General features: G+C 37.0%; 1 long non-coding RNA gene across 1 annotated transcript; it reads right to left on the reverse strand.

Moving 5' to 3' along the window:
• Window positions 1-18634: 18634 nt before the first annotated feature.
• LOC123878061 lies at window positions 18635-19866 on the reverse strand. Its single transcript, XR_006798738.1, has 2 exons — window positions 19816-19866; window positions 18635-18707 (listed from the first exon to the last, which is right to left on the reverse strand). It is a non-coding gene; the product is annotated as an uncharacterized LOC123878061 (long non-coding RNA).
• Between the last annotated feature and the right edge of the window lie 124313 nt (window positions 19867-144179).

A 144179-nucleotide genomic window follows, 5' to 3' on the forward strand; every position in this document is an offset into this window, starting at 1 on the left:
ATGTTGAGTGATTACCACTAATATACATGTAAGTACATGTATTTATAAGTAACTTAGTTAGGTTTTGGATGAAAGCAAGGTTTACTTTGCGAATGTCCATCATACACAAGGAACAACGAGATTAATCCATCCATACTAATATTTTAAATAATATAGTGTGTCTATCTGTATGTCTGTTTGATTGCTAGCTTTTTTGGCCCAATGTCTTAACTGTGCATCCCGAGAAAGGACACGGGTACTTTTTGTCCTGGAAAATTAAAGAACCCACAGGATTAAAAAAAAAAAATATACGCGTGCTGTATACCAGTGTTATTAGTAATAAATAATAACCAATTAATGACCATCCGTAATCCCACCTTCCGACCACATATGCTCCCAATACGTCAAACCCTCACAACTTTAGGGATGGTCTCAAATACCCAAAGGTAATATAAGGCCAAGTTTTGCACTCCTGTAGGTGTGAATTAATCAATTATTATCATAAGTGTTACACTTAACTCAAACAGCTCGTGACGTAGGATCTGACGAATCAAGTACAATATTTTCCATGTATAAAATTAATGTGAAAGTGTGTGCCTTTCGGTCTGTCAGTCTGTGTGTCCGTCAGAATGTTGTGATGCTGATACTAAGAGGTTGCAAAAACAACAGTTAATATAAAAAAACAACTAAATCAGTTTAACTGTCCTTATGCAAGTGGGCCTAAATATCACATTAGTCTTAATCCGAAAAAACCAAAAGCTATTTGAGTCATTTTGGGAATCTAAAGCTATAAATGTTATAACAAAAAGAATAATGAGACAAGTTTAAATTAAAAAGTTATAACACCCCTGACAAGTGAAGGTTACAGTAACTAGAAAAGAGCTGATAACTTTCAAACGGCTGAACCGATTTTATTGCATTGTAGCTAAGAACACTCTCGACCAAGCCACCTTTCAAACAAAAAAAACTGAATTAAAATCGGTTCATTAGTTTGGAGCAACGATGCCACAGACAGATACACACACAGATACACACGTCAAACTTATAACACCCCTCTTTTTGGGTCGGGGGTTAAAAATCACATAAACTTATTAGAACTATCAGCTGATTGGCAATATGGCAGTTTTCCCTGCGCCTAGGCTTTCAAATACCCATAGGCAACCGACCCCGGTTTAAAATTTGATCGCAAAATCTGCGTTCACCCTACTCAACTTTAAAAGTTTAACTTTATATACTGTGTTTGATCAAACTTGTCCCAACATGTTCCGCCCGGGTATTTGCGGTTATCCCACAAGTTGGCAGACATTGACGTATTGGGCACGTTTGCGTGTGGGGGGAGAAAAGGGGAGAAAATGGGGGGAGGGAATATGTGGAATTAAACAGGGACATGCGATATGATTAATACGGAAAAGATTACCGCGTTGTTTATTACATTTCGTTTCAAATAAAGTATTGGAAAAATGGTTGGATTAAAATAGGCACCTGATTTATCTGAAAGGTTACTTATTTTGCTTGATATAGTATCCGTCCGTGTTACTTGAATACCTTCAATATAAGAGTGAATAGGCATCTACTAGATACCAGCAAGAAACTCGGCGGTTGCTCTTTTGCCTTTTAGGGTTCCGTACTTCGAAAGGAAAAAGGAACCTTTATAGGATCATTTTGTTATCTGCCTGTCTGTCTGTCCGTCTGTCGTGTCTGTCAGAAAAACCTATAGGGTACTTTCCGTTGACCCTAGAATTATGGATATTGGCAGGTAGAGGTGTCATCATTTTGAAATTTTTATTATTTGTTATTACAGTGGCAAATTTGTGAAAATTTCAACTTTCCATCTATTACGGTTTACGAGATACAGTCTGCTGACAGACAGACGGAGGGGCGGACAGCGGAAGTTTTTTTAAAAAGAATGTTAGCCATGCTTATCATAACTAATACTCCCCTTTCCCCTCCAATTAAGCGTAAAGCTTGTGCCAGGAGTCGGTACGACAATAGTGCAACAGGTGGGGTTTGAACCGCCGACCTTTCGGAACTCAGTCCGCTCCTCAACCGTTGAGCTTCGAGGCTCTTTAGCAATAAGGTCCCGTTGGCACCCTTCGAGTACGGAATTCTAAAAATGAACTAAGTTCTCTACATTTCCGCCAGCAGATTCCAAGCCATCAAAAACACAGAGTTAACAGCTCGCTAACAAGTAGGTAGGTACGTAACAAGACAATTTCATGTTCACACGACAATTTCACAAAGCATAAAACAGGCAAGGCGAGTCAAGGCGACACATTTTCACAAAGTGCAAAGCAGGCAAGTTGACAGGAAAATATTGGTTTTAAATAGAAATAGAAAGATATTTTATTTTTATTCAAATAAAGTTTTGCATGTCGTCACTGAATCTACCACTTGCACTGCAAATTGTTTGTAATGCCCTTTCTACAGAGAGAAACTCGGCGGTTGCTCTTTTCAAATGTTCAATTTACAATATCATGTAAGTACATATAATTAATAATAATTAAATAATATACCTAGTTTTGATAGAGAAAATTGAGGATGAAAAATACTGAATGCTTTTCCAATTTTTCTCTATGAATATAACTGATATAACCATTGATTTTAGAAGCGCCACAATATACCTAACAATAAAAATATTATGTACTAGCTGTGCCCGCGACTTCGTTCGCGTGGAATAGTAACTTTTTGGGCAGCATGTACGTTAAAAATGTTTGCCGTGATTCTTTAAATTGACATTACTTTTTTATTTATGAACCGATTGACATGAAATAAACACTAAATAAATGTTAAGTGAAGTTTACTACAATATATTAGTGAAAACCGTATCTAAATCGAATAAGCCGTTTCTGAGATTAGCGTGCACAAACACACAGACAAACAGACAAACAGACAAAAAAAAATTAATTACAATTTCGGGTTCGGCATTGATATAATAACAACCCCTGCTACTTTTTTTTTATATATTTCCATTGTACAGACACCACTTTTCTACAATTTTATTATATGTATAGATAGATAAAATGTACGCTCGTTCACACAGGCTGCGTAAGCGTAGACGTAGTGCGTACTATTGCGTTGTAATGTATGGAACAGTATTAAACATGGCACACCGCTTGCATGCATACGCAACCCGCTGTGTTAGGGGTTTACGCGCGTCACTACGCGCGTGTCACATGTACGCAATTGGTGTGAATCGTGTAAAATCGTTAAAAGTGTACCGAGTCTTTCACAATCATTGAAATTGATAGAATGTGCGGGAGAGAAGGAAACTGAGCTTAGAGCTGAGCGTAGGAGTCGCAAGCTTATTGCGATTTCTGATTCACCTATCGTGTAGAATTGCTGCGAGTGTTTCACAGTGCAAGTGACTTGTCAGGGCTGACTCCTGCAACTTTGAGATACCTCAAAAGTACGGAACCCTCGGTGCGTAAGTCTGACTCGCACTTGGCCGGTTTTTTATTAGAAATGGACACTTAGCATTAAGCTAATCTCTAAATAAGCCAAAAACATCTACCAACTCTATTTCAGGACTTAAAAAGATTTTCCTAACTTAGAAAAGCTAAAAACTTTTGCCAAAGCCTTATCGAGTGTAGAACACACGAGACCACTTGGCGATTTTTCTTTAGGAAAACTTTAAATCGTTCCTTCAACTTTTCCATTTTCTTCGCAGCACTTTATAAGACAGAGTAGCTTACGCCCGCGACATTGTCCGCGTGGATTACACACCAACCCCTATTTTAATCCCTTAGGGGTTGAATTTTTTAAAATCCTTTCTTAGGGGATGTCCACGTCATAACAGCTATCTGCATGCTAAGTTTCAGCCCGATCCGTCCAGTAGTTTGAGCTGTGCGTTGATAGATCAGTCAGTCAGGTTTACCTTTTTAACCCCCGACCCAAAAATAGGGGTGTTATAAGTTTAACGTGTGTATCTGTGTATCTGTCTGTGGCATCGTAGCTCCTAAACTAATGAACCGATTTTAATTTAGTTTTTTTTGTTTGAAAGGTGGCTTAATCGAGAGTGTTCTTAGATATAATTCAAGAAAATCGGTTCAGCCGTTTGAAAGTTATCAGCTCTTTTCTAGTTACTGTAACTTTCACTCGTCGGGGGTGTTATAAATTTTTAATTTATACTTGTATATATTTAAGATAAGAAAGTTTAAACTAAGCGACTAAGCGATTCAAAGCAATTTCTCTGCATGAATGTACCTATTTAAACATCTGGAGATTGACATAAGACATATCCCGAAAAATCAAATATTCTCAATAAATTCTTAAACCCAAATCCACACGGACGAGGCGGCGGAAATAATCTAGTTTTTGATGAAGTGAAATAGTCCCCATTCCGTATTAAGAATTAACTCTAAACTACAATTTGAGCAAATTTCCACACGCTCTGTTGCAGCAGTACGGTAATTCTCAAACAAACAATTCACCGGCGCACGGAGTGTTTCGCATTTCACGGATTTATGAAGCCACTGTATCGCGTTGCGGTGAACGTTTTCAACTAGCGTAAATTATTTGTAGACAAGTAACAGAATATATGGAATGGATCCTGTTTGGAATATTGCATTACTTCAAGACTTTCTTAGGATATTCATTATTCACGGTTACCAAGGTTCAAGTCTAATACTTCAAAAAGAAAAGACTGGTAGCCGGTTTTTCACCAAGCTATTTCTATAAGATTTCTTCAAAAAGTAGTTCATATTTAGACTGATTATTTTGTCTCTTACGAATTTATCACATGCTAGTGCTAATAACAGGGATCTGTGGCTTAACCTATCTATTCTGGTCACAGCAAGGAAGCAAAGACCAAATCAGATCCACCAAATATGAGGACCTCTATCAAGTTACCAAAATAATTAAAAAAACTCTACAATTAAAGTTTGAGCAAATGATCTCACGCTCTGTTAAAGTAAGTTCATAATTTTTAAACAAACACAATTCACCGGCGCACAGAATGTTTCGCATTTCACGGATTTATGAAGCCGCTGTATCGCGGTGCGGTGAACGTTTTCAACTAACGTAAATTATATTTGTAGACAAGGAATAGAACATACAGATCTTGTATAGAGGTCTTGTAAGAGGGGCCTCTCCGTCACTCGCTCCATACAAACGTAGTTCGTCTCTCATTGGAATACTAACCAACTGTAATATACTCAATGGGATTTAGTAGAAACGTTCCGGGATGTATGCCCGTGGTTATCCAGATTTCCGTTAAAATATTCTGTTTCAAAGTTAAGCGGTCTTAAAAATTCACATACAAATCTTTGAGCCCCTGTAATTTTAAAACTACATATTTTTAGAAAAATCTTAAACACCACAGGCACAGATATTAGTTTCTAGAATATGTCTGCAAAATTTCATGTGCTTTGGTTGCTTAGTGTAGAGGCACTAGTAAATAGGCATTTTCGAGCTACGACGTGTGAGCCGTAGCGAGTTTGGTTAGTTGCATCTAGCCCGTTGTATCATGTTGACGTTTACAAATTGTAACTTAAAATTGTGAATTATAATATATATTTTTTTAGTGTTCATTTCTTTTGTTTATATTACTACCCTGGTAGAGAACACGGCGCTACTATATATCCAGCAACATCAGATATATATACATCAAATATCTGTACAAATATACCTGTACATTGGTGACTCGGACTTTGAACTACCAGGGTAGCGCGTGTTAATTTTATTAAAATAAAGTAACGTAACGTAAGCTAGGGCAACTCAAGTTAACACGTGCAAGGAAGTGAAAAACTAAAAAACTTTAAAAATGGCGCAACCTACGACAGTAGTGAAGGATGAAGACACGTATCTAGCGTCGATATCTCTCACGTCGAAGATCCCGGAGTTTTGGACCGACCAACCTAGGGTCTGGTTTATCCAGCTGGAAGCAATACTGGCACCACAAAAACAAGGAGACGCATCCAGGTATAATATAGTGGTATCCAAGCTGGGTAAGGATGTCATACAACAAGTGACGGACATCCTCATCAATCCTCCGGAAGAGCGTAAGTACGAGGTACTTAAAGAAAGGTTGCTGAACATATATGAAGAGTCGGAGAACCGCCAGATACAGAAGCTCATCGGGGAGATGGAACTGAGTGATCAGAAACCCAGCCACCTCCTCCGAAAGATGCAGGATCTGGCCAGAGGTAAAATTAATAATGAGACCCTAAGCGTATTATGGCAGAATCTGCTACCAGCAGCAGCACGAGGCGTTCTGGCTGCGACAGAAGCCAAAGATCTAGATAGACTAGCAGTGATTGCTGACAAAGTAATGGAAACTCTGAAGTCCCAACCGGTAGCAGAAGTGGCAGCAAAGGAGGCGGTACCCGGAAATTCGTCGATGGCAGCTGAAATAGCCAGGATACATGCAAGGTTGGACCAGCTGGACAGGTCCAGAGACAGTTGGCGAGGCAGGCGAGGTCGCGGAAGGTTCCGTGGTCGTTCGCGTTCCCGAGGACGAGAGGAAAACAGATCCAGACGTACCCCGGATAGCCCGGACTGGCTCTGCGTGCATCATTTTAAATATAGGCAGAGAGCTAATCGCTGCGAACAGCCGTGCACCTGGAATAAGCAGGAAAACTAGTGAAGATGCAGGTGGAACCGGTGGGTACCTGCGTCGAATTAGGGAACCACCGTTTATGTGTTACGGATAAGGACAATGGCATACGCTATTTAATAGACACAGGTGCGAACATTTCAGTGTTGCCTAAAAGTTATAAATCAGTGTGTGACAGTGCAATGAATAATAAATACAAACTTTATGCCGCGAATGGTAGTGAAATACAAACTTTCGGAACAAAGACTCTAGTGTTAAATTTAAGATTGCGTCGTGCGTTCAAGTGGACTTTTGTAATAGCCGACGTTAAACAACCCATTTTAGGAGCGGATTTTTTAGCTAAGTATAATTTGTTAGTAGACTTAAGAAACAGACGATTGTTAGATCAAGAGACTAACATGTATGTAATTTCCACTATAGTAAACTCGGAGCATTCATCTATTTTTACTATAGCCGAATCGCATCCATGTTATTCTCTCCTAAGTAGGTTCCCAGAATTGACAATGCCAGCGACGTTCAAAGAACCACCACGTCACAGCGTAAGACACCACATCGAGACTTCAGGTCCTCCGGTGCATGCGCGCCCAAGGCCACTGCCGCCGGACCGATTTAAAAAGGTAAGAGAAGAATTTCGCCTTATGCAGGAAATGGGTATTTGCCGCCCGTCAAAGAGTGCGTGGGCGAGTCCTCTACACGTTGTACCTAAAAAAGATGGTAATATAAGGCCGTGTGGAGACTATAGAGCGCTGAATGCAATTACGAAGCCTGATAGATACCCAATTCCTCACATAAAGGATTTTACGTTTATTTTAGCCGATAAGAAAGTATTTAGCAGGATTGATATTAACCGAGCGTATCATTTTATTCCGATAGCAGAGGATGACGTGGAGAAAACAGCAATCATTACACCTTTTGGTTTATTTGAATGGCCATGTATGTCTTTCGGTTTAAGAAACGCAGCACAAACATTTCAACGTTTCATGAATAATTATGTTTTACAGGATTTAGAGGCAAATTTTCAACAAAATAACCCGGATTGCGCGAATTATAAAACTGAATTTGTTTTTTCATATTTAGATGATTTAATAATAGCTAGCGAAAATAGTTCGCTTCACGAAAAACATTTAGAGGCCGTTTTTGAAAGATTACAACAAGTTGGGTTAACTATTAATTTAGCGAAGTGCGCGTTTTCACAAGATAAAGTTGAGTTTTTGGGTCATGAGGTTTCAGCCAGTGGCTTAAGGCCGTTGCCAAGCAAGGTCCAAGCCATTGTAGACTTTCCCAGACCGAAAACGGTAGAGGAACTTCGTAGATTTCTGGGCATGGTAAATTTCTATAGAAGTCATTTGCGTCAGGCAGCCGAATATCAAGCTGAATTAAATAAGTATCTTCACGGAGCAAAGAAACGTGACAAAAGTAGTATAGTGTGGACAGAAAGTGCTGTTCAAGCTTTCGAACAATGCAAGTTGAATTTACAGAACGCTGCTATGTTAGCGTATCCGATAACAGGTCAAGTGCTTGCTATAATGGCAGACGCGTCAAATAGTTGTGTTGGAGGCACATTACAACAAAGAGTAAATAACGATTGGGTTCCGTTAGGTTATTTTTCGAAAAAATTGACTGACACGCAACAAAAGTACAGTACCTACGACAGGGAGTTACTTTCGCTTTATTTGTCAGTGCAATATTTTAGGAACATGTTCGAAGGTAGAGATCTCGTTTTGTATACAGATCATAAGCCGTTAACGTTTGCGTTTAAAAAGCTAAGTAGTAGTAAAGAAACGCCGCGAAGGACCCGTCAGTTATTATTTATTAGTGAGTTCACGACGGATATACGCTATACAAAAGGCGAAGAGAACGCGCCCGCGGACGCGTTATCGCGAGTTGAAACAATTTCGTGCCCGTCAGTACTTGACTTCACAGAAGTGGCTATTGCGCAAGCGAACGACAAAGAGCTTACAGAATTGCTAGGAACAAGAGATGGTAATACGAAACTAATAAAAATAGACTTGCCGAGTGTAAATAAGCCGATTGTTTGTAACTTGCGAGGCGATAAGGCTAGACCTTACTTACCAAAACAGTTTAGGCGTATCGCATACGAAACAATACATAACCTCAGCCATCCAGGCATTAGAACAACAAGGAAAATGGTAACTAATAATTATTTTTGGCCTGGGATGAATAAAGATATAGGTATTTGGGCTAGGTCGTGCATAGAGTGTCAAAAAGCAAAGGTTCACAGACACACTATGTCACCTTTAGGGCAATTTGCAAAAGTAGATAGAATGTGTCATTTACACATTGACATTACAGGTCCATTTACTATTTCAGAAGAAGGGTACAGGTATTGTCTTACAATGATCGATAGGGAAACAGGTTGGCCGGAAGCATTTCCAATTAAAGATATTTGTGCGAAGACAGTAGCCAAACTCGTGTATGAAGGATGGATTACTAGACATGGGTGTTTTATTAATTTGAGCTCAGATCAAGGAAAGCAATTTGAGAGCAGTCTCTTTAGACAGTTAATGAAATATTTAGGGGTTCATAAGTTAAGGACGACTCCGTACCATCCACAGAGTAATGGCGCGATCGAACGATGGCATCGTAGTTTTAAGGCCGCCTTAATGGCGAGATTAAAGGACAATAGGTCGTGGGTTGAAGAAATGCACACCATTATGATGGGACTGCGTGCAGCACCACGCAGTGACACAGGGGTAAGTGCCGCGGAATTAACCTTCGGGCGAACTCTGAGGCTCCCTGGAGAATTTTTCGAACCATCGGATAGTAAGATAACGGACGGTGAGGAGTACCTAAAGCAGTTGAAACAGGTAATTAGTAATTTAAGACCGAAACCCGAGACACAGAGAGACTCTCGAACTATTTTTGTGCACCCTGCTTTAAAAGACTGTAAAAAAGTTTTTGTTAGAAACGATGTAATGCGTAAGTGTCTACAACCACCGTATGACGGTCCCTATGACGTCATAAAGCGGTTGGAAAAAGCATACTTAGTACAGTTACCCAATAGACAGGCCCATATTTCTATTGACAGGTTGAAACCGGCTTTTGTTCTGGATATCGAAAATCCACGACAAACGCCGGGTGAAACGTCATGTAAGAAAAAATGTAGATTTAGTGACGATGACGTTTTGCCGACTCATACAATCCGTACTACTCGGAGTGGGAGAGTCAGCAAAACGCCCGTTAGGTATCAGTAGAATAATTTGAGTATCAACTAGCAATTAAGCAATAAGTATTACGAAATAAGTATTGTAAAATGGCCCCGATCCGCATATATTATTTTTTATTTTATTCATGTATTATTTTTTATTACAAGTCATAACTAAACCTTATTATTGAGAGTGTTAGAGTGGTTGACGATTGTTATAATTTATTGGATAGTGTGTAAATGTAAAATGTAATGTAACCAACATTCGAAGCGTTGAGTGCAACGAAGGCTGGATGGCGTGGGAATAGCAACAATTGAACGTGGTATTGCCACAGCGACCCCGTCGCCACCCGCTCAAGTTGTAGTGACCTCATCTCAAGTATGATGTGTTAAGAGATGTACCATGCATCGAATCAAAGGAACACTTTAACTGGGTGACGTGTTTAAATTATGATTTGTTGGGTAAGCGGATCGGAAACATTGCTAGGGTTGTCGAAAAATGAAGAACGAATATTGTGAAATAAAATTAAGGTTGCAGAAATTCGTATTTGTTTAATTTTTATTAAGATAAAAATTTGGGGTGGTGTGATGTAGAGGCACTAGTAAATAGGCATTTTCGAGCTACGACGTGTGAGCCGTAGCGAGTTTGGTTAGTTGCATCTAGCCCGTTGTATCATGTTGACGTTTACAAATTGTAACTTAAAATTGTGAATTATAATATATATTTTTTTAGTGTTCATTTCTTTTGTTTATATTACTACCCTGGTAGAGAACACGGCGCTACTATATATCCAGCAACATCAGATATATATACATCAAATATCTGTACAAATATACCTGTACACTTAGTATTCAAATGAAATTGGGGCTACGATTGTATGGAGTAAGTGACAGAGAGAGCCCGTCTACAACATGTAAGTAAAATGCGAGAGTACCAACACATAGTGTGAAGCTAGTCGCTAGCGGCACTTTCCGTAGCTCACTTATTTTTTAAAGAAAAAAAAATCTCAATTGAACTTTTACAAGTATTTTTGAATAGTCAAATGCATCTACCAATAGTTCGGAATGCCTTTCCTACCGAGAAGTACCAGCAAGAAACTCGGCGATTGATCTTTTCAAAGATTTGATATAAAATATTATGACCATTGCTTATGGCTTTTACATACCCTAGTAAAAAAGACTGCCAGGCAGACAGGTTGGCACTCGCATTTATATTAATAGTAGTTATAACAACATCTATTATAAACCCTTGGCTTGTAGTGGGAACTCCAATATGTAAATGTAACAGGAAATCCGCGCGCCGGAAGCGTATGGCGCACCTCAGCGGTTGGAATGCATTAGCTATTTAGAAATGAGGATTGGCAAAGCTGAGTGATATTAATAATATTGTTTGTAAAGGTAGAATCCTGACTTAGGTAATAATATATTAAAAAACCGGTCAAGTGAAGGGAAGCACTTTTCTTGCTCGCCCTTTTCACATTCTAAATTCAAAAGATTCCCCCTTCAAACATACTTACAAACTGCTACGGGAAGCCTTTTTAACCCCCAACCCAAAAAGAGGGGTGTTATAAGTTTGACGTGTGTATCTGTGTATCTGTCTGTGGCATCGTAGCTCCTAAACTAATGAACCGATTTTAATTTAGTTTTTTGGTTTGAAAGGTGGCTAGATCGAGAGTGTTCTTAGCTATAATCCAAGAAAATCGGTTCAGCCGTTTGAAAGTTTTCACTTCTTTTCTAGTTACTGTAAACCTTCACTTGTCGGGGGTGTTATAAATTTTTAATTTACACTTGTTTATTTTGATATATTTCTTCATCCGCGCAGCACACGCGAAATTTAAAAAACCCCCGACACAAAAACCTCTATAACAAAACTAGAAAAGAGCTGATAACCTTCAAACGGCTGAACCGATTTTCTTCAATTATAGTTAAGAACACACTCGATTAAGCCACCTTTCAAACAAAAAAAAGTAAATTAAAAACCAATGATATTACAATTTTATTATAACATCATTGAACATCATTGTTAAAAACAAAGTAAAACAAAAAAAAAAGTAAAACAAAAAAAAAGTAATCGGTTCATTCGTTTAGGAGCTACGATGCCACAGACAGATACACACGTCACACTTATAACACCCCTCTTTTTGGGTCGGCGGTTAAAAATTCTATGCAAGAATTAGCGTAATACAAGATTTTAATCGTAAAACTTACGTGTTCCTCAAAGCATGGAGGTAGAAACTAAAGAAAGTGACTAACACCTTTTTACGAAAGGCTTATGTGCCACACGAAACTTGACATATGCACTTTTCACCCTAGAAAATAGGGTATTTTACTCTAATTTTTTTATTACTTTATTATAAACTAGGATAAAAATAATGACGTAAACTGAAAAAACTAATTAAATCGATCAAATAAAAAAAAGTTATAAGCATTTATGTATTTCAGATTAGACAGAGATAGCGATAATAGCATTATGACGTCACTCTGTCACTAATGCCATAGTAGCTTCGTGCGGTTTCGTACAAATATTCGTTTTGCGAGAAAGAGATAGAAGACCCTCCCACTCCAAAATTAAAATGCCTGTAACTTTATAAATCTTTATTGGATTTTAATATTTTTTCAGCCTACGTCATTATTTTTATCCTAGATAATAATAAAGTAATAATATTTATCAAATTCAAAAGTAGGCAAATACCCAATTGTAGGTATTAGCATGCCTAGGTCACGTGACCTAAGAAATATACCTACCCGCGGAGTCTCCGTTTCAACCAACCGCTGACTTACCATGGGCGATTGACGATTGTTGCAAAAAACAATCGAATGAATCGATTAATCGAACAATTTGGCAAACGATTGTCAATTTATCCGTCTTTATAAAAACAATCGAAAAAATCGACAGTCGATTGTTCGATTCATTCATTGCTTATTTTATAAATGCGAAGCAAACCGTTCTGGAACGAATAAATCGAAAATTTAAATCAATCGCACATTTGCATTCGATGTTTTTTGATTCATTCGGCCCAAATCAACGCGCTGATGAACAAATTGAAACAATCGATCGTTTTTCGATTCTTCAATTGTTATCGAACGAATCGATAGAATAACATCATCAAATTCGATTGTTATTCGAATAAATCGCCCAAACTTACAACCTAGCGTGGTTATCTTCTCAGAACGAGAAGTATGATACTTAAACAACAAATAACAAAACATCCGAAACGCCTTTGGAAATGGTCCGCCATTTGCTTTGAGCGGGAACGCAATTCGCTCACCCAATTTGTCGTGTAATGGACCCAATTACACCCCAATTGACGAAGTTCGGTAATGTATCGTTGACGATTTACACCTCGTTCGCTGGAGTGGTGCTATTTCTCGTGTTAATTGCTGTCTACATATATGGAGAACGTTAAGTGGCTGGTAAAAGGGGCACCAATTGCATACCATTAGGTACCAATATTCTCTCCTGCATGTATGTATGTCTTCTTGCTTTGGTTCGGCGTCTTTCAAGCTTCCCACGGGAAAATATGTAAAAAAAATTTTTTCAGAGTGTTAAACTTGGAAAGTCAATCGTTATCACAACAGAAAATTATTTCGGCAGAAACCAATTAATTACATACTCTAAAAATTAAACTGTCTTATGGATAGTTCCATAGGTACTCTAATATTATATGATTGCGAAAGTGTGTGTCTTATCACGACCCATTGCTTTAACCGATTTTGACGAACTTTAGTACAGAGATAGCTTGCATCTTTGGGATGGACATATGCTATTTTTATCCCGGAAAATCAAATAGGGAAAGGTATTCTTTAAAAATTTATATCAAGAAGATGAAGTTTCGGACATCGTCTGTTTGATTCAATCTAGCTTGTATCCTGCATAAAGACATAGGATACTTTTATCCCGCAAAATCAAAGAGTTCCCACGGGATTTAAAAACAAAACCTAAATCCACGCGGACGAAGTCTTAGGCATCATCTAGTACACGGTAAGTAGACAGATTCAGGATTAGGATTCAGGATTTTAGGATTTGAACCAGCGATCCTTTGATGTGGATTCATGGTCTTACCAATATGCTCTTAGAGATTAAACATAATAAATCCGAGAATTGAATCGCAGCCCGAATACTAAGCGCGTTGCCTCCGTCTAGTATTGCCCCAATACTAAACGGAGGCATACTTCGGCGATGTATTAAGAAATACCGAGTATGGAAATGAGATTCTGGGCGGAATGTAAATACAAACACGACTTTCTAGAAAGCATTGATGCAAAAACCTAGTAAGTAAGAAACGATAGGCTTTCGTGCTATCCATTTATTATTTTACTAGCCGATGCCCGCGACTTCGCGTGCATTTAGGTTTTTCGAAATCCCGTGGGAACTCTTTGATATTCCGGAATAAAAAGTAGCCTATGTGCTAATCCAGGATATTATCTATATCCATTACAAACAGCCAAAGCCGTCCAGTAGTTTTGGCGTGAAGGAGTAACAAACATACACACACACACACACACACACACACACACATACATACAAACTTTCGCCTTTATAATAATATTAGTGTGATATACTTTTTTTTAAATAAAAACTGACCCCGAGTGGCCTATTTACGTAACGTTCGTTGACTTTTGTAAAATACAGGTCTTTTTAAACTCGCGTTTTTTGTTGTACCTTATCAGAAATCATCATTACTATCGCTCATCTTCGTTTTTTTTCTAGCGTTTTTGTTTACTTACACCCTATTTACCTATCTACTTACAGAAATAGTGGGTGTTCAAAGCAATAGATACTAAATAGTTCACAACCTAGTTCCCTAAGAATGCTAAGTAGAAGCCATTCCGACGATTTCCATGTCAATGAATAAAACCGCTGGCATCTGAACTTTCAAACTAGATTGGATTCTATTTTATTTCATCTATTTCTGGAAGATTTCTGGTTGAGATATAAATCACAATAGACGCGGATGGGTCTCGGACTGTACTAATAAAATGATATTGTGATGTTTTGTATATTAGTTTCATCATGATTCACCCATTTTCCGCCCCACTACTGAGTACGGGTCTCCTCTCAAATGAGAAGGGTTTAGGCCATAGTCTGCCACGCTGGCCCAATTCGGATTGGCAGACTTCACACACCTTTGAGAACATGGACAACTCTCAGGCATGCAGGTTTCCTCACGATGTTTTCCTTCACCGTTAAAGCAAGTGATATTTAATTGCTAAAAGGTACATAACTGAAAAGTTAGTGGTTCGTGCCCGGGATCGAACCCCCGACCTCCGATTAGGAGGCGGACGTTTTAACCTCTAGGCTATCACAGCTTTTATTATGCCTGTATATTAGTTTATAGCGTATATAAGTTTATGGGGCTATAATTCATTATTAAAGAGAATTATTAAATAAAAATCACGATTTTCATTTATTTTCACAATCTTTTGCACCAAGCGCTAATTAAACTAAATCTATCTATGACAGGAAATACCTACATGTTTTATTAAATCAAATGAAATATAGGAAAGCGCTGTGAAATCATTTATTTACTAAAAACAAAATGTTTGACTTCACCAGCCAATTTGAAAACTTGAAAGTGTAGTAGTGAAAAATTCAAAACCAAATGGAAATTGGTAGCTGAACGTCAGTGCAATTAAAAATAGGCAGAAAAAATGGCCGATTTTTTGTACATTGCTCTCTTTCCATGTATTTATTTATTTACTTATTTGCTCTGTAGAATCGGGAATTCAATTTATTTTTAATCCGGCAACATAAAAGAACATTGGACATGGAATTTTTACTAAAATCTAAATAACAGAAGTGTAAATTAAATATTTATAACACCCCCGACAAGTGAAGGTTACAGTAACTAGAAAAGAGCTGATAACTTTCAAACGGCTGAACCGATTTTCTTGGATTATAGCTAAGAACAGTCTCGATCAAGCCACCTTTCAAACAAAAAAAAAATTAAATTAAAATCGGTTCATTAGTTTAGGAGCTACGATACCACAGACAGATACACACAGAGATACACACGTCAAACTTATAACATCCCTCTTTTGGGTCGGGGGTTAAAAACGAAAAGCTGACTGACTGACTGATCTATCAACGCACAGCTCAAACTATTGGACAGACAGACAACAAAGTGCCCCTATAAGGGTTCCTTTTTTCCGTTTGAGGTATAAAACCCTAAAAAATTCCTATAATTTCAGCCGTTAAAGCAACGCCATAATTTTTCTCATGTTTAACAAAAACACAGAGTTCGAACTCCCAAATAGAGCAAAAGAGTTTAAAAAAGTATTATTTTATTCGTGCTTGTTTAATCGAATCTACCTAATTGGTATATTCGAAACAAGCACGAAGACCCAGTGAAAATGTTTTAAACGAAAGAGGAAATTACGAAAACAACATGCCGACACGAAAACATGATATTTTTTTACTGATTGTGTTTTTTTAAGGGAATATTAGCTGTTTTACGGCTTTACACATTTTAAACCCCCGACTCAAAAATAGGGGTGTTATAAGTTTGACGTATGTATCTGTCTGTGGCATCGTAGCGCTTAAGCGAATGAACCGATTTTAATTTAGTTTTTTTTTGTTTGAAAGGTGGCTTGATCGAAAGTGTTCTTAGCTATTATCCAAGAAAATCGGTTCAGCCGTTTGAAAGTTATCAGCTCTATTCTCGTTACTGTTAACTTTCACTTGTCGGGGGTGTAATAAATTTTTAATTTACACTTGTATTTGTTCCGCTAAGCAACAGTTGTACCTATATCATAAGGAACAGTAAATAAATAAAAAAATCTCATTAATCCTTGTTAAATTAATTAATTCCTGTTCAAACAATTAAACAAAGAGTCTCATTGTTTCGACAGATATTGTTACGTTTGATAAATTACTTTGGGTATATAGGCTTTGTTCGGGACCCTCTCAGATTTGTATTTTCTGCCTTGGGCCCTCTGACACTTGCTAATGATTCGTGGTGAATGGGCCCAGTTGGATAGTTTAATGATATTTTAAGAGCTTCCGAGATGGTCAAGTGGCTTCTTTTGCTCGTCCAGTAGCTTGAAAAGCTAGTAAAATTTAAGAGGATCGTCTAGTTTTAATCACACTTCACACTAATATTATAAAGGCGAAAGTTTGTATGTGTGTGTGTGTGTGTGTGTATGTTTGTTACTCCTTCACGCAAAAACTACTGGACGGATTAGGCTGAAATTTGGAATGGAGATAGATAATATCCTGGATTAGCACATAGGCTACTTTTTATCCCGGAAAACCAAAGAGTTCCCACGGGATTTTGAAAAACCTAAATCCACGCGGACGAAGTCGCGGGCGTCAGCTAGTTTTTCATATACGTAAAAGTGATAACGTTTTTCTGACCGCAAATGTAGTCCAATTCTCATAGTTGTTAGAAATGTTTAAGATACTAGCTGTGCCCGCGACTTCGTTCGCGTGGAATAGTGACTTTTCGGGCAGCATATACTCTGTACGTTAAAAATTTTCGCCGTGATTCTTTAAATTGACATAACTTTTTTATTTATGAACCGATTGACATTAAATAAACACGAAATGTTAAGTGAAGCTTACTATAATATATTAGTGAAAACCGTATCTAAATCGAATAAGCCGTTTCTGATATTAGCGTGCACAAACACACAGACAAACAGACAAAAAAAATAAGTACAATTTCGGGTTCGGCATCGATATAATAACAACCCCTGCTACTTTTTTTTATATATTTCCATTGTACAGACACCACTTTTCTACAATTTTATTATATGTATAGATGACGAAAAATTATTCGAGTGCGTTTTAATTTTAAAGAAATATTGCTTACGTTAAAAGTTACTCAGACATTTACATAATCTTCGATTGTATAATATGCTTTTTCCAGGAGCATACTTTTAATATATTTTTTAAACTTTTTGTTTGTTTTATAATTACTCTGGTACTTCTACGGGTCTCTTCATTTCTGATTTGATCATGTATAGTAACTCTAAACATAGCTCTCTCCATCGCCCACTGAATAACTCTGAGCTTTCTTATGGAGGTCTATAGGTAGCGAGCATGTTTCGAATCTTATACCGTTATCAACACCACGTCTTTACTGTCTTACTAAAAATATTACGACTAACAAGTGTAAATTAAAAATTTATAACACCCCCGACAAGTGAAGGTTACAGTAACTAGCAAAGAGCTGATAACTTTCAAACGGCTGAACCGATTTTCTTGAATTATGGCTAAGAACACATCTCGATCAAGCCACCTTTCAAACAAAAAAAGCTAAATTAAAATCGGTTCACTAGTTTAGGAGCTACGATGCCACAGACAGATACACAGATACACACATGCACACGTCAAACTTATAACACCCGTCTTTTTTGGTCAGGGGTTAAAAACCAGTGACAGCCTAGAGCATTTAAAAATCAAACAAAACTGGGTGGTTTACCTAGTCAGCATTGAACAGCAAAAAGGTAATCTATCAACAAGTTTGTGTGATGATAACACGCGGTCAGAAACCAATGGCTGATTCATTTTATTCCAACACTGGCTTTCAGAATGCCTTTTAAATAATTGGAAAAAACCACAGCCGTTGTATCACATGTAGCCAGAGGTTGTACACGGGAATTGGATATAGTGTATAAAATATAAAATGGAAATAACAAAACAATATCGTTTATATTTATATTTTACTAGCATATAGGCGAAACGTTCTGCGTCTTCATTCCTCATACGCATGGCTAAGGTTTGGAATACTCTCCCGCGATCTGTGTTTCCTACCAATTATAATCCGGGTATCTTTAAGACAAGAGTGAATAGGCACCTTCTAGGTAAACGCGTCCCATCTTAGACCACATCATCACTTTCCATCAGATGTGATTGTGGTCAAGCGCTTACCTATAGTGAATAAAAAAAAAGGCATATGCCCGCGACTTCGTTCTCGTGGATACGGGTTTTGAAAAATCCCGTAGGAACTCATTGATTTTTCGAGATAAAACGTAGCGTATGTATGTGTTAATCCGGGGAATAATCTATATTATCCATTCCAAATTTCTACCAAATCTGTACCTGGATTAACGCATAGGCTACTTTTTATCCCGGAAAATTTTGAAAAACCTAAATCCACACGGACAAAGTCGCGGGCGTCAGCTAGTTATTACAAAATTCTGTGTTCGATAAGAAAAGTACCTTTCTATACCTATTTATTCTAAGCTCACTCTGTCGAAATGGGACCATCTCTCGCTTGAAATATGGCGCCATAAACCTAACGATATATTGACATTTTTATGCTTACAGATGGCTTACAGTATTTCAGTATGCGTGAGATAGATTTCGAAATTTACCTGTGGTCTTACATTATGTTGTTCAATAGTTTTATGAGCTTAGAACAACGCGAGAGCCATTTGAGATCCCTAACCTCACTCCATGAAGTCCTCGGCAACATGGGTGGTCTACTCCGCTTCTGGAGCGAGCTTGGATGGCTGGAGTGAAGACTTCGGCAGGGACTTCAACGAAAACTTTTTAGTGAGGAAACCAGCCCAGAAAGAAGAAAGAAAGAAAATGAGCCTAAAAACTTTCTCACTTCCGGGCCTTTCTCTTATTTAAAAAAAAAGAATATTAGTCATTTTAATCATGACTTACATTCCCTTTTCCCTCAATTAAGCGTAAAGCTTGTGCCAGGAGTGGGTACGACAATAGTGCAACGGGTGGGGTTTGAACCGCCGACCTTTGGGAATTCAGTCCGCTCCTCAACCGTTGAGCTATCGAGGCTCGACGCTAAATAATTGACGCTAAATAGCGCTGTGTATATTGATACCTCATTTCCAGGAAACTCTAGAAAGGATTTCCAGGAATTTCAACCAAGCGAAGTCAGGGCGTGGCATCAATAAGTTCTCAATGCCATTCTCACGATCGTTTTGTAATGTGTCTTCTACTTTATGGCGCTGTCGGGGAAACATATTGAAATTCTATTTGTAAAGTGCAATTTCCTTTTCTAAGCAATTTCGAAGTGAAATTTTATATGCCAACTAGCCGATGCTCGCGACTTCGCCCGCGTGGATTTAAGTTTTTCTGAATCCCGTGGGAACTCTTTGATTTTCCGGGATAAAAAGTAGCCTATGTGCTAATTCAGGATGTTACCTATCTCCATTCTAAATTTCAGCCTAATCCGTGTAGTAGTTTTTGCGTGAAGGAGTAACAAACATACACACATACACATACAAACTTTCGCCTTTATAATAAGTGTAATATAGTGTGACTAGCTTATGCCCGCAACTTCGTCCACGTGGACTACCCTTTCAAACCCCTGTTTCAGTCTTTTAGGGATTGAATTTTCGAAATTCCTTTCTTAGCAGATACGTTACAATAGCTATCTGCATGCCAAATTTCAGCTCGATCCGTCCAGTAGTTTGAGCTGTGCGATCAGTCAGTCAGTCAGTCTTCCAGTGCCCCACTTTCCAGTGCAAGGTCACTATTTTAGCACCTTAGGACCCTTAACATCTATGTGATCTGCCCATAGTCACTTCAGCTTCCAACCCGTTAAGCTATGTAGGTTACACTAGTTCTCCTACGGATCTCTAAATTTCTGATTCGATCACGTGGAGAAACTCCAGGCATAGCTCTCTCCATCACCCATTGAATGCCTCTGAGACTAGTAGATAGTGTACAGGTATATTTGTACAGATATTTGATGTACGACGGATGTTGCTGGATATATAGCGCCGTGTTCTCTACCAGGGTAGAAAGTAAAACAAAAGAAATGAACACTAAAAAATATATATTATAATTCACAATTTTAAGTTACAATTCTTGGAACTACAACTCGCTACAACGGGCTAGATGCCTAGAACGTAGCCTCTAAAATGCTTACACGCTAGAGCCTCTACAGATAGCATCATTACTTACCATCTGATGAGATTGCAGTTAAGAACTAAATTGTATCTGAATAGATAAATAGAAAAAAGGGTTAAAAATCTAGACTTTAAATGAGAAAAACTAATTAGTGAGAGATGGCGGTGGGACGTTGGATGCCCCGGTGAATGTAAAAGTTAAATATTACTTGCCCTAGTTAAGACGGCTTTTTTAATGAGAAACCTATTCGTTAGTTTTTTAACCCCCGACCCAAAAAGAGGGGTGTTATAAGTTTGACGTGTGTATCTGTATATCTGTCTGTGGCATCGTAGCTCCTAAACTAATGAACTGATTTTAATTTAGTTTTTTTTTGTTTGAAAGGTGGCTTGATCGAGAGTGGTCTTAGCTATAATCCAAGAAAATTCGGTTCAGTAAGTCTGTAAAGAGGGGGTTAAATTAATGGACGGTAAAGGACATATTAAGGCCTATTTGTGGCAACGCAAATCAATCTATTGCGATTGTTAAGCAACGTTGACCCAAATCGGTAACTGGATGGGTTACCAACTTCGGAGGTCCGAATTTGGCCTATTCCGTGCCGTGAAATGCATGTCAAGTCATTTGTCACGATTATTATCACTAACATCTTCTGAAAATAACTGTAAAAATGTTGTATAGAAACAGGTGTTACTTTGCGGAAGTCCATGATATACAGGGAACCAACAGCTTAATTTGCTATAATCCACTAAACCAGACAGCAGCATGCGATGTGCACCGCCCACCCTCCCACTGCTAAACATGCAGGAAAAGCCACCAAAAGCAAGCAATACGCACCACCACGCAGCACCACACAGATCCCAAAACCACTCAACGCACGTTTCGCCCCGACACCGGAGCATCCTCTACATCTCCTGAGGATGCTTTATGCCTACCGCCATATTGCGGAAAACCCGTGAAACTAATTTATACAAGTCCATTTCCTTAGTGACCATAGACCATAGACTACATAGTCTATAGCTAAGAACACTCTAGATCAAAGCCACCTTTGAAACAAAAAAAAACTAGATTAAAATCGGCTCATTAGTTTAGGAGCTACGATGCCACAGACAGATACACAGATACACACTCAAACTTATAACACCCCTCTTTTTGGGTCGGGAACTTTTTTTATATTTCTGTTCAGGCTTTACATTGTATTGAGAAGTAAAACATCACAGTACAATGAATTATTGAAACTATTTCAAACTAAGTTGGAAAGCGCCCCTCATACCTTATGAATCGTGGGTTGACATATTTATGGTTACTCCACACGATTACATTAGAAATTGTGATTTGTGTTGACTTTGATAAGGAAAATGAATTTCTTTATTTTTGTTGCGGTTGCTGTTGCGGTGACATGTTATTTATTAACCCCCGAAACAAAACGAGGGCTGTTATAAGTTTGACGTGTGTATCTGTGTATCTGTCTGTGGCATCGTAGCTCCTAAACTAATGAACCGATTTTAATTTAGTTTTTTTTTGTTTGAAAGGTGGTTTGATCGAAAGTGTTCTTAGCTATAATCCAAAAAATCGGTTTGTTTGAAAGTTATCAGCCCTTTTCTAATTACTGTAGGTACCCTTCAGTAGTACAGTTCAGTAGATTTTTAGTCTATGTTTTATTCTATGTTATCGTATAATTTTTATGCATAATAGTTTTTGATTTATTGTGCAAAAAGTTGGAAAAATACTCGAATACGGAACTTTCGCTTTCGATTCGCACTTCACCAAAAAACACTATAACAAAATAAAAAGGACACTACCCATCTACTCTATTATGTACTGGGATAAATCACAGATCTAGAATGGAGAAGGGGTCCAAAATCTAAGACTATAATTTCAAGTACGGATATAATCCCTAGATTTCAGACCCCAGCTTATACGTGACCTGCAAACGAGAGTCTCTTCTGTAAATTATATTATACACCAGCGTACCCGCCCTGGCTTTGGTTGGATGGAATTACTGTAAATCCTTTCTAAGTTTACGCTATATAGAAAACCTGCATGCAAATCCCAAGTTTCTAGACCAAATTTTTTTTTCTCTCTCGTCTGGCTTTACAAAGATTAGCCAATGTCAAGTTTGTAGTTATTTGTAACAAGTTAGTTAAACTATACAAGTATGGACCCCGTCTGTGCCGGTGCTCGCCGACATACGCACGGCACCCCCTTAGAGCGCTTTCCAGTCAGTTTTAACAAAAAAAAAAACACTCCAAAAAGGCAGAGCACGCCCGCCAGCTAACACCAACACAGACGAAGTCCTAGACCAAATTAAAACATTAAAATATTTTTAAGGGTTCCATACCTCAAAAGGAAAAACGGAACCCTTACATAGGATCACTTTGTTGTCTGTCTGTCTGTCTGTCCGTCTATCCGTCTGTCGTATCTGTCAAGAAAACCTGTAGATAGGAAGGGTATTTCCCGTTGACCTAGAATCATGTTTGTCAGGTAGGTAGATCTTATAGCACAAGTAAAGAGTTCCCACAGTATTTTTGGAAAACCTAAATCCAGGCGGACAAAGTCATGGACATCAGCTGAATTATTATAATCTTAAAATCTGGCTATTTTTTTATTACGGTAAAATAGACCGTATATAGAATAGTAATAAATGATGTTTCAAGAATCGTTTTGCCATGTTGAATTCTTGGAACAAGACAACGAAGAGATATATCTAAGTTTTGGATATAGAATTAGTCACAGAATTTAGTCACTAAAGGCCAGCGCATACATTCAGAGGTGAGGTCTTTTTAATACCATCTTAACAGAGCTCTCTCCGTCACTCGCTTCATACAATCGTAGTTCCAATTTCATTTGAATATTAAGCAACCATAGTCCATGAAATTTTGCAGACATATTCTAGAAACTAATATCTGTGTCTTTCGAACGGCTGTACCGATTTTCTTGGATTATAGCTAAGAAAACTCTCGATCAGGCCACCTTGCAAACAAAAAAAAACTAAATTAAAATCGGTTCATTAGTTTAGGAGCTACGATGCCACAGATAGATACACAGATATACACGTCAAACTTACAACACTCCTCTTTTTGGGTTGGGGGTTAAAAACCATCGCGCCTTAGCTCCACTCTACATCTACCGGTGTGCACTGCGCCTAAAGTATAGCTAAGCGTGTGTATACGAAGCCTGACACTTAGAGCAAGTTCTAGGAATACCTACTAGTCTCTAAAGTTAACCGATCTGGGCACGAATTGTTCTTAGAACTTCGGGAACCTTAAGGTTCCCGAAGTTCTAAGAACAATTCTCATTCAAGTCTATTTAAATAGACTTTATCGAAGTTTGGATTTTCAGCCAAAGCAAAGTTATTTCTTGTTATTTTTTATAGTTATTTTTAACCGACTTCCAAAAAAGGAGGAGGTTCTCAAATTGTCGGAATCTTTTTTTTTTTTTCTACAGAACTCCTCAATGGATAAGAGCAAATTGCTCGCGATCAGTGTAATAGCTTAGTAAACAGTAGGGTTTTAACTGGGCATAGCATATTATATATAGTACCTACAGTGGGGCCACTAAAAATTGTGAAATAAAAAAATTTTCAAAAGAAAAATAAAACCGACTTCAAAAACCACAAACACTGAAAAGTAAAAAATAATTTTTGTTTAGCTACACGTGTAAATGTACCTAGGTATGAAGTCGGGCGAGCTTCACTCTTGGATTTCTAATTTTGTTTTAATATGCTCGCTCGATTTCATACCTAGGTATATTTACCTACACGTGTAGCTAATAAACAAAAATATTTTTTACTTTTTAGTGTTTGTGGTTTTTGAAGTCGGTTATATTTTTCTTTTGAATTCACATCCACATTGATTTAGGTTTGAAAAATCCCGTGGGAACTCTTTGAATTACCGGGATAGAAAGTAGCCTATAAGTTAGTAGTAAGTTGCTCCGTTGCATGATTGAAAGGCTGAACCAAGAAACAATTTTGGATTTTAAGTTACATTACGGTTACCACAAAAAACCGACCAAGTGCGAGTCAGACTCGCGCACTGAGGGTTCCGTACTCGGGTATTTTTCCAACATTTTGCACGGTAAATCAAAAACTTACTATGCATAAAAATAAATAAAAATCTAGTTTAGAATGTACAGGTAAAGCCTTTTCATATGATACCCTACTTGGTATATTTATCTTACTTTGAAAATTGAAACATATTCCAATCAATTTTTATTTAATGATATAACCACAAATTCGCGCTTTTCAGATTTATTCCTGTATTTGTACTATAAGACCTACCTACCTGCCAAATTTCATGATTCTAGGTCAACGGGAAGTATCTTATAGGTTTCTTGACAGACACGACGGACAGACAGACAGACAGACAACAAAGTGATCCTATAAGGGTTCCGTTTTGCCTTTTGAGGTATGGAGCCCTAAAAAGCAAATTGAGTTGCACAAGTTTATTGGATTATTGGATTATGGGAGCTCCAATACTTAGGGGATACTTGCGCTCCTCGTGGCCTTAGATTCGCCTGCCCGTGGCTTACCTCAAGAAACACCTTACCGTTACCTTGGACAGGAATATACCGGGAAAGGAAGAAATAAAAGCACAAGAATTCAAGAGAAGACACTTTATTAAAGAATAAATATCAGCGTTCATTATTTGACATCCAAAATCGCTAGTTTCCTGATTCGCTAGTTTCTTGATTTGTTCATTTGTCCTTCAATCATGTCGCCACAGAACAACTGGTCAACGTGATTTTTTGCATGGATATAGTTGAAGACCTGGAACGTGACGTAAGCTACCATCCATTCTCACCAAGTCGCGGGCTTCAGCTAGTATCCATCTTAATCTGAAAATACAAACAATTGGGCGGATTATAATATTTTACGTCTAATCGATCTTTCCTTTCACACATTTCCACAATGTTTTCACACCTGTGGTTGGTTTTCGCGAACTCTGAAAATATATATTATGGTAGAAAAAAAAAACTTTTCTTTTCTTTCCAAATTTCATTTTGTTATGAAATTTGGAAAGAAAAGAAAAGTTTTTTTTTTCTACCATAATATATATTTTCAGAGTTCGCGAAAACCAACCACAGGTGTGAAAACATTGTGGAAATGTGTGAAAGGAAACCTCTCTCGAGACACACTCGTCAAGATCATACGTGAAGCCGTTGATATTGCTTATAAAACTTCTATAGATATGGACAGAGTGAACTATACTCTATACACAGAAAGAAGTTAGAATAGCGCTCTTTCTCTCTCTATCTTTGATAACATCAGAGACAACACTTTCACTGCGATTATGTTATTTTACCTAGATATACCTAGGAACGGTCGGCCTCAGAATTCGAGTAGCAACTCCGCGAAACTATTGCTTCAAAAATCTGCCGCCTTTATGACTTTTTTCTATAAACACGCCACAAATTCAAATTTAAAATATTTTTATTCAATTAGACTTTTATAAGTACTTTTGAATCGTCACGAGCATCTACCACTGGTACGGAATGCCACACACACATAACACATATTATGTGCATAACCATGCTACGCGAATATCATCATAAAGGTGCTAAACGACTTGCGGCCTTTGACTGTACCTACTTATCTTTCCTATACTTTTTCAGGCGTAACTGCATATCTAAAGCTTTGTATATCAATGGAAGTGATGCGGGAATTCGGGGAAGTAATGCTGTAAATAGAATAAGCGATTCGGGATGTGATAAATGTTGTATGAGACTTTCGGATAGAAAGTTGCGATAACGTAACAAGGCTTTATACAATTTACTACGGTTTGACCAATCCTTTATGCCTCAATAAAAATACAGGGTGTATTAGCGTTATTATTAAACAAATGCAATGCCAATAACAATCCAGTCCAATGTCAACGGGAAGTAACCTATAGGTTTTCTTGACAGACACGACGGACGGACGGACAGACAGACAGACAACAAAGTGATCCTATAAGGGTTCCGTTTTACCTTTTGAGGTACGGAACCCTAAAAATATACCCAATGTCACACGAGATGTTGTAAGGATTCTAGCGATACCCCATACATCCATATCTGTTCAGGCATTTAGAAGTTATAGGGGAATAAAGAAACTAACACACATACATACAAGAACCTTTTAATTGCACTCCTTTTTCGTGCAGTCGTGCGAAAAGGGAAATAATTATACGTTTCATAGTCACAGTAATCAAGTAAATTAAATTCATTTAGTTCCTGTTAAAGGGATGACCCTTTTAACAGGAATTAAAGCAAGTCATGCAAAAGAAAGAGGTCAAACGGAGGTCGTGACAGTTATCAAATCAGTAATCAGATCGTATAAGGTCAAAACAAATAGAATTTTAATGTCGCATCCCACAGTCTGTGGTGAGATAGCTTCGCGAGGGAAAATTAAGTTTTGTACCGCTGATACCTACTTACCATAACCAAAGATATATACAACTTCTTGGATCTAAAAGTTTATTTTTGTTTGAATGAAATGAATGAAAATACCTGTATGCTTTACTAGAATATGATGCCTATGACCTCATAATATTATCGTATGACATATAATCAAAGATAAACAATGTTTTTAGGGTTCCGTACCTCAAAAGGAAAACCGGAACACTTATAGGATTGCTTTGTTGTCTGTCTGTCTGTCCGTCCGTCCGTCCGTCCGTTGTGTCTGTCAAGAAACCTATAGGGTATTTCCCGTTGACCTAGAATCATGAAAGGCAGGTAGGTAGGTCTTCTAGCACAAATACAGAAATTAATCTGAAAACCGCGAATTTGTGGTTACATCATTTAAAAAAAAAAATTAAATGTGTTTCAATTTTAAAAGTAAGATATCTATACCACGTGGGGTATCATATGAAAGGGCTTTACGTATACATTCTATACAGATTTTTATTTATTTTTATGTATGATAGTTTTTGATTTATCGTGCAAAATATTGAAAAAAATACCTGAGTTATGAGTACGGAACCCTCAGTGCGCGAGTCTGACTCGCACTTGGCCGGTTTTTAATCCCCGTGGAAACTCTTTTATTTCCGGAAAAAATTTGCCTATGTCCGTCTTCATGATGCATGTTTGTACGAGTATCAAATACAAAATACTTGTCTTTATGAGAATAATGTAAGCTTGGCCCATCTTAATTATCTATAAACGTATAGAAGTTACTGATTAGATAGTTGGCGCCACTCAAATCATAACAAATCATAACATCATATTAGAAGGCGTCATTGATTGGCTGAAGTTGTTCAACATCTGATCGATAAACGTACTGTATATAAAATTCTTATAGTTTTTAGTTGATGAATTGTAGCATAATAAAGGATAATATTTGTAATCAATATATAAGATGAAAACATCTTTATTACTTAGATGATTTGTTAAACGAGCTTGATGATTTGTATATTAGTCACTAAGTTTATTCATTGTACAATTTGGATTGGCCGATAACGATAAGATAAAAAGGGGAGTGGCTAATAAACGTGGAGAGGTTACCTGTAAGAGTGGTTTTAAAACGAGGACATTCGGAAATATACTAACGTAAGAGGAACAACATTTATTTGACACAAATGTAAAAGTTAATAAATTTAAATATGAAATAAAAGTATAATAATTTATCATAAAGATTGTGTTTGTGATTTCGTCAGACCTTACCCAAAAGGTCAGAAGAGGGACATCAAGAAAATATAATATTTTCTTGTCACGCTCACGACTCAGAGAAACAAGTGGAAATATACAGAGGAACGAGAAAGAAGTGGAGGTCTAGTAGACCACAGACATTTTGGAGCACAAGGCCAATATTTGGGCCTCAATATATCAAAGTACCTAGTCATGGCATCAAAGGATTTCTGGATAAACGGGTAGGATCTTTCCATGATTTTATTTTTATTGATAGCTATTAATGGTATTTTTTTTTTTATTTTTATTTGTGTGGGTTTTCGTTTTGTTTGTTCTACATTTAGTTATCATTTTGTTAAAAAGCTTTGCTCCGAGTTGGAATGGAAATTATATAACGTTATGATACCTAGAATTACCCACATGTTTATAATTCATCTTGTATATTGGTTATACAAATGCGATCGACCTTCAAATTGTGGTTTAAATAACATTGAGGTATTTAGAAGGCTTATTTTACAATGAAAAATGAAAAATGTTTATTTACAAAATACAGTCTTGTACAATTTTCCTGTTTCTGGTGGTACCCGCACTAGGTTATCCTGTATCGTGGGTACAATGGAATAGATAGTGAACATAGTGTTAAACAATATAAAAAGTGTGGTTTACTTAATGATGGGCGTTATTGTTACTTTTAAATAGTTTTCAGGATGTATCTACTATGTCCTGCCGGGGTTTTATTTCTCATTAAATGATTTCACAGGTGAATATCTCACGGAACGTGGTATTTCAATCTTCACACTTGTAATCGTGTGCCGAATTAGTTTGGTTAAGAGTTACGATAGGGATTTATTTTCACATACCTAGTGGTTTTGTTTTACGGAAGGTGAATTTCTGGATTTAGGTTCAATCGTTTGCTGCATTCATTGTATAGATAGATGTTTTCCTTTTTCTAGCACACAGTGACGCGATATTATCACACAGCACTCATTGGGCATCTTGAATGTTGTTTTGTGAAATTATTATTTTTTGTAAACCGCTTTGGGATAAGGTAGAAAAAGTTACATGAAATAGCTTTTCGTTTTACGCCTGCCAGTGAAATAATCCGCCTCTACTTGTAATGGTTACTGAGTGATTGGGGATATAAAATGTTAATTGATAAAAATGAAGGTGATCCGTTGTAATAAAGTAATAGTGACCAGGGTTAATAAATTGAGCATTTTGAGAAATATAAATCCTAAAATGGGTGTAAAAGTAGGTTTATCTTATCTGGTTATTCTTTAACTAAATTTAAAATTATGGTAGGTAGGTAGTCAGATAGTTTTAAATACGGGGTGCATAAATAAGTGTTTTTTTTTACAAAAGTGAGGAGAAATGTTTTCATTTATCTATTTTTACCACTTGAAACGCGTAATGTTTGAGTTTCAAACATAACTTTGCTGATAACAGCTCACCATGAACAACCCATGGCCGGCCCACTACTGAGCAACAAGTGTCTCCTCACAGAATGAGAAGGGTTTAGGCCGTAGTCTACCACGCTAGATAACAGCTAATTTACTTTTAATACTGGCACAATAATTTGAGTACTACGAGTAGTAGGTAGGTATAGTATATGGGCAGCGGGGTTTTTTTTTTACCTGTATTCACGCAATTAACTGTGTACTGCCGCATTTAAATGCAATATGATTTTGTTTTTATTGGAATAACATCGCTTGGCGGGTTAAATTCCTGGCAAATGTTCTATTAAAATTAGAGTAAGTTTTTTTTTTAATGGTAATATACCTACAGTACTGCCCTTAGGGCAGGGCGCGATAATAAGTACCTACTACCAAAATACTATTTTCTTTGTTGTACGCAAGAAATTTTAGGCAAATATCTTTGCACTACGCTCGCGTTTGTGGCATGACATTATCCCAGAAATATATTTTAAAAAAAATTCACGCTCGCTTGACTCGCTTCGCGATAGTTCAGTTTCGATATGCATTTAGTTAACAAAACTCTCAGGAAACCACGTTTGTTGTGCTCTCGAAATTGATCAGTCTATTTGATAAAATCGAAATGCGGTGCCTTATAAATTTCGCTTAGGAGCGCCGGTAGTATCTCATGATAATAATATGAATATTGATCATAATTTTTTTTTTAGGATGATTAAGCATTGAAGGGTTTTCGGCTGGTCTGGCATTTCGCCTGATTTTATGTTTTTGCTTATTTAGCGCGTTCAGGAAAGCTTTGACAACGTTTTATAACATGAGTATATATTTTTTTTGTTTTAGTTACCCAAACAGAAAAAAAAAAAGCATTAAAGATGTGGGACCGAGGGATAAATCTAGTTTGATTTTTGGTTGGATTATGAAGTTGTAGTTAGGGTATTTAAAATAGAAAGATTTCAATTGTAGGAAATGATGTAAAACATGTTGAGGATAAGTTGTGTAATAAAGTCGATAATTCACTTGTTGGATGTCACGCGATCTATTGCGAGGAGGAATCTTTTTCTTGTCTCTGTTTTTATAAATACGGTGTTCTGACGGGTTTTTATTTACGTCTCGGATTATTGAATACTTTCGGTGTTTGATTGGACGGTTAGAGGTTGCAAAAGCAATCGCCCTCTAATTAAATCATTTATTTAGGCATTAGTTCAATTTGGATTAAATCTCGCGAAAAGCCACGGTGGCTGTCTCTCGCGCGTCTTGGAAAGACATTCCTAATGCCTGTTTTTCTGAGGGAGGGATGCATTATCAAGTGAGATGAGCTGCAATGTTTGCGGCTGATTATTTTGGAAAATTTGCAATCGTGGCAAGTGGAGTAAAGTTTGACTAAACGATTTAATGAACTAAGTATATAATGGATTTGGTGAATGGTTATGTTATATAACATTTTGATAAATGGATGAATTTGAAGAGTGTATGTATGTGGTTGATGCACATTTGTTTCATATTTTTACTTAAGTTATAAAGTATTACATTTGGTGAGTAGTTATTTATATTTGGTAGGGTAGGTTTGATAAACAGGTAGTTATCTTGATTAATAAGTGAGTTATCATTTTATAAATGCGTACTTTAATGTTTGATGGACTGGTATACTTGATAAATGTGCATATTTTCATACTTCAAAGACAAGTTGTACCTATTAGTTTCTTCAAGCTTTTAGTTGCTGATAATTATATTAACATTCTTTAGAGCGCATGTCCTATGGACGAAATCGTTTATACATACTTTCACTGTTTGAAATGTTACAATCATAAAGATATAGTTATGACTAGAGGAGGTCATAGCTTGTTGCCGCTCTTGTACATCCATGTGTCGACTAGGTATTGTTATCTCAGTATATTTCAGGGAACCTCCGTTCGGGTGAAAGCGATAGCTGTTGGATAAATGCTTGTTGGGTTATCAGAAGACCGTGTAGTCTTCGATGAGGTTACTTGTAAATATTATAGCGAAATAGTAAGTTTAAAAATAGAATGAGGCTAAACTAAAAAAATGAGACAAAGATAAAAATAATAACTTAAAGCATTGAAACAGCATAAAGTGAAATAGTAACTTACAAACTATACATACATATTTACGAATTATGTAGATAGATATAGTATTACTGGATTACATATATCAAATAAGAATACTGTCAGCTCATGTTTTGTTTTCGGCGTGGTAATTTTACGCTTAAAACTCATAAGAGACATCATGAGGTTCGCTTTCTGTAAAAGTTATTAGCTTTAACAGTTAATTGATTTATTACATTATTTATTTATTATACACTCAACAAGTAAAAGTATTTTGTTTTGACAAAATCCAAAGAAGTACCTATTGGATTATATTAATTTAATGATAAATAATGATATTTTGAAAATAGAAGAGACTACTACATTTTTGGGGATAACCTTAGATGCGAAGCTGCAATGGGGCACCCATATATCAACTCTTGCTGGCAAACTAGCTCTGCTGCTTACGCGGTTAGAAAGATTCGACAATTAACTGACGTGGAGACCGCAAAGATAGTATATTTTGCTTATTTTCATAGTATTATGTCTTATGGAATCTTAATATGGGGTAGAGCGGCAGATATTGGGAGAATTTTTGTATTACAAAAAAGGGCAATACGCGCAATTTATAACTTAAAACCACGCGATTCACTTCGAGAAAAATATAAGGAAATAGGTATCCTTACCGTAGCCTCTCAATATATTTACAACAACATAATTTTTGTAAGACAAAATATTCTTAGTTACAAGAAGGTTGGCGATCTACACAACAGGCTGACTAGACACCGTAACAGGCTTGCGACTCCTACGCTCCGTCTCAGGAAGGTCCAAAAGTCATTTGTGGGAATGGGTATAATCTTCTATAACAAAATTCCTCAGTCAATTTTGGACTTGCCTTTACACAGGTTCAAAAAATCTATTAAAAATATGCTCTTGAGAAAAGCATATTATACTATCGAAGATTATGTAAATGATAAAAAAGCGTGGATTTGAACTTCGATTCGCTCCAGCAATGCGCAGGACTTCAATTGCTTTTATACATGGCATAATATTGTATATCAAATCTTTGAAAAGAGCAACCGCCGAGTTTCTTGCTGGTTCTTCTCGGTAGGAAAGGCATTCCGAACCAGTGGTAGATGCTTTTGACGATTCGAAAGAACTTGTAAAAGTCTAATTGAATAAAAACATTTTGAATTTGAATTTGAATTTGAATAAGGCAAGGTACGAAGCATTGGCTGGATTTTACAACATTTAAAGTTTCCTGTTCATTTTTATCATTGAGTTAATTTGAGGCGGAAGGATCCTCTTGAAAATTTTTAAGATTAAGTTATTAGTAAGAAAGTATATTTTGCTTAGGTTAGTTTAAAATGTACAGCCGGTAATTTAAAAAAAAATATATATATTTAATTTTACATAATAGGTGAAGCTGGTTGATGCACCAAAAATCGAATTATCATAGGAATTTAATTAAGCTAACATTTTTATTTATTATCAACTTCAAATATACAGTAGCAAACTGATTAGTTGGAATACATGCAGTGATTGGAATATTTAAGTTCCGATAGAAGAATCTATATCGTGGCTTGTTCCTTTATGGACAAGAATATTTTTTTTGACTCGTGGGACCACTTACACAAAATATCAACGTTCGGTTTGGAGGTCTTCCATGGCTATTCCTACAGTTCCATGACGTATTGAAGAGGTTAACACTTTGTCGCTCATCACATCAACCAGCACGGCATTTGGGTATGATGGATGGATGTAGATAGGTACACGTTTGATGGGGGGGGGTTTAGTGGTTTGTATCAATAGGAACCAGGGGTTGAATGAGGAAGGCTGAGGACAGTACGTGTGGTGCTTACTAGGGAAGGTTTATGTTCAACAGTGACCTTATGATGATGACGATGTAGATGACGATGATGATGATGATGGACGTACGAGGATGAATCTTTTACGAAACGAATAAAGGGAAATCGAACAGATGCGGGTCATTACGGTTAACATATAAAATAATGTATAAGGTACCTACTTTCTTCTAATCTTTATGATCGATCAGCTTGTGATAGAGATTTTGATGTCGTAGAGAATAGAGATGTATCGAACGGAATATTTATTTCATTTTTTTTCCTGCTATTATGTTGATATCGCTTTTCTCTATGAAAAGGAATTAATGATAAACTAATAGGTATCATTCGGCGGCGAGTCGCGACTGTGTCGTTCCCAGGGTCGAATTTGGTAGTTCTGCTTATGTTACTCGAAACGACAAAGTACGCCATATGGTGCATATTATGGCTAAAATAAAATATATAAGTATCATGTGAAATTATAAATCAAAGATTCTTTTTGCATGTAGATATTATATGGTTAAGAGGCACAAGTGACGCAACTACTGTACCCTGGCGTTTGTTTAACATTGTCCATTAGTACTTCAGAATGTGGATTTTGCTAGAAAAAAAACAATAGGTAATTGTAAGAAATATGGGAAGCGTAATCTGCATTAAAAGAAAAAGTTTGAATTGGAAGCAACCAGGCATAGGATTTTCATACATCCGTAATCACGTTCCTTTCAACTCTCTATCTATCACGGTTCACGATACGCCGTTCGCGGTTCGGGCCGTGACGCACGTGCAGACGGACAGACGGACGGAGAGCAGAGGTTTAGAAAATAGGGTCTCGTAGGCACCCTTCGAGGGGTACGGAACTGGAGAAAACTAAATTATAATAATGATAATAGGTTTTCTAGGTTACCAAGTAAAATTACTTCTCTTAGGTCGGATTGTATTATGATGGATGCTTATGAAACAAAATTAAATGAACGGTCTACTCAAAGTGTTTTATGTTTGCAGGATCCAAGGATGTTGGAAATGAACAAATGAGGGAAAGGATGACCCAAAACTAGGTATGGGTCAGGGACACAAAGTCCCAAGGAAGGAAAGGATGGAAAAGCCCCGAGGTTACGGGCTATGGACAAAAAGTCCTATAGGAGGAAGGAGGTGGACCCTAGGATAAGGGTCATTAAAAATTTGGATCTGGAGGGAAAAGACCCTAGGATAAGGGTCATTAAAAATTTGGATCTGGAGGGAAATAAGGACAATCATATATGTATCCCGGTAGAAGAGAGACGCGCCAAGGCTCGGAATCCGCGATTTTCCAATAAGAAGGGAAGAAGAAAATATGTGCGTAAAACTATTGCGTTGAAAGTGTATGAAAATGTTTTGTGATTTAAATCGAGAACTGGCGGCGATTAACTTTAAGTTTAGAGAGTTTATTTTATCAAAAGGACAAGAAGTTCACTTACACATATTCATATTAAGAATCGCTCCCGATTCTAAATATAAATATAGAAGAAAACATAACCTTTAAAGGTATGGTGACTATACAATAATATAAAAAGTCAAAACACGTTATATTCGTTAACAAACTATACCTACATCTAGCTAAGATATCTATGGTGTTTGACACTGTTTGATTAAACTTTAAACTTTGTAAAAGATTTTTCCTCCAGTATGAGTTTCGGCAAGTACATTATGTAGTAGAGCTAGGTAGTTTACATACCATAATTAGTCCTAGCTTTATGTAATTGTAGCATAATAGGTATGTTCGTTTTGTGTACCATATTTATGAGATTTAGCTTTAAAGTGATGCGTGTATGTACGGACTTTAATAGTATTTTCCTAACAAATAGACATATTTTGAATTTGTATAATTGACTTATATAATATAGTTCATCAGTTTTCTTATATAATTCTTTAGTGGGAAGGAGAGTCTAGTTGGAACAGAACTTTTAACAATTTATTTTGAGATACTTGAAACCCTTTAAAGTAGTTTTTAGTAATTAGTTTTACATGCTCATCCCCAAATCTCTATTGAGTGTTCCTGTAAAATATTGGCTTGTGAGTTATAATTGATACTTCGGACTTTATGCATGTACCTACCTTCTTTGATTAAATGGAGGCCTCCTTTAGTTGCTACTGGTCTCGCAATTTTTGATATCTTTATGATTTTTGAAAAATTATTTATAAATTTAGAGTGTCTGCATCTTTTTATTTTAATATTAGCGGAAGAGAACAGAAAAATGAATTTTAGATTAAAGGCTAAATTTGAGTGCTACTGTAGACTGGCAGGTAAAGTTGCGAGGGTAAATAGTTTGGAATTGAATTGAGTTTATCTGCTATTTTCTAATTATATCGGATGGAAAGGGTTGCTGCGAGTGCTCTAAAATTAAGTTGCAATCATAATCAATACCAATGTATCAATAAAACTGTATATTCCTTCTAGTTAAGGTTAGCAAGAATATTAATTTAATTAATTACTATCTTAATTTTTTTTTGTTTTGTTGAACTAAGTCTTTGTCATTTTGGTTGTGAAGTTTACATGTTACTTAAGTTTTAAGTTTTTTTTTAAAAGCGATGAGACTCGCTTAAAACAGGATGGCCGAGCTGTAAGCTTGGCCCATCTTAATTATCTATAAACGTATAGAAGTTACTGATTAGATAGTTGGCGCCACTCAAATCATAACAAATCATAACATCATATTAGAAGGCGTCATTGATTGGCTGAAGTTGTTCAACATCTGATCGATAAACGTACTGTATATAAAATTCTTATAGTTTTTAGTTGATGAATTGTAGCATAATAAAGGATAATATTTGTAATCAATATATAAGATGAAAACATCTTTATTACTTAGATGATTTGTTAAACGAGCTTGATGATTTGTATATTAGTCACTAAGTTTATTCATTGTACAATTTGGATTGGCCGATAACGATAAGATAAAAAGGGGAGTGGCTAATAAACGTGGAGAGGTTACCTGTAAGAGTGGTTTTAAAACGAGGACATTCGGAAATATACTAAGATAAGATAGATACTATAAGAGGAACAACATTTATTTGACACAAATGTAAAAGTTAATAAATTTAAATATGAAATAAAAGTATAATAATTTATCATAAAGATTGTGTTTGTGATTTCGTCAGACCTTACCCAAAAATAAATATCTTTAAACCTATACCTTGTGTCAGCGACTTCATCCATGTGAATTAAGGTTTTTTTTTTAAATTTCGTGGCAACTTTTTGATTTTCTGAAACCAAATGCAGCCTATGTCTGCCCCAGAGATGTAAACTAACTTTACTCCAATTTTGCGTTACAGCAGCCAATTTTGCCCCCAGTAGGGAGAGTTAAAGTCAAAGGCTTTAAAAATATTAAAACATCTTTGTATTTTGTGTATCAATATTTTGAATCAAAAATGTTACCAATCTAAATTCGTAAACCTTGAATTTATTAGTTCGGGAGCGAGTCTGTTTGCAAAGTTTCATTTGAACGGGATTTTCCAATTCTAATATTTGTCCAAGTTTAGTTTTGTGGATATACCTACAAAGTTTTAACAGGGCTCTCTCCGTCACTCGTTTCCACTCGTTTCATACAATCGTAGTTCCAATTTCATTTAAATATTAAGCAACCAAAGTCCATGAAATTTTGCAGACATATTCTAGAAACTAATATCTGTGTCTGTGGTGTTTTAGATTTTTCTAAAAATATGTAGTTTTAAAATTACAGGGGCTCCAAGATTTGTATGAAAATTTTTAAGACCGCGTAACTTTGAAACCGAATATTTTAACAGAAATCTGGAAAACCACAGACATAGATATTAGTTTCTAGAATATGTCTGCAAAATTTCATGGACTTAGGTTGCTTAATATTCAAATGAAATTGGAACTACGATTGTATGAAACGAGTGGAAACGAGTGACGGAGAGAGCCCTCTTAAATGCTTTAGTTGAACACATTTATTTGTAACGAAAAATTCTAACAAGTGTAAATTAAAAATTTATAACACCCCCGACAAGTGAAGGTTACAGTAACTAGAAAAGAGCTGATAACTTTCAAATTACTGAACCGATTTTCTTGGATTATAGCTAAGAACACTCTCGATCAAGTCACCTTTCAAACAAAAAAAAACTAAATTAAAATTGGTTCATTAGTTTAGGAGCTACGATGCCATAGACAGATACACAGATACACACGTCAAACCTATAACACCCCTCTTTTTGGGTTGGGGGTTAAAAAGTAAATGTAGGCAATAATTTTCCAACTATATGAGATTTTTGTTCGTGATTTTTCACAGCACTGCTACTTTAAGTAATATAGCAAGTGTGACATTAGAAAAGGCTTTTCAAATGATTTTTCACATGCTATCTATGAAAATATGTTCCATCTCTATATGTTGCACGTAGATATATCTAACATCGCAGATTATATTATATAGAAAAAAGCTTTTGCATTAGCTTAAATTATATATTTTCCATAAAAGGCCAGGAACAGCAAAAGACACTTGTTTTTAAGTGGATAATGTATGACTTGGGAAGAAGGGCATTGTTTTATGGGAAAATGGCGGAGTTTCGTTCAGGACTTCGCCAGTATTGTGCTATAAATAAAATATAATGGTTAGCCGAGGCGGAAAGGGTCACAAAATCCCAATTGTAAGACCACAAAGTTTCTTAAATCAGCGCATTTTTTAAAAGTAAAATTTTGTATAGGTAGGGCTTTTTTTTGTCCAATGTAAAAGACTCTAAAATGCTAAGTCAGTCAAAGTCAAGATCACTGTTACAATAGTGGTAGGTACGGTCGGTCTCAGAACTCGAGTAGCAACTCCGCGAAACTTTTGCATCAAAAACCTGTCGCACTTATGACCTTTTTCTATAAACACGCCACACACACCCAACGCATGTGCATAACCGTGCCACGCGAATATGATCATTAAGGTGCTAAACGACTTACCGTCTTTCATTGTACCTATTTAGGGTTTGAACTCGGGACCTCTTATAATATTTAGGTTTCATATCTTTCTTAGGGATAAAATCCGGAACGAGGAAATTCGATAAAAAACACGAGTGACCTACATAGGTCAAAGGATTAGCCAGCTGAAGTAACAATGGGCAGATCATGTCTGTCTGTGGGGTAGACGTATTCTGGAGTGGAGACCATAAACCAGTAAGCCTACATATCCAGAATCTTTTTGTGTTTGACAGACTAAGTATGGTACCACATGATGGTAAGTGGTGGTGATAACGCGCTTAACTAGAACAATTTTAGAGCCTCAATAGCTCAACCGGTAAAGGAGTGGACTGAAAACCGAAAGGTCGACGGTTCAAACCCCGCCCGTTGCACTATTGTCGTACCCACTCCTAGCACAAGCCTGACGCTTAGTTGGAGAGGAAAGGGGATATTAGTCATTTAACATGGCTAATATTCTTTAGAAAAAAAAATTTAAACTACTATGTTAGACTTGCAACAAAGTTCATTATACAAATTGATACTACTGAAAATCGAACTACAGACTTCAATGCTTGCAAGCGCCAATACTCCCCTGCGCTATAGAAGCCTAACCTGGCCGGAAGTCGAATCTACGAGTCTTTTAGTCTTTAGTTAAGATCTTAACAGGGCTCTCTCCGTCACTTACTCCATACAATCGTAGTTCCAATTTCATTTAAATATTAAGCAACCGAAGTTCATGAAACTTTGCAGACATATTCTAGAAACTAAAGAAGAAAACCACAGGCATAGATATTAGTTTCTAGAATATGTCCGCAAAATTTCATGGACTTCGGTTGCTTAATATTCAAATGAAATTGGAACTACGTTTGTATGGAGCGAGTGACGGAGAGACCCCTCTTAAAGTCGTAAGTACCAGGCGATCATAAACTAGGACAGATTTATTTCCTCGTGTAAATACTACAAGAGACATATCAAAGGGAAAACATGCCTAAAGGGTCGTCTTACCCGGAACCTTTTTGTGATCGATAGGATATGGGGACAGGAAAACGCGAGTAAAAGCCACTTACACGAATAAATGCTGGGCGAGTCATATTTCTAAACCTTTTGGCCATATTTATGTTATTTATTTTTCACTAGCAACCGCCCGTGGCTTCGTTCCTGTGGCATTTAGAAAAAAATCTACAAACTAATTACATTAATCTATCCTTATTAGTATTTGGTACTACATACCCCATTTCATTATGTTAAGTATGTATATCATGTAACAAAACGCTAAAAAAAAATTTTCAAAAGAAAAATAAAACCGACTTCAAAAACGACAAACACTAAAAAGTAAAAAATAACTTTTGTTTAGCTACACGTGTAATGTACCTAGGTATGAAGTCGAGCGAGCATATTAAAACAAAATTAGAAATCCAAGAGTGAAGCTCGCCCGACTTCATACCTAGGTACATTACACGTGTAGCTAAACAAAAGTTATTTTTTACTTTTTAGTGTTTGTCGTTTTTGAAGTCGGTTTTATTTTTCTTTTGAAAATTTTTTATTTCACAATTTTTAGTGGCCCCACTGTACTATAATATGCTGTGCCCAGTTAAAACCCTACTGTTTACTAAGCTATTACACTGATCGCGAGCAATTTGCTCCTATCCATTGAGGAGTTCTGTTCTCCATCTCCGAAGATATTCATCAGATCTTCACCAAATTTATATGGGACCACCTGCACAGTATACCCTTTCAAACAAAAAAAAAATTTTCCAAATCGGTCCAGGGGTTTTTGAGTAATCGGGGAACATACATAAAAAATATAAAAAAAAAATAAAAAAAAAAAAAAAAAAAAGATTCCGACGAATTGAGAACCTCCTCCTTTTTTGGAAGTCGGTTAAAAAATGTTCTACAGCAAAATTGTGTGTTCGACGTGATTTTTGCATACTTAGTTAGATTTCATCCATCAGCCTGTATGCGTCCACTGCTGGACATAGGCCTTTCCAAGAGCGCGCCACCAAACATGGTCCTCCGCCTTCCTCGTCCACCCGCTCCCCGCCACCTTCTTCAGGTCATCGGTCCAGCGGGCTGGAGGTCGTCCCACACTGCGCTTACCGGTACGCGGTCTCCACTCCAGAACACGTCTGCCCCATCGGCCGTCGGTTCTGCGACAGACATGACCTGCCCATTGCCACTTCAGCTTGCTAATCCTTTGAGCTATGTCAGTCGCTTTTGTTTTTCTGCGAATTTCCTCGTTCCGGATTTTATCCCTGAGAGTGATACCCAACATAGCTCGCTCCATAGCGCGCTGAGCGACCTTTAGTTAGAGTTAGGTGTAGATAACAGTGGAGAGTGATATAGGCTACTTTTTACACCGGAAAGTTAAAGAGTTCCCACACGATATTTTTTTACCCGACTGCGGCAAAGCCAAAAGGAAGGGTTACGATTTTAGGGTCTATGTAATATATTTCGTTAAACTGTGGTAATATGTATGTATATGTATGGGTGTATGTTTGCATCCAGATTCTGTGTGTTCCACCGTAGCGCCTAAACTACTGGGCCGATTTTGATGAATGAGGTGTCAATCGATTGGTCGTAAAGGGCCGAGTGACATAGGCTACATTTATATGAAAAAATTTGACCTAACGGATGTTACATGAAAAGAAGCGGGGATCTACAAAATTTTTTTTTGCTATTGTATCGAGTGGGGTGTCGGACTTCGTTTGTGGTGGCGTTTGCTGGCGCGCGTGTTGTGCCTTTTTGGAGTGTTTTTTTGTTGGAAGTGGCCGGTTTTTGTGTTCTGCTGGTGTTTATTGGTGGTGGAACTGACTGGGAAGCGCTCTAAAGGGGCGTCGCGTGTATGTCGGCGGGCGCCGGCACAGACGAAGTCCATACTTATACAGATAGTTTCCCTAACTTGTAAATAACTACAAACTTGACATTGGCTAATCAGTGTAAAGCCAGACGAGAGAGAGAAAAAAAAAATTGAAGATGGTACGGAACTCTTTGTGTGTGAGTACGACTCGCACTTGGCCGGTTTTTAGGGTTCCGTACCTCAAAAGGAAAAACGGAACCTTTATAGGATCACTTTGTTGTCTGTCTGTCAAGAAACCTATAGGGCACTTCCCGTTGACCTAGAATCATGGGTAGGTAGGTAGGTAGGTCTTATAGAACAAGTACAGGAATAAATCTAAAAACCGTGAATTTGTAGTTACATCACAGAAAAAGAAAATTAAAATGCGTTTTAATTTTCAAAGTAAGATAACTATACTGAGTGGAGTATCATATGAAAGGGCTTTACCTGTATATCCTAGAACAGATTTTTATTTATTTTTATGCATAATAGTTTTTGTTTAATCGTGCGAAATGTCGGTAAAATACCCGAGTACGGAACCCTCGGTGCGCGAGTCTGACTCCCACTTGGCTGTTTTTTTAATGATGATACGTAATCTAGATTCTGTACGATGAACCTAATATTTGTTTCGGATGTAGTAAAATTTAAAACTTACACATAGACAAGTGTAAATTAAAAATTTTCAACACCCCCGACAAATCATTTTCAAATATATAATTATGTATATCTAGGCAACGTCCATCTTGACAACTTCACGTTTGTCAATTGACACTTGAATATTATGCACCTAAGGGTTATCTAACCTTCTTTTCTACAAGAAAACTAGAAAATAGCTGATAACTTTTAAACGGCTGAACCAATTTTTTTGGATTATAGCTATAAGAACACTCTCGATCAAGCCACCTTTCAAACAAAAAAAAGTAAATTAAAATCGGTTCATTCGTTTAGGCGCTACGATGCCACAGACAGATACACAAATACACAAATACACACGTCAAACTTATAACACCCCTCTATTTGGGTCGGGGGTTAAAAAGGAAGTGATCGTATCAGAAGCGCAGCGTGGTTGCAAGTTTGACGTTTGCTCTAAATTTTACCTACTCCGCACAGTGTGGGTTGCATTAAACCTATAACTATTGATCTTCTTGATACTAGCTTACTACTTAATGTGTACTTAGTAACTTATAATCTACACATATAAAAAGACTTGTCTTGACTGACTGACTGAAGTGAAAGAAAAGTGAAAGAGAAATACATGAGAAATAGTTATTTTTACTATGTATTACAAAAGTTGTGAATTCACTAAATAACAAATTAAGTAATCTGCAATTTTTTTCGAACACTACAAATATACACCACAAATAGGATCTTCATACAAAGTCTAAGAAAACTTTTATGTTTGATGAATCACCATGAAATTCCATTAAAATCGGATTGATAAATTTTGCATAATTAAGACCTCTAGCGTCAGTCAAATATTTTATTTGCAATATATTGTGAACTTTAAAAAAATAGAGGATTTTTAATTTTTTTCATAGTTTTTTTATGGTATCTTATCAGTAATCATCAGTACTGTCACTTGTTTTCGTATTTGATAGAGTTCTGGTTACAGCCTGTATGTAAAGATTAAGTGAATAGCAGGAAAAACCATTTTATCGGATTTTCGTAGTCGAATAGATAGAAAAATATCCCTTACAGTAAACCGGCTAAGCTTCAATACATCTCGCTGTGAGGGATCGACACTTGTTCACTGTTCATACATCTTGTCGCTGCTGTGTATCTTTTCATTAATCTATATCGCTGAATGTTAGAACCAGAACATTCATTATTATACTACATTAACACTTAACACAATCCAATGCTAATGACCATTTGCCTTATCTTGTAGTTTTAGTGATTTAGCATTTTCAAACCCGCATTGTATAGCGTGCAAAACTCGGGTCAATACCCCGCCTTCAACGCCGCATTGACTTCGACTGACCTATTTACGGAACGTTCGTTGACCTCTAAAGACAGTCAAATATTTTATTTGCAATATATTGTGAACTTTTAAAAAAATAGAGGATTTTTTAATTTTTTTTCATAGCAGGAAAAAGCATTTTATCGGATTTTCGTATTCGAATAGATAGAAAAATAGCCCTTTCAGTAAACCGGCTAAGCCGCAATACATCTCGCTGTGAGGGATCGACACTTGTTTACTGTTCATACATCTTGTCGCTGCTGTGTATCTTTTCATTAATCTAGATCGCTGGATATATTTTTTGTGTACGGATTGGATTATTCATAGAAAAATGTATTCCCGTTTTGACCCTGGGCCACGACTCTTGGCGGAGTGCCAAGCGACGCGGGAAGCGGGAAGCGATAATGGGGTTAATTCTTTTGTACACCATCTCTAAACTTAATCGGCAGAGAGATCTATAGGTACTCCGAATCTTTCCGATTTCAATTCGCCTGTAAACTATTGAGGTTCTCTGTCTTACTTACTTTTTACCCGACTGCGGCAAAGCCAAAAGGAAGGGTTATGATTTTAGCAGTCTATGTATGGATGTATGACGTATGTATGTATGTGTGTATGTTTGTATCCAGATTTTATGTGTTCCACCGTAGCGCCTAAACTGCTGGGCCGATTTTGATGAATCAAGTGTCAATCGATTTGTCTTAAAAGTCCGGGTAATATAGGTTACAATTTATACGAAAAAATTTGACCTAACAGGATGTTACATGAAAAAAGTGGGGGTCTCCAAAAATTTTTTTTTGCTAATGTATCGAGTAGTCGAGTAGGATGTCAAATGAAAGAAGAGAAAATTCTGAGTTCATAAATATAAAATATGTACTACAACATTAAAATATACCAAGCGACAAAAAAACTATTTTACTATAATATTTCAGCGTTTATTAAGACGATCGCAGTCGGGGTTTAGTTTTCAACTTTATCTTGTTACTTATTGCACTTTGTTAATCTATTTTTTTTAATTCATATTACTTGTTGCACTTTTTGATTAATCAATTTTTATTTCTGAACAATAATGTACCACAGAGTTTAAAATAGATTTAGAAGTGGTAAAGGAAAAAAGTCAGTTTGTAAATATATGAGTGCATAATATTGGATGACCGGCTAAACTCACTGGTTTGTCCGTATGTCCGACTAGATCATTTAGTATTTACTTAAAAAAAGAACATCAGATACCATTTCTATAGCCTTATGTAAGAGTTCTGTGCAACGCACTGATTGCAATCGATTTAGCCTTTAGCTAAAATGTAAGATAATCGACCGCCATCATAATATTTCTGCGTCCAATTTAGGAATATAAATATATCCCTCGAGCGGTATGAAATAAAGCAATAAATTATTCATAAAAGATTCGGGAGAAAAGAGTAGATATTTTTTATACTTATTGTTAATATCTTTTTTATGGAGCGAAATAAAATGTATCGAAAATATCCGATGTTTTTTCGTCATGGAGCTTTTGTAGACATATTATAGGATTTACATTTTTAATGTTCATCCCATTATCTACATAAAAAACCGGCCAAGTGCGAGTCAGACTCGCGCACTGAGGGTTCTGTACTCGGGTATTAATTGTTCCAACATTTTGCACGATAAATCAAAAACTATTATACATAAAAATAAATAAAAATCTGTTTTAGGAAGTACAGGTAAAGCTCTTTCATATGATACCCCACTTGGTATAATAGTTATCTTACTTTGAAAATTGAAACACGTTTTAATTTTTTTTAGATGATGTAAGAAGAAAACCAAAAGATTCCACGGGATTATTAAAAATCTAAATCCACGCGGGCGAAACCGCGGGCATCATCAAGTGAAATAAATAATTTTTCATTTTGTGATTTCATCCCAACATTCCTTCAGAATAAAAACACCACAAGATGTTATAACAGTATTATATTAGGTAAGTAAGTGCACGAAACTGCATCAATGCACTACTCCTGCGTGCAGCGGACTTGAAGTCTAGACGACAACTCTCCTTTTTGTTTCCTGACAGCAAGTCTAGTGGAAAACGTGACGCGCACGTTACGTGGGCCCTAATTCATAGGCTACAGCGGTTTAGTTTAACGATGTATCATAGTATATTAGAGTAAGTGTTACCTATAGATATAAGTTAAGGACACGGTTAAGAGGGGTCTCTTCGTCACTCACTTCATACAAACGTAGTTCCAATTTCATTTGAATATTAAGCAACGAAAGTCCATGAAATTTTGCAGACATATTCTAGAAACAAATATCTATGTCTGTGGTTTTGCAGATTTCTGTTAAAATATTCGGTTTCAAAGTTACGCGGTCTTAAAAACTTTACATACAAATTTTTGAGCCCCTGTAATTTTAAAACTACATATTTTTAGAAAAATCTAAAACACCACAGACACAGACAGATGTTAGTTTCCAGAATTGTATGTTAGTGTATTCACACTTCACATAACACTAATATTATAAAGGCGAAAGGTTGCGTGTATGTATGTTTGTTACACATTCACGCAAAAACTACCGGACGGATTTGGCTGAAATTTAGAATGGAGATAGATTATACCTTGGATTAACATATATGCTACTTTTTATGCCGGAAAATCAATGAGGTCCCACGGGATTTTTAAAAACCTCTAATATTCTTTAACCTTACTTAATATACTTTATTCTACTTTAACCTTTAATATACTTTATTGAAGTTGTGGGTATCATTTGGTGGGTGAATAAGGGTGATGATTATAGGTAGGTTGGGTGAATGGGTGAATAATTACACGTGGACCACCCACCAAGTTACGTCGCAGCATTTCAGGCACTCGCGTTCAAAGTAACTGCTGAGCTCGAGTGCTTTCGACACGTTTGCCAACTTCATTCGTCAGCGGTAATTGTATTGCAGATGTACATACAATAGACGACAAGAATTTTTATCAAACTAGCCGATGCGACTTCGCCGGCGTGGATTTAGGTTTTTCGAAATCCCGTGGGAACTCTTTGATTTTTAGAGATAAAAAGTAGCCTATGTGCTAATCCAGGATATTATCTATCTCCATTCTCAATTTCAGCCAAATCCGTCTAGTAGTTTTTGCGTGTAGGAGTAACAAACATACACACATACACACAAACTTTCGCCTTTATAATATTAGTGTTAGGGGTGAGACGCGGTTAGAGGGAGAGAGTGACATGCACAGATAAGTTGTTTCCGTCATCTGTGCAAACAGCACTATTTTAGGCTCCACCCAGCAAACGAGTTATCGCTTCCATGAAGTGGGCTCTTAAGCTTGTTAACCCGCTGAGCTTTGTCGGTTCCTTTGTTTCTCCTACGGATCTCCTCATTTGATCATGATGAATAGGGATGATGATTACTAGTCAAATCAGCGACTTTTTATCAAACGTCAAAACCCTCGCTTAGTTTAGGAGCTTGTATGAAACACACGGATGTGACGTCACAACATTTGACGTAATTTGACGTACTTTTTTTAGTTAAATCGATAATTTAAAATGGTTAGCAAACTTAACCAGCGAATGTGGATTTTACGAATTTTGGAAGACCCTCTATTTAATAATTACTATGAAATAATTTATTTTTATTCATCCTCATTATTACACCTGCTCTTAGAATTGAAAAATTAAAAAAAATAAAATTCAAAATATTTTTATTCAATTAAACTTTTACAAGTACTAGTGAATCGTCAAGTGCATCCACTGGTTAAGAATGCTTTTCCTACCAAAAGGAACCAGCAAGAAACTTGGATCTACCACTTATAAGACAACACTGACCTCTTCGACCTTCAAGGTCTTAAGGTCTAAAGTATGCTCAAGTCGGTATATAGAAGCACCACCACCCACCACACACAACCGATAGAACATTTATATGCAAATAAGGGTATAACAACACGTCAAAAGGGAAAAGTATGAAGAGGGTCTACAAATCTGAACGGTTATGTGAAAGGTGATTGATAGGGTGTGGGAACGTGGAAAATAAAACTCTTTTTTTTTTAAATTTACAGTCTAGTTTTTTAATTTAGAGTCTAGGGCTAGAGTGTTTGGCTACAATCAGACTTGCTGAGCCAGCACGATAGAAAAAAAACCGGCCAAGTGCGAGTCGGATTCGCGCAGTGTTTTCGGATTTATTCCTTTGCTTGTGCTATAAGACCTACCTACCTGCTGAATTTCATGATTCTAGATCAACGGGAAGTACCCTGTAGGTTTTCTTGACAGACACGACGGACGGACGGACAGACAGACAGACAACAAAGTGATTGTATAAGGGTTCCGTTTTTCCTTTTGAGGTACGGAACCCTAATAAACTAAGCGTTAATACCGCCTAAGATGGAACGCCTAGAAGATGCCTATTTACTCTGAAGAAACACTCTGTGAAGAAACTAGCGATAAATCATTTTACAGATAGTACTTAAATGTGAAAATGAAAGTTACGAAAATACTAAGTATATTCTGTATCATAATTCATAAATGAAATATATAACAAGTGTAAATTAAAAATTTATAATACCCCCCGACAAGCGAAGATTACAGTAACTAGAAAAGAGTTGATAACTTTCAAACGGCTGAACCGATTTTCTTGGATTATAGCTAAGAACACTCTCGATCGAGCCACCTTTCAAACAAAAAAACTAAATTAAAATCGGTTCATTAGTTTAGGAGCTACGATGCAACAGACAGATACACAGATACACACGTCAAACTTATAACACCCCTCTTTTTGGGTCAGGGGTTAAATATATAGCAAGGTATATTATGAGCACACACTCAATACATCAGGGGCCGGTGTTTCTAGGCAGCCGTTAGGAAAAGGTTCTGCCGGATCATTTAACAAGTTTTGCGCAATTTAACACTCGTGTACGTATCTACTTGAGCGAGATATCTCTATTACTTTATTTTTTTATTTATTACTACTATTAATACAAGTGTAAATAAAAAATTTATAACACCCCCGACGAGTGAAAGTTACAGTAACTAGAACTTTCAAACGGCTGAACTGATTTTCTTAGATTATTGCTAAGAACACTCTCGATCGAGCCACCTTTTAAGCAAAAAACTAAATTAAAATCGGTTCATTAGTTTAGGAGCTACGATGCCACAGACAGATACACAGATAGATAGGTACACGTCAAACTTATAATACCCCTCTTTTTGGGCCGGGGGTTAAAAATTAAAATATTTTTGAACATCCCGTGAGCACAATTTTCTGGGATAAAAAATAAGGTATTCGATCCGTTGCTTGCTGAATGCGGAGAGCTTGAAGAAAAAGCTACAAAGATACGACACTTTCGCATTTATAATATGCGTAGGGATTTGTACAAGAGCTGTGTCTGGGCCAAGTTTTGTCTGCGTCATAATTATTACTCAATAAATCACACTATCACACTATTATACTTCACACTATCACACTTCACGTCACACTAATATTATAAAGGCGAAAGTTTGTGTGTATGTGTGTGTGTGTATGTTTGTTACTTACTCATTCACGCAAAAACCACTGGATGGATTTCGCTGAAATTCGGAATTCTTTTTTGTCCCGCAAAACCAAAGAGTTCCCACGGGATCTTTAAAAACCTAAATCCACGCGGACGAAGTCGCGGGCGTCATCTAGTGTAGGAATAAATTCAGAATACTTCGTTTTCTTTTTCTCGTTCGAACAGTTCTAAATTCAGTTCTAGACGTTATATCTCTGGTAATCAGCGTTTTACTACTTCCCCTCAAAAGGCAATAAAATTCGAAGCGATGGTGAATAGCTTTCCTTATCGACTGCCACATCACTCGTTCAGGCTACAGCACTGAATCATGATAACGTTTTCACGTGGTTTTCGCCCTCCAGTTAAAGATAACTGGAGGGCGAAAAAATATAACTATACTTACCCGTGCAAGGTACAATGTCAATCCATTGCTCTATTGCGGCGTAATTGAAAGGCAAACCAATACATTAACAAACAAACACACTTTCGTATTTATAATAACATTGATACTAGAAGCTGTATCTTCGAAAAAGTTCTTGCTGCTTTATGAATAGTAGAAAAATACAGTAAGTATTTGTCTCCAAGTCAAAAAAACTGGCCAAGTGCGATTCGGACTCGCGCACTGAGGGTTCCGTACTCGGGTATTTTTTCGACATTTTACACGATAGATCAAAAACTATTATGCATAAAAATAAAAACAAATCTGTTTTAGAATGTACAGGTAAAGCCCTTTCATTTGATATCCCACTTGGTATAGTTATCTTACTTTGAAAATTTAAACACATTTTTTTTTAAATTATTTAACCACAAATTCACAATTTTCGGATTTATTCATTCACTTGTGCTATACGACCTACCTACCTGCCAAATTTCATGATTCTAGGTCAACGGGAAGTGCCCTATAGGTTTTCTTGTCAGGCACGACGGACTTACGGATGGACCGACAGACAGACAGACAACAAAGTGATCCTATAAGGGTTCCGTTTTTCCTTTTGAGGTACGGAACCCTAAGAACATGGAATTAAATTCAGAATACTTTCTTTTTCTAGTTCGAACAGTTCTAAATTCAGTTCTAAACGTTATATCTCTGGTAATCAGCATTTTACTACTTCCCCTCAAAAGGCAATAAAGTTCGGAGCGATGGTGAATAGCTTTCCTTATCGACTGCCACATCACTTGTACAGCGCTGAATCATGATAACGTTTTGAACGAGTAGGTATTATACCTATTTGAACAGTCTTTGTTCCTATCTCTACATTTAGTTTTTATAGACGTACTAAATAAGTGCCTAAGTGAAATTATTTTTCTCTTTATCTCTAAGAAAATACATTATTATTATAGATATTAGTTTCTAGAATATGTCTGCAAAATTTCATGGACTTTGGTTGCCTAATATTCAAATGGAACTACGATTGTATGGAGTGAGTGACGGAGAGAGCCCTGTTAAGTTAATTCTTTAATTACTTGCATACTTGTAATAATGCGTGCCGGTTTGCTAGTAATTTGGTGTACACGCAAATATTTTTTCTCTGTGCATTGTATTTTCTATTTTACCCAAACTGTTTACCCAAAGTCGCAATAAAGAAATTTGATTTGATTTGATTTATTTTATTTGTGTATTATCTGTTGGCAAACCAGTTAAAAAGAAATCAGTTAGTCCAAACTGACCATTGGTGTCTCAGAATTAGAAGGGTTATAAGTAGACCATATTCCACCAATCTGGCCAAGCGCGGAGTGGCAGACTTCACACACCTTTGAAAACATTATGGCGAACTCTCAGGCATGCAGATTTACCTTTAAAATACATACTAATATTATAAATGCGAAAGTGTGTCTGTCTGTCTGTCTGCTACGTTTGCACGGCTCAACCGCTGAAACGATTTTAATATTTGGTACAGAGTTAGCTTATATCCCGGGGACGGACATAGGCTACTTTTTATCCCGGAAAATCAAAGTGTTCCTACGGGACTCTTAAGAATCTATCCGTTAAACCGATCTATATGAAATTTGGTACAGAGGTAGCTTACGTCCCAGAAATTAACTTCGGCAACTTTTTATCCCGAAAAAGCAAAAGAGTTCCCACGGGATTTTTAAATAAACTCTAATCCACGCAGACAGAGTCGCGGGCATCGTCTAGTAAGTCATATTTTAAATGCTAAAAACGCACTTAACTCCGAAAGTTGGAGGTGCATGGCCGGGATCAAACCCAGGACCTCCAATAAGTAGACTGAAGTTTTAACAACTTGACTGCTTTAGAATAAAAATATTGGAACTTACCTGTCACTTAGTGAGAGTCATTCTTTTAAGACCACTCAGAGAGAGTGTGCTCTTAGTTTTAATGTCGAAAAGCGTAGAAAATAATAAGTTTGATTATCACAACATAAAAGGCCCAAACTGTTGACAAAATAAAATCTGGGATGAGTCAAACAGAATAATATCACTGAGAAAACTTAAGACGGGTCTCTCCGTCACTCGCTCCATACAAACGTAGTTCCAATTTCATTTGAATATTAAGCAACCAAAGTCCATGAAATTTTGCAGACATATTCTAGAAACTAATATCTATGCCTGTGGTTTTCCAGATTTCCGTTAAAATATTCGGATTCAAAGTTACGCGGTCTTAAAAATTTACATACAAATCTTTGAGCCCCTGTAATTTTAAAACTACATATTTTTAGAAAAATCTAAAACACCACAGACACAGATATTAGTTTCTAGAATATGTCTGCAAAATTTCATGGACTTTGGTTGCCTAATATTCAAATGAAATTGGAACTACGATTGTATGGAGTAAGTGAGGACTAGCCCTGTTAAAATGTATTTATAACTAGATGATGCTGACACTTCGTGTGGATTTAGGTTTATAAAACCCCGTGGGAACTCTTTGATTTTTCGGGATAAAAAGTAGCCTTTATTTCGGTACATAAATATGAGATATTTCTGTACCAAATGTTGTCTAAATCGGTTGAGCGGATGGGCTGTGAAAAGCTAATACAGGCAGACAGACATACTTTCGTATTCATGACGTTGGTATGAATATTAGTATGGACTACCCCGTTTTCGCACGAATTGATTTGAGCGATGTTTCCATAACTGACTGACTAACTAACCAAAGTAAAGCCATAGATGTTAGAACATGTTCAGCAAGCAAATTGCTTTCGCAAACTAGTTATGTGGAAGTTGAACCTAAGTTGATGTTCTTGACTGAGCAGATATTATTATTGTAAACTGTACCCTGCCACGGTGCGGAACCTTCGGTGCACAACTAACTCGCACTTGACTGGCTTTTGTTTGTGAAGGAATATGCTCGAGATATCTGCATTGTATTTCTTTTAACCCCCGACCCAAAAGTGGGGTGTTATAAGTTTGACGTGTGTATCTGTCTGTGGCATCATAGCTCCTAAACTAATTAACTGATTTTAATTTAGTTTTTTTTTTTGTTTGAAAGGTGGCTTGATCGAGAGTGTTCTTAGCTATAATTGAAGAAAATCGGTTAAGCCTTTTGAAAGTTATCAGCTCTTTTTTAGTTTTCTTATACAAACCCCTCTGTTTTTGTGTCGGGGATTTTTAAATTTTGAGTTATGAATTATTATGAGTTATATATAACTTCGGCGGGGAGGGGCAACGCACGCACAACAGACGGAAACATTTAAGTGCGGAAACCAGCCCAGAGAGAAGAAAGAAAGAAAGAAGATGAATTATTATTTTGTGCAACTGTAAATTTTTTCGGTTACTCTGGTTCTCCTACAGGTCTCCTCGTTTCTGATTTGATCACGTAGAGAAGTTACTCCAAACATAGTTCTCTCCATATCCCACTGAGTGACTCTGAACTTTTCTAAGAACGAGTTGGGAAGCTGAAATAGCAATCCCGGGAATCGAATAGGGACCTCAAAATGCGGTCGTCAAAATCCATACTAATATTATAAATGCGAAAGTGTGTCTGTCTGTCTGTTTGTCTGCTACCTTTTCACGGCCCAACAGTTTAACCGATTCTGACGAAATTGGGTACAGGGTTAGCTTATATCCCGGGGACTGACATAGGCTACTTTTTATCCCGGAAAATCAAAGATTTCCCACGGGATTCCCGAAAACCCATCCGCTTAACCGATTTGTATAAAATTTGGTACCGAGGTAGCTTGCGTCCCTGTAATTGACAAAGGCAATTTTTTATCTCGGAAAATTGAACAATTCCCACGGGATCTTTAAAAACCTAAATCCACGAGGACGAAGTCGCGGGCATCCTCTAGTGCTACTTATTTTACGCATTTCACGGCAGTGACGCGCTACGCGGTACGCGCGTCGCAGCTGGAGAGAATATCGTGCGGGGCGCTGCCGCGACGCGCAGTTCAGGTGCAGTTCAGTTCGAGTGCGTGGGCACCTTTAGAGCGGGACAAATAGATGCCGGCTCCTTACCATGGTTGATGGACCGTTAAATTCCTAATCGAAAGAGCTCCTCGTTTTAGAAAGTTCCCGGTATTAACTAAATCTAAGTAAACTGACGAGAAACTATTAACTAAACTAACTGTTGCGAAACGTTCCGAGAATGTTCCGCTAATCGAATTTATAAAACTAAGTTGGGTATAAGTGGATTAAGCTTTGGATTAAGTTGCAACTTTATATATTGTTTGAAATTCTTTTGGTAAATAAACTACTTTTTTAGGGTTCAATAACCTCAAAAGGAAACACGGAACACTTTGTTGTCTGTCTGTCCGTCTTTCGTGTCTGTCAAGAAACCCTATAGGGTACTTCCCGTTGACCTAGAATCATGCAAAAATCCGAAAACTGTGAATTGGTGGTAATAACACAAAAAAAAATGTGTTCATAAAGGTTTTATTGTTTTATTCTTATTCAACCTTGCATTGACTGCAATCTCACCTGGTGGTAAGTGATGATATAGTCTAAGACGGAAGCTGGCAAACCTGGAAGGGGTATGGCAGTTTTGCAACGCACCGGAACGCTTAATCGATTAGCGACACGGCTTTGTCGGTAGGGTGGTAACTAGACTCAGCCGAATCCTTCCCACCGGACCAGACCAGAGATTTAGAAATTAATAAATTATAAAATTCCAAACGGGAATCGAACCCGGGACCTCCCTGTGGTCTTATAAACCACAGCGCTTATCACTGCGCCAGGGAAGTCATCAAAATATTATGATTATTATTTACTAGAGGATGCCCGCGACTTCGTCCACGTGGATTTAGGTTTTTTAAGATCCCGTGGAAACTGTTTGATTTTTCGGGATAAAAAGTTGGCTATATCAATTACAGGGACGCAAGCTACCTCGGTATCAAACATACTACAAATCGGTTTAGCGGATGGGTTTTTGGGAATCCCGTGGGAACTCTTGGATTTGCCGGGATAAAAAGTAGCCTATGTCCGTCCCCGGGATATAAGCTAACACTGTACCTTTCGTCAGAATCGGTTAAACTGTTGGGCCGTGAAAAGGTAGCAGACAGACAGACAGACACACTTTCGCATTTATAATACTAGCTTATACCCGCGACTTCGTTCGCGTGGATGTAGGTTTTTAAAATTCCCGTGGGAACTCTTTGATTTTCCGGGATAAAAAGTAGCCTATGTGCTAATCCAGGGTATAATCTATCTCCATTCTAAATTGCAGCCTAATCTGTCCAGTAGTTTTTGCGTGAAGGAGTAACAAACATACACACACACACACACACATACAAACTTTCTCCTTTATAATATTAGTGTGATAGTGTGATTAGTATGGATATCGGTCGAAAGAATTATTAGCCACATTGCACTGTTGTGTTTATACAAAGCTTAATGATCTTTTACTTAGAAATGGTACAGCACGTTTATTGTACAATCGTTTCGAGGTAAAATTGTTTTTAATAACAGTACATTACCGCATAAGAGCCTCATAACGACCTTTAGAGGCAACGTTTTAATATGCAGTTAACCGAGTTGCAAGGATTAAATTTGCAGTTAAATGTAGAATTGTATTACATTTAGGTATATAATATATGTATGTAAGTATACTGTTTATACTTTTCAACCAATCACAAACATGTTACGAAAAGACATTCGAATTTCAATTCAAAAACATAGATAGTTTCATTTGTGATTTGTCGGTGCCTCAACTTTCGTCTCTGTCATTAATATGGAATTAAGTAACAGAGAGAGCGCTGGGTTTCCAGATTCTTCCGCATATAACTCGAGAACCAGATTTTCACTCTAAAACCGGCCAAGTTTTGACTTGGACATTTTGCTATTATTATTTAATTATTATTATTTTTATTTATTTTTTGTGTGACCAAAATGTATCTTAATTGAATGTAACATATTGCATAAAGAAATTTGATTTGATTTGATTTGATTTGAAAAAGTGCTAGTCAGACTCGCTCACTAAAGGTTCCGTACTCGGGTATTTTTTTCGACATTTTGCTAAATTTCGATAATTGGATAAATGAAAAACCATAATGCATAAAAATAAATAAAAATCTTTTTTGAATGTACAGGTAAAGCCCTTTCACAAATACCCCATTTGGTATATGTAGTTATCTTACTTTGAAAATTGAAAATACAAATTATTTATTTATGAACATATTTTTTTTGTGATGTTACCGCAAATTCACGGTTTTCGGATTTCCCCCTTTATTTGTGCTATAAGACCTACCTACCTACCAGATTTCATGATTCTAGGTCAACCGGAAGTAACCTACAGATTTTCTTGCCAGACACCACAGACGAACAGACAGATAGACAGACAGATGCACAGACAGACAAACATACAGACAGACAGCCAGACAACAAAGTAATTCTAAAAGGCGGGACCCTTTTTCCTTTTGAGGTATGGAACCCTAAAAAGTGTTGTTCGATGATATAGAACCTTTCGAGTGCGAACCCGACTCACGCTTGGCCGAATTTTTGAAGTTACGACTAGATTACTTCAAAAGATTAACTGGAACACTCTAGAATCCAGTCTAGTCTCAGGTACAAAATTAAATTATTCAAATACGTTATCACACGAAAGCAGCCTCGACAAAGGAAAGACAAATGCTTGAGAGCTTGGAGCATTAAGCTATTTAAAATTCTCTTGTCATTTTAAGCTATAACTGCTACTCGTTACTGCTTGAACGAGCTGTGATAATAAGGCTTTTAGACTAGAATAGTTTTAATATATAAAAGATCCAACTTAAGCCTGCGATTCCGTCCGTATGGACTATACTTTCAAACCACTATTTTCCCCTTTGGGGTTGAAAAATTTCAAAAATACTTTCTTAGCGGATGTCTACGTCATAGCAGCTAGGTATGTGCATGCCCAGCCTGGTCCGTCCAGTGAATAGAGCTATGCGTAGATAGATCAGTCAGTCAGTCAATTTTTCCTTTTATATAGAAAAGGTGACTGACGACTGACTGACCTATATCTCCTACTTGGTGGTAAGTGATGATGAAGTCTAAGATGGAAGCGGGCTAACTTGGAAGGGGTATGGCAATTTCGTTAAACTCTTCATTCCCCTAATCGGTTTATATACGGCATCGTACCGGAACGCTAAACCCACCAGACCAAACCAGAGACAATTTAGAAAATATATAAGAAGAATCGAACCCGGGACTTCCCACTAATAAGACCATATAGTGCTTACCACTGAGCCAGGGAGATCCCCAAACCACCTAATTGTGAGTGTCATTGAAATTTTTTCAAAATCAAAGTCAAAGTCAAAATCATTTATTCAAAGTAATTGTACTCTAATTTTTATCACGATATAGTGGTGATAATTAATTACGTAACTTAAAACTAAAGCTACAAGGGTCCCAAACGCAAATAAAATGTTTATCTGTCTAAATAAAGACGTAATTCAAATAAAAAGTACTATACTTATCTGCCCAAATAGGACTTAAATAAAGCAAAGAGGAAAGTACATACTCGTAAGTATTGTTCCTAAAGTATTAGATTGAAAAGAGGTCTTTGCAGGGTCTTGAATGGTTGAGCCCTACTTTCTTCAGTAATTTTCCTTTATGTTGAGTAACCGTTTAGGTTGGTATCTCACTTGAGACATGTCGCGCGACAATAAGTTGAAATATCTACTTTATTTTGAGGGTTCTCAAAAGGAAAACAGGATCCCTTGTCTGTCTGTTTAGCGTGTCTGTCAATTCGGGGGAATCAAAACCTATAGGGTCCTTCTCGTTGACCTAGACTCATGAAATTTGGCAGGTAGTAATCTGTTATAGCACAAGACAAAGAAATAAATCAGAAAACCATGAATTGGTGTTCCATCACAAAATAAATAAAGATTTGTGTTCCCAAAATGATTAATTTACTAAATCACATCAAGACAGCGCTGTTCGGCATTAACTTGCAAACTTTTACTATGTGTACTGGTTTAAGATATCTTGTACGATGTTGTGGAACCCTTCGTGCGCGAGTTGAACTCTCGCACGAAGGGTTCCGCAACATATTATTATATGATAAAAATTTATGGATTATATGGATAAAAAAATTGAGATTATAAAAAGAGGTTATGGTGACTTACATTTTTTAATGTCATTGAAATAAAAGAACTGTTTATTTTGACGACATAATTAAAACGTAAAGAACTGGTGAAGCCATAATTATACAACAAAGTTAAATCTATCAATTTTTCTATGGAATAGTTCAACAGTAAAATAAGTAATAGACATTGTCATTTTTTCAATGGTCCTCGCGAATTCTTTTCATTCACCAACTGTATGCTATCACACACAGACTAGACTAAGGACAAAAATATTTAATTACTAGAGGATACCCGCGACTTTGTCCGCGTGGATTTAGATTTTTATAGATCCCATGGGAACCGTTTGATTTTCCGGGATATAAAGTTGCCTATTTCGATTATAGGGACGCAAGCTACTTCGGTACCAAATTTCATACAAATCAGTTAAGTGGATGGGTCTTTAGGAATCCCGCGGGAACTGTATGTCCGTTCCCGGGATATAAGCTGACCCTGTACCAAATTCTGTCAGAATCGTTTAAAGTGTTGGGCCGTGAAAAGGTAGCAGACAGACAGACTGACAGACAGACAGACAGACAGACAGACAGACACACTTTCGCATTTATAATATTAAATATGGATGTAAAACAAAATGTCTCTAGTGTGTTCTAATACTAATTTTCCCTTATATTGAGTTTGAGAGAGGATAAAATACCCGTTTGTTATTCAGGGCCGAAACGGTCTGCTTAAGACCTAAATATTTAGAATACCGCCTTTAATATGCCTAAAATATTGCCCGAATATCTTATTAATATCGTAAACTAGAGGATGCCCGCGACTTCGTCCGCGTGGATTTAGGTTTTTAAAGATCCCGTGGGAGCTGTTTGATTTTCCGGGATAAAAAGTTGCCTATGTCAATAACAGGGACGCAAGCTACCTCGGTACCAAATTTCATACAAATCGATTAAGCGGATGGGTTTTTAGGAATCCCGTGGGAATTCTTTGATTTTTCGGGATTAAAAGTAGCCTATGTCCGTGCGCGGGATATAAGCTAACTCTGTACCAAATTTTGTCAGAATCGGTTAAGCTGTTGGGGCGTGAAAAGGTAGCAAACAGACAGACAGACAGACACGCTTTCGCATTTATAATATTAGTATGGGTTTTTCCTACTTAGAGTTTTCATCTGCCTTTTCATCGAGGACAAGTCTTTCAGGAGATTAAACTCTGTTCAAAACGCAAAAAAAGGTAGTGGGTATACACCGTTCAGTTCTCAGTTTCTATCGTTTTTTTTTTCTCATAATAAACAAAAGAATTCTATTGTTCCGAAATCGTGTGATGTTAAACAAAGGCTCCGGAATCCGTAACAAATACCTTCACTTGTCTGAATTGCCGGAATTTTGTTATCGGACGTCCGGCGGACTTGTTTTCCGGACTTTCCAACGCTTCATTCAAACGGCAAAGTCCTTACTTTTGTTCTATTGTTTATCTATCGTTAAATAGAAATTGCAAGCTTTCGTGGTCACTGACAATAAATAGATAGAATGAAAGTTGCTTACAAACACGCAGAGCATTAGATTTAAGAGGGCTCTCTCCGTCACTCGTTTCATACAATCGTAGTTCCAATTTCATTTGAATATTAAGCAACCAAAGTTCATGAAATTTTGCAGACATATTCTAGAAACTAATATCTGTCTGTGGTTTTACAGATTTCTGTTAAAATACTCGGTTTCAAAGTTACGCGGTCTTAAAAATTTTCATACAAATCTTTGAGCCCCTGTAATTTTAAAACTACATATTTTTGGAAAAATTTAAAACACCACAGACACAGATATTAGTTTCTAGAATATGTCTGCAAAATTTCATGGACTTTGGTTGTTTAATATTCAAATGAAATTGGAACTACGATTGTATGAAACGAGTGACGGAGAGAGCCCTGTTAAGCTATCAGTCTATTTACTATTTATCTATTTACATTTTCAGGCAGAGCCCTGGTCGTGCAGTAGTCAAATACTGCAGCATCATGCTGAGATAGAGCCCTTTTAGCTCACACACATTGTTCTTTGTATTCTCTAGTATTAATGACTTTTTAAATAGTGTTAGTTATAATTTTTAAATAATGTATAGCCCTCCACCCTGGACTAAGTGGGAATGGAAAAAGTTCTCACACCTTTGAGAACAAAATGGAGAACTTTCAGGTGTGCAGGTTTCTTCACGATATTTTCCTTCGCCGTTAGAGCAAGTGATATTTAATTTTTTAAACGCCCAATACTCCAAAAAGTTAGTTGTTCGTGACCGGAATCGAACCCCAGACACCCCGATTAGGAAGCTACTACTATACTTCTCAGAATGGGATGAGACCCGTGATGCAGTAGGGTGTAGTCCCGTTGGCCCCATTATCCATGTGTCCATTAATGGGGCCAACGGGATTATAATAAAATTATTAAAAATCAGTTCCGTTGTCCCCATGATCTATTCCTGTTCAACGGGGACTGCGGTATTATCTGGGATAGATATGTTTGGGTGCCTATTTATGATTTTTATTTGCTTAATATACAACTTCGTGACAGTTACGATTTTACACTAAAAAAACTGTGTATATGTACCTACTTAGTTTAATTAAATAATAATGTTGACCGTACGTACATATACACAGTTTTATGTGTAAAATCGTAAGTATGAATGTGATTAACTGTCGCGACGGTGTATATTAAGCAAATTAAAATCATAAATAGGCACCCAAACATATCTATCCCAGATGATACCGCAGTCCCCGTTGAACAGGAATAGATCATGGGGACAACGGGACTGATTTTTTTAATAATTTTATTCCAATCCCGTTGGCCCCATTAATGGGGACACGCATAATGGGGCCAACGGGACTACACGATCAGTAGTGGGCTGGCAATAGGTTTATATTGATGAAGATAGAGATGCTAACGTTTTCATGTTTAATTTGTTGGATATATTATGTCACTTAATAAGATCACATCTCGCAGAATTCATCAATTCTAAGTAAAAAATAATCAGCTGACACCTTTAATTAATTAAAACGACCAGCGCCTGGTATGGCTATCGAGTCTGAACTAATCAGTTACCACCACCGAGCACCACGACTAAGAGTAGACAGTCCTTTCTTCGTAAAATAGTTCTAGCATTTTATTTATTTATTTTATTTAAGTTTTATTTTGGAGACACACAATAGTAAAGCAAAACAACAGGTAACACACACATAAAGCACACAAACCACAACGGTATGACAGACTCTATGACAGATTTTGTCGAAATACTTTCGGCGTTTTTGGACCTAGTCATCCAATACTTTGGCATGTCTAGTGATACCATACGTATTGTTTCTTTTCCAAAGTTGCGTTGCTTTATTGGTATCTAATATAGATAGTAGCCATAGTAGTAACATTAAATTATCAAAGGCCTTGAAAACAATTTCGGACCCAGTAGTCCAATACTTTGGCATATTGATATCATACGTATTGCTTATCTTTCAAAGTTGGATTGCGTTAATGGTTTAAAGTTAATTAGTTATTACTAATGAATAATGAAATAATAATGAAAGGCCTTGAAAACATTTTTAGACCCAGTGGTCCAATACTTTGACATAGTGATACCATAAATATAGCTTCTCTTCCAAATTTGTGTTGCTTATAGGTTTCCACTATAGATAAGTAGTAATATCAATCAATCACTACTGAAACAGGCACCTAGGAAAAACACAGATTCATTAACGGAAATGTAGCTTTTGATTGGGGAACTTTTCTTGCAACTGAGCACTAATTTTTTCTGTTTGTTCTTTATTTGTTTATACTAGTTGTTGCCCGCGATTTTGTCCACGTAGTTTGAGGCTTTTAATAATTTCGTGGGGACTTTTTGATTTTCCGGGATAAAAATTAAATATTACTAGCTGATGCCAATAAATAAAATAAATAAATAAATAATCTATCTCCATTCTAAATTTCAGTCCAATCCGTCCAGTAGTTTTTGCGTGAAGGAGGAACAAACATACACACACACATACAAACTTTCGCCTTTATAATAGTAGTGTGATCCATGCGTAAGTAGTCTCAGTAAGTAGCCAATGTTACAATCCAGGTCTTTAAGATTCTAGAAAAAAAATTACAATAAGATGTGCATCTATACTAATAAATAAAATTGGAGTGTCTGTCTGTAATTTCGAAATAACTACCGCATATTAAGGTCATATGGCTATTTGAACGATACTATAACTGAATCACACGTTTTTAAAATTTTTGTTTGTCTGTCTGTCTGTCTGTTTGAAAAGGCTAATCTTGAGAACGGCTGAACCGATTTTGACGGGATTTTCACAGACAAGTAGAGAATTGACCACGGAGTAACATAGGCTACTTTTTTAACCGACTTTCAAAAAGGGAGTTGTGTTTTGCGTCATTTCTTTTTTAATCGATAGAGGAACTTTGCGACATTGTTTCATAAAAAATTTGGAGTCCAACTCCTCAATCCTGATGCTGCAGGGGATCTGACCAATCCACTCGGGCGAAGCTGCGGGCACCAGCTAGTTTATAATATGGGTGATACATGAATTATTTAGTTTTTATTCTATGCTAGTCAGCCATTATTTGAATAAAATTTTATTATTTTCCCTCTCTGGAGTGGAAATTTAGCGTTTGAACCAATAAAAGGCAGGTGCGGCCAATTCATTAGGGAATTACAATGTAAATTATTACGGCGACCGCATAATTCTGGAATCACAAAGCTATTCTGACGCACCACTGGCTTTAGGGTTCCTTTTACCCGTTTTCAATTGACCACGCAATGTTCATGCAATGTCCGTACTATGTCCTTGATCTGTGGAGTGGTTTTTGGGAATTGTGTGGTGCTGCGTGGTGGTGATGCGTATTGCTTGCTTGGTGGCTAGCTTTTCCTGCATGTTTATCAGTGGGAGGGCGGGCGGTGCATATCGCATGCTGCATGTTGCACCATACAGATTTGTCTGGTTTAGCGGCTTTTGGTTCCTTGTATAGATGCTAAAAAGCTGTAATAGTCTAGTGTTTAGAACGTCCGCCTCCTAATCGGAGGTCGGGGGTTCGATCCCGGGCACGCACCACTAACTTTTCAGTTATGTGCGTTTTAAGCAATTAATATCACTTGCTTTAACGCTGAAGGAAAACATCGTGAGGAAACCTGCATGCCTGAGAGTTCTCCATGTTCTCAAAGGTATATGAATGTCTGCCAGCATTGGGCCAGCGTGGCAGACTATGGCCTGAACCCTTCTCATTCTGAGAGGAGACCCGTACTCAGTAGTGGGGCGGAAATGGGTTGATCATGATGATAGATGCTAGAAACGGAACCCACGGCCAAAAATATCAACGGACAACTTTATAAAATTGATTTTACGGTGCGTTTCAGAAGTTTTTTATTGTCACAGTTTGTGACTCGAATACAAAGCGATCCTATTCTATTCAAATCAGTTCACTCAATTGCGTTGTTCTAAACATATTATTATTGTTGTTCGTTCGAAAAATGTTCTTTTATGAGCGAAATTTGGGTGGTTTTAATTTTAACTTGTGATTTAGATTAGATAGAGCTAGTTTTACTGTAATATTTTCAATTAACAAGTGTAAAATAAAAATTTATAACACCCCCGACAAGTGAGGGTTACAGTAACTAGAAAAGAGCTGATAACTTTCAAACGGCTGAACCGATTTTCTTGGATTATAGCTAAGAACTCTCTCCGTCAAGCCCATAGACTTACAATTTTTTCGCTACGCGTCAAGCCACCTTTCAAACAAAAAAACTAAATTAAAATCGGTTCATAAGTTCAGGAGCTACGATGCCACAGACTAATACACAGATACCCACATTAAACGTATAACACCCCTCTTTTTGGTTCGGGGGTTAAAGAAAACTCGTGATATTTAATTGATAACTCTGAAAAGGAATTGAACCCAGTACTGCTGAGAACGCCAATGTTTTATCCACTTGGCTACTCGGCGCTCTGTAGAAATACGCTTTGCAAAATTTTGATTTTACGAACTGTGTATAAATTCCGAGTAACCCTAAGAAAATATTATAATAATTCGTATTGAAGATAATATTATTAGGAGAAATTCTATTTAATTTTAATGTGAAAAACTTCATTAAAAAATAAAGTATACTTATTCTAACTTCATTAAAAATATTGTTCTAAGTACAGTAATTGTTTTGATGAAGAATTGTTTTATTTCAAGTTAATAATATTATAAGTAATGTTATAAGTAACTTTTATTATGAAATGATTTTTAAATTGGCTTTGGTATGGCGTGCGAGTGTGTAGTTGGGATAATTTTGTCGCTGGGCTATGAGCGAGTGTGCGAGTTTGATTGGCGATTGTTCGCACTAGTCGCCGAGTGATACATTTAATTACTGCGCCTGTTTCGACCCCCAAGAGAGCGTCGCTAAGTAGGTTTTTCTTTGATAGCTCTTGTTACTACTAAAAACAAGTACCTACCTAGTGACAGAGTTTTCGACGACAGTGTGCACAGTCAGCGATCAACTATTAATATATTTATCTCTTTTATTCACACGGAATCATACATAGATTTTACTTTTCTTGGGCGAGAAAATAGTCATAGCAAGTCATGTATATTAATTACTAGAGGATGCCCGCGACTTCGTCCGCGTGGATTTAGATTTTTAAAGATCCTGTGAGAACTGTTTGATTTTCCGGGATAAAAAGTAGCCTATGTCCGTCCCCGGGATATAAGCTAATACTGTACCAAATTTCGTCAGAATCGGTCACACTGTTGGGCCGTGAAAAGGTAGCAGACAGACAGACACACTTTCGCATTTATAATACTAGCTGATGCCCGCGACTTCGTTCGCGTGGATGTAGTTTTTTAAAAATCCCGTGGGAACTCTTTGATTTTCCGGGATAAAAAGTAGTCTATGTGCTAATCCAGAGTATAATCTATCTCCATTCTAAATTTCAGCCCAATTCGTCCAGTAGTTTTTGCGTGAAGGAGTAACAAACATACACACACACATACACACAAACTTTAGCCTTTATAATTTAGTGTGAAGTGTGATGTCCATTACAGTTCTAAGGGATGTTTTTTTTGTAATAAAGAAGCGTAATAACAAAACAAACCCAAATAAGTTTCTCATAAATCAGGCGCTCCCAAATGCTGTAGGTACTAATGTGACAATTTTGGTGACAATTTCCGTGGAAATAGGTCGAATCAGAACCAGCTGCAGCCATTACGTCTCGCTGAGTGAGCTGACCGCAAGTCGATCAAACTATTACTGACGAAAATTCTACTCCATTGACGTTAGGTAATTGAATTACTGTTTCATATCCATACTAATATATTAAAAACTAGCTGATGCCCGCAGCTTCACCCGCGTGGATTGGTCAGATCCCCTGCAGCATCAGAATTAAGGAGTTGGACTCCAAATTTTTTATGAAACAATGTCGCAAAGTTCCTCTATCGATTAAAAAAGAAATGACGCAAATCGGTTCAGAAATCTCGGAGATTTCGGTGTACATAGGTAGAAAAACACAACTCCCTTTTTGAAAGTCGGTTAACAAAGTAGCCTATGTTACTCCCTGATCAATTCTCTACTTGTCTGTGAAAATCCCGTCAAAATCGGTTCAGCCGTTCCCAAGATTAGCCTTTTCAAACAGACAGACAGACAGACAGACAGACAAAAATTTTAAAAACGTGTGATTCAGTTATAGTATCGTTCAAATAACCATATGACCCTAATATGCGGTAGTTATTTCGAAATTACAGACAGACACTCCAATTTTATTTATTAGTATAGATGCGATAATGTGCCTGTCTGTCTGTTTGTCTGTCTGTCTGTCTGCTAGCTTTCCACGGTCGAACAGTTTCACCGATTTTAATGAGTACAGAGTTAGCTTGCATCCCGGGGCCTTAAGGACATAGGCTACTTTTTATCCAGAAAAATCAAAGAGTTCCCACGGGATTCTTAAAAGCCCATCCGTTTGACTGATTTATATGAAATCTGATATGGTGGTGGATTGCACAGTGGTGGATTGCATCCACCTCTGTACCAGATTTCATTGACATAGGCAACTTTTTATCACGGAAAATCAAAGAGTTTCCAAGCGATTATTAAAATACCTAATTAAAGGTCCATTCTTTGATTGATTTATATGAAATCTGGTACAGAGGTGGATTGCATTCCATTGACATAGGCAACTTTTTATCCCGGAAAATCAAAAAGTTCTCACGGGATTATTAAAATACCTAAATCCACGCAGATGAAGTCTCGGGAATCATCTAGTGGCTTATATTTTGGTCTGGGATTTTATTGTATTCTTTTACAGACATCTGGTTGGAAGCGGTAGATACCAAGTTCGTCAAATCGAATAACAATTCAGGTCAAATCCATAACTGTACGTTTCGCAATATGTTTACCCAATATCTACGGAACAGAGGAAGTCAAGATAGAACTTTTAATGCAGGAAGTATCTAGTATTTGTGTCGGACGTTGTTAAACTTGCTTCTTGCTTCTTCACCATCGAGTAACAAGTCTAGGAGTATACATAGAGAACTAATCTGGCAGAAATAAAATGTTGACATTTCTTTTTGCATATCATTTGAACTGTTGATGTGTGTGCACGCACGTGTTTTCAGCTATTTTAGCTATAAATAGGTTGTTGATAGCTCAGTATTATTAATTTGTGTTCCCTAACGCATCTGTCAATGGCGAATCTTGCAAGTTCTACATATGGAACTGAAGATGGCTAGCAAAACCAAATTTTGCTTAGTTCTTTATTTAGTACAGGAGTCACTACTTCCACCCATAGTTTAGAAGTATTTGTGTGAGCATGACTGCGCGTTTGTGCAGCAGCTTTGCTGTCACAGTATTTATTTGACGCTTGGTATTTTACTCTTTCACTTTGCAGAGGAATACTTTACGTTAACCATATACTCGTGGCCCGTGGGCTTCGAAAAGTGGAGATGCAAAATGTATATTTTTTGACCAAGTGGTCCGTTGCTTTCCCCAAATACAACGTTGCATATGCCGACTCTTTCTCGAGGAGTGGCTCCGTAAAAAAGTTACTTGCGCATCGGAAAATGGATCGTATATCAAAAGCATGTAACATGTTTATTTCGAACTTTTGTAATTCAGTAACCACACTTCGCAGTAAACTGGGGTTTATTTTAGCCATAGACAGTTTTCTATGAAAAATATAATTGAAAGTTCTCTGAAAATTTTGTAGGTCGCACGAAAAAGTACTATCAACTTATAATAGTGACTTCCCACGTTGCGTGACAAGATAAATCAATAGACGGCCAGATATATAGAATTTTTTTTTCCAAATAACCGTTTAAATAACATAATACTTAACTCAATACTAAATCTTTACAAATCTATACTAATATTATAAAGAGGAAACCTTTGTATGTTTGTATTGAATAGGCTCAAAAACTACTGGACCGATTTCAAAATTTCTTTTACCATTACTTAGAGGGATTCTTCCGAATTTGTATAGGCTATATTTTATCCCGGAAAATAGATAGGATTTTTCGTGGTAGTGTCCACCCGTGCGAAGCCGGGGCGGGTCGCTAGTTATAAATAAGGTCGCTTCCCGCTGTCTGATCATTTAAAGTACTCAACGGGTAATAATATAATTTTCACCAATAGATAGAGTGATTCAAGAGGAAGCTTTATATGTGTAGTTTAATATTGTTTTGTGTTAATTTGTTGAAATATGAAGATAATAGTTCGAGGTGTTGAGAGAAATCAAGATGACTGACGGTTTTAAAATTAACTAATATTATAAGAGAAAAGTAGGATAAACTCAAAAAACTCAACTTTTTCACCTATAGAAAGCTACATTATAAGCAAGTAACATGAGTTATATTTTATTTTCAAAAAATAAAGACCCCTATTAAAATTGTAATAAGCTACCCGTACGAAGCCTGGGCGGGTCGCTGCCAGTATCTTCGGAACCTTGCCTAAAGGGACTTCTTTTAATAATTTATTTTAGTTATTGTATTATATTTTTTAAGGTTTTTTTTTAGTTTTAGATTCATTGTTTTAATAATTTAGATTTTAGATGTTTCGAAAAAATATATGTGCATAAAAGTTTTAAAACCACAGACACACAATTTTATTTATTTTCAGATTTAAAATAACAAAAAAGATTAACAAAATCGAAAATAAGTAGGACTTTGTACCATTTCATTGTTTTTATTTTTGTATTGAAATACCTACCAATAGTTTCAATGAATTTAGTATATTGTATTGTGTATATATCGTTGACAAAGCAATAAAGGAATCCAATATAGCAAAATTCTTTGTAACAAAGCTTTAATATTGGATTTTTCAATATCGCTGATACAATTTACTATAACATACGTGTGGTATTCCTTGTATAGAAAAAAGAATTCAGTAGGTACTTTTTAACTACAAATTACGATGTGGTTGAAAGTCAGAATGTATACCAATCTAAATATATAAAAGAACTGACTGAGTGACTGACTGACTAACGCAGCCATCCGCTAAGAAAGGATTTTTGGAAATTTAACTCCTAAGGGGGAAAATAGATATAGGTAAATATGCGGTGAAGGAAAACATTGAGAGTTCTTATATATTTTGATCTACCTATCCAGTATAAATAGCAAGTGTAAATTAAAAATTTATAACACCCCCGATAAGTGAAGGTTACAGTTACTAGAAAAGAGCTGATAACTTTCAAACAGCTGAACCGATTTTCTTGGATTATAGCTAAGAACACTCTCGATTAAGCCACCTTTCAAACAAAAAAAAACTAAATTAAAATCGGTTCATTGGTTTAGGAGCTACGATGCCACAGACAGATACACAGATACACACGTCAAACTTATAACACCCGTCTTTGTTGGTCGGTGGTTAAAAACATCCTCTTAACTCAGTAATACACTCATATTATAGGTAAACTTATCAGAGAAAATGTCGATACTTTGCTAACTTTTCAAGTTTGAAACATACACATAAACAAAACTTACGAAGCTAGCTTATTAAGTTTGACTTAACAGCTTAAGTAGGCATTATTGAGAATCTTTTAAAAGTAATGTAAAATAATATGTAAAGTAAGTATGTATTATTACTCGAGTACTGGAGGTGGACTCTTAATAAAGCCGCTGATGATATCACACTAATATTATAAAGGCGAAAGTTTGTATGTGTGTGTGTGTGTGTGTGTGTGTAAGTTTGTTACTCCTTCACGCAAAAACCACTGGCTGAAATTCGGTATGGAGATAGATAATATCCTGGATTAGCACATACGCTACTTTTTATCCCGGAAAATCAAAGAGTTCCCACGGGATTTCGAAAAACCTAATTCTACGCGGACGAAGTTGCGGGCGTTAGCTAGTACAAGATAAAGTTGAATACTAAAACCCGACTGCGATCTTCTTAATAAACGCTGAAGTATTACAGTAAAATTGTTTTTCTGTCGCTTGGTACCTATATTTTAATGCTGTAGTAAAATTATATTTACGAACTCAGAATTTTCTTCTCTTTCATTTGACATCCCACTCGATACAATAGCAAAAAAAAAAGTTTTTGGAGAACCCCACTTTTTTCATATAATATCCGTTAGGTCAATTTTTTTCGTATAAGATGCAGCCTATGTCACCCTTTAAGATAAATCGATTGACACCTCATTCATCAAAATCGGCCTAGTAGTTTAGGCGCTACGGTGGAACACACATAATCTGGATACAAACATACACACATACATACATACATAGACTGCTAAAATCATAACCCTTCCTTTTGGCTTTGCCGCAGTCGGGTAAAAAATGATCGATGCTTTTGAGATGTGGTGGCAACGCATGCTCAATAAGTAGGTATATCGTGGACTGAACATGGTACCAAGTACCAACGTCTCAATACTTTACTAACTAAAAAATAAAGATGATGCTATCTTACATCTGTCTGCAAAGGATCTACGAGTACTTCAGTCGCATCGCAAGGAAGAACGCCAGCAATATGAAAAACTCAAGGTCACTGGTAAGATCAAAGGAAAGAGACCCCATGGACGTAGCCCAAAACGTTGGTCAGACCAAATATAAGAAGCGGTCGACACACCTATCTGCGATGAAATCAAACAACAGCAACAAATTCTAAATCACACTAATATTATAAAGCTGAAAGTTTGTTTGTATGTGTGTGTGTGTGTGTGTGTGTGTGTGTGTATGTTTGTAACTCCTTCACGCAAAAACCACTGGGCGGATTTGGCTAAAATTTGGAATGGAGATAGATAATATCCTGGATTAGCACATAGGCTACTTTTTACCCCGGAAAATCAAAGAGTTCCCACGGGATTTCGAAAAACCTAAATCCACGCGGGCGAAGTCGCGGGCATCGGCTAGTTCTAAATAATTATTATTCACGTTATCATATTTGAGTAGGTATAGGCAGCTTTAATACCTATAGTTTGTTCGGTCTTAACTTATCTATGTTTCCACACTATGGTTGATTGTAGACTCAGATCTACACGGCATTGGAACATGTTACTACTATGAAAGGGCGCATCTTGTCATATATATCGCTGAATGTAGCAAAGCTTGCATCTAAGGGGAGCCACGATCATCAAAATTGAGGGAACTACGCAGGAAGAGAATGGTATTATTACATTACTAAGTATAGCCTGATAAAACCCTGGTATCCTAAAGGTTAAGATGTTGGCCTCCTATTTGGGTAGTTCAGGGTTCGATTCCGGTCACGGGTTACATCTAACTTTTCAGATTTGAGCAGAATACCACTTGCAATAACGGTGAAGGAAAAAAAATACAACAAAATTTAAAAACGTCTCTGATATCATGTTAGGGGGTTTTCGTATATAAGGTCAATAAAAAAAAAACGGTGAAACAAAACATCGTGAAGAAGACCTGTATGCCTTAGAGTTCTCCATAATGCTCTCAAAGATGTGTGAAGTCTGCCAATCCATATTTGACCAGTGTGATGAACTATGGCCTAAAGTCTAAACCCTTCTGAGATGAACCCACGGTTAGTATTGGTAAAAGTTAAAAGTATTAGTTTCGTGGTTACCTCTTAATAAACTAGTGAGTTAAGCAAAGCAAAAGTCAGTTTAGTTTAACTATTTTCGCAGTTTCGAAGTCATATTATCCTAATTTCCAGGAGCCTTGTACCCATTACCCAAACGTCAGAGAGGATATTCCCCAAAAACCTTGTTATACTACGTTATAGTACCGCTCTCTCCAAGAAAATATTATTAGCGAGCTTATTTTGTCACTGGCATTAAACTTTCCGGTGTAAAGCATTGATATCGAAAAGCAAAGATATTTTCAGGGCCTTAAAGGCCAGGGCCTCTGATCCTTAGGGGCTACTGGCCTAAACTGCAAAATATTACGTAAACAAACATACTGAAGTTGCTGTAAACTTTCAATTTGTATGGATAGCGAATGTATTCATTTACAAGTGTAAATTAAAAATTTACAGTAACTAGAAAAGAGCTGATAACTTTCAAACGGCTGAACCGATTTTCTTGGATTATAGCTAAGAACACTCTTGATCAAGCCACCAAACAAAAAAAACTAAATTAAAATCGGTTCATTAGTTTAGGAGCTACGATGCCACAGATAGATACACACGTCAAACTTATAACACCCCTCTTTTTGGGTCGGGGGTTAAAAAGGAGGCCTACCGTCAGCCTACCACCATAGTTTGATAACTACAGTATGATGATCACAATTACCTCGAATTGGCTGATACTCTCTCGCTATTTACTAAAATCCATTGTTGCAGCAAAAATACCATAGCCAACGCAAACAATACTGTTACTGTAACAATGATTGATCAATGATTGATGCAGGTTTCCGCAATCGAGTGAGTAGGAATGAATAGACATCTTCAATTAGGCGCTTTATTCTAGACCTCATCATAGCTTTTGTAGGGTTCCGTATCCAAAGGGTGCCAATGGGACCCTAATCCCTATGCCTATGGGCTATGGGAGCCTCCGATCTCCGTCCGTCCGTCTGTCTGTCAGCGGGCTGTATCTCGTGAACCATCATTTGAGCTAAAGATTTGAAATTTTCATAGAATGTGCATTTCTATTTCAAAATTTCCACCATGAAAATTAAAAAATTCCCTTTGTGTGCGAGTCAGACTTGGACTTGATCGGTTTTTTTTAAAGCCTGATTGCCATCAAGCGCAAGCCTATCAATGAAATAAAAAATCCAATACAATAAAATCCAATCCAATCCATATATCCAATCCAATCCAATAAAAGATCCAATTAATTAAAAAGTCCATACATCAATAATTACTGGTCTAATACACAGAGTTTACATGATATCTTGACTTCGGAAGCCGCAAGCATTATCAATTATTATTATTCTTATGTACCGCCAACATCACGTTTAAACGTCGGTTTCGCAACACTTTTTTTTTGTTTAATTATATAGACTAGCGCTTGTCTGCAATCAGACCTGCTAGCAAGTGATGATGCAGCCTAAGATGGAGCGCGCTTGCCTAGAAGTTGCCTATTCACTCTTGACTTGAAGGTACCCATATTATAGGTGGAAGGGAAAACTGACGCCGGAAGGGCGTTCCATATCCTAGCGGTTCGAATTAGGAAAGAGGAAGCAAATCGTTTCGTACGTGTTCGAGGAATTTCGACTACGTACGGATGCAGACCTTGACGATGCCTGGCAGTACGATGGTAGAAAGGTGAAGGAGGAACCAGGTCAAAGAGTTCTTGTGCACACTCTCCAAAATATATCCTGTAGAATACCGATAGACTGGCAACTTTACGCCGATGTTCTAAACTTTGGAATGAGAGAAGGAGAAACTCTTTCTCTCTCTCTATTCTCTAGTTTCATTTTTTTACTGTAAAATTATGTATCTTAGGTTTTGCATTATATCAGTGGCTGACGAGTAAATATTCCGAAAATGCTGTGGTAAGCTTTCACCCGCATTTTGCAAATTAATTTAAAATACAGTACGTAGAGGAGCTTACATAATACCATAAGGGGATTCTGTACTTTAATTTATTAACAAGCTGTTTTATATAGGTAGTATGCAGAATTTTTGACACGTGCATTTGGTGGGCTCCCAAAGAGTCACACAGAATTGTGTCGCAGTATGACTTTTAACTGACATAGCCCAAACTATTAGCAACATTAGCAAGCTGAAGTGGCAGTGGGCCATGCCTGTCGTAGAGGCGATGGCCGTTATAATAATAATAATAATAATAAGCCATTTATTTCCAAAATAAATAATGTACAATTAATTTTTCTAAGTAGGTACATCATTACATAATTTTACTGTCTAGTTAAATTTATATTTCCTTATTATTAAAACACATTATAATTACATATTTCGAAAAGTGAATAAAGACAAAAACGAGCAACTAAAAATATAAACCGAAAATATTACAATAATATTTTAGTATTATTATTTTTTTTTCTATTTTTTCTTTCCTATGATTTATATAATATTAACGCACGTTAGCGCCACAAAGCTGAGGCGATGGCCGTTGGAGCCGGATAATCTTTGAGTGGAGACCGCGTTTAAGCAAGCGTAGTGTGGGACGCCCTCCAGCACGATGGACCGACGATATAAAGCAGCTGGCGAGAAGTGGCTGGATGAAGAAGGCTGAGGACCGGGTGTGATGGCGCTCTTTAGGGAAGGCCTATGTCCAACAGTGGACATCCACAATGATGACTTTTAAGGAGTATAGAGTATTTATGACACATGCATTCGGTAGGTTCCCAACGTGTCAACCAATTATGTGACAGTATAGGTACTCGTTGGGATTTTTCTTATCGAGGCACACTGTAAGGCTGGGTGTAGCTACAGGTTTCATAACTTTTAACAGTGTGAGTCGATGGGGCAAAATCTCTAGAAATACCTAATAATTGGTACAGTGTTAATCATGTCTTATTACATAGGTAGCTACTTTTAAATCTGCCACAGCTCCCGTACAAATCCTTGAGGGCATAAACCAATTTTTTTCGAGCTATCCGTTTCATGTTCAGATTTTAATAACTTTGCTAAACTTCATTTTTACAGCTTGTGTTTTTGTTTTTTTTTAAAGTATATTAGCCATGCTAGTCACGACTAATACTCCCCTTTCCCCTCCAATTAAGCGTAAAGCTTGTGCCAGGAGTGGGTACAACAATAGTGCAACGGGTGGGGTTTGAACCGCCGACCTTTCGGAATTCAGTCCGCTCCTCAACCGTTGAGCTATCGAGGCTTTTCTAATTGATTTTTAAAATGGGTATAATACATAAACAGACGGTCAAACAGACATAGAGATAGACCTAACTATCAGAGTTCCCCGTTTTACTACGGAACTCTAAAAAGACTACATTTTTGTAATATATCTCCCTAAGATCGTTAGCTCGACGACAATGAGGGAACTCCAGAAAACACAAAGCGTAGTTCATTAGGGACTTTATTACAAAGTTTACAAACCACACAGGCTGCTTTCAGCGGCTCGTAACGACTATGCTACTATACGAATGGAAACACTACTCATTAGCTACTACGAAGTAGCTACATAGTGAAAGACTTAACACAATTTAGTTTTTTTTTTTATATTAGTAATGCTAATCATGACTAATACTCCCCTTTCTCCTCCAATTAATCGTAAAGCTTGTGCCAGGAGTGGGTACGACGATAGTGCAACGGGTGGGGTTTGAACCGCCGATCTTTCGGAATCCAGTCCGCTCCTCAACCGTTTAGCTATCGAGGCTCTAAAATGAGGCGTTGAGGCTCGAGGCTTATAAAATTTAAATCGAAGCTTCTTAACGATGTTAATGTTTAGAGGATGAATAATATTTTACCATATTATTTATTACTAGAGGATGCCCGCGACTTCGTCCGCGTGGATTTAGGTTTTTAAAGATCCTGTTGGAACTGTTTGATTTTCTGGGATAAAAAGTTGTCTTTGTTAATTACAGGGACGCAAGCTACTTCGGTGCCTTTCATACAAATCGGTTAAACGGATGGGTCTTTAGGAATCCCGTGGGAACTCTTTGATTTTCCGGGATAAAAAGTAGCCCTTGGCCGTCCCCGGGATATAAGCTCTGTACCAAATTTCGTCAGAATCGGTTAAACTGTTAGGCCGTGAAAAGGTAGCAGACAGACAGACAGACAGACACACTTTCGCATTTATAATATTAGTATGGATATGGATTTGATGTTCGCGTGAATTTAGGTTTACAAAAATCCCGTGGGAACTATTTGATTTTCCGGATAAAAAGTAGCCTATGTTGTCTTAATAATTATGATTTTAATGATGAAAAGTATTGCAAGTAATTTTATTAACACTACAATAAATTGGATGCAACTTTACAGAAGCATTTTTGTTCTTTCAACGCGACATCAATATATCGCCGATTGCAGTGTAATTGCACCATTATTCGACTGTGACAATTGAAAAGAGCAACCATTCATTGTGTCGACACAACGATTACTAATAGCTACTCCGCATAAAAACAAGTAGGTAAGTGCTTGTTAGTTGTTACATACAAAAAAAATTCGGCCAAGTGCGAGTCGGACTCGCGCACTGAGGGTTCCGTAATCGGCTAGTTTTTTCGACATTTTGCACGATAAATCAAAAACTATTATGCATAAAAGTAAATAAAAATCTGTTTTTAAATATACAGGTAAAGCCCTTTCATATGATACCCCATTTGATATAGTTACGTTACTTTGAAAATTTAAACACTTTTTTTTAAATGATGTACCTAACCACAAATTCACGGTTTTCACATTTATTCCTTTACTTGTGCTATAAGACCTATCTACCTGCCTTTCATGATTCTAGGTCAACGGGAAGTACCCTACAGGAAGTACCCTTGCCAGACACGACGGACGGGCAGACAGACAACAAAGTGATCCTATAAGGGTTCCGTTTTTCCTTTTGAGATACGGAACCCTAAAAATAAAGATGATAAAAAGTTGCCTATGATAATTACAGGGACGCAAGCTACCTCGGTACCAAACATACAAATCGGTTAAACGGATGGATCTTTTGATGTCCCGTAACCTCTTCCATCCCCGGGATATAAGCTAACTCTATACCAAATTTCATCAGAATCGGTTAAACTGTTGGGCCGTGAAAAGGTAGCAGACAGACAAACAGACAGACACACTTTCGCATTTATAATATTAGTATAGCTGTATTGAAGCGTAAGTAATTTACAAGGGTTCTTAACGTTATTCAGGATTCAGGCACAGAGATAGATTGCAATGTTCTCAATGCTATCTATTCTCTGTAACTAAATCAAAACTTCAGCACGTTTCAAATAGACTTCGATTGCAGTGTAATTGCACCATTATTCGATTCTGTGACAACCAAAAGAGACAATTGGACGCGTCGACATACTCCGAGCGAGCACTGAGAGTGCCAATGGAGTTTACGAGAAATAGGGTCTTGGATCTTGGACTGTTTTATGAAAACTACTAGCCGATGCCCGCGACTTCGCCCGCGTGGATTTAGGTTTTTAAAATCCCGTAGGAACTCTTTGATTTTCCGGGATAAGTAGTAGCCTGTGTGCTAATCCAGGATATTATCTATCTCCATTCCAAATTTCAGCCAAATCCGTCCAGTAGTTTTTCACAACAGTAGTTACGTAAATCTAGTACCATGGGACCTATTCCACGTATTTATGCACCTTACTCACAACCTCCACGGGGAAGCTGGAAGAAATCGCTGTTTAGAGATAAGCATTTCCTTTGTACATAGCTTAATTTATCATAACTTTGTAACTACAATTTTGGTACATGAAAAATAAATATAAATATATATATAAATATACATCACTAAAAAAAACCGGCCAAGCGCGAGTCGGACTCGCGCACCGAGGGCTCCGTACTCGAGTAATTTTTTCGACATTTTGCACGATAAATCGAAAACTATTATGCATAAAATTAAATACCTCTATTTTTAATAAAAAATAAATTCTAAAAATATTAAAATATGTTGAGGGGGAAATAATAATAATATAATTAGTGGGTATACCTATGTCCAAGGTTCAATACGTTAGTCGAAATAATATTAATATGTTTACTTAGGATTTGCTTTGAATCCCACTTCTGATCTTTATACCCTGTTCCGTGTTATTGTTTCCTTTTTAAACTTATTTTAAGTAAATTGCGACTTTGGTACTCTTTTAAAGTGTTTTTATTCTTCTGTCTTTGAATATCTAGGACACTGCAATTTCAGAATCACTTTGAGCACTTTTGTTAGTGAGAAGTGGAGTCTTTTTTAATGCATTTGCTTTTTAGGGTGCCGTACCTCAAAAGGAAAAACGGAACCCTTATAGGATCACTTTGTTGTCTGTCTGTCTGTCTGTCCGTCCGTCCGTCCGTCGTGTCATTCAAGAAAACCTATAGGGTACTTCCCATTGACCTAGAATCGTGAAATTGGGCAGGTAGGTAGGTCTTATAGCACAAATACAGGAATAATTAATCTGAAAACAATTTATCTACAAAATTTCATTGAGTTTGGTTGGTCAGTACTTAAATAAAAGCCAAATTACGTTTGTGTGGAGCACACTATGAATTAAACTCCTCTTAAAGTTAAATTAAATCAAGCATTATGATAAATTACCTACCTGCCTCTATATAGAAATGTTAATTCAAGCTAATGGAACTACCTACCTGGTGCGAGGAAATTGAATCAACAGCGTTTTAGGGTTCCGTCCTCGAAAAAGGAAACCTTATAGGACCACTTCTTTGTATATCTGACAAAATTTGCGGTTATAAATTTATGTTTACAGTTGCAGATAATTTAAGTAAAAAAATAATTACACGGATCCTTCCAAGGTACGGAACCCTCCAACTTACACTTGGCCGAGTTTTTCAGGGTTCCAGAAAGATACCTATTACACTTCGTTGTCTGTCTGTCTGTCTGCAAGACCCTCAAGGTAAATGGGAATCGAAACCAACTTTCCCGTTGGCCTAGAATCATTAAATTCGGCAGGTAGATATGTCAGCACAGATAAAAGGAAAAATCTGAAAATTTGTGGTTACTTCATCATAAAAAAATTGAAAAGTGTTATTTCTTGGACGGTACGGAACCTTTGATGTGCAAGTCCGACGCGCACCCGACCGATTTTTTCTTTGGCATCATTAAAATTCAATTTATAATGGAAACACGACGGCGCTCTGAGGATAACAGGAAGTCAATTTTATTCTTAAAAGCAAAAGCAACAACGAGACAAAAATTTTACCTGGTTCAATAGTTCGACGTAAAAGGTTTTTGAAAGCAAAAATACTTTTTCTGAGGACTCTCAATGATTTTAATTTTTGAAGTACCTTAAGTCAGAGTGAACTAGAGTGAGGTAACTCTCGAGTTGATCCTGAATCGACGATATGTCAACTATAGCTATGGGTAACATGAAATCAATTAAATATAGGCGATTCATACCCTACCTAGCGTCAAATGTAGGAAACATTGACGCCTGCCAGTAACAAAAAACTTCGTCGTTTTGTAAAGCTGAAGATTGACCTGTTGGTGTAATGTATCAAATTTTTGTAATTCAAACCAAAAACACAGTGATTGATTGGTGGCTCAAAATGGTTAGCGCCCACTGTTGTCTCTATCATTTGTATGGGATTACAGAACAGAGAGAGCGCTACACTAACTTTTTTTTTTTTTTTTTAAATATTCCCCTTTCCTCTCCAACTAAGCGTCAGGCTTTGTGCTAGGAGTGGGTACGACAATAGTGCAACGGGCGGGGTTTGAACCGTCGACCTTTCGGTTTTCAGTCCACTCCTTTACCGGTTGAGCTATTGAGGCTCTTAACTTTTTGATTGAGTATAAGTTGTAATATGTACCGGCCCTGAGTTACTCCTATTGTATAAAATAGTTTAAAAACAAGGAAATTACGTGATTTATCTTGTTACCATCCTCTCGTCACCATCACCGCCAATTTGAAGCAATCCATAATACTGTAAATCGCTCCTCAAATTACACTCTTTACCACAAAAACAGAAAAGAACCAAATAAAACCGGTCAAGTGCGAGTTAAACTCGTCCACGAAGGGTTCCGTACCATCGCACAAGATACATATAACACTATGTTCTTTTAAGTTTTTTGTAATTTGCATGGCAGCCATTTTAAAATTCGCCATTTTGGTTTTTTATAATTTACTAGCCGATGCCCGCGACTTCGCCCGCGTGGATTTAGGTTTATCGAAATCCCGTGGGAACCCTTTGATTTTCCGGGATAAAAAGTAGCCTATGTGCTAATGCAGGATATTATCTATCTCCATTCCAAATTTCAGCCAAATCCGTCCAGTAGTTTTTGCGTGAAGGAGTAACAAACATACACACACACTCATTCATACACACAAACTCTCGCTTGTGAAGTGAAATGTGATTGTTATAGCGCCAGTAGAAATACACTCTCTGTGAAAATTTCTACTCTCCACTATTACGGTTCATGAGACCTTCCCGCAGACAGAAAACGGACGGATCGAAGACGAACGGACGGAGGCTTGGTAACAGGATCCCGTTAGCACTGTTCAGGTACGGATCCCTAAAACGGTCGCCCAGAAGCCATACCTTCTACCATTACCACTCAAACTACCACCTAATAACACTCCTTCTTTATGAAATCGGTACTAAATAATAAGCGACAAATCCATTGATATCAAAAACCAAAGATACAAAGTTTGTTCAAGATGTAACCGTTTTAAAGCGTCCCTAAATTAAACATTTAAAAAAAACAACAGATAATAAATTCTATTAGTAAGTATTCATTGTTTCCTTTTTTCACATAATAATCTGTAATTTTAATGCATATTTGCAGTATTCAATCTATTTCAGCATATTCATTTTTCTGTAATTTGTTCAACAAATTATGCTTACAAGTGTAAATTAAAAATTTATAACACCCCCGACAAGTGAAGGTTACAGTAATAACTAGAAAAGAGCTGATAACTTTCAAATGACTGAACCCATTTTCTTGGATTATAGCAAAGAACACTCTCGATCAAACCACCTTTCAAACAAAAAAAAAAAACTAAATTAAAATCGGTTCATTAGTTTAGGAGCTACGATGCCACAGACAGATACACATATACACACGTCAAACTTATAACACCCCTCTTTTTGGGTTGGGGTTAAAAACGAACATAACTTCGAAATAAGCCTCAATAGCTCAACGGTTGAGGAGCGGACTGAATTCCGAAAGGTCGGCGGTTCAAACCCCACCCGTTGCACTATTGTCGTACCCACTCCTGGCACAAGCTTTACGCTTAATTGGAGGGGAAAGGGGAGTATTAGTCATGATTAGCATGGCTAATATTCTTTTTAAATTAAAAAAAAAAAAAAAAAAAAAAAAACAAAATTCGAAAAGTTAGAGGTGGCGAGAGAAGTGGCGTTTCCGGGATCGAACCCCCGACCTCTCGAAAAATCGAAGTCTTAACCACTAGGCTATTAGGCACTGTTACTAGATGTACGGGAAAGAATTGATCTCGTATGAATAACTATAGCCGATGCCCGCGACTTCGCCCACGTGGATTTTGGTTTTTCGAAATCCCGTGGGAACTCTTTGATTTTCCGGGATAAGAAGTAGTCTATGTGCTAATCCAGGATATTATCTATCTCCATTCCAAACAGCCAGATCCGTCAAGTAGTTTTTGCGTGAAGGAGTATCAAACATACACACACAAACACACACACATACACACAAACTTTCGCCTTTATAATATTAGTGTGATTAGTGTGAAGTGTGAAGTGTGATATTAGTGTGATAGTGTGATATAAATATTTTGCTCGTAGCTATATCAATGGTTGAAAGTCTTCCTACCAACGAATCATATAATTTGGCTCAATATAATATCTCGGGACAGCTTAAATGCGTCGATGAAGATGCCTCGAGGTGGCGCATCGAATTTTATTGAGAAATCTGTTATAATCTTCTATAATAATTCTTATCTTATTTTCAATTCCTAGTAGTTAACCCCCGACCCAAAAAGAGGGGTGTTATAAGTTTGACGTGTGTATCTGTGTATCTGTCTGTGGCATCGTAGCTCCTAAACTAATGAACCGATTTTAATTTAGTTTTTCTTTTTGTTTGAAAGGTGGCTTGATCGAAAGTGTTCTTAGCTATAATCCAAGAAAATCGGTTCAGCCGTTTGAAAGTTATCATCTCTGTTCTAATTACATACTGTAACCTTCACTTGTCGGGGGTGTTATAAATTTTTAATTTACACTTGTTTGTCTCTTTTTCAGGAACACAGATTGTTTAAAAAAAGTTTTAAATCTTTTTGGTTATCTTTTGGTTTAAGAGCGCCACATTTATGTTTTTACGGCTGAACGCTCGCACACTCTCGAAGGACCTATAAAATTGCTATTTGGAGAGCCACAAAAAAGGACTTAGTGTTACAAGCTGGGGTAAACATGAGTTTTATTGTATCCAGATGGGAATTCACCGTAAATATTAAAAGCTTGTGTAAACTCTTTGCACTTGCGTAAGAGCTGTTACATAATAATATTTTCCAGAACAAATTTTAGCAGCAAATTTTTAACGGATTCTACCCAACTACGTACCTACTAGGAATTTTATAATTTCTTAACTTCCTCTGGTTTGGTCTAGTGGGAGGCTTCGGTCGTGGCTAGTTATCATTCTATCGGCCAAGCAGTGCCGCCAAGCGATTTGGTGTTTCGGTACGATGCTGTGTAGAAACCAAAGGTTTAGATAAAAACTTCCATACCCTTTCCAGGTTAGCCCGCTTCTATATTAGACAGCATCAACACTTACCAACAAGTGAGACTGCAGTTAAGGGCTAAGGATTTAGGCTCAAATAGGATCTGGCATGAAGTACTGCATCAAATATTGAGATGGCTCTGCCAAGTAGGTACCAACTCGATGTATAAAATCAAAATCAAAATCAAAATCAAAATCATTTTTTTATTAAAAACTAGCTAATGCCCCCGACTTCGTCCGCGTGTATTTAGGTTATTCGAAATACACTTTATGTTTGTCCGATTTTTTAGATTTGAAAGATGAATAGCGGTGATAAAATTAATAACGTAAACTTAAAACTAAAGCTACAAGGGTTCCAAACGCGCCCAAGTCCTGAGAAGAGCCCGATATTAGGTAGTATACACTTGGTAATCTTAGTGCTCGCAAAATGATTGGCGATCAATCACATACGCACGCGAAATGTCGCAGTTATATCTTGTTAAAATTATAAAGCGTTATATTATCTTGTGCGATGGTACAGAACCCTTCGTGTGCGAGTCCTACTCGCGCTTGAGCAATTTTTTGGGCAGTCGTATAATAATAAAAAATTTTCAAAAAAAAAAAAAAACCGACTTCAAAAACCAAAAACACTAAAAAGTAGAAAATAATTTTTGTTTAGCTACACATGTAATGTACCTAGGTATGAAGTCGAGCGAGCATATTAAAACAAAATTAGAAATCCAAGAGTGAAGCTCGCCCGACTTCATACCTAGGTACATTACATGTGTAGCTAAACAAAAATTATTTTCTACTTTTTAGTATTTTTGGTTTTTGAAGTCGGTTTTTTTTTTTTTTGAAAATTTTTTATTTCACAATTTTTAGTGGCCCCACTGTACTATAATATGCTATGCCCAGTTAAAACCCTACTGTTTACTAAGCTATTACACTGATCGCGAGCAATTTGCTCTTATCCATTGAGGAGTTCTGTTCTCCATCTCCGAAGATATTCATCAGATCTTCACCAAATTTATATGGGACCACCTGCACAGTATACCCTTTCAAACAAAAAAAAAAAATTCCAAATCGGTCCAGGGGCCTTTGAGTAATCGGGGAACATACATAAAAAATATAAAAAAAAAAAAAAAAAAAAAAAAAAAGATCCCGACGAATTGAGAACCTCCTCCTTTTTTGGAAGTCGGTTAAAAAGCTAGTTAATACCATATTTTCGTATGGAAAATGATTTTTACATTAGTAGTGTACAGCTACTACTATTTTCCACACCAAAGAAGTACATAAATCAATGGAATGGCCTAGAAAACATTATCCGAGCGCCCCTAATGCCTAATGCAGCTTAGTTCAAATATAACCTACTCATGAAATTCATAGTCCAATTTACAAATTGAGTTCGTGATTGAATATGACTTTATATTCATACAATATTAGCTGATGCTCGCGACTTCGTTCGCGTGGATATAGGTTTTTAAATCCCGTTGTAACTCTTTTATCTTCCGGGATAAAAAGTAGCCTATGTGTTAATCCAGGGCATATTCTGTCTCCATTTTTAGCCAAATCCGTTCAGTAGTTTTTGCGTGAAATTGCATTTTGAAATTTCTAATATTTTCTAAAATACACATTCTGTGAAAATTTCAATTTGAATTCTTCCTACCTAAATAGTTCACGAGATACAGCCCGCTGACAGTCAGACGGACGGACGGACAGCGAAAGCTTAGTAATAGGCTCCCTGGCAATCTTCAGATACGGAATCCTACAAAGGAGTGTATTATATTATAGGATTCATGTTAGTATGTTAGGAGGTTAGTATGTTAGTTTATGTAAGGAGTTTTTAGTTATTCCACCTTAATTTCTAAATATCTGAACAGATTTGGATGTATAGAGTCGCCGGAAGTGTATTCCACGCACAATTCGCGTACGGAACCCTAAAAAATACCATGTCTCGGATCTGTGCGTCATCACCAGCAACGTGCAATGTTCAAAAGAATCGTAGGGACTTCGTCTATGTTGGTGTTAGCTGGCAGGCGTGCTCTGCCCTTTTGGAGTGTTTTTTTTGTTAAAACTGACTGGAAAACGCTCTAAGGGGGTGCCGTGCGTATGTCGGCGAGCACCAGCACAGACAGGGTCCATACTACTTGTATAGTTTAACTAACTTGTTATAAATAACTACAAACTTGACATTGGCTAATCTTTGTAAAGTCAGACGACAGACAAAAAAAAGGATCATATTAAAGAACAGTAGGTAGATACACGTCGGTACACTTTTCTATTAACTTGTTTTAGAATTCTGTACCGTGGACCCATAATAACTTTATATAAACCATCCATCATTTTATTGAATACACACCTTACCTCTAAGAATACGTTTCACAACGTTTTTCTACAGAAAATGATGAATACGGGTTGAACGACATCATAATATTGCCTCATATCATTGTTCCCATGTCAATTTTATTTCACGTCACTTGCTCTTTCTTCAAATCCATACTAATATTATAAATGCGAAAGTGTGTCTGTCTCTCTGTCTGTCTGTTTGTCTGCTACCTTTTCACGGCCCAACAGTTTAAGCGATTCTGACGAAATTTGGTTCAGGGTTAGCTTATATCATAGGCTATATTTTTATCCCGGAAAATCAAAGAGTTCCCACGGGATTTCTAAAAACTCATCCGCTTAACCAATTTGCATGAAAATTGGTACCGAAGTAGCTTGCGTCTCTGTAATTGACATAGGCATTTTATCCTGGAACATCAAACAGTTCCCACGAGATCTTTAAAAACCTAAATCCACGCGGACGAAGTCGCGGGCACCCTCTAGTCACACTATCACACTAACATTAGTAAGGTGAAAGTTTGTATGTGTGTGTATGTGTGTGTGTGTGTGTGTGTGTGTGTGTGTGTGTGTATGTTTGTTACTCCTTCACGCAAAAACTACTGGACGGATTTGGCTGAAATTTGGAATGGAGATAGATAATATCCAGGATTAGCACATAGGCTACTTTTTATCCCGGAAAATCAAAGAGTTCCCACGGGATTTCAAAAAACTTAAATCCACGCGGACGAAGTCGCGGGCATCATCTAGTCAGCTATATACATGTTCCGCTAGAATCTAAATGTGACGATTCATAGTAGCAACATAAATAGGCTAAAACAGACTATAGTTACTAAAGCTACTTAAACCTATTAAAATATTATGATAACGCGAATAATGCAAACGGACTGCATCTAAAACGTACATTTCACGTAATTTGACTTACTTTTTAGTTGGATCGATAATTTAAATCGATCGAAAACTAACAGCGGAATTCGATTTTACCAATTCCTAAGAAATAATTTACTTTTGGCCTTGGCTATATAATTCAATTAGGCAGGAGCAATTTCGACGAGGAGGCCAACCGAAGAATTCAACTAGGTTGGGCAGCTTTTGCAAAATTAATATAAGTCTTCTCATCGTCAATTTTTCAATGCCTGAAAACAAAAGTCTTTAACCACTGTGTCCTTCCCGTCCTCACTTATGGTGCGGAAACGTGGACACTGACTAATGACCTTGTTCACAAATTCAAAATTGCTCAGCGAGCTATGGAGAGGGCTATGTTAGGAGTTTCCCTGAGGGATAAGATCCGAAATGAGGAGATCCGCAGGAGAACCAAGGTCACTGACATAGCCCAAACTATTAGCCAGCTGAAGTAGAGGTGGGCAGGCCATGCCTGTCGTAGATGCGATGGCCGTTGGAGCCGGAAAGTCCTTGAGTGGAGACCGCGTTTAAGCAAGCGTAGTGTGGGATGCCCTCCAGCACGATGGGCCGACGATATAAAGCGGCTGGCGGGAAGTGGTTGGATGAGGAAGGCTGAGGACCGGGTGTGGTGGCGCTCTTTAGGGAAGGCCTATGTCCAACAGTGGACGTCCACAGGCTGATGATGATGAATTAATTTTTGACACAGTCATCATTCCAATTATACAGTTACTAGTATAATAAAGATTGGTCGCTAGGAAGTCTCCAAGCGTAAATCGATCGTGGGTATAACAAAAGAACCTTTATCAGTATTCTAGGGATGTAGAGGAATCCGATTGGACCCTTCTCGGCTTTGATAAAACTGATATTGATAGGGTCAGTTCAAAAGGTTAAACTGTGAAGATATCTAACAGTCTATGGTTTCTTTGATTCATGGAAACTTAAGACAGGCTTCCTTTTAAACAATAATTAAATAGTGTGAAAAAATTAAAGTACAATAATAATTCAAGCAGTATGCTATTTTTGGAAATCGTTGGAAATCGTTTTAAATGATTCTTTACTAGAGGATGCCCGCTACTTCGTCCGCGTGGATTTAGGTTTTTAAAGATCCCGTTTCCTCACTCCAGTTCACTCTGACGGAACCCTAAAAACAGCACTGTTGCACCAGGCAGGGTGCCAAAACTACTTTTCATAATTTTCTTTTGCTTAAACTTTAGTATAAACGTTTTAAACTTCTCGAATAAACACTAATTAGAGTCGGAGCTGCAAATGCAACGCTTGAATTTCAAATTAAGTTTGTGTACCTTGCTCAGACAATATTGTTGTACAAAATTATGTTAATTCAAATATTAATACTATTTTTAAACAATTAAATATTATTGCTTTTTTTTTACTGAAAATCCTACTAATATTATAGACGCGGAAGTTTATATGTGTGATGGATGTATGGATGTTTATTTATACCCTTCTCATTCTGAGAAGAGATCGAGGTTGATATGGAAATTATTATATTGTTACAGTATCTTTTAGACAATATTGCGACCATTGACGTCCTTTACATCATTTTTTGGGTTCCGGAGTCCGGACCCTATTACTAAACCTCCGTTATCCGTCCGTCCGTCTGTCAGCGGGCTGCATCTCGTGAATCATAATAGACGGAGAGTTGAAATTTTCTCAGAATATGTATTTCTATTGCCGCTATAACAACAATAAGAATTTCAAAATGGCCGCCATGAAAATTGAAAAACTAATAAGTGTTATTTCTTGTACTATCATACGGAACCCGTCGTGTGTGAGTTCAACTGGCACTTGACCGATTTTCTTGTATACTTACCTAAAATTGTAACCCATCAACCTATGAGAAAAATAGCCAAGACATTTATTTTCTCTCACACCCTCAATACACAATCTTGCTTCATTACCCATGGCTAGGTTCACCATATTGAAATGAAAAAATAATAGAAAGGTGCTTATACACAATAGATGAATTTTTTAAATTCAAAGAATAGTTTAAATATACAACTTTGTACAAATTTTGCATGCCTAATTATGTACGGTGAAACATTTCTACTGGAAAATATGTACTTAATAACATCTCATTGTAAAAAATGTTTCTGCAAATAAAAAATCTTGAATCTTGAATAAAAATTTCTGTCTGACTGTATTAACGTACTATCTAGAGCTCAAAACGTGCCTAGAAATTTGGCATCTAGGTTTTTTTACAATGAAAATCCGCCACTAAGAAAGGATATTCAGAAATTCCACAAGCGTACCTGGTAATTTTTTTTTTTAGTTTATTTACTAGGTATTTATCATTAAGTCCATGTAAACATTTTCCTTACTACCCAGCGATGCTTTGTAAGGGATGTGTTTGAAACCGCCCCATAAGATTGCTTAGTGAGAGAACACATCTCTCCACTTAAGTGGAGACCGGGCCTAAGTTCTAAAAAAAAAAAGGATAAATCCCGGAAAACTCGAATAACATGGTAACTGTAACCACGACCAGCGGAGAAAAGTAACCGCTTAGTCACGGTCTAAAATAGAATATAATATGGCTTTCATACAATGCAAGAAGTTCAGTCAATCTGCAATGATATCAGCTGTTTTATAACATCCTTTTGACTTCTACACTTAAGAAAATCATCATCATCAAATCTGCAGTCTGCGTGTCTGCATGCCTGCCTGTCTGCCTGCCTGTCTGCCTGTCTGACTGCCTGCCTGCCTGTCTGCCTGCCTCTGAGAGCATTAAAAAAATTGTCGATTTCGTTGATTTTTGTGGACAACTCACGCTTGACCAAAAAATTTACTATGCTAAAAAAATTCACAAAAAATGACCTAAAGGTTGCTCAGACAGTTTCCTGTATCTCCTATGGTTTTGGTTTTCCCCACCCAAAATCACTCTAATCACACTAATATTATAAAGGAGAAAGTTTGTATGTGTGTGTGTGTGTGTGTATGTTTGTTACTCCTTCACGCAAAAACTACTGGACGGATTGGGCTGAAATTTAGAATGGAGATAGATTATACCCTGGATTAGCACATAGGCTACTTTTTATCCCGGAAAATCAAAGAGTTCCCACGGGAATTTAAAAAAAACCTCCATCCACGCGAACGAAGTCGCGGGTATCAGCTAGTATTGTATAATAAAAGGTGTCAAAATAACACTTTGCTCAAGAGTTCTTGTGCAAAGTATTGAAAATTAAAATTTCAAATGTAAACCTCGTAACAGCAGCGCGACGGCTTGCGCCGAAAATGTTAGCGCGATGAATTATTGAGAGGTACAATTCAATTCGTTATTAATGGCTCTCAGGGCTGTCAACAGCATAAAAATGAGTTTAACATTTTTTTTTTGTAACTGCACGCTTTTTACAAATCGATCCGACGGTTCATGTATAATTTTTGGGTTTCAGTACCTCTAAAGGAAAAAGGAACCCTTATAAGATCACTTCGTTGACTGTCTTTCTGTCCGTCTGTCCCACTGTCTGTCTGTCCGTCTGTCGTACTTTCCGTTGACTTAGAATCATGAAATTTGGTAAGTAGGTAGGTCTTATAGCACAAGTAAAGGAAAAAATCTGAAAACCGTGAATTTGCAGTTACATCATAAAAAAATGTGTTCATGAACAAGAAATTAATCAATATTTTTAATTTTCAAAGTAACATAACTATACCAAGTGAAATGTTATATTGAATACTTTACCTGTACATTCTAAAACAGATTTTATTTATTTTTATGCATAATAGTTTTTTATTTATCGTGCAAAATGTCTAAAAATACCCCAGTACGGAACCTTCGGTGCGCGAGTCTGACTCGCACTTAGCCGGTTTTTAGTGTTCCGAGCCCAAAGGGTAAAAATGGAGCACTAATAATGTCACTCTGCTTGTCTGTCTATCTCAGACAGTCAGACATTTTAAATATTAGTATGGAAGAATGGATTTAGATTTTTGGAAGCTGTGGTAACCCTACATGCGTAAAATACGCCTAAAAGCAAGTATGCTTATGATTTTGTACAATAACCCTTTTGAATAAAAACCGGGGGCATATTCATAAATGTTCATTGAATCCAGAGTATTCGGGCGAACTCTGCTGAAATGTAGCAAAAATATCCGGAAATCTTGTACTTAATTCCGAATATTCTTCTCATTCAAGTTCGTTTTTCCTTGAACCGTGATCCTCTTTTCTATTTAAAATGTTTGATAACTTTTTTTATTGTCGGCATAACACTTTTGTCAAAGCGTTTGTGCTGTTCAGTTTTTAGCATTCCGTACGCAAAGGGTGCCAACGGGGCTTATTACTAACACTCCGCTGTACGTCTGTTCGTCTGTCAGTCAGTGAGCTGTATCTTGTAAACCGTAATAAGTAGAGTTGAAACAACAAATAATAAAATTTTAAAAATGGCTTGCATGAAAATACAAAATATTAAAAAGTGTTATTTCTTGTTCGATGGTACGAAACCCTTCGTGTATAAGTCCAACTCGCCCATGACCGATGTTTGTCATACAATTTCATAGAGTACAAGAAAGAGAATTTTATTGCTAACTAGCCGATGCCCGCGACTTCGCCCGCGTGGATTTAGGTTTTTCGAAATACCGTGGGAACTCTTGATTTTCCGGGATAAAAAGTAGCCTATGTGCTAAACCAGAATATTATCTATCTCCATTCCAAATTTCAGTCAAATTCGTCCAGTAGTTTTTGCGTAAAGGAGTAATAAACATACACACACACACACACACATACACACTCGTCTTTATAATATTAGTGTGATAAAAAGTGTGATGTGATATAGTGTGAAGTGTGATACTTTGGTTTGGTTTGGTGATATTATGGTTAAGATTAGAATATTATAAATTAGCGTTAAAAATGTAATACAAAATACATGTAACCGGTAAAAATGTTTAATAATAATAAAAACCTGGACCCCAAACTAGGAGACCGACGTTTTAACCACTAGGCTTTCACCGCTTGTTATAATATTTTGACCCAAAATAAGTATTTTTTTTATCTCACGTGCGGCTTTGATAGGAACACACTCCACAAAGCGTACATTCGCGCACAGCTACATCAAACTGTCAATTAAAAAGTTCCTCGGAAGCTCTCTCGGATACAAACGAGCAGATTATATCGTACGGCGGCAGTTTACGCTAATTTGGCACTTATTTATATCATTCTCGGTAGTGTGCGGTAGGTTTAACAGGACTCTCTCCGTCACTTACTCCATACAATCGTAGTTCCAATTTCATTTGAATATTAAGCAACCAAAGTCCATGAAATTTTGCAGACATATTCTAGAAACTAATATCTGAGCCTAGTTTCTAGAATAGTATGTCTGCAAAATTTCATGAACTTTGGCTGCTTAATATTCAAATGAAATTGGAACTACGTTTGTATGGAGCGAGTGACGGAGAGACCCCTCTTAAAAGGATTTGAGTTATAGCAAACAGGCCTAAATAGCTCGACGATGCGCGATGGACTATAAAGAGTTCTAGAACTCACTACTAGAGAATATACTATCTACAATTCTGCGTTCCACGTTCACTGGAATCTAATGTTGAAATTTATAGACCGCACTTAGACTTTGCTTAGACTTAAGTTTCAGTTAGAACGAGACACATTTATGCCAGCGATATAACGCTGTCTTGTTTTAACAATGTCCAAAACAAAGTGTGATAAATCTCAGCCTAAGGATCGGGATATACTGAGCGGCAAAAAGTTCGAGCAAGTTTCATTCATAAATTGATGACGAGTTAAATCAATAACCAAATAAAAATAAATACATCCAAAGGTGGTTTTGTTCAATCTCCATCACGCAATCTAGAATAGTGCCGTCTCATTATTATTTATTTGATGACAAATTAGACCTTGATTACGATTTCACCTGATGATAAGTAGGTATACTTAAGGTGCAAGCAATGGGTCTACCCGCTAAATTCAAATTTAATTTGGTTTTTCGCAATTTCTAAACTCATACGACAAAGTAGGCTTATGGTATTCTAATTCCGCAAATGGCAGTATCATCTTCACTGGTTTACATAAAGATCTTTACTTGAAAGTGTTCAGTTTAAGAAATTAGTCAAAATAATGAGTTTGACGTGCGGTAGGTACTCACAAATTAGTCGATACTAGAGCTAATTTCTTAAACTGGACTCTTTCAAGTAAAGATTTTTATATAATTACGTGGAAAAAGAAATAGAATGCCATAAGCCTAATTTGTCGTATTAGTATTAGCAATTAAGCGTAAAGCTTGTGCCAGGAGTGGGTACAACAATAGTGCAACGGGTGGGGTTTGAACCGCCGACCTTACGAAATTCAGTCCGCTCCTCAACTGTTGAGCTATCGAGGCTTAAAAATACAGATTATAATATTATATCACGCGCATATATAAATAAGTGCTAATAACTTAGCACTTATTTACATCATTTTCGGTTGTTCACGCTTACCATTACTTTTTACCACACAACGCGTGTTCAATGCATGTTCAACGCTTGATCAACGCGTGTTCAAAGCCTGTTCAGTGCTTGTTCAAATCTTCTTCAATGCCTGTTCAAAGCGTGTTCAACCCATGTTCAATTGAGAGATTTTGAGAAAACCTACAAAATATCAAGTTTTATAGACTACGTTGATTAAAATATGTCATACCGCTCAATATTTTCTCCATTTAGAAATGAAATTCGAAATAGGTCTTTGATGTTAAAATAAATACTTATTCTGCCCTCATTCGTTAGGCAATATTGCCAATCAATCACTAGAGGCTTCGAGGAAAAACGCCCTCTCATTAGAGGAATCGTTCCTTTATGTTATCTGTTGACAGAGGTGCCTTTGTGAGGTCTAAGGCCACGTTCAGGGAGACGAGTTGTTCGGTAACCAAAAATCTAAGTAAGTACTCAGTAGGTATATACAGGTCATCTAGGAAATCGGGGTATGGGGTGAGTCGTGGAGAGGGGAACGCCCACACTATCCTGGTCCTAGTTGCTGCACTAATCCGCATCCACAGTGTTTTTAGGGTTCCGTACCTCAAAAGGAAAAACGGAACCCTTATACTCACTTGTTGTCTGTCTGTCTGTCTGTCTGTCTGTCTGGGTGTCCGTCCGTTCGTCCGTCCGTCGTGTCTGTCAAGAAAACCTATAGGGTACTGATAACTAATAGGTCCCGTTGACCTAGAATCATGAAATTTGACAGGTAAGTAGGTCTTATAGCACAAGTAAAGGAATAAATCCGAAAACCGTGAATTAGTGGTTACATCATTTAATAAGAAATGTGTTTCAATTTTCAAAGTAAGATAACTATACCAAGTGGGGTATCATAATATGAAAGGGCTTTACCTGTACATCCTAAAACAGATTTTTATTTATTTTTATGTAGAGTACGGAACCCTCGGTGCGCAAGTCTGACTCGCACTAGGCCGATTTTTTTAAATAAAAATAGCAAGCAAATGAGCCGCCGGTCACCTGATGATAAGTGATTACCGCCGCCCATGAACATTTGCAGTATCAGAGCAACCGCCAATGCGTGGCCTGCCTTTGAAGAATTCAGAGGAATCGTTCCTTCATGTTATCAGTTGACTGGAGCCTTTGTAAGGACTAGGGCCACGTTCAGGGAGACGCGAAGCGTTGCGCCGAGCGTTGTCCGAAAATCGGAAATTTTATAGAATAGAATAGATTTTTATTCAAATAAACTTTTACAAGTGCTACCGAGAAGAACGAGCAAGAAACTAGGCGGTTGCTCTTTGTTAGTAGGTAAATACGTTAATTATTTGAAGACCGCCCTAAACTACAATATGAGTATAAAACATTTTTATGTCCTCACAAGTTTTTACGCAGCACTTACGAAATTTATTTTATGGCATATAAAAATCGTAACTACGGTATGAAATATAATTTACTAACCCTCGACCCAAAACGAAGGGTGTTATAAGTTTGACGTGTGTATCTGTCTGTGGCATCGTAGCTACTAATGAACCGATTTTAATTTAGTTTTTTTTTTTTGCTTGAAAGGTGGCTTGATCAAGAGTGTTCTTAGCTATAATCCAAGAAAATCGGTTCAGCCGTTTGAAAGTTATCAGTTCTTTTCTAGTTACTGTAACCTTCACTTGTCGGGGGTGTTATGAATTTTTAATTTACACTTATCTTGTGTTAGACTGGCTGACACGGCTCGGCTTCGCTCGGATATGTTTTTTATTATAGGTATATACCTAAGTCTTTAGAGGTTTAGTTTAGATAAGCTGTATCTTAATAATATGTCAGTCAGTCAGTATCCCCCTATTTAGTTACCCCCTCTCTAACAGTAATTTAGAAGCTGGAAGTGATCCGCAAATAATGTCTCGTCGAAGTTATAACTAGTTGGCCAAGTATTCAACAACTGATATACAACTGTAGTTATTGAGTTACTTACTTGTATTGATAAATATTATACATTATATTATACATAATCATTCCATGGTTTTTTTTTACCCCACTATACGGCTATACCAAAAGGAAGAGTCATGACTTTAGCAGTCTATGTATGTATGTATGTATGTAAGTATGTATGTATGTATGTTTGTGATTACACAGATTCTGTGGGTTCCACCGTAGCGCCTAAACTACTGAGCCGATTTTGATGAACGAGGTGTCAATCAATTCTTTATTATGGTCAAAGTGACATAGGATACATTTTATACATAAAAAATCAACCTGACGGATGTTACATCCAAAAACCAAGAGATTAAGAGGGCTCTCTCCGTCACTCGTTTCATACAATCGTAGTTCCAATTTCATTTGAATATTAAGCAACCAAAGTCCATGAAATTTTGCAGACATATTCTAGAAACTAATATCTATGTCTGTGGTTTTCCAGATTTCTGTTAAAATATTCGGTTTCAAAGTTACGCGGTCTTAAAAAATTTCATACAAATCTTTGAGCCCCTGTAATTTTAAAACTACATATTTTTAGAAAAATCTAAAACACCACAGACACAGATATTAGTTTCTAGAATATGTCTGCAAAATTTCATGGACTTTGGTTGCTTAATATTCAAATGAAATTGGAACTACGATTGTATGAAACGGGCAGAAACGAGTGACGGAGAGAGCCCTGTTAAGACAACCATACCTTTGTTTTTTTAAGTGTATTTTGTATTCTTACTCTTTGTAATTTTGTTAACAGTAAAGTTGTTTAAATCTATATCTATACTAATAAATAAAATTGAAATGACTGTCTGTTTGAACGGCCTAATCTTTGGAATTGGTTGAACCTATTTTGACGGAACTTTCACAGATAAGTAGAGGATTAACCAAGGAGCAACATAGGCTACTTTTTTAACCAACTTTAAAAAATGGAGGAGTTGTGTTTTTCTACCTATATGCACTGATGTCTTCGAGATTTCTGAACCGATTTGCGTATTTTTTTTTATCGATAGAGGAACTTTGGGACAATGTTCCATAAAAAATTTGGATTCCAACTCCTAAATCCTGATGCTGCAGGGGATCTGACCAATCCACGCGGGCGAAGCTGCGGGCATCATCTACATAGTAAATAAATAACCGTATTCTTGAGATTCTCTTTGTTTAAGCGTTTGTTATTCAAGAGGATTATTTCGAGAGCTTCAAAATCTCTTCACAATAATAATGTTGCTATACAAGTGTAAATTAAAAATTTATAACACCCCCGACAAAGTATCTGAGTTTTCCAAAACATCATATTTTTGAAATAAATAATTATGTATCAAGGCAACGTCCATCTTGACAGCTTGACATATTTTGTCAATTGACATAATATTATGAACCTAACGGTTATGTAACCTTCTTTTCTACAAGAAAACTAGAAAAGAGCTGATAACTCTTAAACGGCTGCACCAATTTTTTTGGATTATAGCTAAGAACACTCTCGATCAAGCCACCTTTCAAACAAAAAAAAGTAAATTAAAATCGGTTCATTCGTTTAGGCGCTACGATGCCACAGACAGATACACAGATACACAGATACACAGACACACAGATACACAGATACACACGTCAAACTTATAACACCCCTCTTTTTGGGTCGGGGGTTAAAAACAAATTGTTCCGAGTCTCTTTTGAACCAGTTCGGGATTAAGTTAGGTTACTTTGTTTCTGCATTTATAATCATTACGCATTTTGAATAATAGAGCATTTTACTTGTTTGTGTTGAGGGTTGTGCTGAGTTATCTATACTAATAAATAAAATTGGAGTGTCTGTCTGTAATTTCGAAATAACTACCGCATATTAAGGTCATATGGTTATTTGAACGATACTATAACCGAATCACACGTTTTTAAAATTTTTGTCTGTCTGTCTGTCTGTCTGTCTGTTTGAAAAGGCTAATCTTGGGAACGGCTGAATCGATTTTGACGGGATTTTCACAGACAAGTAGAGAATTAACCAGGGAGTAACATAGGCTACTTTTTTAACCGACTTTCAAAAAGGGAGTTGTGTTTTTCTACCTATCTACACCGAAATCTCTGAGATTTCTGAACCGCTTTGCGTCATTTCTTTTTTAATCGATAGAGGAACTTTGCTACATTGTTTCATAAAAAATTTGGAGTCCAACTCCTCAATCCTGATGCTGCAGGGGATCTGACCAATCCACGCGGGCGAAGCTACGGGCATCAGCTAGTCATCATTATAAGTATATAATGTAATAACTATAAGTTCACGTATTTAGTCGATGTGAGCCCGACTAGATTCAACCGCGATGCGCAGCGAACCGAGTCCCTTTGAAAAAAAAAAACATCCCTATGAAGTCAGACTCGCGCACTGAGGGTTCCGTACTCGGGTATTTTCTCCAACATTTTGTACGATAAATCAAAAAATATCATACATCAAAATAAATAAAAATCTGTTTTAGAATGTATACGTAAAGCCCTTTCATATGATACCCCACTTGGTATAGTTATCTTACTTTGAAAATTGAAACACATTTTAATTTTTTTTAATGATGTAACTACAAATTCGCGGTTTTCAGATTTGCTTAATTTGGCAGGTAGGTACCTGCCAAATTTCATGATTCTAGGATAACGGGAAGTGACGTATAGGTTTCTTGACAGACAGACAGACAACAAAGTGATCCTATAAGGGTTCCGTTTTTCTTTTTGAGGTACGGAACCCTAAAAAAGGATCCTGGATGGGTTCGAAACTATATAGTCTGGTCTACATCGACTTAATACGTAAGTATAGCCGTTACAGTGTATACTTTAAATAGAAATCACTCACGATAATTTAAACATTATCCGCAATCAGTCAGAATCGGTTAAACTGTTGGGCCGTGAAAAGGTAGCAGACAGACAGACACACTTTCGCATTTATAATTTTAGTATGGATAGTATGGAAGTATGGATTTATCGAGATACATCATCAGTGCAAATTGTAGCTTGAGTAAGTATAGGTACGCCAAAGTTGAACGCAAATATAAACCTACTCGTATCGACCCGCATAAGTTCACTAAGTTCTAGTGCTCCACAAAGTGCCAATTTCGAAGGTTCAACTTAGATCTGAAGCGTTGGAATGAGATTTCACACATCATCAAACGTTGCTAGAATTCGAGTTAGAGATATTGATTACCTACCTGGCGTAGTGGTGAGCGCTGTGGTCTTATGAGCGCAAGGCCCCAGGTTCAATTCTCGGGTCGGGCCAAAAACAGGTAGGAGAGGGGTATCTCCGTCACTCGCTCCATACAAACGTAGTTCGTCTCTCATTGGAATACTAACCAATCATACTCAATGGAATTTTATAGAAACGTCCCAGGAACTAATATTCTACGCCTGTGGTTTTCCAGATTTTCGTTAAAATATTCGGTTCCAAAGTTACGCGGTCTTAAAAATTCCCATACAAATCTTTGGGCCCCTGTAATTTTAAATCTACATATTTTTAGAAAAATCTAAAACACCACTGGCACAGATATTAGTTTCTAGAATATGCCTGCAAAATTTCATGGACTTTGGTTGCATAATATTCAAATGAAATTGGGACTACGTTTGTATGGAGTAAGTGATGGAGAGAGCCCTGGTTTATAGGAACTCGGGTCTCTATACAGGGTGTGACTAGAACGCTAGCATAAACTTAGCGCTATTAATATACTACCTTAACACAATCCAATGCCAATAACCATTTGCCTTATCTTATAGTTTTGTGATTTAGTATGTATCATACACGCATTGTATAGCGTGCAAAATTCGGGTCAATGTCCTACGTACGACGCGGCATTGACTCCGGATGGCCTATTTACGGAACCTTCGTTGACCTCTAGCGTCAGTCAGATGTTTTATTTGCAATATATTGTGAACATATAAAAATACAGGATTTTTTTTTTAATTTCGTAGTTTTTTTAAGTATCTTATCAGTTATCATCAGTACTATCACCTGTCTTCGTTTTTGCTAGCGTTCTGGTTACACACTGTATAGTCTACTAGAGAATGCTCGCGGCTTCGCCCGCGTGGATTTCGGTTTTTTTGAAATCCTGTAGGAACTCTTCAATTTTCCGGGATAAAAAGTAGCCTATGTCCTTCCCCGGAAAATAACCTAAGTCGGTACCAAATTTCGTTCAAATCGGTTCAGCGGTTGAGCCGTGAAAGCGTAGCAGACAGACAGACAGACACACTTTCGCATTTATAATATTAGTATGGATTTGAATAAAGATTTCCAGCAATTTGAGTTTGAATCCCTTTCATCGGGATTGTCAACAAAACTTTGTCAATTTTGTAAAAATGGGAACTTCATCACTCTCTCTCGTAAACTTGAAAACTAGCGAAAACTTCACGTATATCAAGACTTCATGTAGGTACGTTCAAACAAAACTTTGAATGTAGACCAAAGCAAGCAAAGTAAAATCGGCAAACCTGGAACACATAATTATAGACTAGGAGCTAGTGTACATTTTTACACAGAGTGTTATATATCAGCCTTTTTTTAATTTATTAAACTTATTGAATATACGGGGCATTTTTGTCACATTCAGTGCCACAAAAACCACAGTTTTCACAGGACACTGAAACTTATTATAGTTATATAATAAAACTATAAAACCAGCATGATGACAAATTGGTATGGTAGGTACTGTATAAATAATAATACTGGTTAAAAATTATAAAAAGAGTTTATTTTTGAGATTCTTACAAATCATTATCATACAAATTCAACAATCGACAATCAAAATGTGTACAATGGTTACCTATTTTAAAAAAATGCTTTTGTTTAGTTAGTAAGTTAAAGATTATTGATTACATTTCGTGACTAATCTCTTTGTTTTATAGGAATATAATCAGAAACATAACAAAGACTGACTAAACTACTAAATCCTACTAAATTATAAATTTAAATATACTTATCTGTTTATTGATTAGTCCTTCAATCACTTCTCAATAGACTAACGATCTATGCGATTTGATTTCTAGGCCTTAAAATTAATATAGAGTACATTTTATTCCTTGAAACCAAAGAACTCTCACGGGATTTTCAAAAATCTACATCTACGTAGACGAAGTCACGGAAATCATCTAGTCTGGATAGGTATAGTAGGATATTACTGGCCGACAATATTAAGAGATTTGATGGTGATAAAAGCGTGCTTACCAATTTAATTTTATAACTATAATAATTTTTGTACAAATACAAAACCAATACAACGCTTGATTTATGTACAGTTCAATACCAGCCACTGGCTCTCAGTCTATCAGTACCTCTGACATTTAAGCCATCCGAAGTTAATTACTTCAGACCCTCAGGCGTGTTTGAGTTTGAAATTTGAATACTGCTCCAAACAGACATGACTATCTTAGAGTTTAAATAAATTAAGAGGACTTCTGTTGTTATTTACTACTTTGGAATCTATATACTAATAAATAAAATTGGGAAATAACTACCACATATTACGGTCATATGGTTATTTGAACGATACCATAACTGAATCACACATTTTTAAAATTTTTGTCTGTCTGTCTGTTTGAAAAGGCTAATCTTCGGAACTGCTGAACCGATTTTAACGGGATTTTCACATACAAGTAGAGGATTGACCAGGGTGTAACATAGGCTACTTTTTAACCGACTTTCAAGAAGGGAGTTGTGTTTTTCTACCTATGACACCGAAATCTCCGAAATTTCTGAACCGATTTGCGTCATTTCTTTTTTAATCGATAGAGGAACTTTGCGACATTGTTTCATACAAAATTTGGATTCCAACTCCTCAATCCTGATGCTGCAGGGGATCTGACCAATCCACGCGGGCGAAGCTGGATAGCTAAATTCCACTCCGGTTTCACTCGGGTGGAATTTAGAAAATCCGTGTGGGGGTTGAATTTCAAAAATCCTGGAACATGTATTTCTCACTCAAAACCGGTCAAGTACGAGTCAGACTCGCATGCGAAGGGTTCCGTACCATCGTACAAGATATAACACCTTTATGTAGAACTCTGCAAGTTAATAACGGTCTGCGCCATCTCTATGTGATTTAGTGAACTAAATTTTTCTTGAACATATTTTAATTTTTTTTTGTGTGTTATAACCACATATTCACTTTTTTCGGATTTTTGCCTTTATTTGCGCTTAAAGACCTACCTACCTGCCAAATTTTATGATTCTAGGTCAACGGGAAGTACCCTATAGGTTTTTTTGACAGATAGACAGACAATGAAGAGTTCCTTCAAGAGTTCAATGAAGAGAGAGACAAACGTAGTGTGGGACGCCCTCCAGCACGATGAACCGATGATATAAAGCGGCTGGCGGGAAGTGGCTGGATGAGGAAGGCTGAGGACCGGGTGTGGTGGCGCTCTTTAGGGAAGGCCTATGTCCAGCAGTGGATGTACACAGGCTGATGATGATGATGATGAATAGTTCCTATAAGGGCATCTTTTTGAGTTACGGAACCCTAAAAATTCGTAAACCCGGCCCCTACGTACCATAGCCGCTACTTTACCCTATTTGAAGTAGCCTAAACATATTTACTCAGGCTTGACGTGGATAATAATAATATGTGAAGGTTGCCAATAGATATAAGGCTATGGATACACGATGCGAAAATTTTCGTTCACCGCACTCTGGAGTACATTAATGGTGACTATGAACTCTATTTACTAGGCAATAACGTTCAAATTTCTATAGACCTATCTGAAAAAGAACGTTGAAAAAAAAAAGTTGGCTTATAAATAACTTTAGCTAGGTTAGCTAGGCGGCCTTATCGCTAGGTAAGGCTAGCGATAAGGCCACCAAATTGTACCTACCTGCCTATATGTTGTTTTGCTTTGTATGTGTTTTTCTGTATTAATTTTGTAGAGTACAATAAAAGTATATACATTCATTCAAAGTCAAAGTCAAAATCATTTATTCAAAGTAGGTACAATTGTACTCCTTTTGATGGTCGAAATTGTTTTTGTACGATATAGTGGTGATAATTAATTACGTAACTTAAAACTAAAGTTACGAGGGTTCCAAACGCGCCCAAGTCTTCATTCATTCATTTGAAGTGTAAGTTGTTTCCTTGTACGCTACAATAGGAGTCTATTTTTTATATTTAGATACAAGTTAACCCTTGACTGCAATTGCACTTGATGGTAAGTGATGACGCAGATGATAGACCTCAGGGCCCATGGTCCTTTCCGCGTCGTTTAAGCGCAGCCTAAAACTCTGAAGGTATATTAGATGACGGATATTTTCAGATACTGGAGCAAGTTGCTGAATCATGGAGGTGATTTTGTTTGATATATGAAGGGCTTAAAGGTTTTTGAGGGGTTAACCTTTGACCGATAGCTATTTAATAGTGTTATATAAATCTAACTGACTTTTTCGATACCTACTATGTTGAAAAGACCTACACATTTTATAAAGCCTTGACAGCCCAATAGCACAGTTCACGAAGGTACCTTGGAACATTTGACGCTAGGTATCCTATGAATATTTTTCTTTGATTTCACGTCACCCGTAGCCTAATGTTTAACATATTATCGTCTATTTAGAGCCTCGATAGCTCAACGGTTGAGAAGCGGACTGAATTACGAAAGGTCGGCGGTTCAAACCCAACCCATTGCACTATTGTTGTACCCACACCAGGCACAAGCTTTACGCTTAATTGGAGTCTTAATCACACTAATATTATAAAGGAGAAAGTTTGTATGTTTGTGTGTGTGTGTGTGTGTATGTTTGTTACTCCTTCACGCAAAAACTACTGGACGGATTGGGTTGAAATTTAGAATGGAGATAGATTATACCCTGGATTAGCACTTTTATCCCGGAAAATCAAAGAGTTCCCACGGGAATTTTAAAAACCTACATCCACGCGAACGAAGTCGCGGGTATCAGCTAGTTCTTAAATAAGGTTGTTTCAACATGTCATGATGTTTAAACATGTCACCCTCATCGGAGCAAAATACTTGACTATAGCCTACGATTTACATAATAACTGGTTCTCGGAAAGTTTCTACAAAATTCCATTGAGTATGATTGGTTAATATTCCAATGAGAGACGAACTACGTTTGTATGGAGCGAGTGACGGAGAGACTCCTCTTAATAGTTGTCTCGGGGGTTCAAAATAACATCATGTAAAATATAAAATTTACAACCTCTCGCACTGCCAAGGGTCACTGGTAGAGATCTCTTATAGAGATAAGTGCTTCCCTGTCCACTTTTTCTTTCTTTTTATATTTATTGTTGCAAATTTCTGGTACAAATAAAAAAAATGGAGCGTCTTTGGTATAAACAGCCCTTGCATTCAGAAGAAAAACCCTGAAAAGTTTGTGAGCTACGATAAATGGTAGCCAGGACAGAAAGAATTAAAAAAAATCCGTTGTTTCATCATAATCATCATCATTTAAACCTACGAAATACGAATGTCCAATACAAATGCCAATGCTAAACATCGCCACCATACTACCACCATATCTGTGGGCAGTTCGGTATATAACAAATAAAATAGTAAATATCCAATCCTTCGCCTTCCTCATGCAATCACTTTTCGCCAGCCTTTGTACTTATAATATTCGTTGCAAGATTATTTTTCTTTTTAAAAGAATATTAGCCATGCAAATTATGACTAATACTCCCCTTCCCCCTCCAATTAAGCACTAAGCTTGTGCCAGAAGAGGGTACGACAATAGTGCAATGGATGGGGTTTGAACCGCCGACCTTTCTTAATTCAGCCCGATCCTCAACCGTTGAACTATAGAGACTCCTTTTTATTTTAAATTATCATCATCATCATCATCAAGATTAACCCATCGTCGCGTCGGCTCACTACTAAGAACAGGCCTCCTCTCAGAATGAGAAGGTTTCGGGCATCGAGAGCAATGAAAAACTTATTTCCAAGAAAAACTTTTCCGTTGCAATGTCGGTATTAAATATTGAAAACGGTGTTAAAATAAACAAAGTGGTGCCGCAATAACGCTGTATAACGCAGAAACAATGCCAAAAACGATCCAGCTCTCATTCCGCAGTTCTTGACAGAGAGATGCCATTACTAGAGGATCGAATCTTAGTTAATTTTGTTTTATTTTTACTAGCTGATGCCCGCGTGAATTTAGGTTTCAAAAATCCCCGTGAGAATTCTTCGATTTTCCGGGATAAAAAGTAGCGCATGTCATTCCCCAGGTCTTCAACTATATCCGTGCAAAAAATCAGGTCAATCCGTTGCTCCATTGCTCCGTTGCTCCGTTACGACGTGATTGAAGGACAAACCAACAAACTTTCAAACCAACAAACAAACACATTTTCACATTTATAATATGGATTGTGATTTTTCGTTTCAATAATATTTTATAGTCATCGAAGTGATGCGCCAACTCAGTGTTCAAAACTGAATGGTAGCCATTGAGCTCATTTGGCATTTCTTTTTAATCATCTTGTGATTAAAGTATCCGGGTGTCTAAAGTCTAGGGTCCGTTAGTAATAAAACTTGTTAGTCAACTATGGCTCTGGTAATACGTTACTTGCATCGTGCCATTCACCTAGTGTTGATGGTGCACCATAGGAAGAAAAATCTCCGAACATATTGTATCTAAACTAGATAGAAATAGCTATAGGTACTATCTTCTTCTTTTTGACAAGCACCAATTTACTCAGTGACAGCAAGGTTTCTTTGAACATTGCCATACCCATTCCAGATCAGCTCGCTACCATCTTACCATCTTCACTTATCACCAGGTGAGATCGCAGTCAAGGGCTAACTTGTATAGGAATTTAAAAAAAGAACACCAGTCATATTGAAGTACTTTTGTAAGGCAATGCGCGCTCTAGCAATTCGACATCTCCCTGGTTCTTGGCAACATCGCGGAATATTTGAATATTGGAGATAGATACGGGAGTTTATTGTTCGTACGGAGCCTTATCTGGAAGTCACTCGTGCGACTGAATTAAGGCAATAGGTATTTGACAAATCGCAAAAATGCTGTACTTTGAAGTAAATTGTTTATTTTTCTAAAGCATTAACAGCTATTAAATACATGCAATTAAAAACTTCAGTTTGTGAAGATTATAAGAACTTCTTATAATTTTGTATACATTATCCCAATAAATAAAAAAAAACAAGTTGAAAACATTGCTCTTCGCAACTTGTTGTGTAAAAATTTTCTTTAACATCTTGACGCTTTGAAGCCAACCTCCAGAAAATGATATGTTTAGGTTTAGCAATCAATTTGAACTGTTAGTTTTATACTAAATGTTTTTCATTTCTTAAATAATCTAAAACTAACCAAAAAACTTCCTGTGCTATTTATTTTCTTGCAGGCGCTCTATGGGATTCAGTGTCCACTGGACTCTCATGACGGGCGGACTGCGCGCGTCATTTCGTCGCAAAATATTATTTAAAAAAAAACTAAATTAAAATCGGTTCATTCGTTTAGGCGCTACGAGGCCACAGACAGATACACAGATACACAGATACACAGATACACAGATACACAGACACACAGATACACAGATACACAGATACACACGTCAATCTTATAACACTGTGATGGTACGGTGTGATCGTCTATACTAGTGGTTAAGATTAGGCATTATGAAGAGATAAATAAGAAATAAACTCAGCTGAATTATAGAAACACCTAGGTATTTAAAGTCATGAGTTATTTACAAGTAATTAATTAGTACAGTACGTTGGGTGAACACGTAGACTTCTCGACCAGCTAACAGGTTTACACGGATTGAATTATAAAAAATTAATGTAAAATTTCAACTCCTCAAAATAGATATAATGAGTGGAGAGATTTGCTAATTTAGAACGTCCTGTTAGTGTGGAAAATCAGTTGATACGTGTATTTGCCTTATTTAGGCCATCGGTTTGAGACCAACCGGCATTCCTCAAGCACGGGGGGAGCCCTACACTGAAATCTCAGTCTTTTAGCATTGTTATCGGGGCACAGCACTTGGACTCTCCTATTTCGCTGCGAAGCGTTTTCAATTTGCCTAGGTACGGAAACCTAGGTTCTTTTCAATGAGCTCTGGGCTCGCCCCAAAACCATGGTATTTTTGTATATTTATATATTTGTTTGATTGATTGTCAATAAATTGGCCAATTTATTAGTTCGGAGAGTCCAGCTGTATAAAGACATGACGTGTTTGCTTTGTGCCGGAATCTCGCTGCTGGTACGTCACCAATCAACCATGTACCATATAATATCAAGCAAAGGAATTACAAAGTACAGCAAAACTAGTATTTTTATCTATTCAAAAACTCGGTGATTCACAAATTCAGCTGGCGTCGGTTTTAACAGATAATGTTACCTAAAATGCTGTTTGGGAAAGATCGGTACACCATAAAAAAAAAGGTACCTACCTGCCTCGCCATCTGTCCTCCGGAGGCAGCGTGTACTCCATTGTCTCGTTCAGGGTATTTTAGTAGGTAGATGAAATTTAGCTGTTACTCGAAAGTATCCTCGACAAGGTCCCTTTAAGGTGTCTTTAGCCTGGGATTCGAACCCAGCCAACCCTATTATCTTTAGTAGTGGAGAGCATTCTTGGTATATTAGTACTAATCGTTTTGTGATAATAAAAGTATAAGGAAAAACCATCGTGAGAATTTCACATAATGGTATAAAATACCATATGATGAAGGTAAACTTGATCGAGAGTTCTCTATGAAGTCCGCGCTCAGTAGTGAGCCGGTGAAAGCTGTTCATGTTGATGAAGACGATGTTTATACCGCGGTAGCTAGTAGTTTATAGCACACCACCTTATTTTAGCTATTGAGTAATTTTTCTACCAAATCTATAATTGTAACGACAAGTGTCATTCCATCAGACTGCATTAGACTGCTAATTCAATTTTATTCCCTATTTAATGCTGAATAAGAGCTAGTATTATAAATAGGTGCACTGCTGAAAAAAAAACCTAACCTAATTTTTACTTAATAATAGGAATTGTGATTGGTAAATAGGTCATATGAGAAAATCTTAATATTGGAGCTCAAGTTAGTTCGATACATGGTTTCTCCGTATCTTTGGCTTTGTTAATATTACAATACGATAGTCTAGCCTCCAAACAAATTGAATCTCCATTATTAAATGTCTAGGAAAATGTATCTAAATATAGCAAATAAAAGATGATAGTTATACCCAAGTGCATTTATTTCTGGTAAATAATTGTTTATTTACTCATACAGTTGAGTATTTAGAAAAAAAGAAGAGAAACTGAATTTATTATTTAGACTGGGAATTAAGTAACTTTATTACATTAATTAATTCCCGGCCGAACATTTGCTTCCTAAGCCATACTAATTATTGAAAGGGAAAAGCAAATATTCAAACAAAAAAACCCTTTCGGCTTTATATAATATTATGTACACCATTTTATCTAAAATACACACATGCCCACATAATCAATAGAGATATTATCTACAATTCTTACTTCTATAATAAAGTAAATTTTAAGGACACACATTATGCGTAAATTATAATATATTCATTATTTATTCTAGATATATTTGAATCCTAGTTCCACAAAGAGAAATGTCCCATTTCTATAATTTTGGATGCAAATCTAATAGTTATACACAATATTGTAACACCTCCTAATATCCAAATAATAATATCATCTCTAATTTAGTTTGTAAAATAATTCTTTACTCAAGATTTTTGGAACTGATTTTCAAATAATCTAGTTTAAAATTAAATGTAAATTAGTACATCACCATATATCAGCTTCTGCTGGCCCGGATACACACTATTTTATTCTATTTATAATTTTTCTATTATTAACTATACAATTGCAATATATTTCTACACTTAATTAATATTCACTGTTAGGCTCTACTGCACGTTGAGCCAGACCTCGATCGAATGTCTCTCTCGGTCCCCCAGTGTAGACTTAAAACGTCCACACGGATATCTTTTGTTCACGCCCATGATCTGAAATGAAAAAAAAAACCAGCGAAATTTCGGTTTCTGATTGGTTCACTCTTGCGCACAGAATTACCCTGGCTGATGGCTAATTGGCTGAAAATAAAATGTATTTCGAACATCCCTTAATGGGCCGTACCTTTTGCTTTCTCACGCTCTTGCCTTGCCTAGACCACTCGCATAACACGTGATTACAATTTTGTACACTTGTAGAGATTTCTAAGTTAAAATTTACGACTTTTATCTAATTTATGACCGACCCTAACGCAATTTAGCTTTAGAGCAATTTATTTTGCCCTTTTGTTTTTTATACTTCCTTTCCTACAATTACTCAGAATCTTAACTAATTTATTTCTTTTCGTGCGAGATTTTTGTTTTTAAGAGCAAGGCTTCAAATTTCCGACAGTCATAAAACCGTATGACGGATGGCAAGGCCATCTCACGCTCCCCCAAAATAGATTTTTAATACACGTAGCTCCTTTTGTCCCTGCAGCTGTGCTAGTCGTTTCAAAATCTATTTTTCCCCTTATCTGTATTAGAACGCTAGTATCTGACCTCCTACGCCTACCTATTATACCCTCGGGCATGACCATAGCTATTTAACTCAGGTATCTCTTTGTTTAGTGTACCCCAAACTACCTGTTTTCTGTCCCTTTTAATACTCTAGTTTTACCTATCTTTCTATTTATCTACATAGTACCTAAACAAATGAATGGCATTGTAGTTACCCTTAACTTTACCAGTATGAACGTCTATTAATGTATATACATTATTATATGGAACTGCCCCTATTATGTACGGTCCTTCATATAAGCGCATGAATTTTTTTGTCAACTTTTTATCCGCATCTGACTTCGTAAAAGTCTTAAGTTTCACTAAATCTCCGATTTCGAATTGTATTAACTTATGATTTTTGTTATAATGTAATTGTCTACTTTCGGCCGCCTTATCTATGTTTTGTCGTGCCTGCTGTCGAATCTGTTCTAACGGTTCACCCTGTAAGTCTGTCCTCACCGATGAGTCAGTGTTGAAATCAGTCGATAGCAGAGTACGTTTTCCATATATAATCTCGTTTGGCGAATATCCCGTTGTAGTATGTATTACCTGATTATAACAATCTTCTATATCCGATAATAGATCTACCCATGAACGATGCGATTTGTCGCAATACGTCCTGAATAATCTACCTAACTCTTTATTAACCCTCTCTGTCGAATTTGGCCGCGGATTTCTAACAGATGTGTGCGTTAATTCGATACCTAGTTGGCGAATACCTAACTCGAAAACTTTTGAAGTAAAGTTCGCGCCTCTGTCTGAACATAATGTCTTAATTGTGACCTGCTTATGAAACTTTTTTACACAAGTTAAAGTAGCCTTCCCACTAGCCTGGCGTAGTGGGTATAGTCTGATTAACTTACTATAAGCATCTTGCATTACGAATATGTATTTAAAACCAAATCGTCCTGCCGGTAAAGGTCCAAAAATATCGCAAAAAACTCTCTCCCCTATTTCCTTCGCTATTACAGTTTTTATCGGCCCCGTGTGCGTTTCCAAAGCATGCTTTGACTTTTGACATGCCTCGCAAGCTCTTACAACACGACCTATTATACGAGACATATTTGGGAAATAATATTGACGTTTCATCAGGGCATAAACCTTGTATCGCCCGAAATGACCTACTTCTTCATGTATGCTAACTATCAAATCCCTTAGTATGTTCTCGGGAACATATAACCTTAAGATATCCCCTTTTATGTCTCTTCTATAAAGAATCCCTTCTTTAAGCACGTAGTACTTTGATTCAGAAGTGTCTGCTGTTTGCACGCGTCTAATTATCTCACTAGCAGTCTTGTCGCGACTTTGATAACTACCTATCTCTCTCCATCGCTCCCGCACTAATCGTCCTAATGATGTTTTAAATAGATTCATTTCAGGCCCCGTGGCCTTGTTAGTTAATACATCAGTGGTCCCCTTTAAGTGTCGAGACAATACGTCTGCTACAATGTTTAGTTTACCTTTCACATGTTCGACTGTGTAATTAAATCGCCCTATATAATGTACCCAACGTATCATCCTAGCGCTCAATAGTTTGCACGTCTGCAAGAAAATCAGACTTTTATGATCAGTCCTAATGACTAAATTCGCTCCTCTCAAATATGTTTCAAACTTTGACAAACTGAAAATGATGGCCCATAGTTCTTGTTCAGTAACTGTCCATTTGCGTTCTGTCTCTGTCAATGCTTTACTACAGAACCCTAATATTTGTTCTTCACCTGCTTCATTCAATTGATAGACATAACCCGAAACCCCCAAATTACTGCTATCGGTTTGTAAATAATAAGTTCCCTTAGGATTTGGGTGTACAAGAAGTATCGTGTCTATAAACAATTTCTTGACCCTTTCAAAACAATCGTTAATTTCCTCTGTCCATGACCATTTCGTATTTTGTTTTAATAGGTCACACAGTGGTTTAACCTCTTCGCTATATTTTGAAATAAATCTTCTGAAATAATTTATTAATCCCAGAAATCCTCGTAATTGTTTTATAGTCCGAGGTATAGGGAAGTCTAATATGGCTTTAACCCGTTCAGGATCCATACGTACCCCGTTAGTATTTACTATGTGTCCTAACAACTTTACCTCTACACATAAGAACCGACACTTCTCTAATCTTCCAGTTAAACCTGCGGTTTCTAATTTATCTAACACTCGATCTAAATGTTCTAAGTGTAACTTTATGTCCCCCGTAGTGAATATGACTATGTCGTCTAAATAGTTTACGCAAAACTCTCGTACTCCTACTAGGATATAATCCATTGCTCTCGAAAACCCTGCTACAGAAGTCTTTAATCCTTGAGGTAAAACATTATAAGTATACGTCTTCCCCATGAACGAGAACCCAGTATACTTCCTAGAATCTTTATGCAAAGGTATTTGAAAATAGGCATTATTCAAATCAATTAAACTGATATAATTTACTCCATGAAAGGATTGTAAAATCTCAGATGTGAGTGGAGGCGCGCCCGCGTCACCTACCATTTTCTTATTCAACTCTCGTGCGTCCAATAAGAGTCTTATTGACCCATCTCGTTTCTTTGTGAAAGTGAGAGGACTACAGTAAGGAGTCGCTTCCTGTCTGATCACGCCTAGTTTTTCTAACTCTTCTAATTCGGTTTTTACCTGTTCTCTATACGCCAAAGGTACCGGATAACTGTGTTTTACAAAAGGTGTTTCGTCTAATAGCTCAATAACGTGTTCGTACTTGTTTGTCAAACCTAAACCTTCCGTAAATACCTTACAGTGTTTGTTTAACACAGGTAGTAATAATTCCTTTTGTTCATTACTTAAGTTCGCGTCATCTAATTTTAATCCCTTAAATTTCTCATTATCTAAATTCATGTCTGATACACTTTGTTCCACTGGCCTAGAGTTTTGATTTAATATTAAATTAATCGTGGCTGCGTTCGTCTCTCCCCCTAACCTTTCGATTTTGCAGTCCGAATTCAGCCTAACACAAGACCTAACGCCCATATGTTCAATAGTCAAAGTGTGTTCACCATTACAGTTCACTATTCCTTTTACCCGCTCTAACCAATCGTATCCTAGTATCAATGACCTAGGAAGACGTCGCATAACTAGTACAGGTGCTTCAACTAAAGTACTACCTAACTGAAACTCTATTAGCACTAACCGATTCGTGCTTTCACTTCGCGATCCAAACGCGCCTTGTATTTGAATTGCTGGAATAGCGATCTCTGGCAATGTCCCATGTTCTCTTAGAATAGAGTCGTACAATTCCCTAGTTATTCCACTAATCTGACTTCCCGTATCTATGAGTGCACTCATACTTCTTCCATACAATCTAACACATACTTCAGGTAACCTAGGTAAAGAATAATCAACACTCACATCGGTTTGTTCATCTAATTCATGATACATTGTGTACACATTCAAACCTCTCCTCATACAAGTTTCACAAGTCACGCCTAACTCATTACACTCTGTTACATTTTCAAACTGGTTTTCCAATAAGATTCCTATACTCCTAATTTCAAATTGACTACTATACTCGTTATAATCAACGCCGCCTCTTAATAACCGTTTAAGTCCCTTATCTCCGGTCCCCAAACTCTGTCCTGGCTTCCATCCACTATTAATTAAGATTCTATAGACTACACCTGTCCCTTCGTGATCTGAGGTCTTTCTGACGCCCGTGCCACACAAGACTAACTGACTTGACCTCGTTTGTGTTGGGCATTCTAGTTTTTTGATGAACCCTCCCCCACATTCTTAGACACAGTAAGATTCTCGCCCTCTTTCACGAACGTGATAGCCGGCCTAATTTGTTTAGATTCGGATACCGTAGGCCTGTTAAAGTTAACCCTAGAACCTAATCGACCACGATAGCCGCGTCCCCTCGTCGAATTTCCCCTAGCTCTCCAACTTCTTGTTGACATTGTTGCTACAATAGGTCGTCTCGATGATGACTCATTGTATCGTCTACCTCTGTAATTATTACTAACAGTACCTCTCGTAAATTGCCTAGGTTTTTCAACAATATTTTGCTCTATGTTTCGAAGAAATTTCGCTCCGTTCATGATGTTAACTTCTTCTGTTCTAGTAAACCATAATCGCTGTATATCTATAGCATAATGTCGCATAATAGAATTGACCAAATCTCTCTCACTAAACGCAATAGTTAATGACTGCATTGATTCTGCTTGCTCAGCAAAATGTTCGGACATCGACATTCCCGAATCGCTTGAATATACCGCATTAATCAATTTATATCTTATAGATTCCTGAATTTGTTCGGTCCAATAATTTCGTCTAAAATCAATCTCGAAGTCAGCGAACGTAGTCCAGCCCTTCGAATACAAGTCCATAACCTTCCGAGCATGCCCCGAGATGCAACCTAACGCTATATCTATTTCGCGATCTAATCCATTTACCGCCCTTATATATTTCTTTAATCGTTTTAGAAAAACGATGGGGTTAGTGAATGGTTTTCCGTCGAAATTTGGTTTAGTTACTGACGGCTGTACAACATATAAATTCCGGGTCTCAGATAATGTACTTGTGCTCGCGGTTTCAAGATTCGACCCCTGCCTATCAGATTTTTCATTTTCATTAATCCCGTTCGACTCGTGTGAAGAAATGCTCGCGATTTCATTTGAACCGGTATTTGAATTTAACTGTTGTAATTTTGCTTCGAATTCGGTGATTTTTTTCAAAATCAACTCTAATGTAGCATTCCCTAAGGTCGTTGTTTGCTCGCTCGATTCTACGGTACTAACATCGCTTTGCCCCGCACCTACTTGCTTTGTTCTACGTCCTTTTCTACCTGAAGACATCCTTTTTTTTTTTTCAATTTGACCCTATTTCTTTTACCTACTTTGGTACTATTTTAAATTTTATTTGAATAACTTTCATAAGTCGCGAAGCCGTATTTTTAATACTAATATAATACTGATACTAATTGCAATCACATGTTTGGGTCTGCTTCGATTATATGTATTCTCAGAGTTTGAAAAAAATTAAGTCTGAGAAATAAGCAAGGAATAATAGCTCGATCTCTGTAGTATCTTCTGAAAACCTGTAAATTTTACATTTATAAGACATACAGCTTATTTCTGCTCTCCTGCTCCCCCTATACATAAATAAATGTAAATGTACAACATATAAATATAAAACAACATGCAGTGTGTCCTTAAAACTTATAATTTATAAATAGCAATGTAAGTTTATAAATTTTTCTCTCTCAAATACCCAATCACAATTTCTACGTTGTGTTATTTTTATGTTAATGTAAATCTAGTCATATCGTTATTTCGAATACGTACATAGATCCCTGGTCACTCGGCATCAAATTTCTGTGATGGTACGGTGTGATCGTCTATACTAGTGGTTAAGATTAGGCATTATGAAGAGATAAATAAGAAATAAACTCAGCTGAATTATAGAAACACCTAGGTATTTAAAGTCATGAGTTATTTACAAGTAATTAATTAGTACAGTACGTTGGGTGAACACGTAGACTTCTCGACCAGCTAACAGGTTTACACGGATTGAATTATAAAAAATTAATGTAAAATTTCAACTCCTCAAAATAGATATAATGAGTGGAGAGATTTGCTAATTTAGAACGTCCTGTTAGTGTGGAAAATCAGTTGATACGTGTATTTGCCTTATTTAGGCCATCGGTTTGAGACCAACCGGCATTCCTCAAGCACGGGGGGAGCCCTACACTGAAATCTCAGTCTTTTAGCATTGTTATCGGGGCACAGCACTTGGACTCTCCTATTTCGCTGCGAAGCGTTTTCAATTTGCCTAGGTACGGAAACCTAGGTTCTTTTCAATGAGCTCTGGGCTCGCCCCAAAACCATGGTATTTTTGTATATTTATATATTTGTTTGATTGATTGTCAATAAATTGGCCAATTTATTAGTTCGGAGAGTCCAGCTGTATAAAGACATGACGTGTTTGCTTTGTGCCGGAATCTCGCTGCTGGTACGTCACCAATCAACCATGTACCATATAATATCAAGCAAAGGAATTACAAAGTACAGCAAAACTAGTATTTTTATCTATTCAAAAACTCGGTGATTCACAAATTCAGCTGGCGTCGGTTTTAACAGATAATGTTACCTAAAATGCTGTTTGGGAAAGATCGGTACACCATAAAAAAAAAGGTACCTACCTGCCTCGCCATCTGTCCTCCGGAGGCAGCGTGTACTCCATTGTCTCGTTCAGGGTATTTTAGTAGGTAGATGAAATTTAGCTGTTACTCGAAAGTATCCTCGACAAGGTCCCTTTAAGGTGTCTTTAGCCTGGGATTCGAACCCAGCCAACCCTATTATCTTTAGTAGTGGAGAGCATTCTTGGTATATTAGTACTAATCGTTTTGTGATAATAAAAGTATAAGGAAAAACCATCGTGAGAATTTCACATAATGGTATAAAATACCATATGATGAAGGTAAACTTGATCGAGAGTTCTCTATGAAGTCCGCGCTCAGTAGTGAGCCGGTGAAAGCTGTTCATGTTGATGAAGACGATGTTTATACCGCGGTAGCTAGTAGTTTATAGCACACCACCTTATTTTAGCTATTGAGTAATTTTTCTACCAAATCTATAATTGTAACGACAAGTGTCATTCCATCAGACTGCATTAGACTGCTAATTCAATTTTATTCCCTATTTAATGCTGAATAAGAGCTAGTATTATAAATAGGTGCACTGCTGAAAAAAAAACCTAACCTAATTTTTACTTAATAATAGGAATTGTGATTGGTAAATAGGTCATATGAGAAAATCTTAATATTGGAGCTCAAGTTAGTTCGATACATGGTTTCTCCGTATCTTTGGCTTTGTTAATATTACAATACGATAGTCTAGCCTCCAAACAAATTGAATCTCCATTATTAAATGTCTAGGAAAATGTATCTAAATATAGCAAATAAAAGATGATAGTTATACCCAAGTGCATTTATTTCTGGTAAATAATTGTTTATTTACTCATACAGTTGAGTATTTAGAAAAAAAGAAGAGAAACTGAATTTATTATTTAGACTGGGAATTAAGTAACTTTATTACATTAATTAATTCCCGGCCGAACATTTGCTTCCTAAGCCATACTAATTATTGAAAGGGAAAAGCAAATATTCAAACAAAAAAACCCTTTCGGCTTTATATAATATTATGTACACCATTTTATCTAAAATACACACATGCCCACATAATCAATAGAGATATTATCTACAATTCTTACTTCTATAATAAAGTAAATTTTAAGGACACACATTATGCGTAAATTATAATATATTCATTATTTATTCTAGATATATTTGAATCCTAGTTCCACAAAGAGAAATGTCCCATTTCTATAATTTTGGATGCAAATCTAATAGTTATACACAATATTGTAACACCTCCTAATATCCAAATAATAATATCATCTCTAATTTAGTTTGTAAAATAATTCTTTACTCAAGATTTTTGGAACTGATTTTCAAATAATCTAGTTTAAAATTAAATGTAAATTAGTACATCACCATATATCAGCTTCTGCTGGCCCGGATACACACTATTTTATTCTATTTATAATTTTTCTATTATTAACTATACAATTGCAATATATTTCTACACTTAATTAATATTCACTGTTAGGCTCTACTGCACGTTGAGCCAGACCTCGATCGAATGTCTCTCTCGGTCCCCCAGTGTAGACTTAAAACGTCCACACGGATATCTTTTGTTCACGCCCATGATCTGAAATGAAAAAAAAAACCAGCGAAATTTCGGTTTCTGATTGGTTCACTCTTGCGCACAGAATTACCCTGGCTGATGGCTAATTGGCTGAAAATAAAATGTATTTCGAACATCCCTTAATGGGCCGTACCTTTTGCTTTCTCACGCTCTTGCCTTGCCTAGACCACTCGCATAACACGTGATTACAATTTTGTACACTTGTAGAGATTTCTAAGTTAAAATTTACGACTTTTATCTAATTTATGACCGACCCTAACGCAATTTAGCTTTAGAGCAATTTATTTTGCCCTTTTGTTTTTTATACTTCCTTTCCTACAATTACTCAGAATCTTAACTAATTTATTTCTTTTCGTGCGAGATTTTTGTTTTTAAGAGCAAGGCTTCAAATTTCCGACAGTCATAAAACCGTATGACGGATGGCAAGGCCATCTCAACACCCCTCTTTTTGGGTCGGGGGTTAAAAATGAATTTAAGCTTATTATTTTTGAATGAAAGTTGTGTTTATAATCGTTGAAAAATAAAATAGGGATTTTTTCATTTCTAAATGAAGCCTGCTTATATACTAAAATTTATTCTAAAGTTACGGTTTTACCAGGTAAATACTCGGAGGTTGTCATAGATTATGATGACAGATAGTAAGTGTTCTAAATAGGTATTATACCTATGTTTTGAGATAGCGCGCCTCGTTTCGGGCGCCGTGTTCCGAAATGGATTTCGTAGTAGTGCAAGTTTGGTGCAAGCCCCACATGACGGAGGGATATGCGTCAGGCATTTCCTGTGTACAAAAAAAAGACCTATATTTCGGATCCATATTTCATCACTGACAATATGCACTAGGTATTCAAAGACTGGTCTTCAAGCATTGAGGAATTTTGGACGAGAGACATCTCGAAGGTTCCCGAAGGCTGCCTGAGTTAGATTTGTCGGCTAGCTAGCTTTTTTCGAAATTGGACTTACTTAGCTGAATTGTGTGTTAGAGCTTTCTTATGAGATATTATATGTACATAATATAACCATGGGTCTCATAAGAAAGCTCAGATTCATGCTGCGGGCAATGGGGAGAGCCTAAAGGTTGGAACGCCATTTCGGCGGCCGTGTTTCCTGCCATATATACCTTAGATACCTGCAAGCCAAGAGTGAATAGGCATCTTCTAGGTAAGCGTGCTCCAACTTGGACCTCATCATTGCTTTCTTTAAAGCATGATTGTCGTCAAGCGCAAGCGCAAAGATTCAGGCGGCGCAAACCCGTAGCATGTGGAAGACCCTATTAAAGACCTATGTTCACTATGGACGTCTGTCGGTTGATGTTGATGATTATGTCTTTAGTGCAAGTAGTTCAGTAGTTTCAGAGTTTATCGATAACAAACAAACAAACCTTTCCTCTTCATAATATATGTACTTAGTAGCGCAGGCTTGGAAAAAATCTCGTGGAAACTCTTTGATTTTCCGAGATAAATGTCATTTTACCTGGCAGCCCTAATCAATTTTATCACTGATAATAATAACTAATTCATAACCGTTAAACCTAAGAGTCAAAATCTCGTTTTTCTAGTCGAGTTCCGTAGGCTCTTTGAACCCACCGCATTATTATCCCAAGAAAACCTACCATTAGATGTAGGAATAATAGAAAGAGGTCACAACCCTCAGCAATAAAGAATACGATGCGGAAAGAGATGTCACTCTCAAGGTCTTTAAATGTATCCATGCAAAAAACCACGTCGACTGGTTGCTCCGTTGCAGCGTGATTGAATATTAAACCAACAAACACACTTTCGCATTTGAAATATGGCCAGTGATTATAAGAAACAGTTTAAATCTCTCTCTGCTCTCTGAGAGACGTTAGGCAAAGTGAACACGAATTATGACACTTCTGTGTTCTTATACAAGCTTAGGTCTCTCAATTTTGTCAATTAATGTCAAATTTCTTTCTCAGATCAAAACCTAGTAAGTGGTTTAAATTCAAGAGAAGTTTAGGCCGTAGTCTAACGCTGGTCCAATGCGGAATGGCATAATTCACACACCTTTGAGAACATGGAAAACTTGCAGGTATGCAGGTTTCCTCACGATGTTTTCCTTCGCCGTTAAAGCAAGTGATATTAAATTGCTTAAAACGCACATAACTGAAAAGTTAGTAGTGCGTGATTCCGGGATCGAACCCCCGACCTTCGATTAGGAGGTGGACGTTCTAACCACTAGGCTATGACAGTTTTTAAATTAAAGGGGTTTAAATATTTTAGTGTGAAGACTGGCCTACACATTTATTCATTACATGTGCATCATTTTCTTTTTTAGGGTTCCGTACCTCAAAATGAAAAACGGAGCTCTTAAAGGATCACTTTGTTGTCTGTCCATTTGTCCGTCCGTCCGTCAAGAAAACCTATACAGTACTTCCCGTTGATCTAGAATCACGAAATTTGTTCTCGGATTTATTCCTTTACTTGGGCTATGAGAGTTGAGACCTATCTACCTGCCCATAATTCTAGGTTAACGGGAAATACCCTATCGGTTTTCTTGACAGACACGACAGACGGACAGACGGACAGAAAGACAGACAAGAAAGTGATCCTATAAGGGTCCCGTGTTTCTTTTTGAGGTACGGAACCCTAAAAAAGAAAATGATGCACATGTAATGAATAAATGTGTAGGCCAGTCTTCACACTAAAATATTTAAACCCCTTTAATTTAAAAACTGTCATAGCCTAGTGGTTAGAACGTCCGCCTCCTAATCGAAGGTCGGGGGTTCGATCCCGGAATCACGCACTACTAACTTTTCAGTTATGTGCGTTTTAAGCAATTTAATATCACTTGCTTTAACACACACTTGCTTTTGTTATCGAAAAACATTATGTAAGTATGCAAAGTATTTCCATTGCAAACCATATTTAACAGTTGACATGTAGAGGTCATTGACTTTTCCTATCTTACTTTTAAGTTTTAATGCATTATTAAGTATTTACTGTTTTGACATGGTATTTAGATAATGGGTGATATTTATTTTATTTAATCTAATTCCTTTGAAAAACTTAGTAAGGCGCATTAATCTATAAAAAACCTAGCCAGTTCATAGACTTACTACGTTTTAAAATGGTCAAAGCGACTTACTAGCTTTTAATTTTACTTTAATGTGGGTGTCCTTACAATACAACGGGACATACTATGAAAGTTAGGCTTATGACATAAAACGATTTTCGGAAAAATGACATTTACTTTGTTTTGATATGGGGCGGTCGATATAATTAGGTACTAGGGTAAAGGCTCGAGTAAATGAACAGATTGGACGTTTTTACATGTATTAAGAGCTGGAATAAAAAACCGGCTGATATACCTTTTTTAAATATTTTCTTACAAATTCTTACACTTTTTTCAATTTCAATTTCGAAACCGTGTTCCGTTCAAACCGTTCAAAAGTGCGTGTGCGTGCGTCCATGTGTGTGTGTGTGAGTGTGTGTGTGAGTATATACTTGTCTGTATGTTTGTACGAGTGTTTGTGAGTTTGGTATTGCGTTGTATAACCACATGAGTAGCGAACAGAGTCAAAGCTTCATACAAGCGCGCTACGATAGGTACACTACTACAAGCTTGAGGCGCGTGTGTGCGTGAGCACAGGCGCTACGTCGCGTACGGAGAGAAATCGGTTTATATCGGCTCGGCCTGTGCTCAAGCTCAGGGGCTGCAGTACACGTCGCGCGTCGTGTTTTCATTTAATTTAATGTTAATGATAATAATTTAAATAGTGTTTAAAATCTATTTTCTTGAACTGTCATAGATTTTGTTCAAAATCAATATCTGAGGATCCCTAGGATCACAAAACAGGAAATTGTTACCAAAACTTAAAACAGTTGGCGCCATTTTGAAATTCTTTGTTAATTGACCGATTTCGTTCAAAATCGATATTTAGAGCTCCGTGGGATCACAAAATAAGAAACTGTTACCAAAATTTAAAAAAGTCGACGCCATTTTGAAATTCTTTGTTAATTGACCGATTTCGTTCAAAATCGATATTTAGAGCTCCCTGGGATCACAAAAAAGGAAACTGTTACCAAAATTTAAAAAAGTCGACGCCATTTTAAAATTCTTTGTTAATTGACCGATTTCGTTCAAAATCGATATTTAGAGCTCCGTGGGATCACAAAATAAGAAACTGTTACCAAAATTTAAAAAAGTCGACGCCATTTTGAAATTCTTTGTTAATTGACCGATTTCGTTCAAAATCGACATTTAGAGCTCCCTGGGATCACAAAAAAGGAAACTGTTACCAAAATTTAAAAAAGTCGACGCCATTTTGAAATTCTTTGTTAATTGACCGATTTCGTTCAAAATCGATATTTAGAGCTCCGTGGGATCACAAAATAAGAAACTGTTACCAAAATTTAAAAAAGCCGACGCCATTTTGAAATTCTTTGTTAATTGACCGATTTCGTTCAAAATCGACATTTAGAGCTCCCTGGGATCACAAAAAAGGAAACTGTTACCAAAATTTAAAAAAGTCGACGCCATTTTGAAATTCTTTGTTAATTGACCGATTTCGTTCAAAATCGATATTTAGAGCTCCCTGGGATCACAAAATAGGAAACTGTTACCAAAATTTAAAAAAGTCGACGCCATTTTGAAATTCTTTGTTAATTGACCGATTTCGTTCAAAATCGACATTTAGAGCTCCCTGGGATCACAAAAAAGGAAACTGTTACCAAAATTTAAAAAAGTCGACGCCATTTTGAAATTCTTTGTTAATTGACCGATTTCGTTCAAAATCGATATTTAGAGCTCCCTGGGATCACAAAATAGGAAACTGTTACCAAAATTTAAAAAAGTCGACGCCATTTTGAAATTCTTTGTTAATTGACCGATTTCGTTCAAAATCGACATTTAGAGCTCCCTGGGATCACAAAAAAGGAAACTGTTACCAAAATTTAAAAAAGTCGACGCCATTTTGAAATTCTTTGTTAATTGACCGATTTCGTTCAAAATCGATATTTAGAGCTCCGTGGGATCACAAAATAAGAAACTGTTACCAAAATTTAAAAAAGCCGACGCCATTTTGAAATTCTTTGTTAATTGACCGATTTCGTTCAAAATCGACATTTAGAGCTCCCTGGGATCACAAAAAAGGAAACTGTTACCAAAATTTAAAAAAGTCGACGCCATTTTGAAATTCTTTGTTAATTGACCGATTTCGTTCAAAATCGATATTTAGAGCTCCCTGGGATCACAAAATAGGAAACTGTTACCAAAATTTAAAAAAGTCGACGCCATTTTGAAATTCTTTGTTAATTGACCGATTTCGTTCAAAATCGACATTTAGAGCTCCCTGGGATCACAAAAAAGGAAACTGTTACCAAAATTTAAAAAAGTCGACGCCATTTTGAAATTCTTTGTTAATTGACCGATTTCGTTCAAAATCAACATTTAGAGCTCCCTGGGATCACAAAAAAGGAAACTGTTACCAAAATTTAAAAAAGTCGACGCCATTTTGAAATTTTTTGTTAATTGACCGATTTCGTTCAAAATCGATATTTAGAGCTCCCTGGGATCACAAAATAGGAAACTGTTACCAAAATTTAAAAAAGTCGACGCCATTTTGAAATTCTTTGTTAATTGACCGATTTCGTTCAAAATCGACATTTAGAGCTCCCTGGGATCACAAAAAAGGAAACTGTTACCAAAATTTAAAAAAGTCGACGCCATTTTGAAATTCTTTGTTAATTGACCGATTTCGTTCAAAATCGATATTTAGAGCTCCCTGGGATCACAAAATAGGAAACTGTTACCAAAATTTAAAAAAGTTGGCACCATTTATAATTCTTTGTAAATTGACTGATTTCGTTCAAAATCGATATTTAGATCTATCGATCGATATTTAAAAATCGGTATTTAATAGTTTAAATATCGATTTTTAGACCCTTAGACCCTACTTTTACTAAAAAAAAGTCTTATAATTTGGCACGAACCATCTAAACACCATGATGATTATTATTTCTGCATTGTGAATATAACCAGAAGAAACAGCAAAAAAATTATTCCAAGCGACTATATTGTAACTTGCAGTCTACAATTAGAACGATTCTGACTTCTGGTGATAAATCTGTACCTCAGCCCCAACCCAGTACCTCCAATCTACTTCAAGAACTTTCAGAAGGTAGTGACGATGTAGTGACTTTTACATCTCAACTTAGACTATTCAATCAAAATGATTTGGACCACTTAATGAGAGATCTTAGATTGTCTAAAAAGCATCAGAACATGTGGCTTCTCGGCTCAAAGGAACAAATCTGATAACATGTGTTACGGTATATTGTTCTCACTACTCTCAAAACATTCAGCAGCTGATGTTGCACTTCCAGCGACTTGGGTGCAACATGGGCATTAAGTTTCATTTTCTCTGTAATCATTTAGACGGTTTTCCAGAAAATTTAGGTGACTTTCAAACTAAGATAACTATACCAAAGGGGATAATATCATATGAAAGGGCTCTATTATACATTCTAAAACAGGTTTTATTTATTATTATTATTATGTAAAATAGTTTTTGATTTATCGCGCAAAATGTAGAAAAAAATATACAATAAGTCAAAAACTGTGAAAATCTGACAATTTTTTTGAATTCCAAGCCGAAAACATATTTAAGAATTTATTAATAGGAATCGAGAGTTTATGCACTAGATAGAGTTCGTTCATTCACTGAAATTCCCAATTCATTTACTGGCAATTTATCCTTTTGTTAAATAAAATAATTTATAATAATTAATACCACGCATTTTATTTGATTTTTTGATATACTGTGTACAGATACACAAAAAATAAAAATTATATATAGAACAATTCTCATATATCTTAATTTTAGGTCAAAGTCAGGGTAATCCTTATTCGTTCATGTACTGGATCTTTTACCCTCCCACGTCAAAATACTAAAAGTCCGCGTAAATTTCGCAGATTGAAATGTCTGCTTGATTAATTGTCGATAGAGGGTCATGACATGTCAAAATTGCTAGTTTGAAGGTGAAATCGTCTAAGTCATTCGAGATGGTTTTCTTCTTAAGGCTATCCTTGCCAACGATCCCCCGTCGATTTCCTACGTATGATATTATTGTTCTTATCTCTATCTGCCCTGGTTCGTGCATTCTCGGTTCCTAGATCGGTACATTTGTGATAACCAAATTTCAAATTGCTGTGATTGGCTGAATTAACCATGTTCTTGCTGCGACAGTGAGTTTGAGCCACTAGCGGAACAATGTTAGCCGGTCAGAAATGATTGCAATTAGTCAACCTGTTTGACGTCCGTGTTCTGTTTTCGATTACAAAAAAGAAAAAATTGTTGCTGCAATCATCAATTTTAGCAAATAGTGAAAGAGAGTCGGCCAATCAGAGGTCACAACTACCGTCACACTTTCTGTCACACTATGGCAGTAGGCATACCGAGTAATGAAAACAATTTTTCATTCTGTCTAGGTCGAAGTAGGGTTGCCACCTGGCTCTTTTTGATTTACAGGCTACCACCATCAAAAATACGGGGTTTAGATTTGAAGAAATTTGAAATTTTGAAGTATTTGAAGAATATATATATAGGCGGTGTTTCTCTCTGAAATGCATGGAAAGCCTATTTAGATATTTCAGTTTATTTATAAGTTTTGTATTTAAGATTTATTTATTTAAATAGCTTTTAAAAACTCTTAGTGTTGTAAAGCAAAATGTTATACATTTCATGCATACAATCTTCTCATTTCAACTTAAAATTACATTTAATTTGTAATTCCACCTTCACAGTATCAATACTATGGCCGTAGCCAGGAATCGATTGCGGGAGAGGTTTTATTAGGGCCGGAACTGAATCCTGTCATGAGGAAAAAAAACATTCGCTCAACTTTATGGGCTAATTACCTGGTTAGTGGAATTTCGCCTTTCAATTTGACAGTGAGATAAAATACAACAATAAAAAAGCGCGAGCGCAGTGAGCGTAAGTGTTTTTGGTTCAATACAGAAAAAATTAAAATGAAAGGGAAACGAGTGTAGCCATAGCAAGATTTTATTTTTAAAGCTTCCTATCCATACTAATATTACGAATACGACAGTATATCTATTTGCCTATCTATTTGTTAACCTTTCACGGCCCATCTTCTTTACCAAAATTTTGGTACTTACTATTCAGAGGTAACTTGCATCCCAGACATTTTTTTTAGGCGGCTTTTTAGCCCGGAAAATCCCCCACGGAATTTTTAAAAATCTAAATTCATGCAAACGAAATTGCGGGGTTTACACCAAGTAATAGAAATTCAAAGCGCGAGTGAAGTGAGCGCGAAATGTTTGATATATTTCCAAAAAAAAATTGGTAAGCAAATGCAAGAAATAGTGTAAGTATTATTTTAGGCTTAGGTTTTTGACGGCTTCCCAGGCGCAGTCGCCATTTTGAAATTTCTGGTCTGGTGGGAGGCTTCGGTCATGGCTAGTTATATGGTTAGTATGGCCCTAACGGCCAAGAAATTAGACTGCATCATCACTTACCACTAGAAAAGATTAAAGTCACGGGCTAACTTGTATAAAAAAAGGCTTACATCCTCAAACCAAGCCCCGCCGCCTTGGCTACGACCATGATCAATATCGAGTGGGTTTCGGCTACGCATTGCCGCAAAAGGAAAATATTCTTTCTACTGGACATAACGTCAGTGTTTGATTTCGCCAGCCAGCTCCTGCTGAATTTGTAAAAAGCCGGCCAAGTGCGAGTCAGACCCACGCACCGAGGGTTCCGTATTCGGGTATTTTTTCCGACATTTTACTCGAGAAATCAAAAACTGTTATGCATTAAAAAAATATCAGAAGAACAGGTAAAGCCCTTTCATATGATAACCCACTTGATATATGTAGTTATCTTACTTTGAAAATTGAAAATACTAATATTTGTTCATGAACACATGACAGACGGATAGAAGGACAGATGGACAGACGGACAGACGGAAAGACTGATAGACTGACAGACAACGAAGTGATCCTATAAGAGTTCTTTTTTGCTTTTGAGTTACGGAACCCTAAAAATATTTAGTTTTATTTGCCCCGTATTTTATTTTCATAATTACAGGTTTCTGTATCCTGAAATACGGGGTAACCAGTAAAATACGGGGCCTCTGGCAACCCTATTCGGAAAACACTGTCACATTCAAGTTAATGTCAAATATTTTGTTTTCAATTACAGAAAGCTGCATCAATCATTATTACAATATTTTCTTTGTTGTGATTGGCTGAATTTTTGAGTTTCAGCCAATAAACAGACTGTTTGCCAATTAAACGTCATAACAATATAAATGCCAGAAAGTTTAACCAAATAAAACAAACTTAATGAGAACCTAGTGAGAATGCAAACGGCACACAATTTATAATACATATTATGTTAGTCGTATATAATAGATATTATAGTAGTCGTTCACTTTGGTAATAGTCAGATTGTCATCAGTAAAATTGATATTGGTCGATGTATCGTAAATTATTGTTTCGGTGACAAATATTTTTATTATCTATTTATCTTTGAACAGAATGGAATAGAATGAAATGGAATGGAATACAATGATAAATTTTTATTCCTGTAAACTTTTAGGTAAACTTCAAAGTGTTTTTGGATGGTCAGAAAAATTTACCACTGGTTCGGAATGCCGATCCTACGTTTTCTAGGGTTTCGTACCTCAAAATGAAAAACGGAACTCTTATAGGATCACTTTGTTGTCTATCTCTCTGTCTGTCGTGTGTGTCAAGAAAACCTCTAGGGTACTTCCCGTTGACTCAAAACCATGAAATTTGGCAGGTAACCTAACTGCGTAATTTTGGGTAGTTTTTTTAATCGATAAAGAAAGTTTGCGACATTGTTCAATAAAAAATTTGGATTCCAACTCCTCAACCCTGATGTTGCAGGGGACCTGACTACTAAAGCTAATGGGATTTAAAAAGTGTCGATTATTAATTGATATTGAAGGTATCTATACCAAGTAAACACTTTGTAGTTGACCTCAACCCTGATGCTGTAAGAAATTGCATTCCTAAATCCTGGTGATCCCTCGGGATTTGAAAAGGATCATCCGTTTAAATATTCTTACGTGATACAGAAACAAGTTGCATCCCGGGGACGGGCTATTACGGAGAGGCAACTTTTGTTCTGGGAAATGAAAGGATCGGGATTTTTAAAAACCTAAATCCACGCGAGCGAAGCTGCGGGCATTAGCTAGTTGTAAATATATTTAGAAGCTACTATAAGATAATAGATAAGGTACTTATTTCCTTATATTTTTATTGTATGGCAGCGCGCGGTTTTAAATTATAAATTGCACGTCCTGTCCTTTTCTGTAATACATTTTTTTCTCAATATCTACCGCTTTATCTCATAGCAAGAGTCCGTAAGACATAATACAGTGAAAATAAGCAAAATATACAATTTTTGCAGTTTCCACGTCAGTACCTGTCGAATTTTTCTAACAGTGTAAGCAGCAGAGCTGAGTTTACCATCAAGTGTTGATATGTGGGTGTTCCATAGAAGCTTTGCATCTAACATTATACCGAGAAACACGGGGTTCTCCTTTATTTTCAACATATGATTATTTATCAATGAATTTATGTCATTTAAGATCCTGGTATTGGGCAGTGTGAATTCAACACACTTAGATTTCTTTGCATTTGGAAGTAAATTGTTAGCAATAAATCAGAGAGTGACCTGTGATATGGCATTACATATAGTATACATTGTCAAAAATTATAATATTAAATCTGTGCGTATTGCGTGAGGAATAGGTTGCAAGAGAGTTGCAACTTGCAGGGTTTGATGCATGCGCTATTGCCAGCAAACATGAGACATATTTTTATCTACAGGCAACGTCTGAGTAGGTAACGCATACGTCTAACGCAAGTTGAAATGTACCTACCAGTGTATTTAGTTAGACCTATCGACAAGTTTGGAGTTGGGTGCAGTCTAAATGTGGCCCGTGTGTTTAGACTGTCAGTTTCTGTCAGTTTCACGTGTCGTCCCCCGCACTTCACCACCCCGCTTGCACAAATCGAGACAGCACGAAATTTTCAAGATTTCTGGGTGTAATTTCTGGTTTTCGTAGTTCCCACATAATTATAACAATATAAAATATATAACGATAATTTTTTTACTACATAATATTCATTAAATTTTCTAGGTCTGTGGTTTTTCCAAATTTCATTAAATTGCTTCGTTGTCTAGAAAAACGAGCACAAAGTTGGGCCTTTTTTTAAAGAAAAATACAAATCTTTGAGCCCCTGTAATTTTAAAACTACATATTTTTAGAAAAATCTAAAACACCACAGACACAGATATTAGTTTCTAGACTATGTCTGCAAAATTTCATGGACTTTGGTTGCTTAATATTCAAATGAAATGGGAACTACGATTGTATGGAGTAAGTGACGGAGAGAGCTCTGTTAAAGAATTGTCTTTTTACTATCATTTTCCGCGTAGTTCATGGGCCGATTTATTTTTCTGTCTCAATTAATTGTGAAAGAACCTCTACGAAAAAATAAAGAAATCTTTTCATTTCATTTCATTTCACGAATCTCTACATAATTTTTAGGGTAAACCAAACTCGTCGGAGTTGACGGTAATCTAAAATTTACAAACTTTTGCCAACAAAAACGTGGTATTTCCAAATCTCTTATAGAATCAGGCACATACCTCATGGTCGTCATATTTTTAATTTTTTTAGACACAAAATTTTTACTGATATCTGTTTATACCAGAGCTTGGTAATAGTCATTGCATCCGAACAGCTGGATTTAAATTTTTTATAACTTACTTTTTTTTTATTTAGACAAGTTAGCCCTTGACCTCGATCTCACCTGGTGGCAAGTGATGATACAGTTAAGATGGAAGCGGGCTAACATAGACCGACACCCGAGGAGACACGGAGGTTATGTCGGACTCTTACCGATTAAAACCCCACGGTGTTCCACCCTTTTTTTTTTGTTGACGTTGATTGTTTCATTTACGCATCCCCCCCGGAAGCTAGCCAGCCAGCCGTGAGGCAGCCAGCCAGCTGAGGGAGGGTATGTGGGACTCGCCGGCCGAGAGGCGACCGGAATACCCACTAAACCCCAGCGGCGCTACTGCGCGTCGCCTGGCGACTGGGTCACGGGAACGCCGAAGCAAACAACCGCGACCCAGCCAGCGACGTCTGCCGAGGCAGACCCTCCACCGGGGACCTACTCGGTCCCCACCACCGCACCTCCGGGACGCACCAACGAAGTGCGTCCCCCGACCCCGGGACGCGCACGTCGCGTCGCCCGCATCCCATCCTTCGCTTCGTCCACTGTGCCCTCTGCTAGTCAGAGGGACACGCGGAGAAACCTCCCCCCCTGCCAGGTCATTAGCCATAGCCAACAATTTCTTCGAAGAGAAATTATTAGCCATGTTACCGGGGCGCACCGGCCCGAACACTGCTCTTCCCCTCGGACGCATCCAATAGGGACCAGCAGCATCCAGGCACACTGGGAGGTTACCTGGCTGGCGCCCCACGGTGTTCCACCCTATTTTAACTCAAGATGCATTCATTATTATATTTTACTCTTATACATATGAACAGCGGCTTTAAAGCTAAGAATTCTAATTAGAAATTAAACCCCTAATTAACTTGGGATTTGTGTAAGATGGGTAACTTTACCCTGACTCGAGACTTGAGTCCTTGTCAGTAACATGAAGGTAACACCGCGTACATGCTAATTATGCCCGGGGGCTTCGCGTGAAGTATAATTTTGTTATAACGTCGTTTATTATAAGTTAGAAACATATTTTTGGAATACGACGTCACATAATGTACTATCCTCCATACTAATATTATAAATGCGAAAGTGTGTCTGTCTGTCTGTCGGCTACCTTTTCACAGCCCCACAGTTTAACCGATTCTGACGTTCGGTACAGAGTTAGCTTATATCCCGGGGACGGATATTGGCTTTTTATCCCGGAAAATCAAACAGTTCCCACGGGATCTTTGAAAACCCAAAACCACGCGGACGAAGTCGCGGGCATCCTCTAGTCCATATTAATCCATACTAATATTATAAATGCGAAAGTGTGTCTGTCTGTCTGTTTGTCTATCTGTCTGTCTGTCTGTCTAGTCTTTCATAAAGGGCATATTCTCTGAATATTTTGGCATTTGGACATTCCTTGGTGTGTGAACTTTTCGTTGGAGACAGTTGTGGCGTGTGTGCTTTATGTGTTACCTATTGTTTAGTTTTAATACTGCGTGTCTCCATTTAAAAAAAAAAAAAAAAACCTAGTACCTCAGGACTTCATTGGCGCTTGCCCACATCATCATCAATGCCGGTGCACTACAGAGTACGGGTCTCCTCTCAGAATCAGAAGGGATTTGGCCAATAGTCTACCACGCTGCCTATGCGGATTGGCAGATTTCACAAACCTTTTGCGAACATTACCCACCCCACAAGGGACAGCAAAGTCATGGTGCAAATGTACTTATTACATCTGCCCTCGTTTCTAATCTTTTACAGCTCCCCGCACGTCGATCGTTGAATAACGCAAAAGAATTGAATTGCAAAACGTTCCCCGGTCGGAATATTTTGTATCTTTGATTCCGAATCGGAACTCAGCTGGAACTAGTGCAAAGATTTGTGCCAAAGAAACAAATTGTCTAGGTTTTTCTTTTCTGCCACTTATCTCGCTAGCTTCGTGACCTTAATAAGGTCAAATCTTGGTTTTCGACAAACCAAGACGACCTCCCGGGCACAGAAGTCGCCGTAGTCTTATAAGTGGGAGGTCCCGGTTCCAATAATCGGCAGGGGAAATTTGGAAAATATAATTAATTTCATATTAAGAGCCAACAACGCGATGTTCAACGGCGTTTGCCGTTAAATCTAGATATAGCCACGAGCAACGTCCTACAGCATTCACAATGTCACTAAGCGTTAGACGATTTTAACCCCAATTCAATTGCATTAGACGTAACCCGTTCAAGTGTGGTCACTCAGGTTCTCGTTGATTATCGCGATAATTATGGCGTTGTTGGGCATTGACCTTAACGTTAATCTAGCCGCAACATTAGAGGACTCCACGGGCGATCATTATTCCTAACTTGAGCTAATTTTATTAAATTGGTTCCCAGAAAGGTAAAATCAAAATTAATTTAAGTTAACGAACTATTTCTCGCTCAGGAATATCAAAATTATTAATTTAACATAGCTCCGTATTTCTCTACAAAGCTTTATGTTAGATAATGGTTTTGGAATATTTGAAAAGTTTTGATTAATATTCGATGAGTATCGAAAAAGCTCGAGCAGACTGCAGAGAAGGCGAGGAGGCGGTGGAGGTTTTTAACCCCTAACCCAAAAAGAGGAGTGTTATAAGTTTGACGTGTGTATCTGTGTGTCTGTCTGTGGCATCGTAGCTCCTAAACTAATGAACCGATTTTCTTTTAGTTTTTTTTTTGTTTGAAAGGTGGCTTGATCGTGAGTGTTCTTAGCTATAATCCAAGAAAATCGGTTCAGCCGTTTGAAAGATATCAGCTCTTTTCTAGTTACTGTAACCTTCACTGGTCGGGGGTGTTATAAATTTTTAATTTACACTTGTATATTCAGTACTGATACCCGCAGCTTCGCCCGCGTGGATTTAGGTTCTTAAAAATCCCGTGGGAACTTTTGATTTCCCAGGACAAAAGTAGCCTCTCCGTAATAGCCCGTTCCCGGGATGCAATTTTATTCTGTACTTGTCAGTGAAAGTCTCGTCAAAATAGGCCCAGCCGTTCCGAAGATTAGCCCGTTCAAACAGTCGGACAGACAGACAAAAATTTTAAAAACGTGTGATTCAGTTATGCTATCTTTCAAATAACCATATGAGCTTAATATGAGGTAGTTATTTCGAAATCACAGACAGACACTCCAATTTTATTTATTAGTAATCAACCGATACACTGACCAAAAGATGTCTCTCAACACGTTCAAAGTTTTCATAAAACGTAAACTGATTGAAAAATCCTATTACAATGTAAAGGATTATTTAAATGATAAGAAAGCTTGAGAATGAGTTGCCAAGCTTTGATAGTTCGAATAAGTAGTGATTTTGTAAAGCGTCAGTGTCAAAGTAATTTACCACTGGTTCGTAATACCTTTCCTACCAAGCAACTAGCAAGAAACTCGGCGGTTGCTCTTTTCAAGTTTTAATTTACAATAATATGCCTCTGATCCCGAAATCTAATGGTCCAAAGCAGAATAAGCTAACCACTAGACCAACAAATCAGTACTTTAAAAAAATGTATTTATTACGAGTAGGTACAAAAGCTCTGAAGGATTATGAATGAAAATAAAAATCTAATCCGAGTAATGTAGTGGCCTAGATTTTAAATGAAAAGTATAAACAACCAGTACAAAACGCAGTTCATTACGACCTATTACAATGTCTACCACGGCCCGCTTTCAACTCCTCACCCCATAGGCCAAGAGACGGCGGAAAATCTTTTGTAGGCCGAAAACATCGAATAAAAATATATTTGTAACTTTATGGTTTACCATAAAGTTGAACTCAAACATCGAAATATTAATATTTTTATGATAAACCACATTACAAATGCAGTTAATTACGACTAATTACAACGTCTACCACGGCCCGCTTTCAACTCCTCACCGCATAGGCCAAGAGACGGTGAAAAATCTTTAATAGGCCGAACACATCGAAATAAGAATACTTTTATTCTTAATGACGATTACCAAATTCAGTTCATTACGACTAATTGCAATGTCTACTATGGTCGGCTTTCAACTCCTCACCACTTAGGCCAAGAGACAATCTTTTTATATGCCGAAAACATCGGAAAAAAGGTGTTTTTTATGAGTAACGATGATTACCAAATGCAGTTCATTACGACTAATTAACGTCTATTAAGGCCCGCTTTCAACTCCACATAGCCCAAGAGATAGTGGAAAATCTTTTATAGGCCGAACACATCGAAATAAAAATATTTTTATGATGGCCGACGATTACCAACTCATTCGTTACGGACTATTAAGTACAATATCTACAATGACCTGCTTTAAACTTTACGCCTAACGCCACATAGGCTTAGAGATGGCGAAAAACGTGATGTTATTTAAATACATGAGGACGTTTTATTATAAAAGTCTTATGCACCACTTTTAATATGGCTCTTAAATCTTGGGCTGCATCATCACTTGCCACCAGGTCTGATTACAGCCAAGCGCTAGTCTATAAAAAAAAAATTGATTGTATAAAAAAAACGGTTCGTACTTAAATCCAGGTATTTGTGCTGAGCTGGATAATAATAGATTGTTACATGACTAAAATAAATTAGCACTTTGTTTCAGCGCATGACGAAAATAAGCTCTCAATTGTTATTTTAATGAAAAAAGTTTTATAGCCCGCGGTGTAACAAATAGCGGGTATAATCGGGCGGACGGACGGAGGGAATGAGTTGGTTTGTCGGTTATTACGACATTAAGAGGGGTCTCTCCGTCACTCGCTTCATACAAACGTAGTTCCAATTTCATTTGGATATTAAGCAACCAAAGTCCATGAAATTTTGCAGACATATTCTAGAAACTAATATATATGTCTGTGCTTTTCCAGATTTCTGTTTAAATATTCGGTTTCAAAGTTACGCGGTCTTAAAAATTTACATACAAATCTTTGAGCCCATGTAATTTTAAAACTACATATTATTAGAAAAATCTAAAACACCACAGACACAGATATTAGTTTCTAGAATGTGTCTGCAAAATTTCATGGACTTTGGTTGCTTAATATTCAAATGAAACTGGAACTACGATTGTATGTAGCGAGTGACGGAGAGAGCCCTGTTAAGGTCGTAGCCGACTTACACGACTCCGCTTCCACCCGACCAAAGTATGAACATTCAAATATGGACTTCAAGGAACCAAAAGCTTAAATTGATATAATCCGCTAAACCAGACTAATCTGTATGGTGCAACATGCAGCATGCAATGTACACCACCCGGCCTCCCCCTGCTAAACATGCAGGAAAAGCCAGCCATCAAGCAAGCAATACGCAACCACCACTACGCAGCACCACACAAATCCCAAAACCACTCGACGCACGTTTCGCCCCGACACCCGAGCATCCTCAGGAGATGTAGTCCTCACAATGCCCAATCGCAAGATACTTTAGATACAAGAAGGATCAAATTGGTGGGAGGCTTCGGCCGCGGCTAGTACCACCCTACCGGCACAAAGCTGTGCCTGTTTAGGATCCATCATCGCTTACCACCAGGTGAGATTGCAGTCAAGGGCTAACTTGTATCTGAATAAAAAAAACCGAGAGTTTCCTCACTACGGACTTAGGTAGGGCTCACACTCTCTCGTATCTTCAGGGCTGCTACAACACGTCAATAAATAAACCGTTATCGACGATCCCTATAACCAGAGTAAAATCCATTTACCGCCCGCCTTATAACACTATAACTCATTGGTAATGGCGCTTTATAGCAGTTTGCGTGACAAATATTTGAGCAAATATTGGTAAATCTATGATAAGTATCGAAACGCTCACTAATCCGTACGTGGGCTATGCCTATGAAATTTTTTAGGGTTTCGTATCTCAAAAGGAAAAACGGAACCTTTGTACTTGTAGGATCACTTTGTTGTCTGTTTGTCTGTCTCCGTCCGTCCGTCCGTCCGTCGTGTCTGTCAAGAAACCTATAGGGTACTTCCCGTTGACCTAGAATAATGAAATTTGGTTGTTAGGTAGGTCCTATAGCACAAGTACAGGAATAAATCTGAAAACCGCGAATTTGTGGTTACATCATTAAAAAAAATGTGTTTCAATTTTCAAAGTAAGATAATATACCAAGCGGGGTATCGTATGAAAGGGTTTTACCTGTACATTCTAAAACAGATAGATATTTATTTTTATGTATAATAGTTTTTGATTTATTGTGCAAAATGTTGGAAAAAATACCTGAGTACGGAACCCTCAGTGCGCGACTTTGACTCGCACTTGGCCGGTTTTATATTTTTTATACTGCTCGCCACGCTGCACTTGGCTATTTATCGCTTATACTCATAGCGAAAAGTTCGTGGGTACAGCCGCTAAACAGTTCAGCTATCAAAACTTCGACCGTCTTCAAAAATGATGTATTACTAACGGCCATTCAAATAACCACAGTAAGCCAAAAAGATAATATTGTAGCTCATATGAATAGCTCAAAAGGCGATATCTCGCTGCCATATTGAATTAAGTGAAGTATCCGTTAGCGTTAGGGTGACCAGTCAAAACTGAGCTATGCTGCGCTATGAATATGTACTTGAAAAGAGCAACCGCCGAGTTTCTTGTTGCTTCTTCTCGGTAGGAACGGCATTCCGAACCAGTGGTAGATTTTTTGACGATTCAAAAGCACTTGTAAAAGTTTAATTGAATAAAAACATTTTGAATTTTGAATTTTTTTGAATTTTATGCGGTGCTATGCTCTATCGTTCCTCTTAGATTATAATGAAGATACAAATAAATCCTACTGAGCTGCGTTTTTAACCCCCGACCCAAAAAGAGGGGTATTATAAGTTTGATGTCTGTGTCTGTATGTTTGTGTATCTGTGGCCCGTAGCTCCTAAACGAATGAACCAATTATGATTTAGTTTTTTTTTGTTTGAAAGGTGGCTTGATGGAGAGTGTTTTTAGCTATAATTAAAAAAATAACAGAAACTATTATTTCTAAAACAGATGCTGCTGTTCAAGCTGTGCTTCAAAGCTGTTTCTGTTACATAGCAGTCCCCCGACGCGACGAGCGCTTGGATAAAAACTTTACTAATTAGATTAAACTTAAACGGCCAGTACATACTTACTTATTATTTTTTTACTTTTTAGAGGTTTTTGTGTTGGGGGTTTGTTAAATTTTTAATTTAATTTTTTGTACGGCTGTGCTGTTTGAAATATAGCAAGTATCATGCGATTATTGGTTCGCTAATCATCATATTATTGCCCATCTTGCTCGGTCTTTCATCTATCTCGCTTGCACTTGTGCGCATGCATGTCACGCTGTCGCAGTCGCACAGCACACTCCAGCATAACACAGCTCATTGTTGTTTGTAGGAAAAAAATAGCACCACAAAATTAGCTTTGCACATCACAGCGTAGCATAGCGTAGCATAGCATAGCACTGTGTTGATTGGTCACCCTTAAAGGGTCGATGGTTGGTACTTGTTATTCAGGACCTAACTCCAAGTCCCGTTGAAGGCTCTGACGGACCTAAAATATATTTTTAGGCCCCTTGTTAAAGTCTAGATCACACTCACGCATTATTTAAGTACTAGAAATAAAGTTTATTGCTTTAATTATTTAATTCTTTGATTTTCCTGGATAAAATGTAGCATAATATGTGTTAATACAGGATATAAGCTATATCTATCCCAAATTTCAACCAAATCGGTACAGTCATTGTGGCGTGATGGAGTAAGAAACATCCAAACTTACATAATGGGGATGATGCCTAGGTTAAAAATAAATTATTTCTCAGTAATTATTAAATCGAGGGTCTTCCAAAATTCGTAAAATCCGCATTTACTAGTAGTTTTAAGTTTGCTAACCATTTTAAATTATCGATTGAACCAAAAAAGTACGGCAAATTACGTCAAATGTTATGACGTCACGTCTGTGTATTTCATACAAGCTCCCATACTAAGCGAGCGTTTTGAGTTTGATAAAAAGTCACTGATTTGACTAGTAGTCATCATCCCTATTACTAGATGATGCCCGCGACTCCAGTCTCGATAACCCTTTTCGAAATTTTCTCAAAAAGAGCTCAATCCCCCGGACCCCACGGCCCAAAGGTCTCCACGCCAAAAGGCACAAATATGAAACTCCCATCGAGGTTTTTATATTGGCGCCTCTCGGCTCTTTCGGCGCTGATGGCCGCCGCACCCGCCACAGAGGAGATCGCCTAAATGTAGGATGCAGCTAAAGTTTCTGCACACGTTGCATCCCAAGCAACCTTTTCATTCAATATGTGTGTTTTCCGTTCCTTGTAATTCAATATGTGTATCCTGCCCTTAAAAGTTGTTAAGTAAAGAGAGTCAAACAAAATGGACTTTTCATTTTTATAATAATGTTATTTACATATTTTATTCTGGATGAGGTGTTTTAAAAAGCCTTTGTGCTCTGGTAACGTAACACTTACTAATTTAAAAATTAAATTAAATTAATTTAATTTCGTACCAGAACGCTAAATCCCTTGGGACACGGCATTGCCGGTAGGGTGGTACTCCGTACCCGTCAAAATCGGGTCGTGAAAAGCTAACAGACAGACATACACATTTTCGCATTAATAATATTAGTATGGATTATGTTAAAAATATATTACCTCCTTAAGCATGTTTTCACAAATGTAAATTAAAAATTTATAACACCCCCGACAAGTGAAGGTTACAGTAACTAGAAAAGAGCTGATAACTTTCAAACGGCTGAACCGATTTTCTTGGATTATAGCTAAGAACACTCTCCATCAAGCCACCTTTCAAACAAAAAAAACTAAATTAAAATCGGTTCATTAGTTTAGGAGCTACGATGCCACAGACAGATACACAGATACACACGTCAAACTTATAACACCGCTCTTTTTGTGTCGGGGTTAAAAAGCCCTGGAAGTATATTTGGGGTGAGTAACTCACTTGTATATTTACTTGTATATTTTTTGTTACAAATACAAATACAAATAATTTATTTCCACAAAAGATTAATAACTAAGTACAATTAAATTTACATCTTATTAAATACCTACAATTCTAAGTACCTACAACAAAGTGAACTGTAAGCACTAAGCATATACAATTAGTAAGATAACTTAATTATTAATACAATTTAGAGTGTTGCAAGATCAAGGACTGGCTATCCTAGCTAAATTTTTTATATCAACTCAGTACTTCAATTATTTTTAAAAAACCCCAATTCTGTTTTCCTGAAGCGTAGATTTTCAATATTTGTCCTTCATATCAACCGCTTTTATTATAAGTGAACCTCAATCTCCAATCAGGCTTCAATTATGAAAAGGTTCTACAAGTGTATCTTTAACATGGGTTCAAATAATATTTTTGTATCGGGAACTCTGCTGATTGTGTTCCTCTCGATGCTACAAAGGAATTTAATGAGGATGAATGTACAGAACAATTCTCTTTCGCTGTGTTTTGTTATTTGTTTTCATTTGCAGTTTACTTCAGTCTCGATTGTATGTGAATGAATGAATGAATGAATGAATATACTTTTATTGTACACCACAAAATTAGTACAGAAAAACACATAGAAAGCTCAACAAAGTATAGGTACAATTTGGCGGCCTTATCGCTACCTAGCGATCTCTTCCAGGCAACCAAAATGGATATAGCTATAGATATTAGAGGTAGGCGGTGCATATGTGTTCATTATGTGCTTATTTTCATTATCATCATCAGCCTGTGGACGTCCACTGCTGGGCATAGGCCTTACCTAAAGAGCGACACCATACCCGGTCCTCAGCCTTCCTTATCCAGCCACTACTTATCGTCAATCCTCAGTGCCTGAAAAGAAAAGAAAAGTCTTTAACCAGTGTGCCCTTCTCGTCCTCACCTATGGTGCTGAAACGTGGACACTGACAAACGGCCTTGTCCACAAATTCATAGTCGCATAGCGAGCTATGAAGAGGTCTACCTGTGCATATAATATGAACTACATGAGGATGCCCGCGACTTCGTCCGCGTGGATTTAGATTTTTATAGATCCCGTGGGAACTGTTTGATTTTCCGGGATGAAATGCCTATGTCAATTACTGCGACGCAAGCTACCTCGGTACCAAAAATCATACGAATCGGTTAAGTGGATGGGTTTTTAGGAACCCGCGGGAACTCTGATTTTCCGGGATAAAAAGTAGCCTATGTCCGTCCCCGGGATATAAGCTAACCCTGAACCTTTCGTCAGAATCGGTTACACTGTTGGGCCGTGAAAAGGTAGCAAACAAACAGACAGACACTTTCGCATTCATAATATTAGTATGGATATGATCCGATCCGATCCGATGATTTTACCTTGCTGACAAACATTTTTAAGGTTGTAAGAAATTATAAATCTTTCACGCGCTATCCTGTAAAGTTAACAAGTGTAAATTAAAAATTTTCAACACCCCCGACAAGTGAAGGTTACAGTAACTAGAAAAGAGCTGATAACTTTCAAACGGCTGAACCGATTTTCTTGGACTATTCCGCGCCTACGATCCAAAGTATCTGAGTTTTTCAAAACATCATTTTCAAATAAATAATTATGTATCTAGGCAACGTCCATCTTGACAGCTTGATATTTGTCAATTGACACTTGAATATTATGAACCTAAGGGTTATCTAACCTTCTTTTCTACAAGAAAACTTGAAAAGAGCTGATAACTTTTAAAAGGCTGAACTAATTTTTTTGGATTATAGCTAAGAACACTCTCGATCAAGCCACCTTTCAAACAAAAAAAAGTAAATTAAAATCGGTTCATTCGTTTAGGCGCTACGATGCCACAGACAGATACACAGATACACAGACACACAGATACACACGTCAAACTTATAACACCCCTCTTTTTGGGTCGGGGGTTAAAAAAAATTAGATACGATGTTTTTCCTTGCAGGTGTCGATAATATTATAAGGATTTAGGATATGAAAGTAAATTTTAGTAGACACATAAAGCAGCATTTTCGTATAAAGTTTAGCAAATTTCGCTACGTTTGAGTGTGTACTTAGTCTTGTCGGGAATCGTGGTCGCTCCCAACACTTCCCTGTATAACAGGAACTCATAAAGTATTCAACGAGCGTTGCAAAGCCGAGATTTGTAAACGAGTGTAGACTAGTATCCTTTATACGCTGAGGGAAGAGACTGAGATACATTTCCACACCAGTATTTATCTACGGCACACACCTTGAACTTTTAGGAGTTACGTATACCTTTAGGCCTCATTCGCACGAGAGCTTTTTTAACGTCCGTTGAAAAAGCGTTCAAATAGAACAAATGCATTCCCAAGCATCTGTTCACACGTCAACGCTTTTTTAACGCGCACTTTGTATTTTCAGCGCAACGCCGGGTTTTAACGCTTTTTTAACGCTCGTACGAATTAGGGTTTAGGCTTCATTTACACGAGAGAAACCAAATATAAATATTTGTCCAAATAGAACAAATGTATTCCCAAGATGTTAACACGTGAACGTTTATATACGTGTGAACAGATACTTGGAAATACATTAATTATTGTTCTATTTGGACGCTTTTTCAACGGACGTTAAAAAAGCTCTCGTGTAAATGAGGCCTAAATCTCTTGATTTTCGGTAGTGAAAACTAAATGAAAATCCCTAAGTAGGTACTAAGGTAATAAATAGTTTCTGAGATTAGATACAGACAAATTGGGCGAAAGAAAATGTAAGTTGTACAATTCGGTACAAAATTCTAGGACTGAAATCTTTAATTTAAAAATCGGTCAAGTGCGAGTCGGATTTGTACAAGAAGGATTCCGTACATCGTACAAGAAATTACACTTTTTGATTTTTTTTTAATTTTCATGGTTGTTGTTTTATGATGGTTTCATGACGGTCATTTTGAAATCTTTAGTATTTGTTGTAATAGCAGCAATATAAATACACTCATTCTGTGATGTCAACTCTCTACCTATTACGCCCCGTCCACACACTGCCCGTGTGAAATGGGAAGGAGCGAGGAACGGAGGCAGAGACGTAGTGTGGCCGCGTTACTCCCATGCTCCTCGTTCAGGCCCATCGCTCCTTATTTTGTCGGTAAGTATGCAATAGCGCGCACGCTGCCACAGTTTCAACGTCCATCGCGTTGCAAGGCAAGTGACCTAGTGCGGCAGCGTTGCGATTAATTGCGCGAGTAGAGCAGTGTGTGGACGGGGGGTTACGATTCACGACATACGGTCCGCTGACTGACAGACGGACAGACAGACAACAGAGGCATAGTAATATGGTCCCATTGGCCCTCTCCGGGTACGGAATCCCAAAAGATACATAATAATAAAATGGTAGGATAAAACATGACCTTCGCTATAAAAAGCCTGTAAAAGTTTGCAAGAATATTCTGAATTCGAAGAAGTGAAACGGTTCTTAGCAATTACGACTTCAAGTTACTTTTTTCTTTTCAAAGCAACATCAAACGTACCTATTTCTTTGCTTTTCAAGCTTTCATGGTATCAAGGACGTAGCAACTAGCGGCTTTTCAGATTTTAACCGCATTCGAATTGCACGTGGAATATATAGGTATTTGCATACAGAATGAACAGTTCTTTCCAACATTTTGTAGCTAATTCTGTCATGGTAGATGTTATTAGGTGCATATTACTACTACCGAAGCACCAGCCTATCCGCACACGATTTGTGTGTGTGTGTGTGTTTGGGTAACAGTAGGGCTGAGGTCTGAGCGAAACCATTCAACGAAGCGAGACAAGGACAACGCTATAACGCGTAGCATTGGAATAATATTGAGGGTTTTATTGAAAATTAAAGATTTTCCGCGGGATTTATAAGTTCTAGATCCACGCGGACGAAGTCTTGGGCGTCAGCTAGAGGTTTTATATCCAAGTGATACATTAGTTACCTACATCGATGTTAAAGGCCGATTCACACCAATTGCGTACACGTGTTACGTGCTTAGTGACGCGCGTAAACCTCTAGCACACCGGGCTACGCATACGTCCACGCTTTACGCAAGCGGTGTGTCATGTTTCTTACATTACAACGCAATGGTACGCGCTACGTCTACGCTTACGCAACGCTTACGCAGCCTGTGTGAACGAGCTATTAGCTATCATTATTTATATTGAAGCTGTGACAGCCCAGTGGTTAGATTAGAACGTCCGCCTCCTAATCGGAGGTCGGGGGTTCGATCCCGGGCACGCACCACTAACTTTTCAGTTATGTGCGTTTTAAACAATTAAATATCACTTGCTTTAACGGTGAAGGAAAATATCGTGAGGAAACCTGCATGCCTGAGAGTTCTCCATGTTCTCAAAGGTGTGTAAAGTCTGCCAATCCGCATTGGGCCAGCGTGGCAGACTATGGCCTAAACCTTTCTCATTCTGAGAGGAGACCCGTACTCAGTAGTAGGGCGGAAATAGATTGATCATGATGATTTATATTGAATCGGCCTGTTTACTAAATTATGGTCAAAAATATTATATCAATTCAATGAATTGACACACAAAAGGTAATTTCCATCACAATCAAGTTTAATATTTAAATACCTAAGCAATAAGTTAATTGGATCTAAAATTAACTTTGTACATATTAACAGGGCTCTCTCCGTCACTTACTCCATAAAATGGTAGCCCCAATTTCATTTGAACATCAAGCTACCAAAGTCCATGAAATTTTGCAGACATATTCTAGAAACTAATATCTGCGCCTGTGGTGTTTTACATTTTTCTAAAAATATGTAGTTTTAAATTCACAGGGGCTCAAAGATTTGTATGTGAATTTTTAAGACCGCGTAACTTTGAAACCGAATATTTTAATGGAAATCTGGAAAACCACAGACACAGATATTAGTTCCCGGAACGTTTTTACAAAATTCCATTAGAATGATTGGTTAGTATTCCAATGAGAGACGAACTACGTTTGTATGGAGCGAGTGACGGAGAGACCCCTCTTAAAATAATTACGTTGTGTTGTGCTCATGACTTATAGCCAATATTCCACCTTGAAACGTAATTTACGTTAAATTAACAGGGCTCTCTCCGTCACTCGCTTCATACAATCGTAGTTCCAATTTCATTTGAATATTAAGCAACCAAAGTCCATGAAATTTTGCAGACATAGAAACTAATATCTGTGTCTGTGGTGTTTTAGATTTTTCTAAAAATATGTAGTTTTAAAATTACAGGGACTCAAAGATCTGTATGTAAATTTTTAAGAAATTTTTTTTTCAAAGTTTGAAACCGAATATTTTAACAGAAATCTGGAAAACCACAGACATAGATATTAGTTTCTAGAATATGTCTGCAAAATTTCATGGACTTTGGTTGCTTAATATTCAAATGAAATTGGAACTACGTTTGTATGAAGCGAGTGACGGAGAGACCCCTCTTAAATTACATCCACATACGATATTAGCTTTCCCGGTAATATACCTTTGGGGTTAAATAGGTAGGTAGATGTATTATATTTATTTTGCGCTATAGAAATAAATACATGCTATTTACCTAGTATGGAAGTTAGAATATATTACTTGTAATTTTCAATTTCTCTCAAATTATTTTCAACAAGTGTAAATTAAAAATTTATAACACCCCCGACAAGTGAAGGTTACGGTAACTAGGAAAGAGCTGATAACTTTCAAACGGCTGAACCGATTTTCTTGGATTGTAGCTAAGAACACTCTCGATCAAGCCACCTTTCAAACGAAAAGAACTAAATTAAAATCGGTTCTTTAGTTTAGGAGCTAAAATTCTACAGACAGATACACAGATACACACTTCAAACTTATAACACCCCTCTTTTTGGATCGGGGGTTAAAAAGTCACAAATCGCAATCAATAATCCTAGAAAATCGGTTCATCTGTTCAAAGTTGTCAGGGGGTGTCACAAATTTTTAATTTACTTCACTTGTTACTCAGTGTCTTTTAGGTACCTATATATTCAGAGGTATAATATCTATGAGAACTGTAAACCACATGCTTTTTGGGAGTCGGTGAATAAGGCGCAGTTCAAGTTATATTCATGGCAGTTCAAATTATACCTATTCATGAAATTGATGGCCAACTGTTTGATTTCTAAACTGTGGCAATAAGCAGCTTCGCTCGTGTAATTTTCAATTTGCCTCAAATTATTTTCAATTATCTTCCCTGAAATGTGGAATTAGGGACGGAATACTTTAATGGTAATTTGACAAAGTAATTTTGTAAGACAGCTTTATTATTCCTTTTTGTTGCTTATTTAGGTCATGGGGATAATTACAAGTTTCTAAACCATGACTTTAAATACCTCTGTGGTACAGGGGTTAGTTCTGCGGTTTATTATACTTTAGGCTTTCTTAGTTTCGAGAGATGGGTTCGTAGCCTGCCTTGTCTGTCAATATCGGTCAAGGGAATCAAAATAGGGTACTTCCCGTTGACCTAGAAATTTGGCAGATAAGTAGGTCTTATAGCACAAGTAAAGGGAAAAATCCGAAAACCGTGACTTTGTGGTTACCTCACAGAATAAATCCAAAATGTTATTTCTTGTGCAATGGTATGGAACCCTTGGTATGCAAGTCCAACTCGCACTTGTAAGGTTTGTCTAATCTATTTATATTACCTCATCATAGCGTCATTAAAATTTGCATATACGAGTATCTCTTTAGCAAATCTATTTGAGGTTTGAACACAAAAAGCTATGTCAATCACACTAATATTATAAAGGAGAAAGTTTGTATGTGTGTGTGTGTGTGTATGTGTGTGTGTATGTGTGTGTGTGTATGTTTGTTACTCCTTCACGCAAAAACTACTGGACGGATTGGGCTGAAATTTAGAATGGAGATAGATTATACCCTGGATTAGCACATAGGCTACTTCTTATCCCGGAAAATCAAAGAGTTCCCACGGGAATTTTAAAAACCTACATCCACGCGAACGAAGTCGCGGGAATCAGCTAGTAATAATTAATTACTAGCTAATAATAAAATCATTCATTCAATCAATAGATCATAAATACACATATCAAAATAATATTGTATACTGCGTATGTCAGTTAATAATTACTGTTCAGCGATATACATGTACTTATCACTAGATGCGGCGTGCAACGAACCTAGTCAAATATGATAACGTGAATAATAATTTAGAGTTACCACGCAAGTGTAATTTTTAACCCCCGACCCAAAAAGAGGGGTGTTATAAGTTTGACGTGTTTATCTGTGTATCTGTCTGTGACATCGTAGCTCCTAAACTAATGAACCGATTTCAATTTAGTTTTTTTGTTTGAAAGGTGGCTTGATCAAGAGTGTTCTTAGCTATAATCCAAGAAAATCGGTTCAGCCGTTTGAAAGTTATCAGCTCTTTTCTAGTTACTGTAACCTTCACTTGTCGGGGGTGTTATAAATTTTTAATTTACACTTGTTACAAACGAATTTCGTCTAAAGAGGATTACGTTTGACAGGAGTGTGGACACCGATGTTCGTTGGAGCATGTTGTTACTATGAAGCGCTCATCTAGTAGACATTTATATCTCTGTTACTGCTATAGTAATTGCTAATTATTACCTGAGCATATCAAGGAACAGCAAACGTTATTATTTTATTAATGAGTACAACTTCATCATCCGCGTCTGCCGCGGGCTGCAATTAATAGCGAAATTGGTTTAATACTAGCTGATGTCTGCGACTTCGTTCCCGTGGATATAGGTTTTTAAAATCCCGTGGGAATTCCGTTTTCTGGGATATAAAGTAGCCTATGTGTCAATCCAGGGTATAATCTATCTTCATTCTAAATTTCAGCCAAATCCGTCAAATAGTTTTTGCGTGAAAGAGTAACAAACATACATAGTCCATATATACATACATACAAACTTTCGCCTTTATAGTATTACTAGCTGATGCCCGCGACTTCGTTCCCGTGGATATAGGTATGTAAAAATCCCGTTGGAACTCATTGATTTTCCCGGGATAAAAAGTAGCCTATGTGTTAATCCAGGGTATAATCTATCTCCATTCCAAACAGCCAAATCCATCAAAAAGTTTTTGCGTGAAAGAGTAACAAACATCCACACATACATACATACGTACATACATAAATATACATACATATAAACTTTCGCCTTTATAATATTAATAGGATTGAACTGAGATCACATGACACGGTTCTAATTGCTCAGGATAATTAGTTGACTGACAGCCTCTGAAAGTTACAGTAGGTATTATAGTAGAAACTAGCTAATACCCGCGACTTCGTCCGCGTGGACTAGACAGTTTCAAAACCCTGTTTTACCTTCATAGGGGTTTACCTTCGCTAGGGGCTGATACGCGCACATATTAATTTTTGACGTGACAACGTCTTATAATTCGATGGAGCCGGCTGCACGCACGAAAAAACATGACTCATGCGGCGTTACCTCGCTCTGAGGCGTTCCATGCAAGGCTTGAAGTGCAAGCGAGAGCGCGGAACGAGCGACAAAGAAGCACAATCGGCCTTTGTTGTCACGTTCAACTATCGTCAGTAAACCGACTTTACAGACAGCCAATTTTATTTAAATGATGTAACCACAAATTCGGGGTTTCAGATTTATTCCTGTACTTGTGCTATAAGACCTACCTACCTGCCAAATTTCATGATTCTAGATCAACGGGAAGTACCCTATAGGTTTCTTGACAGACACTACGGACAGACAGACAGACAACAAAGTGATCCTCAAGCCTCAAAACCCCTACGTACGGAATCCTAAAAACCTTTTATATAAAGAGCCTACTTGTTTATCAAGAGTTAAAATAATGGAAGAACTAAAGGAAACTATCACCACTAAGATAAACCGTAGAACAACTAAAGTAACCAATCGAAATAGCTTCAATACATTATGGCGGGAGTGCCGAAACGGGCTATTCGGTTACCGTATTCGTCGTAATGGGCTAATTAGAAGCCAGCATTTATGGCTCGGTTTGGGAAAGGTCCGAATGGGGACCATAGATTAACCGAACAATAGCCAATAGAGTACTTTACGTATTGAAGTAGTTTGCGCAATGAGTAGTGATTTATTAACCCCCGACCCAAAAAGAGAGGTGTTATAAGTTTGACGTGTGTATCTTTGTATCTGTCTGTGGCATCGTAGCTCCTAAACTAATGAACCGATTTTAATTTAGTTTTGCTTTTTTGAAAGGTGGCTTGATCGAGAGTGTTCTTAGCTATAATCCAAGAAAATCGGTTCAGCCGTTTGAAAGTTATCAGCTCTTTTCTAGTTACTGTAACCTTCACTTGTCGGGGGTGTTATAAATTTTTAATTTACACTTGTCTGTTCTTGCTTCGCACGCAATACTTTATATTAATCTTCTCCCAAAAATATCTTTTAAAAATAGGTATTTTTTTAAATTATATAGACTAGCGCTTGGCTGCAATCAGACCCGCTAGCAAGTGATGATGCAGCCTAAGATGGAGCGCGCTTGCCTAGAAGTTGCCTATTCACTCTTGACTTGAAGGTACCCATATTATTATAGGTGGAAGGGAAAACTGATGCCGGAAGGGCGTTCCATATCCTATCGGTTCGGATTATAAACGAGGAAGCAAATCGCTTAGTGGTCGAGGAATTTCGACTACGTACGGATGCAGACCTTCACGATACCTGGTAGTACGATGGTAGAAAGGTGAAGGAGGAACCAGGTCAAAGAGTTCTTGAATTTGAATACTAAAATCGTACTATTGACATTGACATGATATTTGACACATAAAGTTAAAATGGCGAGTGAGCAGTCATTTTTATTATATTATAATATGAAAACTGGATTTAATAATCCAACTACTAAACCGGGTAGGTATTAAAATAAGAAGAAAATCGTTTCTTTGAAAGCTTTCCTACTGTACAATTACTAAGAGTCTTTTCTCATAATTATTATTGTTCTTTGATTAATTGATTATCTTAATTAATTAAGATAAGATAAAGATAA

Source organism: Maniola jurtina, chromosome 25 (assembly GCF_905333055.1).
Source record: "Maniola jurtina chromosome 25, ilManJurt1.1, whole genome shotgun sequence".
Lineage (NCBI taxonomy): Eukaryota > Metazoa > Arthropoda > Insecta > Lepidoptera > Nymphalidae > Maniola > Maniola jurtina.